Here is a 143,185-nt window from a genome sequence, read left to right on the forward strand (position 1 = left end):
CGGTTAAATCTTTCTACTCAGGAATGTATCCGTGTGCAGTAAATCGATCGGTGGCAAAAGTGTGGCAGATGAAGGTTCCTCCTAGAATTTGTTTTTTCGGGTGGACGACGATTCTCGGCCGTATTCAAACGGTAGACTTTTTGAGGGACAGGAATATGATCATAGTTAATCATTGTGCCATGTGTATCGAAGACGGAGAATCCGCCGCGCATTTATTTATTCATTGCAAAGTCGCTCGTGAGGTATGGGGAAGGGTTCTGGCAAGATTCGGCATTGAGTGGGTTTTTCCTTCCCAACTGAAGGATCTTTTTGAGGGGTGGGGCCTTTTCTCCATGGAAGTCAAAAGGCAAGGTATTGTGGTCAATTTCTCTAATGGCTACGCTGTGGGTGTTATGGTCGGAAAGGAACAATAGGCTTTTTGAAGGGCGATCCAATTCTCCCTATTACTTATATATCAAGGTAGTTGTCTTATCGATTTCATGGGCAAGGGCGATGCCGATGTTCAAATTTATTTCGGCTTTCGACTTATGGGCGGGTTGGAAAGTGGTATATAACAGCCATGTCTCCGTTCCTAGAATCTCTCAGCAATGGGTCAAACCTCCTGTAGGTTTTTCTAAGCTGAATTTTGACGGATCAAGCCTAGGTAACCCCGGCCCAGCAGGGATCGGGGGCGTGTTAAGGAATTCAGAGGGGGAGGTTGTTAAGGCTTTTTCTGGGCCATTAGGTGTCGCTGATTCTACCGAAGCCGAAGTCAGAGCTGCGTATCAAGGATTCTTGTTGCTTGGTCGCGAGAGGTTAGCGCACTCGATGGTGGAAGGAGACTCTGTCAACGTTATAAGGTGGCTTAAGGGTTCGGTCTCTCCTCCTTGGAGATTTCTTCGTATTTTTGACGAAATAAAGGACTTATCGGTCGGATGCTCGGTTGACTTCTTGCATGTAAGGAGATCAGCCAATGACATCGCTGATAGGTTGGCTAAAGCGGGGGTGGTCAAGCAGTCTCTGGAACTTTTCGATTATCTTCCCCCCTAATTGTTTATTATTGTTTCGTTCTTTTCTTTTCCTTCAATTTGTAAGTTCGGCCCAGTGGGGTGCGGGAGGGTTTTTCAGTCCTCCCTTTTAATATAATCAGTTACCATTCAAAAAAAAAAAAGAACAGAAGGTGAATTGATAAATAGAAATAGAAATGCATACATGACTGTTCACAACAGGAGCACCAAGGGAAAGAGAAAAAATAATGGCACCTTCATCTGAATATGTATGGATTAAAATGTATCGCAACAGCAATATGATGATGTCCGAAGAACAATAACGAGCATTTAAATACAAGGAACCAAACTCACATTCCCATAAAAAAACAGCATATTTCCTGATAGGGAAAAGGCGCACCTGTTATCCGGGGGTGATAAAAAATTTGATAACTAGCTCACAGCCATAAAAGGGTTACCCCACAAAATTTGATAACTAGCACACAGCCAAAAAAGGTCTACCCTGACGAGCTCTGACCAATGTGAGCACGGATACCAAAACCAACAGTCAAGCGAGAACTACTGCCAATAAAAAGGATCAAAATCATCCCGCAAGCAGTAACCATGCTAGCAGGGTTTGAAATGATGGCAGTTGAAGCCTTCATGAAAGAAATATCTGTGGATGAATGGATATCAATTTAATCCACCATTGAATCTCTTGTCACTGTCCCTTCTTGAGCGAGGAGGAGTAGAAGGAGCCAGCCTGGAGGTCTGAACTGGCTGGTTGCTGGGAACATACGTTTGTTTAGCAAGGTAACTAAGGGCGGTGACAACATCTGCAATGAGGGGTCGCATGGTTGGCTGCTCCTGAACGCACATCGCAGCAACAGCAATTGCTTGATACAAGCCCCTTACTGGATACTGGCCCTGAAGCATTGGGTCGGCCATCTGTGGGAATTTCCTCCGGTCTTTGAACAAGGGTCGTGCCTACAATCACCGGGCATTCATAAGAAGTTATACAGTAGACTATTTGGGTGCATTTGAATTGCCCGAATTAATCATTCAAAACAAAAACAAAAATGCCGGCATCAGATCTTGAATGGGCACTGATTTGGATGTTTGGTTAAAAACAGGAACGGAATCAGAGAGCCGGGGGGGGGGGGGGGGGGGGGGGGAGATAACACCAGGGCAGAATCAAAGGGGATGCTGGAATTTAGTTCACAACCCAAGAGGTGGGATTGTGATTCTGCCGTGGTCGGAATGCGATTTATATTGGATTGTTCCTTATTCTGACAATCTAAACGCAGTCTTTGGGCAGTTGATTTTCTTTTCAGAATGATCATCAGAGCAGGATATATCCCTCCAGGGCAATGAAACTCAACAGCGTAAAAATAAAGTGCAATGTGATAAATTGGCCCTCAAAGATTAGAAAAGGTCCAATTAGGTCCACGAGATGGAGTCCCTCTATGCTGGCTCCCCACCTGAGCTTGCGAAGAGGTCCATAAAGGAGTTCCCATGGAATAGGTTGGTCACATCACATACAATGAGAAAAATCTCTTTAATTTCAACTAGGATCTTCAAGTCCAAAAGCCGACAACCCATACAACATAAAGTTGTGAAGATCAATCTGGTTGCACAAGGCCAAAGAAGCAACTCAAGCAATTGGACAACAACAACTGAAAGTAACTTAGAAAAGGAAAATGGAAAGACAAAATTGAAAATTCACATAAACATATCTTAGGCCCTGTTCATTTAAGATTATGAAAACCGATTGTGAGTGTCAAACCAGTTATTGGACTCAAATTTAAATGTAATTTTGATTCCAATAATCAGTATGGTACTCACAACAAGTTGTCGTAATCTTCAACAAACAGGGCCATAGTGAGTTAAAAAACATAAGCATGCGCTGCATAGGAAGAATTAAGTTCAGGAAAAGTAATTAGTCAGAGCTGATTTAAAATTGAGTCTGCAGAAAATCGTGTGCATCATAGACAATAACTTCAACAGATGAATGGATGACTTGTAAAACGTATAAATGCATAAGAAAAAATAAATCTGGAAAAAGTTTAGTTTCTTCCAGCAAAGTAAGCAATCTCACCCACGCAACAAGATTGTGCTCCCCAGCAGCTTTAGAATTGTCGATTGCCCTCCTTCCAGTGATAATTTCCAAAAGCATCACCCCAAAGCTATAAACATCTGATTTTAGTGTCAGCTGGCCTGTCATTGCATATTCTGGCGCACAATACCCATATGTACCCATCACCCTTGTAGAAACATGGGTATTATCTCCAACTGGACCAAGTTTTGCCAAGCCGAAGTCTGATAGTTTGGGATGAAATCCCTCACCAAGCAAGATGTTTGAACACTTTAAATCACGGTATATAACAGGTGGGTTGGCTTTATCATGTAAATACTCTAAACCCTTAGCTGCACCAGCTGCTATTTTCATTCTCGTATTCCAATCAAGCCGTTTCTTATCAGAAGGAAGATCTGTACATAAAAAAGATCGAAATGTTGTGTATAGCATGCTACAAAGGAAAGGTAAATACAACAAAATAAAATTTGGGCTTCATGAAGTTAAGATACCATGAAGGTGATCTTCTAAAGATCCTAGTGGCATATATTCATAAACTAAAAGCCTCTGATCTCCATCGGCACAGTACCCAATCAGATTAACAAGATTAGGATCGTGAAATAGATTTAGCATCAGTACTTCAACAAGGAATTCCCGGTTTCCTTGCAACCCATTACGATCAAGTTGCTTGATAGCCACAATCTACACCAAATACAATACAAGTTCACCAAGTCAGCAGCATAATACTTTTGCATGGAACAATACTAAACAGCTGATATACCCTATCTCTTGGAAATCATTATGGAACGAGGAAAGAAATGAATAATGACAAGTTCAAGTTTCAAATTTCACTTTTCAAAAAAAAAAAAAAAAAACTTCAAATTTCACCATCTCAGTTACTGGATACAAAAATCAATGAAAATCCATACTTCAAGGCTCAAGTTAGAAATTGAGAAGTAGCACTCATGTAAGGAACAAAAATCACAGGAAAAAATCTGAATATGCAGAAAAATACATAAATATGTGAACCTTGGGTAAATAACCCATTTGCAGTGATACAAAGAAAACTCAATATACAGAACATGATACAAATATCTGAAATGTTTTGAAAATAACCCAAGATATAATTTTACAAGAAAAAACTGAACATAAAGAACAAGACATAAATACGTGAAGCATTTTGTAAATTGCCCTGTGATAATATTTGAAGAAAACCTGAATTTATAGAAAATACAAATATATGCAAAAAAAAAATGTAAAAAACCCATCTATAATATTAAAAGCAGAAGCTGACGGAAATCTATGAAGCAACCTGAGGCACAGGACACAGTGTAAATAATTATAGCGTACAGTAAATAACTTACTCAACGATGATGAAATAAGAGAATCTGAATATACGGTCACAAATATGTGCAGTATTTTATAAATTACCTTGGATTTACATTTTGATCATAACAGTAAAAAATGAGGAACAACCTTACAAAATACTGATAAAAGATTAGAATGAGGACATAGCAAATATATAGCATCAAACCAACCTGATTTGTACTCTCCAGGCGGCCTTTATAAACACGACCAAATCCTCCCTCTCCCAAAAGACAATCACCTCTGAAATTATTAGTTGCAGTAGCCAATTCTTGAAATGTAAATGTCTGAGCAGCAATATTACCAGCCCCATCCTTGGATCCCTCCTTCACATCCAAAGATGGACTTATCTTCAATTTCTCTGAAGAAGAAAAAAAAGCCAAGAAAGTAGAACACCTCGGTCTACAGATTTTCAATAACAAACAAAAAACAATGCACATAAAATGAGGGAATGCGAAAACTTCAAGCTGTCTGAATGAAAATAGGGAGCACCACAATCACCGTCATTTCAAAAACAAGCAAAATCGTGCAAAACAAACAACCTTCAAAGAAGGATTTACCTTCAATTCCTTCAAAAAAAAAAAAAGGGGGGGGGGGGGGGAGCGTAAAATCATGAAAACAAACAACCACCCACTGTTTGAACAGGAACAATTTTTTGTACAGCACCATCTATCATTCAAAATTTCGAGGTCATGGAAACCACGCACTTAGAAAAACAGTCCTTTAATGAGAGAAAGAACACAGCTTTGAAGTAGTCTTCATCAAATCCTTCAAAACCCATCTTACTTAAGACAGAAAAAAAAATGTAATCTTCATCAAATCCTTGTAGGCCCATCTAACCTAAAAACAAAAAAGTAATCTTCATCAAATCTCAAATCCTACTAGACCCATCTAACCTAAGACAAAAATGTAATCTTCATCAAATCCTTCAAACTATCAAATTCAGAAACATCAAGAGTTAAATTTCTAATTTGTCCAACTAAAAAAGAAATAAAACCCAACTGAGAAGGCTATGCAATCATTTAAGCCCTAACTTTGTTCCTTTCCCTTCGAGAGATAAAACCCCTATTTCCAACAACAACAAAAAAAAAAAAACCTAAACTATAATCTGTGCAGATCGAAACAAAAACCAAAACCCAGAAAGGGTACATGGAATAAGATCTAAAATTCCTCCAATTTCAATCGATTAACAACAAACCCAGATGACATAATACAAAATAAGGCAAAATGAAAACATAAATATAAATTCTAATTACAAAAGAAAAACCACCCAAAATGAAATAGCTAAAACATCCTTAAAATAATTTCTCCCCTTTTTTCATCTTCTCATTTCAAATACCTGAAGAGGGTGCGAGTTGAGCATTCGATTTCTTCCTAGCCTTCTTGTTAGATTTTCCAGAGGAGGTGAAACAACCCATTTCTAAGTTCTATTCTTTTCTAAGAAAAAAACAAAATATATATGAGAGAGAGAGAGAGAGAGAGAGAGAGAGAGAGAGAGGAAAATGAGTATCAGTCCATCAGATTTGAATTGCTATTTCGGAGACATCCGTTTCCAAAACCTTTGATTAGCGGTCTTATCAAAGCGACGAGAATTTCTTCATTTTTTTTTCTCTTTTGTCAATCCTCTTAACTTGTTTTGGTAAATCCAATCTTAATTAGAATGTAAATAAACCAGCCGGTTCTTTCAATTGGGCCCACGTTTTGACTAGTGTGTTTACAAACTATCATTCTTGCTTGGTGCATGCTACACTTGGTTGTAACATAATGGGCCCCACCCCCCTTCAAAACATGAGGTGTAAAACCATGGGCCCGTCTGATGCATGGGTTTGGCCGTTTGAGTTGTGTTGGTGGGACCCACCATATTAAAACATGGTGTAAATGACTAAATGGTAGGCCCCACTTTAATACAAGGATTTGGGTGGAGATGGCAGGCCTACTCACGGTTGTCATGGGTTTGGGCAGAGATGGTGGGCCATGTCATGTCAAAACATGAGGTGTAAAATGGTGGGCCCTACCCTGCTTTGGATGTAAAATGAGCATCACCTTGTCAAAACATGGGATGTAAAAATGATGCGCCTCGTGTTTTTTAAAAATCCAATAAAAAATGGGAAATGCTTCTGGCTCTCCAATGTTTTGATGAACATCCGCTCTTTTAAAGGGCTCTAAGAGCTTTTTGAGGACCGTAATATTCCTCTAGCAACCCTTTAAATACTACACGACAAACATGGGAGTACATGTTTATCAAAACAGTGGTGCACTTAAATTGTATAAATTTTCCATAGCAAGAAAATGAAAGACAATGGAAATAAACATGCTTGGGTCCCATTTGGCAACCATGAACTTTTTACATGGACTATTAGTTTAGTAAGGGATGAGAGAGGGGTAGGGGTTGGTGAGAGATAAAGGGATTTGAGATCGCATGAATGAAGACAGTAAGAATTGCCTACAAAGCATGGCAAAAGTTAATGATATTAGTACCCCAAAAAAAGATATGGGATAATTACATTTACACCCCGTCAACTGTGGCCAAATTTCAATTTCCCACTCCGTGGTATTGATTTCACCAAAGACACCCCCTCATCTTTCAATAATGCTTGTTACGTTACGAGGTGGACGGTAACGAAGAAATTGTCAGGGAGTGTCTTTGATGAATTTTGAATTATAGGATGAAAAATCAGGAGGTCTAATTAAGAATGTCAGAAAGTTGAATGGGTGTCTTTGGTACCTTCGATACCACAGGGTCAAGGTGGCAAACGTGCCATGCCGGGCCGGCCCGACCCAACCAAATGAGGCCTGGATAGGCCTGCGGGCCGGGCACGGTACGACACGGAAGTGGTCATGGGCCGTGCCGTGACGGGCCGAAATCCTCGAGGCTAGGCACAGCACCGCCAGCGGCCAGCCGGGCAGGGCCGTGTTTTTTTTTTTTGAAAATATATGTTTTGGACGAAAATACCCCCCAAACTAGCCGTTTGAAACAACTTTTGAGGGGTATTTTCGGGTTTTTTAAAAAAAATACATTTTATGAAGGGGGAACCGGGCTCGTGGTGCCTGGGCAAACGGGCAGTGCCGTGCCGGCCCGCCCAACCAAGCCCGGAACGGCACGCGTCACTATAGCCATCCGTGCCGTGCCGGGCAGCGGGCCGGCACGGCCCGTTTGCCACCTTGACCACGGGGTTAGAAGTGGAATTTGGCCATAGTTGAGGGGCGTATATCTGTATTTTTTCCAAAAGATAATTATGTTTTGATTAGAGTTTTTCTTTTCCTTATTTTTTCAGCCTTTTCTCACCCTCTTCTCCCTCATGTTCTCTATTCTCCTCCCACCCTCTCACCGCTTGATAAACTAAAATTCCATGGAAAAAAATTCTATAGCAGCCAATCATGGCCTATGTATACTGTATGGATTTACTGGTGCTCGAATGAGTAATCGTAGACATTCAAAGACATATATGGCGGTCGATGATTCTTGTTATTTTTTTGGCCGTGATCAATCCACCATCCAAGCCAATCCAATGTAATAGGATCATTTTTTCGATCGTACACATGGAAGGATGGGAGAGAGAGAGAGAGAGAGAGAGAGGTAAACAAAAGATGGATTTTTCAAATAAGGACAGGTTCCTAGTTTCACGACACATGCAGAAAAAGGCAAGAAAGTGTGGACTGTTTTTATTAGAGTTGGGACCAAACTTTCCTCCGATATTGTAATGGCAGCAACTGTTACAGTATTAGAGGAGATGGCATTTCTTTGAAAATTTAGCTCTGTCAAAAGGCTACTGGGGTAAGTATGCAGTTGTTAGTGACAGATTTTATAATTTTAATCATTAGGGACATTGATATCCGCACAACCATGTTTTGATAATGGGGCGAACTCGGCTTGTTTTGTACTTTTTAATGGGCCGCTGAGAGCCTTTTGGGGGAATTGTAATAGCCTTTGACAGCTGGTTAAACAGTGTAAAACAAGGTGAGTTTGTCTCATCATCAAAACTTTATCATGCCGATATACAGCCTTTTATTATGGTTCAGAGGGTCGGTTGGTCACCCAAACTTAAGAATTTGATTTTTAATTAGCATCCAAAGAGAGGAGTAAATAAAAGAAATAGCATAGATTTTATAATTTTATTGAGGTTGAGAGGGTTGGTTGGTACACCAAAACATAGGAAATCGATTTTAAGTAAGGGTGAGAGGTATCAAGGTACATCTCAGCCTAGAAATTTAATTTTAAATGGCCTTGTAAAATGTACATGGTACTTCATTTTAGGGCACTGAACAAGTCCCCGCTCACCTCCTTTGACATTTTGAAGCACACAACTAGGACTCTCTCTCTCTGAACAATAACCACGGCCCAATAACTAAATAAGCCTTGGAGCCCAACAATTGAATGGGTTAGATCTTTGAACAAGCTAGGCATCTCTCTCTCTCATTCAACCTTTGAACACGAACCCTGGGTCCCAACCTTACATTTAAATGCTTTAGATCTTTGACTTTGAACAAGGTAGGTGTCATCATATATTTTTTATGCACCTAAACATGAGACACCATTTTTTAAAAAAAATCATGGCCCCATCTTGTTAGAAGATGCAAGCTATTCATTTGCTGGTCCCAACTTAAATAGGCCTTGCTGCTGATAAAATAATCTCCATAGTTTGATCCTATCCCCTCCGTTTTATAGATAGACCCTTAAAATTGATCGAAATGTTTATTCCATGCAGGATCGAAAGTTTGATCGCTAAAATTGATCCTCGCCGATTGAGTAGTTGGACTCCCCATAGATGATGATGATGATCGAACGGACCAGATCATTAAATCAAGGACTTACAGATGGACGGCTATGATTGAAGCAATTCTACACATTCAACCACTAAAATACATTTGACTGGATATAAATATATGAGTAAAGTGTAGCTACACACAAGGTTTAAAATTTCGGTTTTGGTACCGGTTTCAGACCTTGAAATTTCAAATTTTCGGTAGAAATTTGGTACAAAAAATATATATTTTATTTATTATTAAATTTTGGCTGAAATTACCGAAATTTCGGCCGAAATAAATGACCATTTCGGTTTTGTGTAGTTTCGGTGTCGATCTCTACCAAAGTCTGAAATTTCGATCGAAATTTAAAACCATAGCTACACATACGTGTAGCTAACTTAGCTACACTGATGGCTTAAATTACAGTGGGCCCTCATTTGATAGGCCCTCACAAATATAGGATGATCCCAATCCTTCAAACTGCGGAGGAAAAAATGAACAGATTTGTGAAGGTTTTTTCAAGTCAATTTTTGCCTTTACAAATCATAGGGTTGGGATCATCCTATGGGGCTGATTTTTTGGGCACACCCTATCTATGTGAGGGCCTATCAAATGAATGGTTTGCATCACCGAAACAATGTGGGGCCATTATATTTTAAGCCGCCGGTGTAGCTAAGCTAAGTTAGCTACTACACTTCTTTAAATATAATGATGACTTCTCAATTGCTTAAGCTTGGGCCCACTAGCTGTGGAATCGGTGGGACCGGTTTTTAATAAATGGACCTTGTGTATAGAACACAAAAACTCTCTGAATCTCAAACCCTCAGAACCCTAGACTCTCTCTCTCTCTCTCTCATTTGGTTCTTTTGATGTCTACGTCTGCAAAACCCTAGCGTTTGGAGGCTTTTGCCTGTGAGTTAGGGTTTACAAACTTACAACGAAAAAGAAATCCGATTTTCCTGTGAGTTCGGATTTACAAACTCCCAAGGCAAAAGAAATCAGCTCAAATCCAAGTATCCGAACTGTTTTTTTTTACCTTATTTTTCTTTTTCTCTTTCTTAACGTAAAACCCACGTAGAATTTACGTACTATCGTTAACCCCATGACAAATATTTTCAATTTGCTTTCATAACATTTTTCTTTTCTTAACCTAAAACCCATTTGTTTTCAGTTGGAGATGCATCTGAATGTTAAGGAGTTTTTTTTTTTTTTTTTACTTAAAACCCATGAGAATATTTTCAATTTGTGGTTATACCATTTTTCTTTCACGCCTAATGGTGCATTTTATGTATCTGAATTTGTTTTCAGTTGGGGAATGCATCTGAATGTTAAGGAAGATTGAAGTTGGAATTTGATATTGAAATGGATATGGATTCGGATCCTCATAATTCAGAGTCGAGATCAGTAGACGAAGGTGTATCGATGCAATTGGATTCCCACGAATCCTCGGGCAGTGGGGTAATCACTTCATTTAACTTTTTTTTTTCTTAATCTTGAAAATTCTTAGTATTTGATTTGGTTTTGCTAACTCGTTATGGTGCATTGGAAACATAATTTACCTATGTTCTGAGACTTTTACAGATGTTTCGAGACTTTTTTTTATCAAACAAGTGTGAAATTAGCAGAACCCTATTTGATTTTACGCATTTTTGCATGTGATGTTCCTTAACACCTTTGATTTTCTTATAAAAGTCAAAATGCATTGAGAAAGAGGAGCTTTCTAAGTCAATGGGGAAACTACATATAGAGGAATCGTCGTCTGGTAGTGAAATGAATTCATCGATTATCTTCAAGAGAAAACCAGTCATTATTATTGTTGTAGGAATGGCAGGCATGTAATCTACCCCTCTTTAACATTGCGTCTATTTTATATGTTTGGTGGGGATTCATCTCTCTAATTACCTATTTATGTTCTAAATCGAAAACCAAATGTGTGATCTTGTAGGAAGTGGAAAAACAACGTTTCTTCATCGTTTGGTTTGTCATACACAAGCTTCGAATATTCGGGGTTATGTGCTGAACCTTGACCCAGCAGTTATGTCCCTTCCATATGGTGCAAATATCGATATAAGAGACACTGTTCGATACAAAGAAGTGATGAAAGAGTTCAATCTTGGTCCAAATGGAGGGATACTCACATCACTTAATTTGTTTGCTACAAAGTTTGATGAGGTAACTTAAACATGAGTTTTTATTTAGTCCTTAGTTTTTATTCTTTATGTTGATTTTTGTATTCAGGTTTTTGAGTCATTTTGTGCCTAACTACTTTGGATATCGTCTAATTTTAGGTTGTATCAGTTATTGAGAAGCGAGCAGATCAGCTTGATTATGTTCTTGTGGACACCCCTGGTCAAATTGAAATTTTCACTTGGTCTGCCTCAGGAGCAATAATTACAGAGGCTTTTGCTTCAACTTTTCCCACTGTCATTGCCTATGTGGTTGATACACCTCGTTCGGCAAATCCAGTAACTTTCATGAGTAATATGCTCTATGCATGTAGTATACTCTACAAGACACGCCTGCCTCTGGTTTTGGCATTTAACAAGATAGATGTTGCCCAACATCAGTTTGCTTTAGAGGTATATATGAAGTCCCTACTAGATGATTCTCTCCATATTAATTGAATGCTTCAATCACTGACCAATTTTCTTTCAAGAAGCATCTATGGCAATGCCAAAATAGGATGCTCTTGAAATTATAGTCTCTCTGTCTCTGTCTTGTTATTATTTTTAATTTCCTTTGTACTCCTTGTCTATGTTTAAACAATGCGTGTGACTCTTCAAATCTATTATCCATATGCCGATATAAAACTTACTATTTTTTAGAGTTGTAGCCATAAATTGAATTGAGCAAAAGATATGCCTCTTTTCTCATGCAGTCATGCTAGATAGAGACATCATGTTGTGTAGATGTCTTGTATTTTGGCTTTGTATAGGTCCGTGACGGACTAATGTGCGCGAAGCACACACGGGCGCAGTCAGCTTGCTGGAGGTGCAAGGGGCAGCGCACCGGGTTTCCAGGCCACTGCCCCGAAGGAAATTTTAATTTACAGTTTTAGTGTGAAGGGTATTTCGGTAAATTTCTTTATTAGTGGCATTGATATATAAGCCACATGTTAGGGTTACGGGTGTAGAGATTTCATTTGTGTTTTCTTGGCGAAGAAGAAGAGTTTGTAACCCTAGAACCGAAATAGTGGAAACACTTGTCCCGTGGACTTAGGCACACTACCGAATCACGTAAATCTTGTGTTTCTTTTGTGATTATGTTCCTTGCATCTTTTCTTATCGTTTTGCAGCACATTGTAGTTGATCCTTGTCAAAAAGGTATCTCTCGGTTTTTCTACACATCAAATCATGGTGCCATGCATGAATGAATATATTCTTCATTCATCTTTTTTTTGTTTACTTATTATCTATCCTATCATATGAATCTGAAGAATTTGACGAGTTCCCAACCTGGTTATCACATTAAAAATGTCAAAAAGATGACAACGTTCAACTCTTTGTTGAGCCATTGATAATAATAATTGAGCGCTTACCACTTGACCCGTTAAGCCCATGAAGTCGATGCCTGCTACTATTGGAAACCTTAATAAAGTTTAACTTTCAAGTTCCATAAATATCAAGCACAAATTTTTTAACAAAGGTGAGGATCCTCAAATTGATAGTTGCAAATCCCGGCATAGAACACTATCATTCTCATGTCCTATGCTTGTGTAAGATAGGGCATGTGCGGTTTCAATATGATAGACTGTCAGGACCTATTAACAAGGTAATTGCATGGGCTTATCACATCTGAGGATCTGTATTGAGTAGCTGTGTGGGACTAGTGCTATGTGTTTGGGGTTGCTTGCAAGTTCTCTCTTCCATTCCCAGTATTATGTTCCTGTTACTGGATGTGAATATTTCCCTCCTGCATCTCAACACACATCATTTATAATTCCAAATTATTTCAAGATTTGTCGTAATATTTTATAAATATTTGGAATTTACTATTCCTCACATCGCTCATTTTGTTTTTCACAAATCAACTTATCTCTTTGAGTTGCATAAACTCCTTACATGTGTTGTCCAAAATCTTCTAAAGAGAGAAAATATCTTGCTCCTCGATAAGTCCATGAATCTGTAGTATGAGGACTAAATATCCCTTGTTTACCTTGAGATTACTGAGAGATGTCGTAATCCACACGGTCCTCATTAGCATGTCGGTAGATCATATATCAATTTATCGCTAAAAAATAGATCTTTTATAGATAATTGTGCATCTTTTTACAAGTCTGATATGATCAAAGATTTAGGGTTATAGAAGGCTCAACAAAATCCTGAATCCTTGTAATTACTCTTGCATTATTCATCTTTCATTGAACCATCATCTCCTTGTCTTAAGATTGTTGTTTTTTATACGAAAATGGAATTTCTACATGGAATAGTTGGGTACATCAAAATTGATTGTGACGGAATCAGATCTGTCAGCCTCCATGATAAATCACTAGAAACAATAATGGAAATAGGATTGGTAGATGATAACAATTTAAAAAAAAAAGGATTGGTAAATGATAAATGCTGAAATATATATATATATATATATATATATATATATATATATATATATATATATATATTTTAAAAACCAAGGCCATGGTCATTAGCACTTACCTTACCTTTCAAAGCCTCATGGATTGTGAATACGGTGCCTTAGGCAGCTACTAGACTAGTTCTATATAATGTGGCATCAGAGCTATGGTGGCTCCTAAAAATCCCTCTTGTCTCAATTCTAGTGAAGAGATTCAAGAAATTAAGAATCTTGATGATGTTTGGGAGACAATTCCACAATAAGCGGAGAAGCATGATCAAGAGATAAAAGAAATGAGGGAACAATTTATTTAGCCCACAAACCGGTATCCCCCTCGACAGCAATTTCAGCCCACAAGTTGTATTTGAGAAGAGAATAATCGATGGGAGCGAGGGCTTAAGATCAAAATTCCTGAATTTTTTGGCGGATTAGAGTCCGAAGAGTATCTTGATTGGGTATTTCCGATGGAGGAAGTTTTGACTACAAGGAGCTACCTGGAAATGAAAGGCATCATTAGTGGCTTTGAGGCTCATAGGCCATGCAGTGGCGTGGTAGGAACTGATAAAAATTGAAAGGGATTAATCGTTCCAATCGGAAATTACTACTTAGGGGAAGATGAAGTAATTAATGGTAGAGGAATTCACCTCCTTCAATTACCAGCAAACCCTATACGAATGACTCGAGGTACAAAAAAGGTTGCTCAATATATGGAGTTCTACAAATTACTTGCTAGTAGTTGGTTGGGGGACACCCAAGAGCAATTAATTGCGAGGTTTTTAAGCAGGTTGAGACCTTCCATTATGATACTTTATGCACCTGCACTTTAAGTACTGTTTTGAGGCCCAAGTAAAGCCATAAAGGCCCAAGCCATTGAGGAAATTCAATAGATATTGTCGTTTAGACCTTCTTCAGCTCCGGGCAACAATCGACTAACTTTCTCACCGGCTTCAAATGTACACTGATAAGGTTCAAATTAAGGAAATTTACAGCCCTCTGAACCATGCACAAGTACTTCCATGGCTCCACAACCTATTTCATCCAAAATAGTCCCTAATAGAGCCAATGTGAAAAGATGGGACATCTCATTCAAATGTTCTCAGATCGAAAATAACTCCTAGCTTAAGAAATAGAAGTGCCATTAAAAAAAAAGCTTAGGAAATGGAAGAAGACACAGCAGAGCAAGTCTATGGGGAAGAATTTGATGGAGGTATTGGGTGTGTTCCAGAAGAAAGGGGGGGGGGGGGGGGGGTTAATATTCTTTATGCTTGGTTAGTAGGATATTTTATTGTACTTCTAAAATCTCTTATGAAGCGGTGAAATTGATCAACTTGAAGATGGAAACAAGGTTTTAAATTTTGGTTTTGGTATGCGTTTCGGTTCTCACCGAAACCGAAAATTTCGGACGAAATCTCTCGAAATAAAATAGCTTATTATTTTTTCCTCTAAAAAATTTCGGTGAAATCCTTGAAATTTCAGGATAATATTAAATAATTAATAAAGCCCAGATTTTTTTGGTGATTTTCTTTAAATTTCAGGGAAAACGAAATTTCGATCGAAATTTTGTAACGTTTCGAATTTACCCATTTCGGTTTCAGTCTCAACCGAAACCCGAAATTTCGGATTTCGGTCGAAATTGAAAACCTTGGATGGAAACACGCCCTTAACCATTCAAGTTAGCATGGCTGAATAATTCTAATGAGGTGAATCTTTCAACGGTGCTTAATTTCATTTTCTATAGGAAACAAGTACAAGGATAGTGTGTGGTGATATAGTACCTATGGATTCGCGTTACATTTTGCTTGGGAGACCTTGGCAATGTGGATCCATACACGATGGTTGAAAGAATGTCTATACTCTATATGAACGGTGAGGAATTCACCTTGATGCCTTCCAAAGGAGAGTCAAATTTCAAAAAAAAGGAAGGATATAGTGTGTCTTTCTAGACATGAATTAGAAAATGAGTTAAAAGAAGATAATGTGTTTTTTTACACTCGTTTCCAAAGGGAAAATTATGCCTGTAAATTTATGAAAACATATGTAAATGATGGACATTTAAGATGAAACTTGAGAAAGCACTAGAATAAGCACAAATACACACTAAAAAACCATCACATAAGCAAAAACACACACACACACAATTGTTTAACAACATCAAACACCTAGTGAAATCGACGTCGCATGATGCAATACATACAACATTTCACATGCAATTCATATAAATATTTATACACTGTACATACGCTACATTTCAAATGCAATTCATATAAATATAATTATGTATGGTATATGACTAATACACTTATGCTTTTGGTTTCGTTATGCTTTTCGGTTTTGGTATGAATTCCGGGAAACATTTATGCTGTTTTCTGTTGATTTCGATGGAAATTTAAAACTCTAATTTCAACACATAGTAGGAAACCCAAGATCTATCTAACCCTATAGGCTCTGTAGCATTCAGAATAGCAGTACTTTCTTTCCCGTGGTAAGTTACTCTCCTTTATAGCAGTTGAATTTTTTATGCAGTTCCTTAATTGAATCCCAAGTTCATGTTGAACCATGTTGGTCTGGCCATACGTGAACTATGCAGAGAGAGGGAGGGAGGGAGATTCTATCACTTCTAGCTTGTAGCAAACATTGAATGAGATGGCCCTGCTCTCTTCTTTTTTTGTCAAGCTGCCATGCTATAATGCACATTGGCCAACACAAATTTCTCTTTGTACTTCTGTTGAGCATCCAAGTAATGAGACTAGAAGGTTTAATTGAATTAAAAACTTAGCAGGACTGTGCTAATATAATTACAGCGACCAGCGTAAAATTTTAAACAATAAAATTCTTCTTTCTACTATGTAATCACTAAATGAATTCTGTAGAAAACTTTCATGCAAGAAAGCATGTTTCTTTGAAAGGAATGACATAATTCAATTTGTAGTCTGAAGGTGTCAACTCATGGAATATTAGAATTAATGTTCTCTTTTCTCCCGTTTTTGTATCTTTTGACTTGAACTATCTTTGATATTGATTCTTAATGGAACCTATTGTGTAATGTTTTGGTAACAGTGGATGGAAGATTTTGAGGTATTTCAGGCAGCATTAGAGTCTGACAATTCATACACCTCAACGCTAACGAGAAGCCTTTCCCTTGTTCTTGATGAATTTTATAAGAATCTCCGTTCTGTCGGAGTGTCTGCAGTTTCTGGTGCTGGAATGGAAGCATTCTTTAATGCCATAGAAGCAAGTGCTAATGAATACATGGATAACTACAAGTATTAACCTCACATCAACATTCTTCTCCCCTAATCAAAACTTCAAATTTGGTGTGAAACGTCCTTTTTTTTTTTTTGGAGCTACTGATGGGTTGTATTCTTCCCCTTTTCTTATGACAGAGCTGATCTTGACAAGAGACGGGCTGAGAAGGAACGTTTAGAGGCGGAGAGGCAGCGAGTGAATATGGATAAGCTGAGGAAGGACATGGAGAAATCAGGTGGGGAAACCGTGGTGTTGAGCACAGGTTTGAAGAACAAAGAAGCCAGTAGAAGCATGATGGATGAGGAAGAAGATGAAGAAGAAGAAGAAGTAGAAGACGAAATTGAACAATTTTCAGAGGAGGATGACGAAGAAGAAGAGGGTGAAGATGAGGAGGTTGCTAGGTTCTCCTTCTAAGGTAAAAGGTAATTCTAAGTGACTTGGATATGGTTTCTTTAAACTATTCCTGTATAAAAAGATCTCTCCCTCTTTTAAAATTAGATTCCACCGATTTTGTTGGATGGAACTTGAATTGTGAGCCATCTCATTAGTAGGTTTTAATTGTTTGACTTTTTGTATATTAGCTGTAATGTTCTGGGTTGTGTTTACAGCTGTGAACTTTGTTCTCGAATTGTAGCTCTTGTAGTTCGGGGTGCTATTACATGTAGCTTGAGTAGGATTTGGAAACGCAAGCATATACATTTGCTTGTTAAGCACCTTGTACTTGGTTTCTTTTGGCTGATTCCAAAACCCCCCTTTTTTTAATGATGGCCACTTTATTTATAAAAAGGAAGACAGATGGACAGTACAGAAAAGGGTAAACCCTAAAATATAGCAAAGCAAAAATAGAGAACAGCAAGAGAAAAATATAAAAACTCAGAAACTCAAGGAGGCAGGGAATAGAACACTTCTAGTGATTCCTTAATTACCCCAACCCTGGCGAGACTATCTGCAACGACATTTGCCAATCTTCTAACATGTTGAAAAACAACAGATGAAGAGCCCGTCCTATCATGAATCTTGTCAAAGAAATGATCAAATCTTACCATTCAAAAAAAAAAAAAAAAAACAGATAAAACTCCATCGGTGATGATGAGAACCTCTAAGCCACCAATGAGAGAATCCCCTTCTACCAAGATATTATTCAGGCCATTATTACTGTTTAATACCTTGATGCACTACACGCACCTCCGCCTCACTTACATCCGCAATACCTATAGGACCTGCAAACGCCCAAAGAACCTCCCCATATCTCAAGACATCTCTCAATCTTTATTGGTCAAACATGTTACAAGATTACCCAATGAGACTGGAAATTCAAAACATCTATTTTCTGTAAGTTTTAACTTCTCAGACCTAATCACATGCATACTAATTAACTTAATGGGCCTGAACGGGGTTGGGCCTGTAGCTCAATGGTTGAGGCCTTGTTTCCCAACCTTGAGGTCTCAGGTTCGATCTCAGCTTACAGATAAAATAAAGAAAACTTAATGGGCCTGAACCCAGTTCAGCCTCATAACAAGGTAAAGTTTGGGTCCATTAAACCTATTGATACAACCCATTGACACACTTGTAGTGAAATTACCAAATGCTCTAGGGCCTTTATGGGATTCCACTGTTAACTTAGATAGCAAAAATGTCCCTTGAAGCCGAAATCTCTCTAATGATAATATTAATACTAAAGAAAGCAAAATATACCAAGAATTGGTGGAATTATTGAGATTCCACTCTTATAGAATGCTTAAATTACTACCAACGACCCAAAATGACACTAATTTGGCAATTCTAACTATCCAATTAAATGTATTTTTGGTTGAATGTGGACTATTATTGTCTATATTTAGTTTTTTCACCATCCACTGTTTTCCTTTTTAATGAGATAGTTAAGACCATCCAAGCAGCTTGGTTTTTTTTATCTATTGGAGGTCCAAGGTGGGGCCTGCTAGGTAGATAGTCTGGATCAACCAAAGGTGGGAAGACCCACTATATAATATTGGCATGGCTTCTTATATTACGATGGAAGTGATGACTTGGTTACTACAATACTCCTTGTTCAAATCTTAGAAGGGAAAGTGTAAATCCAGCTCCGGGCTGGAGTTGCACCTCGACCTGCTTTTTGGGGTCATTCTGATTTTAATGAGGAACCCAGTTTCTCTGCTATCCTAATTCTGCTATCTACAAACCAAACGGCTAAAGGTATACATAAAGGAAGGTTCAATATAAGATTAAGCTTCAAACTGATCTACAATATAATAGAAAAGGCTGTGCATTTTAAAGATGAGATAGCATATGTTTTGATTTTCATGCCACCTGCCTCTGAGATGGCATCCAATGGATCAGGGATTCGTCAACCTAACAAGAGTAGGCTCCAGCATGAAATCGTAAAGGTTTTAAATTATGATTTCGGTTTTGGTCGTCACGGAAATAGAAACGGTTCAATTTGAATTAAAAATTTAGGTGAAAATGCTGTAAAACATGAAAATGTATGAAAACATAATCAAATGATAGAATTTCAAAATGAAACGTCGAAATGCTACAATAAGCACTTATACACACTTAGAAATCATCAAATAAGCAAGACAGTAACCCATAATGATTTAACAAGAACGAACACCTAATTGTCGCGCATGCTTGGTAATTTAGTACGTACTACATATCACATGTGATTAATAAAATATTTATTTATAATAAATACACCACATTTCACATGCTTTTAATATAAATATAATTATATAAAATGCACTATATCACTAACAGTTTTGGTTTCAGTATGCGTGTCGGTTTCGGTGGAAATTTAAAAACATTGTAGTAGCATGTAGGAAACAGTATAATGAAACATCCAAGATATCGAGAAATTTTTTTTGCATATGATATACTTATAGATCCAATATGTGGGAGGAAGAAAGTGGGGAATATTACAATCAGGGGCGGAGCTACATGTAGCATAAGGGGGGCAGTTGCCCCCTTTGAGTTGGGCTAAATCCTTAATAGGCCCAACTCAATTGGGCCCAGCCCCCTTTGAAATTTGAAGGCCTGCCCCCTTATGTACAAGCCTGTATAAGCTTGCCCTCCTTATGCATAAATCCTGGCTCCGCCACTGATTACAGCATTGATTACAGTAAATTACAAAACGCAGTCTCAGACAAAATGGAAAACTGCCAAATGAAGGAAAAAAAAAACATTACATATACAACCTTTTTACCCATTCAACTAATCCCATCTTCAATAAGAAGACCTTCAGATATCAACTCAGAGGAAAATGGCACAATATTTAAGTAACCAAAACCATCCATGATCCTCAATACGCAGTTCGAAGCTAGTGTTGAGTGAGAGGATCTTAAAACTTATTCGTGCCTTGGTTCTCTTGCATGTACTGGTAAGATAAATCATCCAAATATCAGTTTCTTTCGTCCAAATCTATATATCATGGCTTGGATTTGTTAGCAGAGGCTAGTGAATCCTGGTCAGAAACAACTGGATTGAGGGTTTTAGAGGCCGGCACGCCATGGTTGTGTTTTCCCTCATATGTTGTGATGAAAGCTCTTGGATCATCTGATGCCCTCTCCACATGCTTCCGCATGTTGCACTTTAGACTGGTGCACCTATAGTAACTTCTGCAAGTCCAAAACCACCAAGCCGTCAACAGACATTAATACAATGATAATATAAACCAAAAGAAAAATGCATTAAATATTGCAGTCACAAATATTGCATATGAATAGCATTATTAAAAAAACAAATATTGCATATGAAGCATTTACAAGATTAAAAAGCTGAAGAAAGTTTTGTTAGGTCCTGATTTGCTTGGAATAAGTTGCAGACTAGCTGAGGCTTCTAGTTGTATCACTGGGTTTTTCCACCACTTACAGGAGCTCATTGTACATTTTGTTTATCATCAGTTAGAATTTCTGTCTAGTTATGATTTTAAGGCCCAGCCAAAAACAATAATCAAAATTGCAAATAATACTCAATTGGAATAGGGTGGTGATTTCTTAGAAAATGCTTTCCTTGGGATACAATTAAATCCCAAAACATGTATTAAAAATATAATCTACCACTTTCAACATGCCAGAAATTAAGTAGTGACCTGGGATATGGATTCCCCTTCACGACCTTCTGCCCATATTTTCTCCAGCGAAAGCCATCCGCCAAGACCTCAGATTCTGTTGAATTTTCCATCACAACACGAGGCTCACAAACACCTTGCACTATTGCTCCAACTTCATTAGCTCGATCTTCATTCTTCCTGAGAGGAAAGAACGTGAGAAACTCAATGGCAGGAATGATATGCATCCTCAAAATTGAGTTAATAATGAAGAGAATTCATTGTTGATATTGTCACTTATCAACAAAAACAAAATAAAATAAAATAAAAATTCATCAGTTTCTAAGTCAGCACAAAATTTTGAAAGTTGCCAAAATATACAAATCCTTTAGACTGCCAAGAGACTACCAGTTTCTCCAAACTAGCCAGAACACATTTCAATACCATTTTAGAGACAAAATGGCTGCTTATTTTTCCTGCATCAACACAAAATATAACAACAATCACAAATTAGTTAAACTCTTACCTTCTCTTACTGTTTGGTTCATCATCATCTCCATCCCCTCCTTTGCTTCCTTCCTCACAATCGCCAGTCACTCCACAAGAATTATCAGGAGTTCCAACACCACTGTCGAATGCCACTGCCATAGGATCCTGAGGAAAAAGCACTTTCCTCCTATCATTAGGATGTACTGACAGACCTGTCTCATGTTGGTTCTCTATTATACCATCAGGTCCTTCATTCCCGTCGATAAGGGGACCATTCCATAATGGGTTCCCACTATCTCGCTCAGTCCCATCAGAGACAAAACCTTGCCCTTGTACCGCTGAAGAGAGGCGTTTAGGGGGCAGAGGCTTGGGATGATTGTGCTCACCCTTGTAAACGATTTCTGCTATCTCCCCATCGAGCGATCTCTCAACCTTTTTCTTCACGGGACAATTTGGATGCGTACACTTATAATAACTTCGTGGGTACTCACTACCTTTCACTTGCTTTTGCCCATATTTTCTCCAATTATATCCATCATAAGAAGGCCGATCTCCACTAGTTGTAGGTAATAGAGCCCTCAGATTTTGTTCTACTTTTTGAGCCTTCAATTTTGAAGAGTCAAGTATCTGGTTACTTTCTGTATGTGATGAAAATTTCTGATGAAGATTGGAGGGCTCGGTTTGTAAGTGATGATTCACTTGATCTGGAACTTGGACTTGAGCCTGCATCTGTGCTAAAACTTGTTGATGACTGTAGTCAAAGTTTCCCTGGTTAAGACAAAATTGAGTCTATTAAGTTTTAACCACTGAAGAATCCAAGGTGGGTCTTTTTAAAAAAAAATAGAATCCAAGGTGGGTCTTTTCAGTCCCAAATGTTAAGCTTATGATCACTGTGTTGCTTAAGGGAACTACATCCAACAGATCAGATATAATCTCAATGGAACTTATTTTGACGACTTCAACATGCCATTTTTTGAAAAAGCATTGCAATTTTCTTCTCGGCAGTATCAAAGAGAGTGTCCTAACATGGTTAGTCCAAGGTGACTACATTTCCATGTCTAAAACACCAGGCAACCCTTCTAGGTCTAACTGAGACAATCAAACAAAGGAAGATGATAACAATGGAGAAACATGTGTTTTCGTAGACAGTTTATATAGATACTGGTATTCTGGTCCCATGCTATCAATGGCGTAAAAATGATGGGCCCCACACCATCAAAACATGAGGTGTAAAATGGTGGGGCCCACCCCAATGCATAGGTTTGGATAAAGATGGTGGACCTCACATAATTAATAACATTAAGGGTAAAATGGCAGGCTCCACCCTATGCATCGGTTTAGGTAGAGATGGTGAGCCCACCCAGCAAACTTGGTGTAAAATGGCAGACCTCATCTCATAAAAACATAAGGTGTACAATGTTGGCCCCATCCCATCAATAAGATGAGATGTAAAATGGTAGGCCCCACCCTTTGCGTGGGTTTGGGTGGAGATGTTGGGCCCACGGGCCCACCAAAACATGAGGTGTAGAGTGGCAGGCCCCACCATGCTAGGCATAAGGCATGGTTTATAAAATGTTGGCCCCCACCCATTGTAGCATGTGGTGTAAAATAGTGGACCCACCAGAGTAAGTATAAAATGGTGGACCCCACCCATGCTATGCTTGGGCCTAAGCCCCACCCTATCAAAACAAAACATGAGGTTTAAAGAAAAGGTTTTCTAATAAAAAATTTCTTAGGAAAGAAAGTGAATGACAATGGAAAGAAACATGCTTAGTATATATCATAGAGAGAGAGAGAGAGAGAGAGAGAGAGAGAGAGAGAGAGAGAGAGAGAGAGACTAACCAGATTTGCCAAGAGAGAAGCAGTGGTCCTTGAAACAAGCTTTGCCAAGGGTTTGTATACCACAGTATAATTGTGGTCTTCTTTCAAATTCTTATCAGACAAATATGAAACTGCTGTTCCAGATACCTCACCCTGAAAAATTTTGACCCATCAGTAAAACCAAAAATAAAAAACCATGAAAACAGACATCTTAAAAAAGACACCAATGCCTAAAATCTTGAAGTCCCAAATTAAAATGCACCTGGGAAGAAACAATGCCAGCTGGAGCAGTAGTCACCGGCGGCCTAATCCTCACTGTCTTGGGTCTTATTGTTTCAGAAGACATAGTTGGGGGAGAGGCATTAATGGCACCAGCAAGGAGCTCAGAGAAGGACTTGAACGTTGAACAAGGTTTTGATGGAATGGGTTTAGCTATAACCAACCTCTCTGCATCTTTAACATCCATTTTCAGTGAGCAAATGTATCAACCTTCAAAGTTAATCCTGTTTTTATGGCATGGACACTGACAGTTCAAAGTTTATACATTTGCGACAGCTCCTTCAAACCTGCTCAAAATTGCCCTGTGAATCATAAACAAAAGAAGAAAACTCACAAATGCATGCGACAGACAGACTTATGTTTATGAGAAGCTATAGGAGTAATGTTTCAGTGCTCCACAGGAAGACAATTTGGACCTCTGTGGCTCCTGTTTGATGGGACCCATGGCCCATGTCACAAATATCTCCGATATTTTCAAAATATCGTGTTTTTGTCACGATATTTTGATAAAACGAAAAAATCCCATGATTTTAAAAATATAGCGTTATTTTCATTTTTATCATAAAATATCGGAAATCATATCATGATATCATCCTGATATTTTTATTTTATTCTTTTTCTTAAATTTTATTTATTTTTTAAATAATTTTATTTTTATCGTTTTTCCTGATATAAACCCGAAAAAAATAAAATAATATATCCCAAGATTTTCCCTTGCTGAGAAATTCCTGAGAACGATATTTGTGACAAAGCCCATGACAAAACAACGGGGGTGCTCCATGTGATATCAGGTTGGCCTCATTGTTCCAGACTTCCCAGCAACCAAAAAGCAGGAGTATGTCCTGGAGGATCTAATTCTTTCCAAAATTATAATGATACCAAAATATTACATATATAATGTTATGTGGCTAATCGGCTGTAACACATATACAAAAAAAAGAAAAAGAAAAGAAAAAGAAAGAAAAAGATGAGAGGAAAGGTTGATACTACATACTAACTAACCCCGTATACACCACTAACATGCACATATCATAAAACTAATTTTTTGGAGATAAAAAAATATAGAAATTGTTGTCTTATAATGCTCTTTAATTTGTCAAAACATGAAAACACAAACAAGTTGAGAGCGAAAGATTAACAATTCTCATAACACTCGGTCAGCACAAAACCTCCTTGAAATACAAGAATGACAAGGAAAGACATGAAAGCTACTATGAACTCTCTAATATGGAAGAAGAGAGAGAGAGAGAGAGAGAGAGAGGGGGGGGGGGAACAAAACCACTACTATATCCAAGATGTATAACATAACTGTCAATCTATTCCCCACCCCGGCCTCCAACCCGAGACACACAAAAAAGAAAGTTCAACATATGTCAGTAATGGAGAGTTTTCCCAGGAGCTGGGAATTCATAGCCTAATTAAACCGGTTGATAAACACCCAATGCATAATTTAGCACGCTATCTGTTAAGATATTTTACAGAGAATTTCTTTTCTCTTTCCTTCCATACAGTCCACAAAGTTGCAGGAACGCTTAAACACTACAATGTCTAGCCTCCTATGATTTGGCCGACACTTTGAATTTATTGCTGACACATGTGTCGTGTCGTGTCCGACACGACACCCGTGTCCACACGTGTCGTGTCGTGTCCGACACGACACCCGTGTCCACACGTGTCCACACTCCTTTGGACACTTGTAAGTGTACTGCTAGAAGTGTCAGTAACTTTATATGCATGTATGTGTATGAGTGTGCCACATTTTCTAGATTTTTAGTGGTTTCCATGTCAGATACCTCGTGTCCGTGTCGAAACTCGGCACACGAATCTGTGTCCACAAATCATGACTATAAGTAATTTCTATTTTAGCCGTCCCCGTTTCTAAATTTCGGGAGTTTGCCGTGTCCGACACTCCGTGTCCCTCTCGACAAATCATAGCTAGCCTCTAATAGACAATGTGCAAACAACCCATGCTTCTATTTTATGTATACCTTCATTGAGATTGCGTTAGGAACACAAATGATTTCATTTCCTCAGATTTGATTTGATGTAACAATCAATCATATACATTGTGCCTATGTGAGGGTTTCTACAGATAATACGATGTAGGACAATTAATAGTAAGACAAATCAATCCAGCAACTAAAGCTTATATGAGGCATGTCTTTGATCAAATCTACTACCATGTCTTTAAACAACCGATGATTTTTTTCTGTTTGGAAGTCACATGGTTCGCTTCGTAACATATTAATGCTTTTAGGTGTTGATTGAGAGGATTTTTTTTTCGTTTGATCATCTTCCTCCCCGAGGAGTTTTTCTCAGTTCTTTCCTTGTTTCTCTATATTTCTAGTTTTCTTCCTTTTCGTAGGCTGCATGTTTGTTTCTTTATATATTGCTTTCTCGCTTGAGACTTCCTCGCTCTTGTTGTTCTTCGAGTTTTTTCTTGATGATATTTCATCATTCAAAAAAGAGCATGTGAAGAATGAATTTCCTCTTGCTCAATCTTATTCTGTTTTTTGAACTGTCCACTTATGTAGCCAATAAATACTTTAGGTTGCCAAGTCTTTGAGTTCAGAACTATTCACCAATAAGTTTAAGTGGCAATATCATGATTATGTCAATCCATTCCATGATCAAGTCATTTACAATACCAATGACTTTCTACTCCACTAACTTTTATTTCCTTTGAAAGTTAGGAAACAGAGTTCATGGACCTCATTTCAAACCATATAGGTTGTCCTCTCAGTCCTTTAACAAAATTATGCTTCCCTTCTCAGCTAGCTCTCCTTGTTGTGAGCTCTTACAGGCATCAACTTGGCACCAACATAATTTCTTGCATATTGCGACGGCATTTCCACACATATTTTTATCTTTAAGTAATACAGTGAGATAGGGTCCAGCTTCATGTCCAACACACATTTTCTGTTTGGGTTATTAAGCTGGGTTGAATTTGTAACCCACTTGTTATCTCAACTTTGAAGTCCTCTTCCTGATATACCTCGGACACTGAATGGTATGAAGCTAACATCTCAACACTTGATGGGTGTTTAGAAATATCCAGGATTTTGTATCCTCGGTAATCAAAATCACCACCATGATACCAACCTTATATTTAGCCACAACATATGCCCCAGATTCTTAGCCTTAAGCATTATGGTGGGATAGATACACTTTCAAGCCTTTGTCGCCCAACCTCATGTTGATTCCAAACCTACCTTTGGACCCACCCATGTCTAGAATGTGCTAGAAGGACATCTTTTACAGAATGAAAAGCTATCACCATTAGTATTTTCTGCCCCATCTTTTAGCACTTGCCAAAGCATCCATATGACCCTTTTTTCCCCTCTAAACAACTCTATGTAGACTAGAAATATAATATTGTGTAATTTTTGTTCATATTCATATGCTGATTCTTCATGAGCATCAAAGTTTCCCAATCAGAGACAATTGATATTGACCATTTCTGAATATTGAATAATAATTTTTTTCTTCAACAGCTTTCTACATTCGGACTTCTATAAAAGCAAAAGGTCCAAAAAGTAAAGGAAATAAAAACAAAGGATAGATGATAACAAGGGCGCCGAAACCATTTGTTTGAGTTCTAAACCACAGAAACTTCTCAAACAAAGACTGTATAAGCACTCCTGAAAGATTATAAATGGTTGTGGAAACTCATAACCTTCCCCTTCAACTGTGAACAGCAAATTAGCTCAGGCATACAAGAATGGATAAAAACAATCAGTCCAAAATGGGCCCTGCAAATAGTAAGAGAACATACCCATATCCATGTAGATCACAAATTTATATTAGAGTTATAAATGGGTTGGAATCTGTAGCCAATTATCAAACACAGAGGATTTAATCGCCATCCTGTTTGCATACTAATCAATTGATAGAAAGATGTACATACAATTACAAGCAACCCTACTGCCAATGACCAGGTAAAACGGAAACGAAAAACACTTGTGAGAATTAAGGGATTAGGCAATTAAAATAAAACATAAATAGAACCTACCAAAAGAAATTAAGCATCCAACCAGAAAATATCGAATTCTCGAATGAAAAAACTGCAAGAAAACAAAGAAGAAAATCTACATATCCACCATCCAAAAGTCAATACTTCCTAAACTACAATCAAAATTCAAAAGCATCACAAATTTTGACCATCTAGCAAAACAAAACCATCATAAGAAACCCAACTTTTATTCAAAAATGAAAAACTGTTAACAAAAAAAGAAAATTATAGAGTTCAACTTCAACCCACAAGATTGTTCCCAAGCCAGACGATCCACCTATGTCAATCTTTTATCAAACAACAACTCTTTGAGGCATTTTTCTCAAACACTTTCCCCAGAAAACTACATGGGTCTAGTAGCTAAAATTATACATACTAGGAATAGGATACATGATAAAGAGACCAAGCAATTGGATAAAAAGAAATGCTAATGTGTGCAAATGGGGTTAATAGCACTAACCTTCGCATACTCATCCAAGCAGTCTCTGGTGTGTGATCATAGATGAGCAACAACAGAGACAAAAGAACTTATACACCCAAAAAAGACATTCATATGGATATTTCTGCAACTTTCATAGGAACAAGTGAATAAAGAAAAAGTCTCTGCAGCTGATGAGGCAGTTGGAAAGGCAAGGAGTAAAATTCAAATGTTGGAATATTTAATTCTATAGAATATCTTTCTTCTACCAATATAAAACAAAACAAAATCACTCTTACAAAAGCCAAATTTATCTAAGTAATAAAAAAGGAGGGACAAAAAAAAACCAACTCTATGGACTGTACTGTCTTTGTCTAGAAATATAATCTGGGTCCTTAGATTTGGGTTTTTCTAACTTTCACATGCTTTAAGAGGACTATTTTACCCTTGGATTTTTAAGGGGGGGTAAGAAGAAGTGTTGTAAAATCTACCATTTGTTGCCAAGGTGAATGTTAATGAGAAAAAGCTTTTTGAGGTTTTTCAATTTTAGATTTGGGTATTTCCAACTTTCACATGCTTTAAGATGACTATTTTACCCTTGGATTTTAAGGGGTGGTAAGAAGATGTGAGGGTAAAATATATCATATTTTTTTGCCCAAGGTGAATATTAATAGAGATACTCTTTTCAGTTTTTTCCCTTATTTTCAAGATCAAGAGCCTTTTGAGTAAAATTTCAAGATATTGCCAATCCATGAAAAAATAATACTTCTCGAATTAGTTAGGGAGATGATATTTTCACCCCCCTTCATTACGTGCGCACCCCCTTATAACTTGATTTGACGTGAAAAGTGGGCAAACTTTATGTCAGATCACGTTATAAGGGGGGTGTGCAAGTACTGCAGGGGGTGAAAATATCATCACCCATTAGTTATTCTCCAATTTTATGTTAAAGATATTAATTTTTAAAGTTAGCTTCTAATTTCTTCTGTCAAAATTTAAAAAAGTAATGTATTATCTATGAATAAAAGCAAGTTTTTAGATTGCGTCTTCATATACGTGCAAAATGCCACACATTATTCAATGATCTTAACCATCCATTTGTTGGGCCCGACTTAAATAGGAGTCTCGAAAATTATCTCCATTGATGATCCTAACCCTTCGATCTATAGAAATACAGCACATTATACAAACCTCTTATCAAAACAAGATTTTAATTACCTAAATTTTTCAATTTATATTTCAAACATCCATTCAAGGGCTACAATAGGAAGTATAGGGTCTTCTTATCATTAAACACTAGAGAATCGCCATTGCGATTTTTAAAAATTACATTGTAATTATGATATTTTCATTTACTATTTATATTTTTATGATAAAAAGTAAAATGCATTAAAAGGAAGGGATAAAAACATAAAGAAAAATTAAATATTTTTTTTAAATTCCTCCTTTTGTGTGCTTTTGATTATTAGGTGAGCGGAGAAAGTTTGGTAGAGGCGAAACTAACTGATGGCAACTAGAAACCGACTTTCAAAGCCTTGGACTGGTAGCTGGATAATACCACGATATACACCAGAGTTGGGTGTATGTTCGCTTTCTCTCTCTCTAAATAAACAGACAATATTTAGATGGGGTTGTGCTCCTTTCAATTATTTTCTCTTTTTTTTGTCTTCTCTATTTTCCTTCCTTTTATCATCCCTCTAAAATGAAAATAAATAGGGTGGGGTGGGGTGGGGCTCCTTTGAATTATTTTTCTTTTTTATTTTCTCTCTACTTTCCTACATTTTCTCATCCCTCAAAAATAAAAATAAATAGACAATATTTAGATTGGGTGGGGCTAGTTTGAACTCTCCCTCTCTCTCTCTTTCTACTTTTCTCATCCCACAAAATAAATACACAATATTTAGGGGGGGGCGCTAGGGCTGGCAACGGGGCGGGTCGGGGCCTGATGTTGGGGTCCCCTACCCCTTCCCCTTTGCGGGGAATTTCCCCCCTCCCCTTCCCCTCCCCTCTACGGGGATGGTGGGGAATCCCCTTCCCCTCCCCGCGAGGAATATCTAATCCCCTCCCCACATCCTTCGGGGACAAAATCCCCGCCCCGCCCCGCCCCACTCCAACATCACCCCCTCTTTAGTCATTGATACACTGATGATGGGTGTCCCTAATCAACTTGATGCAATTTCAATATATAAAAATGTTATAAACTAACAAACTTGTAGACGAAGGAGATATATTTCTTACTCTTCAGAAGATAGCAAAATCCCTTGAAGTACTGACTTGACTCTTGAGTGCCCTCACAGCAGTCGCACCAACAGGCGTTATAAACCCAAATAGATGCCTGAGCAATGTTCAAAGGCTTGGGAATCACAAAAATGCAAAAAGTGAACTGTGTCCCTAACCTGAGCAATGTTTCTTTCGTGGGAAGGAATTAAGGAAACCCTAAATCCCTAACCAAAATAAAAATGCAATTTATTATTTTATTATTATATTTTCGCCACCGATGTTGGCACTACGATTTTTTGATAATGGCATACACTCAGCTTGTCTTTATTATTTCAACATCTGTCAAAATGTTATTATAGTTTCTAAAATGCTCTCAGAAGCTAATTAAAAGGAAAAGACAAGCTAACTTTATATTTGGAGAAATCTTGTAGCCGATCCATAGAGTTTCTAGTAGTTTTCCTAAAAAAAAAACACGTAAAAATATACAAAAAAATGGCATTGATTAACGGGGCGGGGAGGAGACAACTACATCCCCTTCCCCTTCCCCTCCCCGCACCAGGGAATTTTTAAATCCCCCTTCCCCTATCAAATCGGGGAATCCCCGCCCCAAACGGGGTGAGGCGGGGCGTATCCCCTCTTTTTCGGGTGAAATTGCCAGCCCTAGGGGGGGCTCGATTATATTCTTTTTCTCTTTTTCTTTTTCCCCTCTTTTCCTCCCTTTTTTTAAATTTTCACATTCCTCGAAATAGACAATATTTAGGATGGGTACGGGTACGGGGATTGAAAAATTCCCCGAAGTGGGGATGAGGCGGGGATGGGGATTGCTTTGGCTCCGCCCCGCAATCCCTGCACAAAATTGAATTTTTCGTATTTAAATTTAATTTATCTTTTTTAATTTGGGTAGCCGTACTTATCATAGCACAAATTTCGTTTAGTATTCCTAAATTTTACCTAATATCATTCTCAAATACATTTTTTGTGGAATTTTCTAATAAAAAAAGCCATTAAACACATTTCCCCGCAGTGTGCGATGCGGGGACGGGGATTAGATTTTCCCCGCGGGGTAGGGACGAGGAATGCAACATACGGCCCCACCCCGCCCCGTTGCCTCGTGCAAGTGGGTAATAACAAGTACTGCGATGTCATGGAAGTCGGGACACTCCGTACTTAGCTATCAGGCATAATTTACTTTCAGTTGCTGGCCTTGATGAGCATAGATTTAATATTCATTTTCTATCTGGCAGAGTTTCCATTGGAAAACGTGGTCGTGTTATGTTTATCGGACATCAAGTAGATGGGCTGTATCGGCTTGGGGCAAACAATTCTGCTCATAGAGCTAGTGCTTCTTCTGTGTCGTTTCGTGTGGTTGATCCTTATATTTGGCATGTGAGATTATGTCATATAAATAAAGATAAAATGGAAAGAATACCGGTAAATGAAAAGAATTTCTGTTGGCATTCTTGAAGGATCCTCAAAAACATCTAGGTACCCCGAGTGTTTGCAAGTACCTAGGCATTCTTGAAGGATCCTCAAAAACAACCACCGACGAATGTACAAGGTTCTAAATTTCAACCGAAATCCGAAATTTCGGGTTTCGGTCGATAGCGAAATAGGAATCGGGTAACCTCGAAATGTTACTTTATTTCAACTGAAATTTCAAAATTTTGGCGTTTTCCTGAAATTTCGGTTTGAAATTTTAGGAAGATCCCGTTAACATGTATATTTATTCATTATTTGATATTTCCCTTAAATTTTGGTAATTCAACCAAAATTTCAGCCAGGATAAAATATTGCTTTTTAATTTCGTCGAATTTCGAACGAAATTTCAAAATTTTGGAATGCATTCCGAAATCGAAATTTAAAACCTTGCAAATGAATGGTTTAGGTCATAGGTGATCCCGTTTACCTTTACTACTAAAACACACTTGTTTCTCAAAAGGGAAATGATAAATGCGCCCCTTTCCATCACTTGGGACACCCAGCTGCATTGTACACGGCAATCAGGTCACTTCATTGAGTTCACTCCTTCAAATGTGAAGTACATCAGCCCCTTTGCGTTTATCATTTCCTAAAGCCATTATTAAAATAGAGATTTCATATGTTGTGTGCAAGTGAAGTACAATATTTTTTCAAAAGGTATCTTGGGTCCATTTCATAGGATGATGGAAACAGTTCATTTGTTGGGCCACAACGTAAATAGCCTCTAGGCATTATTCATCTCTATAGGATCATCCTAGCCCTCCAATTTATAAAGGTTTATATGATGTGTAGTCCCTCTACATATCGGAGTGTTAGGATCATCTTATGGAGATAATTTACAAGATACATTTCCAGATCAGAGGGTTAGGATCATCTTATGGAGATGATTTACTTGATACCATGTATTTACACTGTGGTCTAAACAAATGAACCTCTATAAGTTGAAGGATTAGGATTGTCCTATTGAGATGATTTATGAGTAAAGCCTATTTACATTGTGTCCCAACAAATAAACCTCTATAAATTAGAGGGTTAGGATCATCCTATCAAGATGATTTACAGCTTATTTACATTGTGGCCCCACAAATGAACAGTTTGGATCATCCAATTAAGTGACCACACTTGAAAAATACTAGACTTCACGTGCATACAACATAGGATGATTCAAACCATTCATTTCTTGGGACCCAGCTCCATAGATAGTTGGATTAGGACCATCCTATGAAGTGGGCCCCGCACTACTATTTTGAAAAATACGGGACTTCACGCGCACACATAATATAAAATCTCATCAAAATAAGGCAGGGGGGGATCTCATTCCCCTGCTATTTTTTGAACCCTAGAAAAGCCCTCAAAATTCTCAAACCCTCAAAACCCTAGAATGAGCGTGTCGAGAAACCTTCTAGACGAGGCCTTAGGGTTAGAAAATGGAGTCTGGTCTCGTGGTCATGTGGTTCTGGTGGAGGATTGTGTTGAGACAAACGGAGCTTTCGTGCTCCATCATCTTCTAAAACGCGCCCTCGTTCCCGAACGCACCTCCGTCGTCATATTCGTCTCTCTCGCTTACCCTTTCTTCCATTACGATCGCATCTTGAGAAAACTCGTAAGCTTCATAAATTTTCATTTCTCTGTTTCTCTAGTTTTTTGTTTAACAAACCCTAGAAAAACCCTCAAGTAAAGTTCATGAACATGCCCATTAGGGGTGGACATGGTTCGGTTCGGTTGGGTTCTGGGGCATACCCAGAACCGAACCATATATAATCGGTTCCCTAAAATTGGAACCAGAACCGAACCATATAAGTTTGGAACCGAACCAGAACCATATATAATCGGTTCGGTTCTGGGTTTACTCAACCGAACTACAAACAGCCAAACACGTATATATGGACTACAAACAGGCCCTATCAAATTATATGTGAACAGGTATATATGGACTACAAACAAGTATATATACCTGCATATCAAAGTTTTGGGCAATTCCTAATATACATTATCCAATGCATATCAAAGTTGGGATAACATTTATATATGGACTACAAACAGGCCCTATCAAATTATATATGAAGTTATGAACTACAAATTTGGGCAATTCCTAATATCCATTATCAAATTTGGGATAACATTTATATATGGACTACAAACAGGCCCTAATATCCATTATCCAATGCAAAAATCAAATTAAACCAATTCCTCAAGTAAGTAGGGTCGGTTCTCAGTTCGGTTCTCGGTTCCGGGATCCCAAACCCAGAAATGAACCGAATATCCACCGGTTCCAAATTTTCCGAATCGGAACTGAACCATATATAGCTGGAACCAAACTGAACCGAACCAAATGTGCCGGTTCGGTTCGGTTCCCCGGTTCAAACCGGAACCATGTCCACCCCTAATGCCCATATAATTAGGAAAGAATATTTGGAAGAAGAGCATGTTTAGTGAAGACCCAAAAGTATAGAAATGATAGATTGGTTGTTATGACTTATGAGCGAGGTTTTAAATTTCGGTTTCGGTACCGATTTCGGACCCCACCGAAATCCGAAATTTTGGTGAAATCTGAAATTTCAGGCCGAAATCTCATAATAATTAAAAAAGATTATTTAATTAATTTCGAAATTTTGGACTGAAATTTTGTAACATTTCTTGTTTTAAAAAAAATGTATTTTCTCGAAATTTCAGCCGAAATTTGGGATTCCGCGAAATTCCGGATTTCGGCAAATTTCGGTTTCGGTCTCCACCGAAATCCGATTTCGGCCGAAACTTGAAACCATGGTTATGAGTCTTATGACTAACGATGATACTTGGTGATTTTTATTTAGTTTTTGGTTTGGGCAAGTTGTGTTGGGCCATAACAAAGAGAATATGGACAATGCTTAGTGATCTTTACTTGATTTTTGGTTTAGGGTTGATTTGGTAACATGGGATTAGAATTTAGGATACTTTAAGAAGCTAATTTAGAGAGATGTTGATGGTTCTTGAAAATCTCCAATTAGAGAAAAGGTAGTGGGTTATGTCTTTGGGCAGGATCATTTAATTTACCTGTTATATTGTTTTGGGTTTGCTTTAAAATAGAACTAGGATTTGTTGATATTGATCTTAGGGTTGAAATTGATCATAAACCATTGTTTAGGATTAAGTAGTGTTTAAAAACCTTGATTTGGACGAGAACTAGGCCAATGTGAAAAGGATCCTACTCAGGTGTGTCAATGGTTGACATGTCCAACTTCTCGATTAATTTGCACGGGTCGAAGGAGTTTTCTTAATGGTTATTCAAAGGAATTTTTGATTGACTTGGTTGGGCAAAACTTTTACTTGGATGAGAACTCGACCAAGGGAAAACCAAGTCGGAATCGAACAAGTTGATGATTGACAGGGAGTTTTTAAATAATGGGATTAAGCTATAAGAGGTTTTGGGCTCACGTATATGCTCTCTTTTATAGAACTCATGATGATTTAATAAAGAGTTAAAGAGTTTTGCTTTTGATCTTAAGGTTCAAATTTATCCAAAACCATTGTCTCTCTCTCTCTCTCTCTCTCTCTCTCTCTCTCTCTCTCTCTCTCCAGCTTTGTTTGTGAACTGAAGACTGATCAGTTGCTTGCTTGATTGTTCAATTCTCTAGCGAGTTTCTACGTTTTATGGATTCCGAGTAGATTATTTACATCATGTTCTTTTTAATTGATAATAATTAAGTTGCTTATTACTCTTGACTAAATTTTTTCTCAAAGAAGTATGGTACAATAAAGTTAGGGAAATGACACCCGCACTCCCCTGTTTGATAATGGCACTCTACACTTAATTAACCACTTTTTTGATGGGCTGTCGATTGCAGCGAGGAAATTGCAACAACCTTTAAGAGCTAATTAGAAATGTGTAAAGAATGCAGTTCCATTATCAAAACAAGGGAGTGGGGATATTACTTCCCTCAATTTATCATGAAGGCGCAATTAATGATATGGCTGCTCAGCTTGGGATGTTTGAGGAATACATGGTATTTTCTTTTGTCTGGTTCGATATTTTCCATGAAAGTTATTATTTTTGTGACAATTTGTTGTCTGTTTTAAGATATTTAATTCTGTGTAATGGCTCTTGCTGTGTGGGTTTCCCTACTTTTGTGGGTGCTATCCAAAAATTTGTAGTTCTCAATCAATGATTTTGTGTTGAAATTTTGTAAAACAGGGTTGCAATTTAATGGCACAGAAGGACAGCAATAGATTTGTTTTTCTTGACATGCTTAAGCTGGAATGTCCAGGTGAGATGGCCAGGTAAAGAGGTTCTTGTACCATCTACCTCAGTTTTTTGTATTGCAAGTGAAATTTAGTGGTGGTTTACTTTTCTTTTAGAAGTGAAAAATGAATGGTTTGGACAAATATGTTCATTGTGATTTAGAGAAAATTTTATTAGAGCTTTCTGAGTGAAAAGAAAGAAATGCTGCTTCATGGTTGGTGCTTTTGCCATATGCAAGCTGAAAACACATAACGTCCAGGCGGGCTCTGCTTTTTTTTTTAATTGCTGAAATTTCATTCAGAGAAAAGGACCGAGATGGTCAAATACAAACACGAAAGAAAAAAGCAAGAAAAATACAGGAAAAGATTAAAATACAGGGAACTAAAGAACCAAAGAAAACTCAAGGCAGTAAAAAATAGAACTGCTCAAGGGACACCAGACGGACCCCCTCTCTAGCTAGCCTATCTACCACCAAGGTTTTAAATTTCGGTTTTGGTGTCGGTTTAGGTTTCGGGCCGAAATCATGTAAAATTATGATGATGATTTCGTTTTTTTTTTTTTTTATTTCGACCGAAATGTCTAAAATTTTGGTGTAAAATTTGGCTATTTCAGTGAATATTTCATAAATTTCGGTGGGAATTATAACATTTCGGTGGACTTTTTAAAAAATTCGGAGGAAATTTTGTAAAAAAGGCTAAAAACGACATTTCAACCGAAATTTCGGCGAAATTTTAGAATTTTGGTGAAATTTCGCCGAAATCTTGTAAAGTAACGACTTCATGTCAATTTCGTTTCGGTCGCGGCTGAAACCGAAATAAGTCGGCTTTTGTTTCGGCCGAAATTCAAAACCATGTCTGCCACCCCATTAGCAGATCTTCTTATATGGCGAAAGGAGATACTCAAGCTCCCCATTGTGGTTTTTTTTTTTCTTATTTTGTACTCAGATATGACTTTGATAAGTATCTGTTCTCATTATATTAATCACATGACAATAGATCATTTTTGACATGTTCCAATATCAGGGGAGGATGGAAATAACATCACTGAAGGTGGACTGATTGGATTGTATGGGAAAATTCAAAGAGCTGTAGAAGTTAATTCTTTGCCTGAATGCAATCGGGGCTTCATAACCATTATGATAGACGATGTGTCTCTTTTGGATGTGGCTGCTCATGGTTCTGTAGATTATGTCTTAGACTTCCTGCATTACTGTCGCACTTTAACTTCTGAACTGGTGAGAAAACATATATTTAGAACTAAGCTTCTTTGCCTTGTTGCCTGTTCTGAATTTCAATTGCCACGTTTTTTTTGGCCATCAGATTTTTGCAATTATTGTTATTCCTTTTTATGTTAGGATTGCTCGCTATTTATGCTGAATCATGAAGATATATATTCAAGCATGGCGGGCCCTAGACTCATTTCACAACTGGAATACCTCGCGGACATCGTCATAAAAGCAGAACCTTTGGCAACAGGTTTGGCTACTGATGTGCATGGACAGGTAAGCTTGCAATGATGGGCTATATTCAATTTGTCGGTATATGAGTATTGAATATGTGAAACTGTCTTCCCATCCCAGACTTTAAACAAAATTACGAAGGATTGTGAATTTTGATACATAAGTTACATAAATATCTTCTATGTTGGGATTAATAAAGAACACTTCCATTTTTAATTTTCTTTGATTAATATAATGCCACTAACAAATGCAAACAATTTTCTGTAGTTGTTTTAACGAAGAAAAAGGAGAAAAAAACAGTTTCTTTGCAAACTTGTGGTGGCCCACACCATGCTCCAAATTCGAGGTTATACTGAAAAATGTGGTATCTTGGAAAATTTGGGGTGATTTCAATGCTGCATAATTGTAATCCCTACTGTTGAAATTTAAACTAAATGAGCGTGGAAGCCACTGGTGAAAAAGTTTGGGTGGAGGACAGGACTAAGGTTATCTGTGGTTGTGTTGGAGCATAGGACAATCCTCGTGAGGATGGATTCCTCAAAATTGATTTTATGACATATCATGATGCAAAATTTTTTGATGAGTGAATTCAAGACGTGGGAACTTATAGATGGAGTATGGTCCTCATTTGTGAGGGAAAAGCATTTTTGCAAAACACGGTGCTATTTTTGCTCTTTCTCGAGTGGGAGGTGAAAATTCTTACAAAAGGCAGTGATTTCTTACATATAAAGGTTATTGAGGAGTTATGATCGCATTAAAGGAGCTTTCCTTGATGTTAGAAGAAGTGGAGAGCCTTCCATCATTGGAAGCAAGTATAGAATTTGGGGTCACAGAGGGGCTCTACAAGAACTTGTTATGGTGTTGCTGGAGCAGCTTAGCCACCTGCTGAAGAGAAGATCAAGGAAATTCCAACACCTGTAGTGGAGGGGCAGGCATTAGTGGTGCAACCAGTAAGACTACATTCTATTCCTATTTGCTTGTCTTCCGTTCCCGAGCAATTTCTGAATATGGATAGAAGCAAAGCATTAAGCTTTTAAAATTAAGTATGATGTTTAGCACTTTAGGATCCTGTAATGGTGCATGGGACAAAATCAAGCTGGTTGTTCTTGTTCCTAAATCCTGTTTCACACCTTTGTCCTAAAATGGTGGAATTAGATGGGTCCTTGTATGGATTGGTGATGGAACCCTCTATCTCCTATAGAGAGAGACTCAATTTTGCTAGAGGAAGTATTAATTATGATTATGAGGGAGGGGGCATCATATTCATCAGTGGGATTGTTTGTCAAGGGATAAGCTCTAGAGGTGGGTTAGGGGCAAGGTTTTAAATTCCGGTTTCGGGGGGTGATTTCGGTCCTCATCGAAACCGAAATTTCGAAATTTCGGGCGAAATCCACGAAATCAAATAAAACAATATTTAATTCCATAGAAAATTTCGACCGAAATTTCGGAAAAGTATTATTTAACGGAAACAAATCTACTTTTTTTGGGTGAAAATCCCTAAAATTTCGGCCGAAATTTACGGGGAAACGAAATTTCGATCTGATTTGTATGATCCTCCAAAAGAAAAAGAAGTGCATGCACGTATTTTGGAACCACCTAGGAGTGAGTTTCTTCTAGTCCTATTAGTGTCAAAGATTCTATTGAAGCGAAATGATGGTGGCTCTAATGAAGTTGTTAGAGTCTAAAAGATTAAATAACGCCTTCTCCAACAGCTTAAGCTTTTGGAGTAACTGGTAGTTTCACAGAAGTGATGGTGCTTCTTTTGCAGAAGTAACTCCATAGGACCTCCGAGAATTAGGGTCGAAGACGACCCCCCTCCTCTCCTTCCTGGTCAGGGGACCCCAAACCGGAGCTTGACGGTGGGGGAGAGGTTAACACTAAATTGAATCCATATAGAAATAGTATCATGGACCGTGACACCGGGGCTTGACGGTGGGGGAGAGCTTAACACTAAATTGAATTCATATAGAAATAGTATCATGGAGCGTGACACCGACAGACCATTTAGCTTTAGAAGCCCACTTAGAAACTTCATCATATTTCAGTTTATAAATTTTCTGATTGGGTTAGTTTTATTATTAAATATCCAATCATTTATATCTTCCACATTTTCTATATTATTGAAGGAAACAAGGACTTGAATGATGATAACACAGACATCTGGAAGCACATTTAAAAGACTAAAAATGAAACTCCATGTCTGAATCCCTCTAGGGCAGTGACTAAACAAATTGGTGGGGCACTCCATTGGGAAGCCACAATGCACACAATCTTGGGCAAGCTTTTAGGTTTAAGTTTCAATGTGTTTTGATTGTGATGCAAGAAGTGCTGTGGGAAGCAAAGGGTCTAGAAAAGAGAAAATGCTGGAAATGGAAAATAGTAACGAAGCAATGGGTTGGTTTATCATGATTGTCTCTTTGCTGCCGTTCCTTTGGGATTAGGTGCAAAGGGGTTGGTTTTTGTGGAGGAATGTATTGCAATCATATTTTACCATTCAAAGAAAATGTAAGGAAGCAATGGGAATAGTAAAGAGGGAATGCGTGGGAAGCATCATGAAAAGTGAACATGAAGCATATGATGTAACCATCCTCGTTGGGAGGGGAAGTGTGATCAGAAGTGAACATGAAGCATGTAACCATCTTTGTTGGGAGGAAACGAGAAGCATATGGAAAGAGATAGGGCTAGTGTAGGTTAGGGGGAAGGGTTATTGTACGTTAAGATTATTATGAGTTAAAGAATTAACTGATTATAGCTACAAGTTGTTGATATTTATATTTTACAATCTTGATGTTTTTCAAGCAATGAGAATAGTTTTCCATAAAAAAATTGTTTTAAGTTCTATTTGAAACCTACAATGAGTTATTTATGCTCTAATCACACTCCTTTGGCATTGCCAAAAGGAGAAAGTACTCTTTTAGGAAAAAAAACAATCACCTAAATTGGGAGCATACTCTTAGGAGAAGAAGGCGACTGTCCCTTTCGCTTCTCTTTAGAATCATGACGGCAGCTCTATTCGAAATCCAGGGAGGGCTGGATTGGAGGTCTTATTCAGAACGAAGACGGGCGAACAGTGATGTCTCTTATTCAGAGCTGATTGGAATATATGATGCGAGGGAGTCAGAAGTGAGGGCGCTATTATTCGGCATCAAGTGGTATTCATCATATTCCTCTAAACCTCTAATTGTAGAGGGGGATTCGGCTAATGTGATCGCCTGGGCTACGGAAAAATCAAAGAGACTTGGCGGCTTAGGAACTACATTGCGGAAGTAAAGGATTTAATCCATTCAATCTGGCCAATTATCAAACACAGGAGACACTCGGCTAACGAATCGGCGGACGAATTGGCTAAACAGGGTGTCTCCCTGGACTCAATGAGCATTATACTTCCGGGGAATGTAGTGGGGGCTGGGGATGGGTAGTTGTTTATTGTTGATGTTCTATCTCTGTTGTAATGGTCACGGGATGATTGGCCCGGGCTCTGGCTGGGACATCTTGCCCCCTGATCGGTTTTTTCTTCATTAATAAAAGTCATCTTTCGAAGAAAAAAAAAAAGGAATCTTGGATTTGAAGTAAGAAATCCAGGTTTTAGAAATCTCTCCCCCATCCTGAGATTTCTAAAACCTGGAAACATGGGATGATCTCCTACTCTCTTGCTGATGGAAAGAAGGGCGAGAAATCAGAAAATGATGGCTGATCTCCTTCTCTGTCTCCCACCTACGATTTTGAGGAAATCCAAGATTCTAAAATCCATGTATCCTAACGGCCCCTTAGTTTAGAGGAAGTGTTCTCGGAGATTCACAGATGCTATCTAGGATATTCTTGTTGTGATCAAGGGCCACACCATGGGGATTTAGCTTGTTTGTTAACATTCCAATAGTGATGGTGATCAACTTACTCATTTGGGTGTTGACAGTGATGCGATTTTAATGTTCGATCATTTCTCTCCCCAAGGATTTTCATCTTGTGTATTTCATCTTGTTCATGCTAGTTTTCCTTCTTCTCTAGACCTCTCCATTCTTGTTATCTTTTGACTTTGATTAATCTTATTACCATTAAAAAACTAGAGGAAGTGTGCGAAAAGCGATCTTCCAACCCCATGCAAGCTGCTTGTAACTATGGTCTAAACTAATGTGTTAATCCTATATGAGGCTGTCCCATTTTTTGTACCGGTTCTGTGGCATCATTTCATGATATGAGTCTTTCGAAGCAGATTCTTTCTCCATTTCTTCTTGTTTCCATTGATTTTTATCTTTTTTCTTTTTTCATATTCGCTGCAGTTGACGGTTGTGAACAGGGGAATTCTCAATGAAGATGGACATTCTAGCAACAAGATACGTAATTTCCACTTCAAAATCAAGGAGAATACTGTTGAATACTTTTACCCTGGGACCAGGACTTAGAAGAGGCCTGAAACCAGACTCGAGAAAGCATGTATAAATTCATTCACATGTCAACTTATGGTTTATTTCTGACATATTTTAATCTCTACTTACAAAAAATTTCTCTAGCCTTGCCAACATGTATGCACAAGGCTAGTCAATAATGAAAAAGAGCATCCATCAAGTGGGAATTTGATTTCTCGCATCTGCATCATCCAAGCAAGATGATATGTGAGCCTATAAATTCTTCATGAAGCGTTGCTTGTAAAATTGGGAAAGATCTGAACTCAACTAAGCCTCTGTCCCAAACTAGTTGGGGTCGGCAGTTGAATCCCTTAGAAAAATTTCATGAAGAAGGTGAAAGGATTTACCGAACTCAAATTGAGTAAGTCTAATTCGGACGCTAGTTGGGTTCATCTGCATGGATCATTTTCTTCCATTCTCTCCTAAAATTGGGATATTGAAAAAAGTGTCGTTTTATTATGTCATGATTCTTGAATAATTAAAAAATGCTCACAATTTTCTACTTACATGCCCAATTGCACACATTTCATAAACAATTCCTCAATTTCTTATAAAGTCTTGTGAGATAATCAAAATTGCATTGACATTGAGATCACATCTGGATCTACCAAACACCTGGACTTAATCGTCTTCCTGACTTTTATTTAGTAAAATTATACTTACATCATAAATATACATGTAAATAGAAAGATATGTATCATTCCCAATTTTCGAAATCTTCTGAAAATATTTCTTGCCGTATTATTTTATTTTCTGATCCGGACGGTGTTACTTTGTACTGTATCATGTAAGTAGCTGAAGTTTTCCCTTTTGAACCCGAAGCATCTATGGTTCATTCAAAGTGACTATTTCCAGCCATAACAAGTTCCGCGCTTTGGTAGGACAGGAGGACCAGAGGAAATCAGCTGGTTCTTTGGAATCTTAACGTATCAGATCCAATCAGATCTAGCTTGAAAAGCAAGAAAGCGAGTGACTAAGCAACATATTTTGACAATGAGATGCAAACCAATAGCTGTTATGGTCCTAAGTGATGGTATGGGACAGGTTTAAAGTGCCTAGCCTAATGCATTTCATCAGCCCATGAAGCTTTTGATATATTAGTTACGTGCCCAAACATCGTTTGATACCGGAGCAGCCACCATTTCTTGTGTTCGAGTCACAAAAGGGGACCTATGAAGACCTATGAAGAGCACTACCTGTAAAGGGCTACTTGGTAAAAAGCCAGAGTGAAGTTGCCACGGAGTGAGCCACCACGGAAGGGGTGACCTGTGGAAAAGGCTGTGGAAAGTGCTACTTGGAAAAAGGGCTAGAGTGAAAGCGTCACATAGTGAGCCGCTGCCTGCCCTCAGCGGATGTGGAAGCATGGTGGAATGTTATGCTCGAGTGGGGCCTGCCTTTGTATGGGACAAGGTGGGACCTAGCCTGATAGCAGACAGGTTTAAAGGGTTAACCTATGTGTTCCACAGCTCTGGAGCTTTTGGCATATTGGTTAGGTACCTAATAGCAGCAGCAGCAATTCCAACTTTATTATAACTGAGGAAGGTTACCCGTTTCAAGGGTGACCACCGTCCCTGTAGAAGTCATCGAGTCCCAACAGAAACAGAGTTACAGAGTTGAAAAGAGTCCTTAGGTTCTCCCAACATGGATTGTTCTTTCTATTCTACACAGTAATTCCCTCTCACCCATAAATTATAAATACCTACGGCAAACCTCATGTACATAAACAACACACCTGCACACCACCACAGAGGTTAGCTATCTGTGTCCCGACTCGAGTGCTCGTGCTGCATCTGTCACACAAATTGCCCACGCACCCGCGGCCGCTGCTCCGCAAGCCTCTTCCTGCTTTGGTAACGCACCTGCAATCAAAAGCACAGAAAAAGCCTAATTCCATTGAATTCTTCTATAAACTGAAGAACATGGAAAGAACTAAAATAGCAATAAAAAAAGGCCCACGACGAAAACCACATAATATTCATAAGAGGAACACTAATTTTATTCGCTTATGGGTGTTGGAAATGGTCCTGCGAACAGAAGGGAGGCAAGGGATGTGGGACAAACTGGTTTCTGATACAATTGTGGTAAATGTAATTCAGTGCAGGGAGGGTTCGTCGTTCTTTGCTTTTGAAAATTGGGGGTTTATAGTAGTTGTTCCAAAGTTTAAATTCCCTGATATCTATTTTTTTAAAATGAAACAGAATTGATTCAGGTATCTATTCTGGGCAATTGTATCTTGAACCTTTTGGTGGGCAATTCTTGTTTAGTTTTGCTAAGTTCTCTAAACTATGGAGTGCTCCTATGAAAAAAGGAAATACATAACCGAAAGCTCTTTACCTTCTTTTCAAAGCATCTCTCCTTCCTCTTCTGCCGGAATTTGGTCAAGGCAGCCTCTCTCTGTACAAATCGGTTTTGATCCACGCCACTCCCACTCCCACTACCGCTCCCACTTCCACCACCAGGTCCACTTTTCCCAGCTGCCCCGTTATCGGTCTTCTCCATGTTCATCCCTCCAGCGTTCATGTTTTGTCCATTGCTCCCATGGTTACTGCCTGAGACACTCCCATTCAGGCTATAGTTCCCAGCATTAACTTCCATCTGCACACCAAACACAGTGGATGATCCACATGTTGGGGCAACTTCTGCCATATTCTTCAGTGATGAGTCATCTAGGTAGGGTGGTGGCACCTCCTGCTTTTGCATGCTGTGGACATGGTAGCGATGGTGGCAGTAATGGTAATGGTGGTGCTCGACTTGGACCTGATGTTGGGCCCCTGTTGGCCACCCCCCTTCAGTGTTCATGGGCACATCATCAGCCTTTTCTGGTAGTCCTTGCTGAGGTGGAAAAGCACGACCATTCTGCACGGGCTGGAAAGCAGAGGAAGGGTGCAAATAATTGGCTGTCGACGTAGATGCTGGCTTGTCCTTGAGAGCTGCTGGGTTGGTGAAGGCATTTTTAGTAGTGGACCCCATGTCATTGTTGTTGCTAGCACTGTTGGAACCTTGGTTGAGTGGAACAACATTTGAATCGGATGGAAAATTGTACACAGAATCAATTTTCAATGCTGTGGAGCTATTATCAGGTGGAACAGAACAGCTTCCGGCAAATCGTGTGGGAGCCTGTGTGGCCGCAGAAACAGTATTGTACCTGCATGGTAATGAAATTATAAGAATGAATTATTTTCCTACTTTTCAACAACATGGTGAAGGATACAGTGACAAAAGTATGGTTTCTTCTTCACACTTTGAGAAGGCTGATAGATCTGAACGCTTCAAAATGTTCCAGTCATCATGTACGGCAATTCCACCATCTCCAACAGATCTCGGCCTCTTTAAGCAGAGATCAAGGGATGGTAATTCTTTAGAACCGTCAAAGGGCTGATCTTTGATTTCTGAGATCTTGGAGAGGTAAATTGGAGCTTCAGTGACTCCAGTTTCCATGTGAGCAATGGCACTGCCATTGGAAATTGCACCAATCAGATCAGCAGCTTGGATCCCCACTTTGTCGAATGGATTGTTGCTGTTGAGTTCCAGAACCTCATTTGACTCCTCATTATCTCTCTTGGGGTCTTGTCCATGCATTTTATCCTGCTTTGTGCCTGTTAGTTTGAAAGAAAACTTCTCTCTTGGATAAGGTTCAAGCTTCAAATCTGGATTTATAGGCATTCCAATCTCCAAGTCTTTACCCATTTCAACATTGTCTGCAAAAAAGATTTACAAACGTCAGATAGATGCTACAACGAAGAGATACCGAATTGTTATATGTATACCAATAAGCTCCTTCTGTTCTTGGCACTCCCATGTTGTAGTCTTGGGCCTCCATTCATTGCTGAATGTTTCGGGCTTTGGATGGGTAACCAAGGCACAAGTTCTATCATCAGGATTGGCTATTTGATCTGAAGGCGAAATTGTATGGGGACTGTCAACTTCAACAGCCCATTTTGTCCAGGAACTCTGCAAATGAAAACAGAAAGGCTATCAGTACCTGCAAGTAATGAGAAATGATTTTGTTCAAGGCTTTTACTTGTCAGCCCTTACACGTGCAATACAAGTTGATAGGCTTTAGATTTATAAATGTTAAAGATTTAAGAATGATAATGACTGTAAACTATTTGCATGTGCTTTGCAAGTTTAAATCTTGTGTAATTCTCCAATTTATATCTATGATATGCTGATATGGCATGGTTATGGCACGGTTATAGCCCATGGATTTTATAGAGAAGTAGAAATCTTTTAGGTGAAATATGCCAAAATGATATCATATAAAAATTTTGAAACCAAAATTATTTATTTTCACAACTGCACATGATCATTGCATGGGAATATGCACCTGACACAGATGAAACCATAAGTAACACCTTTTCATATGTGTCTGAGTGCTTAGGTGAAAGAGAATATGAGTGTGTGAAGTACAACCCGTTTGTGCCTACTAGTGCACATGCACAAGTCAATGGATGTAGAAATATGAGTATATATGTAATTATGTAAAGCCATGTGGCATGTGTAAATGCATGTGCATGCATGTAGTTAAAATGGAGATGCAAAAATAGGAAAAAGGCAGTTTTACGGAAAAGAGCATGAGAGTTATTTCGTTCTCATCTCCTTAATCTCTTGATAACCCTCTCATGGAACATCATATATTCACAAGATGTATAGCTGAAACCACTCTTTTCTGGGAACATAGTTTTTACTTAAATAATCTCATGTTTACATGTGGCACGACTCCGTATTCAGCTTCAACAGCTTCATTTTAAAATGGATGATTACATTTATTTTTCCTATTAATGACTCCAACAGGAGCGCAGTAACCATATGTGGACCTTCTGTTAATTAGTGGGGATTCACCTGGTCGACATTATAATATGCTTCAACATTCATGTGTGCATCCATAGCATATAAGCTGCCATGCCCAGGAGCAGAAATAAGGTACCTTAAATTTCTTCTATGTTTGTAGCTCGGGGTGCCCGCATAAACCAACTTATAGGACTTAATGCATGGGAAATGTTTAGACAAGCAGTTATAAGTTATAACATATATTACCTTGCCCAAAGCCACAGTTCTAGAAATCAGATATCCAACTAACACACAGTTCATTGCCTTAAGATCCAATCTATTTCTATTCAATCATCCATTCATCCATAACGTCATTCCATCATTTCAATGTCACAAAGGCTTACAAATTACAATATATATAAGAAAAAGAAAAAAATAGAATGTTTTAAAATCCTAAACATAGAAACCTAACCCTTTAGACTAAAATACCCTCTAATAACTTAAAGACTTGCTCCACACTTAAAATTTTCATAATACATGTATGGGGCCTATTTAAAACACCCTTAGACGTAAGTGACTTAAGTTATTTGGGGTACAAAAGACCCTACTACCCCTTATGACTTAAAGACTCATAAAGACTTTTTTTAAAATGTTTGAATAAAAATTAATAGGGGAGTTGCGAGAATTGAACTCACGGCCTCTTGTAACTCATAAAAGACTTATTTAAAATCCTATAACTAAAAGAAAAACCCTAAAGAACTTCTAATTGACTCCACATTATATTTAGCCCTCCTTTTCTGTCTTCATGAAGGATCCTTTCTATATTTTCCACTTGAAAATTTATGGTGTTTTACGGTCATACCTTCCCTTTAATGCATTTACTTTTACTAACCCGCTAGCTACCATCTTCAAATGTCAATACCTTCCCAAAGACATACACCCAAAATCCAAAGAGACGTCTAAAGTGCCAGCTAACTACAACTAAATACTAATGACCTTAAAGAAGAAACATTACTAAGGGTGTGTTCCAGAGAGGATAAAAAGGGGATAAAACATTCGTTTACTCTTAGCGCAAAAGTGGTGGTTGTTCTAGTTCTCATAAGTTATAGAAATCAAATTACCCTCTAAAAGGTCATAATTAGCTTCCGCATCGCCCTTCGTTTACCCTAAAAGAGGGGAAGTTGCATACCCGGCTAGAGAGAGTAATTAGATAAAGACATAATTTGCGGTTTGCGGGGTAGAGGCATCAAAAAAATATGAAAAGTTGACAACGAGACTCACACCTTTGTCATTTCTCTCCCGACCCTTCTCTCCAGAAATCATAGATCGCGAGAAAACATAATTTCCGAGTTCCATGGTGGAAGGTTTGAATGACATTCTGGCCATGACAAGATGCTGGCACTGATCAAGAAATACTATTGGCCATCCATGCATAGAGATGTTGCACATTACAAGGACCAATTTGCATTTTCCAGGTGTCTAAAGGCCACTCCAAGAATATCAGTGTGTACATTATACTATCAGTCCACCTCCCTCTATTCGGACGAAACTGACGCCAAAAGGAAGCCACCTCCCACAGGTTGGGTCAAACTGAACTTCGACGGGAGCTCCATAGGTAACCCAAGTAAGGCTAGAATTGGGGGTCTAATAAGGGATGAAAAGGAATCAACCATCATGTCCTACTCAGGACCGGTAGGAGAATGCGATGCAAATGAGGCAAAAGTAAGAGCCCTTCTTTTCGGTTTACGATGGGCTTTTGAACATGATTTGAGGCAAATGATTGTGGAAGGGGACTCAGCTAATGCAATTAGTTGGGCTTCGAATGCTTCAAGAGATCCTTGGCGGATTCAAGGGCTCATTGCTGAGATCTTGGACCTTATACGAATTTTGGAACCCATAATTGAACATAGAAGAAGATCGGCTAATGAGGCTGCGGACATCTTAGCAAAGGAAGGAGTATTTAGGGAGACCATGTTGGTCACTGTTCCTTAAATTCAACTAATGTGGCAGACTCTGTAATTGCTTTAATTTCTACATTTGTACTTGGCGTGGGACATCTTGTCCCTACCCTGATTATTAATGAAACTTGTCAATTTTCCAAAAAAAAAAAAAAAAACATTATACTATCAGTCCAATGTAAGAGAAGACTAAGCATGGACTTTGTAACGGGTTTACTGTGAACCTAGCGAGGTGTGGATTCCAGATCCATGATTATAGATCGATTCTCCTAGACGGGACATTTCTTGCCGTACCGAAATAGCCAAGATGCTTTGCATGCCCCCTCATATCTTCTTCAAGGAAGTTGTGTGCATCTATACAATGTTCTGTAGATGATCATACCTAATCAAGTTACCAAGTCCATGAATCATTTCTGGTGTGCATTAAAGAAGCAACTTGATACAAAATCATAGCAAGGGGTATTGCAAGAGGTCATCTTTCTTTATGGGCTGTTGCTTAACCCCAACTTGAATTTGCATACAACAACATGATATATTATTGCAAGAGGCCTTCTCTTTTTTCTTTTTTTCTTTTTTTTTGAATGGTTGAACAGTAAGGTTGCTCCATTGTCACCTGGTGGTCACGGGTTCGAGTCATGGAAACAGCCTGATGTAGGATCGGGAAGAGAAATAGAAGAAAGAGGAGGAGGAAGAAGAAGAATAAAAGAAGAATTTAGGGCATGTTTGGATCGCTAGAATCGGGAAATAGAATCGGTATTTGATTCCAAGTCCGATGATTCCAGCATTTGGCTGGCCTTAATCGGTGTAATGGGTATGACTCGGCAGAATTTTGTGTGGAATATCGGCCGGATTATGTTACCGCCCGATGTAGGTGGTATGCTGATTACCACGGCTAAAATACTTTATTTGGCAGAGAAAATTTCGCGTTATTTGAGAGAGAGAATCTCTCTCTCTCTAAAATACCTAGTGGGAGACTCCTGCCATCATCATCTTCCCCAACCAAGCCCTCATAGAAACCCTAGATCGTGGCCGTCTCTTCAAAACCCTAGAACTTGGAAAGAATTCTAACCACCATCAAGCCCTCAATTCTTGCTTCTTGATATTACATCGGCAAAGAGATGAAATGGGAAAATGGTTCTGTAGGGTTTCTCTTTTGCTTCTTTTCACTTGGTTGGATTCAGAAATGGGTCATTGCATGTATGGGATTCTTAATATTTTTTTGGCAACGGTGATTTACTACTCTGAAGTTGATGAAAAAAAACCCTAGGTGAGCTCGGCAGCCATGGCGGGTGCTGATGTCGATTTGGGGCTTTCGTCTCAGCCCATTTTCTATAAAGAAATATGACGGAAAGGCGGGGGATTCGAACTAGAGGAAGTAACAGCAGTAAGAATTAGCTGCAGGGCTGCCTTTCGCCGGAGTGTTGACGAATCTAACTTCTCATTCCATACCCACAACTGTTGATGAACCCAAACATGAGCCTTAGAATTGGGATTCCGTTAACAGATTGAATCGGTATTGGAATGGTTATGATGCCAATTTCGATTCTTGATTCCAGCAATCCGGGAGCAGTAGAAGAAGAATAGGAGAAGAGGAAAAGGGAAGGAGAAGAATAGACGAAGAATAGGGGAAGAAGAGAAGAGGAATTAGGGAGAAGAGAAGAGGGAAGAAGAAAACTAGAAAGAAGAGAATATTAGAGGGGAGAAATATCAATCAATTTAATAATCATCAAAGTTAAAATTCCTAATACAATGAGGCTAATATATAGGCAATGCGATGGAAATAAAATTTCATGGAAAATAAAATCCTAGAAACTAATAACATGGAAATAAAAATCCTAGAAACTAAATAATATGAAAATAAATCCTAATATCTGCATCATTCTCCCCCGCTTGAAAAGAACTCGACCTCGAGTTCTAGTCCACCTGGATCAAATATATAGAAAAGCAACTCGAGCAATAGCAGTACGAACACATCAAACTCTGTCATGTATAATGCGCGTGATAACTGTGAGAAGCGTCTGAAATGCCGATGGAATGAGAGTGAAGAAATCGCCCATGTAGAATCATAAATACGCGAACCTCTCCTGACAAGTAATGAAGCTGGGAAAATGGCAACGTACTCCTGGATCGGTGGGATCGGCATAACAGCTATGGACAGTACCAATCCATGACCAGCCTCAATAAAGATATCACCTGCTGGTATCAAATCTGGCTCAAAGGAATCAGCAACAAGATCATCTGCTAGAATCGTATCTAACATAGTGATATCAAGCGGGCAATCCTCCTGATCAATATGCGCGACAAGCACCTCTGTCTCAGCACAAATCTCAACGATCTGCTCAACCGGCTCAACGATAGGACAATCCTCATCAATATGCTCTCGATCATCCGTCTCAGGTAATGGCTCAATAGTCAGGTCACTCGCCTCTGACTCATGACGGTGCTCGGTCGACTCTGTCAAAAAATCAGCCTCACATGGCTCTACCACAATATCAACCTCGGAAGTGTGAAGTTGTCTCTCGGGATGCTCGACAATTGGTGTTAGGAGAATCTATGAATCGTCATGTTCGTCGACGTCGGCCTCAGCAATCACTGGATTCTCGGGCTCTATATCGAAAATCTCTGACTCAGTATATGCCATCATGGACTCAATATCTGACATAATCATGGGCTCAACCTCTATAATAATCTCATCCACAATATCATATGTCAGACAAATAGCATCATCTGTGTCTGGCTTGTCAATAGTGTTAGCAAATTCCTTCGCTGCTTCAATTTCGACCTCTCGTGCACGACGGGCTGCGGCTTCACGTTCGCGTACCAATTTCCTCTCATCCAAGTCACGCACTATCCTTTCCAAGATTGCCTGAAATTCAGCTTCTTGTGCAAGTAGAGCAGCTTCTTCTCGTTGAGCGGCTTCTTCACGCATCAATCTTTGTTTATACACTGCTCGCTCACGTTTCAATCTCTGTAGATAATGATATCCATAAATGTTCATAAATTCATAACGAACTTCTTCCCATAGACGGAATCGTGGCTTGCCTAAGTCACTGCGCTATAGCACAAATAATTGTCATTTTGACTTGGCATCTCTGCAAACTGAATCCTTGACACAACGAATGGTTATTTCATGATTATAACCATAGTACTTATGATATGCATCAAGTGCCTCGATCCATTCTAGAAACGCGTCATCGACATCTCTATAGGGATAGTGGTGTTCATCATAACCATAGAAATATGGAACAAATGGCGGAGCCATAAGGATCGGTGTCAAAACTGAAATCAACTGTCCGATTTGTCCGTCATGTCGAAAGGAGCACAATAGTTTTTGCGGATCTGAAATCGGACTCCTAGATTGTTCGGATCAATGGTCGGATCAAAACAAACGAACGACCAAGTTGATCGAAGTAGTGATTCTGCTACCTGGTGACTGGTGAGAGTGGGTTCGATATACTCTAAAAGTTGTCACGAACTACTTTCGTGTTAATGGCGAAACCCAAATTTGAGCGGAAATGGCTCGATTGAGGAGAGAGAAAATGAAATGGAAAGATGAGAGAAAAAGTGGGACTAGAGAGGGAAGAAATTTTTTTCTTTTTCTCTGTTTTTTCTTCTTTTTTTTCTTTTTTTCTGATATTTTTGTGGGGTGTCTAAAAATAAAAGAGGGGTTGGTAAATAGGTATTTGCTAATGGAAGGGGGTGTGCAAGGGAGAATGGGGGGTGTTAATATAATCTTCTTTATATTTGAGAAAAAAAGGAATTGTAGTCTCTAAGTTATCCAACCTCCTTTACCAAAAGTAATAATTACTTTTGACTGTGGCCTACCATTATAAGTTACCAAAAGTAGTCAGGCAAGTACCTTTTCACTAAAGTAAATTCCCCTTTTTTTTGTCTTTTTGTGGAAACTTATGGTGCAAGCAAAAACTTACACAAAAGGAACCTTACGTTGTGACGGTAGGCTTTCCTTTACCATATGTTCCTTTTGAATGACGTATACAGACAATTATGCATTACCTTCTATTTCTCCACTTGTGCTTATATGTCACTTACCCCTTTTTTTTACTTACCTTCCTCTTCTCACACGCAACATGCACATAATAGAAACCTTTCGGAACAGGGAGTCGTCTGCTACCTTACGATTTCCGTGTTGCAAATTTGGGCTAAAACTTAGGGATTGCACAACCTCTTCTTTCTTTCTTTTTCCAGAAATTTACGTGAATCAGAGAATGATATTGTGCGACAAGAATTAGGAGAGGAAAGGGGCGACAAAATCTGGGCGATGATGAGATGGCCCAATGATGGTTTAGGGTTTATGATAGGGATAAAATAATGGGATCAGGGGGCTGGTTTGGGTGACTGAGAATAGAGGAAAGGGATAGCTAAAATAGTAGGGTACATGGAGTTTTTGGTGGACTACAAGTTTATAGAGAAGAGGCCTCAAAAACTGGGGAAAGAACTTGAGGTTGCAGAGGCTGAGTTATTGATGCTACCTTCCGGAAATTGAAGGAACCGACTGTGGGTTGTTGTTATAGCTGGGCTGATGGTAGGAGAGGAAAGGGGCGACAAAATCTGGGCGATGATGAGATGGCCCAATGATGGTTTAGGGTTTATGATAGGGATAAAATAATGGGAACAGGGGGCTGGTTTGGGTGATTGAGAATAGAGGAAAGGGATAGCTAAAATAGTAGGGTACAAGGAGTTTTTGGTGGACTACAAGTTTATTGAGAAGAGGCCTCAAAAACTGGGGAAAGAACTTGAGGTTGCAGAGGCTGAGTTATTGATGCTACCTTCCGGAAATTGAAGGAACCGACTGTGGGTTGTTGTTATAGCTGGGCTGATGGTAGGAGAGGGTTAAAGGACTGTTTTAATTTAAGTATAGAAGAATTTTGGGTGCTAAAAGTTATGGGTACAGGTTTAGGTAGAATCAGTTGAAGAAGGACTGTTCTAATTTAACTTTGATGATTATTGAATTGATTGATATTTCTCCCCTCTAATATTCTCTTCTTTCTAGTTCTCTTCTTCCCTCTCCTCTTCTCCCTAATTCCTCATCTTCTTCCCTATTCTTCGTCTATTCTTCTACTTCCCTTTTCCTCCTCTCCTATTCTTCTTCAACTTCTCCCTAAATTCTTCTGTTCTACTTCTAATCTTCTCTTATTCTTCTTCTTCTTCCTCCTTTTTCTTCTATTTCTCTTCCCGATCCTACATCAAATTGGTATCAGAGCTAAAAGATCCAAGACTCAAAGATTGCAGCCAAACAAGAATTTTGTGCAATTTCCGATTCCCCCCAGCCAAACCCCAAACCAGTTATCATCCGTACCCGAGGCTTTTAGCACAGCCACTCTACCGACCCCTGAGCTTTCCAGCCCACTTTCAAAACCCCAAGTTGCAGCCCCTTGAATCCCAGCCGCATCTTCAGTTCAAACCCAAAACCCTTTTCAGATTTGATCCACCCAACAGACCCTTCTCGATCCCATCTCCCACTCACCTCATACACCACACCCCAAACATCCTTGCTGCCCTCCTCTTGAAACCCAAATATAAACTCTATTTTCCCTCAAACCCTTGAGAAACCCTTCATAAATCCCATTAAAAGCCAAAAAAAAAAAAAAAACCTACAAACTAATAACATGGAAATAAAAATCCTAGAAACTAAATAATAAGGAAATAAATCCTAATATCTGCATCACAGCCTCTCTGCAAAGCAGGGTAAGGCTGCGTGCATCTAGCCCTCCCCAGACCCCGCAATGGCGAGAGCCTCGTGCACTGGGCCGCCCTTTTGAATGGTTGCAAAATTCATTCAAATAGAAGGAAGACTGAGATGGTTCGCCAAAAGGCACAACAGAGAAATAAACAGAACAAAATAAAAGAACATAAACAATGTTAGGGCTGAATGAAATCAAACCACTCTAATCTCAATTTTCTGAATTTCCCCACCCCATCCCTAGCAAACCTATCCGCTTCACTATTAGCAGATCTTCTAATATGACTGAAGAAGATGGACGAATCACATATAAGATAATGAATCTCATCAAAGAAAGGGGCAAATCTCCATGGAGGAACCGGCAATCCACGAAGCCACCTCACCACATTTTTTGATTCACCCTCCACAATCACCTTATCAAGAAGATCTTTGTCCAACCGTTTGATACCCAGATACGCTGCCCTAACCTCCGCCTCTCTAGCATCACAACTCCCAGTAGGACCAGAATAGGCCCAAATAACGAAACCAGAGGAGTCTCGACATAGGCCGCCAACACCAGTGGGGTCCAGATTCCCCGAGCTAGAGCCATCAAAATTAATCTTTAACATACCACTAGGGGTCTCTCGAACCAAGGTTTTAAATTTCGATTTCGGCCACCACTGAAACCGAAATGTTTCGGTGTTGGGCCGAAATTTCGGCCGAAATTATGTAAAAATATGATCATGATTTTGTTTATTTTTTAATTTTGACTGAAATGTCTAAAATTTCGGTGTCAATTTCGGCGATTTCGGTTGAAATTTTGGCTATTTCAGTGGAAATATTATAAATTTTGGTGTGCATTTTTAAAATTTGGGTGGAAATTTTGTAAAAAAGTCCCAAATTGAAATTTCGGCCACATTTTGGTAAAAATTCCTCGAAATCTTGTAAAGAAACGACTTCATGTGAATTTCGTTTCGGTTTGTGCTAAAACCGAAATATTTCAGCCGAAACAAAACGTTTCGGACGAAATTTAAAACCATGTCCCGAACTTGGACGATCTGTAGTCGCCTTTCCACACTAACGCAAACCTCCTGCCAGCCCTCCCAAAGATCGTAGCCCGACACAAAGCGAAATAAAGGAAGGCTTTTCGACCAGGTTATAGTTAGTGCAATCACTTTAAGATAAAAACAAATTTGCCTACAGCTCAAATTTGCCATCTTTCTTTCATAGGATCTTGCTTAACCCCAACTCAAATTTGCCTTCAACAACATGGTATATTGGACTACAAGAAAGCTTCCATTTAAAGTTGTTTTAGAGAAAGCTTCTAATGATAGAAATATTTCCAAAAAAAAAAAAAAAACACTTCTAATGATGGATAATCAATCATTGCCTATAGTTAGAAGTCAATAAATGAGTTTGGGACAAGATTTAGAGGCAATGGAAGCTTCAAACCTTGATAGCATGTGCTGAAAAAAGGAAATAATAACAACTGGTAGAAGAACTCAAATCTACACATGATCATATGACAATATAGACGCATTAAGTTACAAGGTACCAAGTAATGACCAAAACACCCCTAAGTAATATTTTGTAATTAAGGAAAAGCCAACACAAAATGTAAGTAAAAGACGTACAAAATAGTAGAATTACACTATATGACCATGTACACGACATAATTTGGAACATAAGATTTACAATAGAAAAATTGGAGAAATAACTAAGTTAACTTTTTTATCAAGGACAAAAGCTTTATTTATAAGGAGAAAGTTCAAGATATGATATTTGGACAAATAAGAACAAGATACTTCAGAACACACGAAAATTGCCTTTCTAGAATGTTTATCAATTGTTTTAGTTTAATCATGAACTATATCTACACACTAGCAGATTAAAAATTACTTCACAAAGTCACAGTGAACGAGTTAATGAATTAAAAAACTCTACTAAATTTGGATCAAACTCATCCCTCAAACCAATGGAAGAAGTTTCCATAGGCATATACTAAACATGATTAAATAACAAAGTACAAGTGGGAATCTTAAATGACGCACCTGAGTGCCACTTCCATTATCACTTCCATCCCCGATGTTCAACCCTGTAGTCTTATTATCATCCTCACCATTGCTTCCAATATTATTGTCAGACTCATCAACATTCCTTGAGTTTATAGACTTCTGAGATTGTACGCCACTTTCACTCCCGCTACCACTAGACTGAATGAGGATGAGAAATTATGCCAAAGTAGAAGAACGAAGAAATAATGAAATGAACGAGAGAAAGTATGAGAGAAGGTATGAAAGAAGTTAAATCCGTTAGGCATGTTTCATGAAATGAACTTTGATACGTGGAAATCTATAGTGATTACAAATGCAAACCAATGTTAAGTATGTTGAAAAAGAGGCTAATTCAGAGATGCATTCCATTCAAATCAATATGTATGCAACAATAATGATTCAAGCCTAGCTAGTGGAAAACGCATATCAAACTCACACTGTGGCATCTCCTCCAAACATGCTGCCAAAGGTTTTTAAGCTCATTCTTTCGAATAGGCTTCACTAAAAAGTCAACTGCACCCTTTGACAAACATTTAAATACTATATCCATAGAATCATGAGATGACATCACTGCAACCAAAGCTTCATTAGGCGAGTAAAAAAGTAACAGTTGATAGAATGACATCATGCTAAAGAACCTGGTCATTTACATAATTATCAGAAAGTAGAGGGATATAAGAAAAATACTCACTGATCACTGGAATATTCTTGCAGGTTTTGTGGCTCATAATCTTGTATAGAAGGCCAATGCCATTTAGATAAGGCATGGCGACCTCCGTCAAAACGAGATCAACATGATTGGTCAGATCTTCTAAGATTTTCCATGCCTGTAGTCCATTCGCAGCAGCAGTAACTGCCAATGAACAATTAAAAATTAGAATTGCATAAACCATATGTGTGGTGCATGCATGTTTCCCTTAAAAAGTACATTCCATAAACAAAGATTGTTTGCCAATATAAGCATAGATAAGGACTAAGAACACAAACATGATCCAGATTTTTCTCCTTAAAAAAACAACTTTGGGTAGACCGTCTAACATATCATGCATAAAAGACCATATAACTTGCATAATCTTACCATTAAAAAAAACTTGCATAATCTTATCCATCATAATTCATCTATTGTTATAAATTGTTTAATGTTATTACCATGATGAACTCTTATGTTTATTTGAACTATGATGCAATTTATGCCTAAGAAGTTATTGAACTATGCTGCCACTGATTTATTTATCATGTCTTGCTCCTTGTCTTTAAATTACTTATCTTTCTTTGAAGAATAGAATTATGGTGATTTAAATTTCCTGATTTATTATCTTGCACTGGTGGGGATTGCTGTATGACCCTACTAGTTCCACGTTATGAAACTCATGCCTATAAACATTCCAGGTTATGCAGAGTTTGATGATGCGGGAGCTAATGGGGAAGCATAGGGTCCGAGTGCGGAGTGCTAGGAGTGGCCATGTGGCCTTGACGAATGTCCCGTCTTGATTTATTTTTATTTATTAATTGTGTCAGTTACTTGGTAGAACTCTTTGGATTTTTAATGATGGTTAACTAATGATAATCCTCGATGGGAGGAATAACTTCATTAATGTGGATGTTAATTTAGTTTTGCTATTAATGGACTTTGGTTTTCGGGTTGCCTTATCTAAAAAAAAAATTATCATCTCTTGTTAACGGTCTGGGTTTAGGGCTTTCCGAAGATCCAGGTCGTTACATATTACCAAACAATTTTAGCACGTAATACCTAATTTTGTTGGCTAGCCTGCGGTGAATGGAAATATGATCGATCGATTCCCCTGATTGGAGGCAAAAAGCATAATGATCCACTATTAGAGTCTTACGGATCCACAAATGATCAACCGTCAAGATCTTGTTGAGAATAGTTGTCCAGCTGAAAGCGCACACTGAGAGGGAAGGGATCTTCCAAATTGTCGTTATCAGCACTGAGGGAAAAAACTGACCAAAGATGAAGGTAGAAAGAACGAACCAAGAATTCTCCGTCCCTCACCTGCATCCAGATCCTTTTATCCTTTCTATACCGGCTGATGTATATTGAACTAGAGTTTCCAAGAGAGACGTCACCCTCAATCTCTCTATCAAAAAATGTTTCTTCGGAACTCAGTCTTCCGGTCCACCCTTCCATAAGACCTCATGAAAGAATAGTTGACACTAATACCACTTTTGGAGGCAACTGCAAATAAATCACAGAACAATCCTTTTAAAGGAGCTTGTTGCACCAAGGATCATGACAAAACTGCACCCAATCTCCTTTGGAAACCCTAAAACAGATTGCCTACTAAACTATTTCTTTTAATTTTATTATATCTCTCCAAACTGTAACCCCTTTGTACTTGTAATGATCCAAGGAACATCAACCACAGAAGCTCACCGATAATGCAAACGTATACCCCCCAGAATTCTTAGGCTTGCAAACATCTTCCCACTTTCTCAAATGAAATCTCCTCCTCTCCTCCAAGTTGGCAAAGTTAAGTTGCATATGTTCAATATGGTCACAATAATAGAAATAAATTCAATAATAGAAGAGCCATCAACCCAAATAAATAAATAAATAGATAAAAAAAAATTGAAAGTTTTTCTTTTTTTCAAATTCAAATTTATCAGTCTCTGCAAGAGAAACCAATCATTTGAACTATGCAACTGTTCATCAGATGACTAAATAAATAGATAAATAAAACTAAAAGTATCCATGTTGATGCCACAAGCAAAAAAAAACCCGCGGCGGGGGGGGGGGGGGTGGGGTGTGTTGGTTAGACTAGGATAATTACTCTCAAAAGAAAATCAATCAAATAACTTGATCAGACTTTTATTCATCGAATGAAGTCTTCAGTTTTTTTTTTTTTTTTCAAATTGAATGCTAAAAAATGAAGAACCACATTCTCCAATACCAATACCACAAAAAGACTAAGAGGAAAATGGAAATTTTGAGGTTCAAGCTGCATTCTTAAATAGTTTTTTATCACAACCCTTATTTGACATGCATCTCTGAACAGAGTACACCTCAATACGTATAGATTGATATGATGGAAGAAAACCCAGCTCAAGTGATAAAATAGGTGTTTCTTTCAAAACTACCAATAAAAATAATTTTTTTCGTCTTAGGCTATGGAGCACGGATAAGGGTACGGGGTGCAGGTATGACACGATACGGGTACGTGGATACGTGATTTTTTTTTTTTTAAAAGGATACGGGTACGTTGGGGGTACACTAAATATAATATATTTTTATATTTATTATATACTTATAAAAACTAAAATATTAAATAGTGAAATTTAATTGTCGTCTCCCAACTACCCAAGATTTTAAAATCCGCGTATCCAAACAGCCCCTAAATGATCTTATCTCCATGTTGAAGATGATTAACAGCGAGGATTTATAAAAATAGGATATGGGACTTTGGGCCTCCAGAGAGTGCGGGTGAGCCCAGGTGCGCCCTCATCCTCCTCCCGATGATGTTTGGGTGCGTACCCAGGCACACCCGCTCCCAATACGCACCCGACATGGGTGCGTGGGCCTCCGGAGAGTACCCATGCTTCATAGGTCTTAGGTTAATCCTCACCTGAAATCAACAATTTTATATCTATTGAACCTGCACTTCAACAGCACCATGCTCTCAAGTGAGGATATGGAACCTCCTAGTTTAAATGTATCCACTTCAACACCAAGAAAATTGTGTTCATGTAGATACCAAACAACCATTAATAATTATAAAAATAATTAGAAACAAGAAAGGAGAAGAAATGAAAACATGTACGCCTCATCATTAGGAGAACCTGTTGAAAAAGAAGCGACTTCTTCCCTATCATGTGAAATGTCTATTAAGATGGACCAAAACATTACATATTCATCTTAAAGGAAAGATGGAAACGAAAACGGCAAAAAGAAAATGAAATAAGATCCAACCAACCACTCAGCGAGTTTAATGGAATGGATGAAATTCAAACAACTGCTCAAAGATTAAGGAGTGGCAAATTAGGCTGGTACACATGTGATGTTACCAAAGTTAAGGTGTGGCAAATGAGTCTGTCTACATTGGATAAGGGACATAAGAACATGAAAAGGAGCATGCAACATTTAACAAAAGAAATCCACTTCTCATCTAAGGATATTATAAGAGTTTATGTGGCGAATAGATGGAAATATACACCAAAAAAGGCAGGAACCCTAAGCAGCCACCCACTAGTTGATCATGAAGCCACCCACTAGATGATCATGAAGTAACAAAATTGCAAATAAAATGCATCTACCTCCTTATCATTTAGAACCAATTACTCACCTTCATAACTGCAATTACGAAGCAGGGCGCGGACAACGTGGCGAGTTGAATCATCGTTTTCCACAAGCAAAACTTTGAGAGATCTGAAGGGAAGAAACCTCTCCCATCGAACAAGCTGCCCTTGAGGCTGTTGCTGCAAATCCGGCTGGGTGGCCACGACGAACCCTTCACTTCCACCATTCACATCTCCGCCAATACCATTAACCCTCGACTCATCTTCCTCTGAAAGTTCACTACCTTCCCCAACAATGCTACCCCTGACTTCCTTGGGCTCATTCCGCACGTGCTGATTCAATTCTGCTGATCCTTTCTTCAGCACAATTTTAGTGCTCATTCGAACACTCCCCATTAAGCAGATTCAAAAAGACCGACGATGAGAAAGGCACTGGATCGAACGGGTAAGAACTCGCACATTCCGTTGCCTACCCAAATCCCTAAACCAACTCCTACCAATTTTCAAATCCCAAAGTCACAGAATTCACGAGATAAAAATGTGGGTCATAGCCATACCAATACCAGATCCTCATCCGGAAAAAGAAAAAAGTAATGATCTTGGCTCACACATAGGCAATCTCAACCCATAGACAAAGAACTCAAACCCCTGGTACTCGGTCCACAGATAGACATCAGAAAACCTTCCAAACCCTACAAATAAACGATAAAAAAACAGCTTTGCAAATCCAACAACCAACAACACGGGAAGATAAATCTACAAAATCGGACAAACTGAAACATCTAGAAAGAAACAATTAAAAATATTCAGGATTTTCAATATTGAAACCCTGGAATTCAGACATAGAACGATCCAAGCATGAACATAAATTAATCATCAATAACCTTTCCAAAAACTATAAAAAAATGCAGATCATGATAGATAAATCCTTAAAAAAAATTCACAAAGAAAGAGATGAGAGTTGAAGAAATTACCTCTCCAGAAATCGCGAAAAAAAAAAAAAAAACACGGTGATTTCTACTATTGAGAAAAAGAAAGAACAGGGGAAAGAACAGGACAGATCAGAGGACGAAAAAACGAAAGCTGTGGCCTTTTCAGATCGAGAAATTAGGGTTAGGTTTTCTCTTCTTCTTCGACTGGTCGGAAGACTGAGAAAGTGAGGTGAGATAAAAGATTTTGCACAGTTGGGATGACGTGGAGGAAAGGGCGGTGAAGGAAGCACGGAGATGCCACGTAGGTAAGAAAATCGTCCGACGTGGACGAGATTTTAGAAGCATAAAGATCTGACGTGGATGAGATGTACAGTTTAGGAGCGAAGAGAGCGTTCCGAATGATACACCCAGATCGGGCCTCCGCCACGTGGAACTTGTTTAATGATACCCTCAACTTGTGTTTTCTCACGTGGGCCCACCTACTCTTTTAAATAAAGAAAGCTTGACACGGCGAAAGACATAAATATCCCTCCTAACGGCGATTTTAACGGAGTATGACTTTTTAAAATGACGGAAATGCCATTGGGACAGAAATAACTTTGGAAAAATGATAGGACGACGATAAAATAGGATGTAACAGTGGAACAGCCAATGTTTTTCAGCCACGTGTTCTGTTGTTCGTGCTGACTAAGTGATATAACACTTGGCAAGCAAACATTGATAGAAAATAATGTATACGAAATGGACGGTGAAATATAAAAAGAGAAAAATACTATTAGCTTCGAGAAATTACGGATTTCACGTACTTTTTAAAACAATCATCAAACGCAGGTGATTCTTCAAAATCGGGTGAGAAAAAATCCCTAATACCCTTCTGACATTATCAGAACCAAGATGGAGTCCCCGTATGTTGGTCTTTCATGATTCACCTTTTCATTAATTTAGTATTTTCTTTGTAGAGAAAATCCCCCTGTATTTAATGCATCTCACCTCATTTATGTTGGCGCACTGTACGAGGCTTTGGGTTCGTTTGGATCTTGGCCGTCGGAAATAACTAGAGATAGAAGGATGCTAGACGCGTGTTAAAAAACCTTTATTGGATAGTTGGCACCTTTTTTCACAGCTAGTTTGGTTTGGATTTGAAATTTTCCTTTGAACCTAGATTCCCTTGGGTTCATTTAAATCTTGCCCGTCGCCAATAAGCATAGACGGTCGGATCCACGACACGTGGACATCAATATGGAACGGTGGCATCTTCTAACAATATCGTCATTTCTCTGTATGGGATTCCGCCGGCGTACCCATTATTTCCGTTGGCGTACCCTTGAATTCTGCCAATGTAGACCATATTTCCGCAGGCATACCCCTTGATATTTCGGCAGACAACGTACTTGATATATTTGAATGATCGGTGTTTTTTGAATCAGCGGCGTTCTCAGCCAAAAGAAAAGTGAGAAATAATAAAATATTCAATAATGTCGCCGTTCTAAGCCAAAAGATATGTGAGAAAATAATAAAATATTCAATAACGCCGCCGTTCTAAGCCAAAAGAGATGTGAGAAATAATAAAATATTCAATAACGTCATCGTTCTAAGCCAAAAGAGACGTGAGAAATAATAAAATATTCAATAACGTCGTCGTTCTCAACCAAAAAAGATGTGTGAATAATAAAATATTCAATAACTTAGCCGTTCTCAGCCAAAAAAGAAGTGATAAATAATAAAATATTACTTTAAAAATAATGATTGAGGTTGGGTTGTGAATTTGTTAAGAAGGGCAACACACGAGGACTCTGATAATGTCGGAAGGGTATTGGGGTATTTTTTTCCACCCAATTTTGAAGAATCACCCGTGTTTGATGTTATTTTAAAAAGTAACCAAATTCTGTAATTTCTCGAAACTATTATCCCCATTCTGTACTTTTCTCATATAAAAACCTCGCACAGATTGAAGGGTCAGGATCATCCGGTAAAAAAGATCTTTTGGAGTATTTGATCTGGACGATTTTAACCCTCCAATATGCATAGCTCATCCAGTATTTTTCACAGCCTATTTTTGGTGGGGGCCAACAAATGAAAGATCTGAGTAATCCAATAATATGGGCCCCACTGATTTTTTTTTTTTTTTTTTTGTTTTTTATGCCTCGCATGTACATCCAAACACAATAAAAGCTCTTGTGGAAATTTTTTAAGCTGGTGCGCGTGAAGTCCAGTATTTTTCAAAAAGTACAGTGAGACCCACTTCATAAGATGATCTAAATTGTTCATTTGTTGGGCTGCAATGTAAGTAGGCCGTACCCCTGTAAATCATCTCCATAAGGAACCTCTAAATATCGTGGGGTCAGGATCAGCTATGGAGATGATTTACGGGGTACGGCCTAGTTGCATTGCGGTCCAAAAAAATACTGGACTTCGCATGTAAATCCCATACGTGTAGAAGAAGATAAGAGAGTATTGTCATATATGTGCTCAAGAAGACAAGAAAGAGCATTGCATCCTTCGGGGCAAAAATTGATGTTTTGACAAAATAGACCTTCATTGCAGTACATTTTCAACACAATATCATTGATCTCGTGTGACCAAATGCATGATTTTGACTGAAGACTCGCTGCCAAACGAATATAAAAGAAAAGATGTTCACGCATAGATGGACTTTTTTTTTATATTTATGACGTAGGATGTCCCCACCCCCTTCGGGAGTAGGACTAGTCCCTACGGATACACGCAACGACCCACTCACCACGGGTATCAGGTAAGTCGGGAGCTGGATTCGAACACTCATCAATAGGGAGCAAACCCATGACTTTATGCCGAAGAGCCAACACCTCGGTGGGTTATAGATAGGCTATTGAAATCCGAGAGATAATGTTTTGATAATGGCACTAACTCACCTTGCTTTATAATTTTTATTCTGTTGCTGAGAAGGAAGTATAAGGTCACATTGGACTTCAGACAACTCTGGGTGACTTGAGAAGAAACATCTTCATCAAACCAGACTTATGGCTTCCACTTCGAAAATCTGAGTTAGTCGGGAGGTCCGGGATTTAGCCTAGAGACCCCCCCCTCAAATCAACCTTATCTCAAGGAAAATTATTAAAATACTCATATGTCATAAAATAATCAAAATGCCTTTATCTCATGAAAATGACCAAACCAACCTTATCTCAAGGAAAATTAGAAAAAAAATATATAAAAATCCTAAAATGCCCTTATATAATGAAAAATAACCAAATGCCCTTTTCGGATTAAAATAATAAAAATATACTTATCCCATGAAAATGGGAAAATTTCTTCCGTTTGGTTGCCGAAAGTTTTTTGGTTCTTGGGATTTTTGTGGAACAAAAAACTTCCTGGGAGATTGGTGGGGAAAAAAACTCCCTGGAAGTATCCTGGTAAAATAAAAATCCCATGTTTGGTTGACCGGACTATGGTGGGAAAAAATCCCATGTTTGGTTGCTTGAATTGTTGGGAAGAAAAAAAAAAATTCTTCTACAAGCTTATTTTTGGTTCCTAAGAGTTTTTTTTTTTTTTTCCTTCCTGGGGTTTCGTGCGGGGCTATTTTGGTTCCTGGGATTATTTTGGGCCCACCAACCAAACGTGGTTTCCTGCGGAAATTCCACAAAAGTCCCATGAATAAAAAGAATTCCGGCAACCAAACGTAACCGGATGTCCTAATCTCATAGAAAATGGCCGAAATGCTCTTATATTATAAAAATTATCACCTATCTTATGAAAAATGGCCAAAATAGTCAGGCATAATGGGCCCACCTATATGCATGATCTAAACCATTCGTCTCTTGGTCCCCTCCATAGGTAGGTCCGCGATATTTGCTTATTTGGACCACAATTGAGGCGCACAAACTTCTTAGGGTAACGGTCAAAATTTAGAAGGTAAAGCATTTTAGCACTTTAAAGTCTTCCATTTCTTCATGACTGACGCAACACTTTAATGACCCAGTGACCAGGACCAGATCACCGTACAATGGCTATGGGTTCAAGCCTCTTATAGATCACAAAAAACAAAAATCATAAAAAAATTATGAGGAATGATAGATACAAGGAAGCCTCGCATAAGGAGCAAGAGAAGGGCCCTTGATTGGATCCACATCATTAAGTGCAATGGAATATACTTTTTCAACCGATTTTACAAAGGTAACTAAAGATGACGTGGATCCAATCAAGGGCCCTTCTCCGGCTCTTTATACAAGGGCACCCTTGCATCTATCATTCCTCAAAATTTAAATAAATAAAGAGATTAATGTATTTCGTTTCCAACAATACGTGCCAAAATGTGGGAAAAGTCATGTATGTGATGTGGCCCGTTAAAACAGCCTCATTTGCTCTTTTTCACTTTCGTTCCCGAGAAAGCAAATTCCTGAAAAACAACATCTTTTTTCCTTGGCAAGACAGCTTTCCTGAGAAAGTAAGAGCCCAGATGGAAAATGTCAAACAATAACATGGAAATTACCAAAAATGATGTGAAAATGTCTCTTTTCTTACAAGTGTGGGAAACCAAATCCCACTATTTTGATCAGATTTGCTTTCCCGGGAAAACTAGTAGAAAAAGGTGGGCAACCAGTTTCTCGGGAAACATTTTCCTGCGCACGTGAACAGGCGCGGAAAACCTTTTCCTACACAGTTTTCCTGGATTTCTTTTCCTAATGCCACGTCAAATTCCCAGAAAACCTTTTATTTTCCTTTCCCGTGAAAACAAGTGAACAGAGCTAGGGAAAAAAGCGACTTCTCCCAACACGCCAACAAAAATGTTAGGGTGGGTCACTTCCAAGTAATAAAATTTGTGTGTTAAGTAGCAAGAAATGGCTCTTACGTGGCCCAGAAGGCTCGGCACAATCTCAATGAGTACCAAATAGGCATAGTGGGTCCTATCTCAAGTTGATCTGAAACTCCATTTGAAAGGACTTGTTTTGGATAACTTATGGCCTAAAAATAATGTCAATCATGCAATGCTAATTAGGAAAGTAGCATCTTTTCCACCCCATTTAGTGTATGTATGACTAATCCCCCTTTTTTTCAATGGTATGTATGTATGAGTGATAAAGGGCGAGCCTTGGCGCAACGGTAAGGTTGCTCCATTGTGACCCGGTGGTCACATGTTTGAGTCGTGGTAACAGCCTGCAATGCAGGGGTAAGGCTGCGTACATCTAGCCCTCCCCATATTCCACAATAGCGGGAGCCTCATGCACTGGCCACCCTTTTATGTATGTATGATTGATCTTTTTACAAAAGCTACAATTACAGGCAACATGGCAAATAATCTTAAAACAATCTTATAAGAATCTTATTTTCAAATAAAAGGGAAATAAAACAAATTTTACACCCAATTATAAGTGAAAATGGTAAAAGACGCAAAATAAATTTTACACCGACTGAAAATGGTAAAAGGAGAGTCTCTCTCTCTCTCACACACACATTTGCAAATAAGATTAGCTTACAAAAAAGGGCATGAAACAGATGTTACGCCCATATATTATATGGAAAATGGTAAACAGAGCTTTTTTTTTGGTATGTGCAGAGAAACAGCAAATAAAATTAACTTAAAAACAATCTTATTTACAAATAAGGGATTTGCTTGGATCCATCGCAAAAGGCTCATGGTATGTCAGACCAGCCACCTCGTGAAAGACCACAACCTCGTGAACAGGCTAATGAAGACATGTTGTGTTCATTCACGAGGTGGCTGGTCTGACATGCCAGCTGCGAAATGCCTTTTGGGATGGACGCGCTAGCAATTCCCTTTTAGATCTGTTTCTTTTAACGTAAAATATGGCATAAAACAATTTTTACACCCGTTTTTAAGTGGAAATGGTAAAAAAATAGAGGAGATTTTACTTGTTGTGTGAGCATGAAAGTTCAGTATTTTTCACAAAGTCTTGTAAGGCTCAATCCATATGATCATCCAAAGCGTTCATTTGTTGGAGCACAACTCCCTAGGATGATCTTAACCCTCCAATCTATAGAGAGACTGCACAGTAAAAAAACATCTATACATACGGAGGTTTAGGATCATCCTATGGATATGATTTACAGGATCCAGCCTACCTACATTGTGGCTTAACAAATGAACAGTTTGGATCATCCAACGAAGTGGGCCCTGCATGAGTTTTTTAAAAGGAGAATCTAGGGACCATCGCAGAAGGCGTTTCACGGACGAGCTGTTGCATGACAGAGCAGCCACATAGGCACAGATTTTGTCCTATTTATTTAATTCATCTGAGGTGGCTGCTTTCTCATGCAACAGCCAGTCCAAGAAATGCCTTCTGAGATGGTCCCTAGCAAATCCCTTTAAAACATAATGTACTTCAAAAGCGCACATAAAGGCATATAAAATCTCAAAAGAGAGTAGCATAGCTCTCTAACGTAAACTAGGCGTTCCCTCTTCACACAAATTTTATATACTTTCTCCACACTAACAAAACGTCTCTCAACTTCTACAATATCCCTGTCCTTATTAAACTATTCTTTTTCTTATTCCTTTAGATAATAGGCCCACAAATGAACAGCAATTAACAGTGATCAATGGCCAAAACCATATGTCCTTGTTCACACAAACATTTCCACAGTAGAAAGGAGGAGGTCAAGATTTCACCATTACTAAATGAACATTTAGTATTATGTTTGAGGTAATGCTTGTAGTGATAATTGAAACTAAGATGCAAAGCTTGTAAACTAAGGAAAAAAACCAGAAAATTTTATCAAATCACAGAACACAATCATACATACTTGGTTTTCTCATCTTGACGATCATGAGCCGTTAAAATGGACAGAAAAAGAACAGTAAAATACAAGTACAGGTGTACAAATGTCACTAGCGACGCTCCGCCTTGCCTTCTTCCTCTGCTATTCCGTCGCCAGCATGCCTGCACTCAAAAATACCAGCACGAATTCGGTAAAATAAGATAACTATACTATATATACATCATACATATGGTGAGAGATACAGGGAGGGAGAGATACAAAATTAGTAAGGTATACAAAAAATGGAAATTCAAAGGAATTTTGATGACATATAATGAAGATTGATATCTATCTGCAATGTTTTAATGATGGTACTCCTCTCTTTTATCTGTACTTGTATAATTAGGGGTTAGAGGTCATAATTCCTAAAAAGCTATAAACAGCAAATAAAAAAATAAGCGTTTAATAAAGTGAGGAGTGCCAGTATAGAAACAAAGAGTTCAGATATTATTTCCCTACATATAACAAAGAAGAGATTCTCTTAGTGCAACTAGCACTGAGAAAACTCAAGCCTGAACACACTCCATGGCAATCTTCTAATGGACTACCTAAGCTTTGCCAGACATCACATGAGAAAAGGTTTAAAATGGAAACTGGAGTTTTTAGTTGCTCCAAAATGTGTTAAGGGTCATAGTTGTAGTCATGTGTGGTCAAATTGCTGAAAAGAAGAACAAGAAGCTGAGCATGATCAATGCCTGAAAAAATGGAAGAAATTTCATTCATTTCTCAACATATTTCTGCTTGCCCAAAATCGGCAAATTTCCAGTCAGAAGTATTTTGATTGCTTAGCATCAATCAATGAAGCCAAGAGGCTTCTTATTCTAAAGAATCCAAACCCTTAAAAAAAGCATTTCGCCAAGTTCTAAGGAATATAGTAAGATCATGGCTCAGAGTTTCTGGTTGGAAGAACATAAAATACCATGCAGAAACCAGAGAGAGAGAGAGAGAGAGGGTGCCGGGGCAGCAACCCAGAGTAGAAACCATTGAAGGGGTGCGAATGAGAGGGAACATAACACTTTCGGAATAGGTTATTGAGATAGAAAATTCTCATAATGGTGACAAAACCTCCCGCAGAAAATACTCTGGCTCCGTTTTTTTTAACAAATAAATCGCATTTACTAGTTCGAAAAAAAGGACAAGAAGGATGTGAACAGCTAGAGGATGCCCAAGATTCTGGGCTCAAATTTAGTGCTGGCAGAGTATTTCATCTCTCTTCTTGGTGCAGCATGATATGTTTCATTTTTAGAAATACACTAGTCATTGATTGAAAAAGATAACACCCAAACATACCGCCAAGATGTGGTTAGATTTCGTGCTTTTCTATCCAACTGGATGTTTTCCAAGGCAGTTGAAGCTCGAACTACATCCTCTGAAAGATCATCACCATCATATCTCCAACTAGTGTCATCCTTCCTATAACCAGGCATGGACGAGCCGACTCTCCTCTCTGAAATTGTGGAAGCTTTTCAGAGAAGAAAAATAACATGAAAGCAGATAAATAATGGGAGATGATAAATTCGCACCCCCTGGAGGATAATTCGCACCCCTTTACCCTGAATTGACATCAAAAGGCATTAAAAAAAAAAGCGTAAGTGGCAGACTTTAACGCTGTTTGACGCCATTTGACTTTAAAGGGGTGCGAATTATCCTACAGGGGGTGCGAATTTATCATTGCCCAATAAATAAATGCACTAAGATCCAATTTGTCACTTACCAGATGCCTGGGAAACAGGAACAGACCTAGATATCCACAGAAAAAACATTTATATTAAGAACAAAAGAGAGGCAAAAGAACAACAGCAATAACATCAAGTCTGCGAATGATATTCATTATGCTATGAATGCTCCTCAGCTACCTTCCTAATGGAGGTAAGCCTCCGGCAACAGATGATGATGAAGGCCTACGGATGTTTCTGGACTCCGCAATGGATAAAGATTCTGCATCAGGGGTGATTATTCTCCTTCCAAGCCCCCTTGTTTGAGACAAGCTCTGTGAAAGAGGTTTCACGGTTAAGCACAACATATAAATCATGTGTAGTTACCATTCAAAAAATAATAATAATAATAAATCATGGGAAGTGATATATCCGCCCCTTTTGATCACCAGGAACACCCCCTGTCAGTGTTTGTGGCAATCAAGGGGCATTGAATTCTTCCAACATAAGTACAACAGCCCCTCTTTAGTCGTTGATACACTGACAGGGGGTGTTCTTGGTGATCAAAAGGGGCGGATATATCATTTCCCTAAATCATGTGTAGTAGTAGTAATTTAAATGCTCCAATAATTCAAACTAAATTCTGCAATTTGAGTCCAGAACATTGGTGCTACACAAGTAAGGAGATGAAACTCATGTTTTGTATCTTTTGTGTTATTTATTATTTTCCTTTCCTACACTTTACAAGTAATCAATGATGTAAACAATACATAAGCACACACACAAACACGCACACACGGCGTAGATATTGATATAGATATATGTGTGTGTAAAGCAGCCTCTCATATCATTGTTTTACCAGCAGTGCTTATGGTAAGAAGGTCGAGGGCGTAAGGCATGCGGCGCAGTACTATTTGGACCTACCTTTTAGTCGCGTGTCGCCTTTTGCATTAAGACTATAGTGTTATTAGTTAGTATCCTCAGATAGACGAACCAAGATGAGATGCATGCTATGGGATTTATCAGTGAGCTGATGGATTCAACTAAGGAAAAGATTATACTTAACTATCGGAGCGACAAAAGAAACATATGAGGTGAATTCAAGGGAGAAGCCCGTTATGAGATTTATCCATGAGCTGATGGATTCAGCTAAGCAAAAGATTGTGTTTCACTATGGGGAAAACGAAGGAAATTATTTCCTTATTTGGATGAATATAGATGAGAGATGGAACACATAGTTACATCATCCTCTACATGAAACGGACTATTACTCAAATCCGCAGCCCGAATACGAAGATAACTTCTCCAATTTCAATGAGGCAAAAGGTCTCTGCCTGTGATACATGGATTCTTTGCCCCTTATGCTGAATCCGTGTTGACACATTTCGACATGCGAATCTGACTCGCGTGGGACACAGCAGGATTCTTGTTGTAGTTGTGTCCCATACGAAACCTGTTTTTTTGGGCAAATCTGATATATCTTTTAAAATGTGAATCTTGTATATTTTCCCTTCAAACACTTTTCCTTCTTAACTTATTTTTTATAAATGCAGAACACATCCTCTCTTAATAAAAACCTAACGCCTCGACTTTCCACTCTTATATATATATATATATATATATATATATATATATATATATATATAGAGAGAGAGAGAGAGAGAGAGAATAGTGTTCCCGCATAGCTGCTCAGATAGCTTATCTGAGCAGCTGCTTCAAAAACTCATGTGGCCCACATTTTTGGGGTGATCCAAAGCATTCATTTGAAAGGCCCTTCCATGGATAGGGTGTGTACCAAAAATCAGCCCTATAGGATCATCCTAACCCAATCAAAGGTGTAGGGGGAAATGGACAGACACTGTTTCTGACCATTTTTTCCCTCCACAAATGGCAGGGTTAGGATGATCCTAAAGGGCTCATTTTTTGTACACACCCTATCCATGCAAGGGCCTTCCAAATGAATGCTTTGGATCACCCCCAAAATGTGGGCCCACATGAGTTTTTGAAGCAGCTGCTCAGATAAGCTATCTGAGCAGGAAAACTTTTCTCATATATATATATATATATATGAGGAATGTGTTGGTGCGCTTGAGCGCTGGAATCAAATGGTGCGCTTGAGTGCACCAATCACATGGGTCCCGCAATTTCTGTGAGGATCCAAACCATTCATTTGCAAGGCCCTATCATAGATAGGGTGTGTACCAAAAATCAGCTCCATTGAATCATCCTAACCCCTCCAAAAGTGGAGGGCAAAAATGGGCAGATTTGTGGTCTGTCCATTTTGACCTCCACAAATGGATGGGTTAGGATGATCCTATGGAGCTGATATTTGGTACACACCCTATCTATGTAAGGGCCTTTCAAATGAATACTTTGGATCATCTAACAATGTGGGCCACATGGGTTTGAGAGCTCAAGCGCACCATAAGGTTTGAGAGCTCAAGCTCACAATCCTTTTCCTCTCTCTCTCTCTCTCTCTCTCTCTCTCTCTCTCTCTAAATATATATATATATATATATATATATATATAGTTTTTTATATTTATTTAATTTAATAAAAATTATCGAATCTACAAAGCCTACTTTTTGGGGTTTGTCAAATCTGATACCTCAAATAAGTGTCAGATCCCGACACGCGAATCCAAATCCATGAAACACAAGTATCTACCAACGTATGGATGTGCTATTATACAAGGACATTGAAGAGCATATTAAAGCAGATTAATATGACAAGGCCAAGGGAGAGATTGGCACCTGCGTGGCTATTGAAACAAGGAAGGAGTGCTCTCCAGGTATTCTTTTAGTTTTTACTACTTTAGTAGTCAATTAATTCAATGTCTTGTCTTGATTGCTTTCCCCATTATTTATTATTAAATAAAATGCCAACCAATTACCGTAACTGACTGATGGATCCGCGTTGGATCAAAGATATAGAGTCGGCAACCTTTGCTGTGCAGGTCCTAAGCCTCACATGCAATGCTTCAGGCAGTGAGAGGAGTACATTGATACGGTAATTTATTATGTTTATGTTTCTAGCTGTCAACTTGTTATTCTTGTGAACTTTTGATTTGTGAACAAAAGTTATTATTTTAAAATGGTTTTGACTATAGGTTCAAGCAAAAAAAAAGGGATACACTAGCACAAGAGAAGGAACATGTTCTGGTTTATGTTATCTACAATACAAAGCTGTGTGACAGAAGCATGAGCAAGCGGCCATTAATCTGATTTGGTAGATCAAACAGATTCTGATGACGAATGGATTGTTGAGAAAGAAGACCTAGTTCTTCCTGCTAATCCTAGTTGGTTGGATGACAGTGACATAATGCTTGATGTCACTGCTATTCAAATTATTTCACACCGGTTCAGCTGATGTGCGACTTCTACCACCATCACAATCGGTTGGAAGTAGTCTTGGATCGGTATCTCAGACTCGGGTGTCTAAGAGAAGAATGAGTGCTCCTCAAAATGAGTATAGTTTTTAGGTATCGAGAGACCAAACTTCGACGGAAGCAACAGCATATGATGACATTGATCACCCTCCGTTAACCCCCTCTCTCTTCCATTGTAGGGAGTGAATCCCAGTATAGAGATAATAATCCTCCGCTTTGGCAGTGCAGTCATGTGGATTTGTCCAGACACCTAGGTTCATGGAGCAAGCTCTACCATGTATGGTTTAGAAACATGCCATTGTGGACCCTTGGCAATCAGTGTTTAGGAAATCACCACAACTCAGGCTAAAAATTAGTGCTGTCAACTGACACAATTCGAAATGGATAAATCAATGTTTGTGGCTAACTATTGTTGGTCCTGCTTAGTTGGATCTGTGGATACTGCGTTGCATTCTGTATCAGGGACCCATTAATAATCAGAGCATCTGTCGGAGTGTCTTAGGTACTACTATTGTTTTATAAAAATATTTTTCAATGTGTTTTCAACGACAATTCAGTGAACACAATCACATGACGACAAAGGAAGACGAAGGAGCACATCTACCAGCGGCTGGGTTTAACTGGTCAACAAAAGTTAAAGGAGATATAAACTTTATTCATTCAATTCAATTCGAGTCATTCGATGACATTTTTTTAGTTTTGTTATGCAAGATGCTATATACCAAAAATATCATTCATGTTTAGCATGTAAGTAGAAAAGCATGAACGGTACATGAAGGGTATTTTGCACTCTAGAAAAACATATTCAGATATGGAACAGTCCCGAGGAATCTTTTGATAGTGTCTAGGTCTCATGGGAATCAATAAGGGTTGTGTCTACGTCTCACATCGGACCAACATCATCTACATCCCACACTGAGGCTGCTTTCGTAATAATGCCGGATGACAGAGGGGGCAAGATGGTCTTGGAGTATGTCCGATGGTGGCATCAACTGGCGCTTTCTTACTTCTTGCAAGGAATCAACAAGCTGTTGACATTCAAAGAGCAGCAACTCCCTGATCAAGAAAGAGTTGGGAGTCGAAGTCCTCCTCCTGAACCCACATATGGACCCATTCCCAAGCAGGGGCACCCAGATCATTGCAACATCGAAGAGGTCACCAGCCCGGGCAGAAGCAACTCCCTGATCAAGAAAGAGTTGGGAGTCGAAGTCCTCCTCCTCCTGAACCCACATATGGACCCATTCCCAAGCAGGGGCACCCAGATCATCGCTACATCGGAAAGGTCACCAGCCCGGGTAGAAGCAAACCCGGAGCCTAATCCATTCGTTGGGAAGTTGAATCATCGAAGAAGAACTAAGATACATCCTTGACTACTTCATTACAGGCTTAAAGTGAGATGCCAAACTCCTCCCATACTGTCGAATCATTCAGAGTCAGCTCCGAAGGATCTGTCGGACCGTTTAGTTCTGTTGACAGCCCTAGTAAAAATAATTAGGGCATTCATTCACATCCAATGTAAACCATTAAACACACTTTCTTTGCAAAGTTGTAAGTGCCGATCAAATTGAAATCTGGTCAATTCTGTTTCAAAATTTGAATTTTTACGGAAGTCAAAGTCAACTTTCCCTTTGAACATTTTGCTTTCCACTAGAGCTATCATGGTAGGTTGCTTTGAACTTGTTTGGACCGAAGACACGGGATTTGGACAAAAGAGACAATAACAACTAAAGATATAAGAAGCATCCAAATAGCATCTCATCACTAAGCAGAGAATAAATATTGATGCAGAAAAAACTAAAAAAAAAGGAGAAGAAAATGAAGAGAGTAGAAATTACAAAGGAAAAAATGGCAAAAAAAGAATGACAGAGGAATTTGGAACAAATTATTGAGATGCTTATAAAATTGCACAGGAGAAGGACAACGACAAGAGCAATAACAACAGCAAAGATGAACAAGTAGTGGGTGGCACTCATTGCTCTAAACGTCATAAATTGTTCCATTCAAGGAAGAAATACAAAGGCGCAAAATAATAGTCCAAAGGCATCATTCAAGAGAGAGAGAGAGAGGGGGGGCAAACGGTATACTGGTGGCCTGATTACAAAGGGAAAGAGGAAGTTGCAACAATGCCTACAAATTTTAGCAAAAAAAAGATTAAAAAAGTTCAGTTTTTCTCTCGTGTTTATGTAATATTTCATACGGGTTGTATATACAAAATAAAACCAGGAAAATTTTTACACTACTCCAAATGTGCGAGGGGTTATAAAGTCCAGGCTTGTAGGGGAGGGACACTGTAGTGTAAGCGCTTCTTGTTTACTGGGTGGTGGCAAGTGATTCCTGTGTGTGTGTGTGCGCGCACGCGCGCGCACGTGTTGTGGTTGTGGTGGGGTGGGGGGTGGGGGGTGGGGGAGTGATTCATCTCAACCTACTGGCTTTAGAGGTATGACGCTTATATTGTACTTGGACAAAGCTGTATGCCATACGGAATTTACTTCTTTATGGAAGAAGGAACATTCAATAATCCTCAATAAAACAAAAATATCTCTAAATAAGGATAAACATCTCAAGGGAGATGGGGGGTCCCTATTAAGCCATCTAATCGTGTTGGGGGAATCACCCTCAAGCCACAGATTCTCAGGGGAGACGGAGTTAAAATGCACAGTAACACATTTTGAATTTTGCATTCAATCATCACCAATAGCCTAACAATAGAAATACAACAGCCTATGAAGCACGGGTGCGGGTGCGGGGTGCGGGTGCGTTCGGGTACGTTGAATATAATAATATTTTTTATTAAAAAAAAAATTTTAAAATAGGAAAGCAATTAAATAACCATAACATCACCATTCACCAAAATGGAAAAAGGGCTTTTATAATTTTAAACCCCCCCCCCCAAAAAAAAAAATGTTATTGGCAGCCCTCCTCTTTTTTTCTTTTTTTTCTTTTTGTTTTAAAACACTTAAAAACGTGTCGGGTGCGTCGGGGTGCGCACCCCAAGCGCACCCGACCGTCAAAAATTTTTAAAAAAGGGTTTTTGAATCGGGTGCGCACCCGACACGCACTCGAGCGCACCCGTGTCGGATACGCACCCGATACGGGTACGCGGGCCATTTCAAAGCACCCGTGCTTCATAGACAACAGCTCATTCAAACTGTCCATTTGACTCCAAATGGAATACAGCTTTGTCCAAGTCCAGTAAAAGTATCAATATCATACTTCTAAAGCCAATAGGTTGAGTTGAATCACTCACCTCTTTCATCACAACACACTCATCCCCTATGAATCACCTGCCACCACAAAGGAAACAAGAAGCGCTTACACTAAAGCGCCCCTCCTCTACAAGCCCGGACGTTATAAGTTATAACCCCACACTCCTGGACTTCAAGATGGTGACATTTTCCATCCAGAAAGACACAGATTTCCTACGATGTTGGGGTTAAGCCTCTAGCTCAATTGGTAAAGACAAGGTTCTTCAACCATAGGGTAAGAGGTTCAATTCCAGCTTACCTACCAAAAAAATAAAAAGGATGTGATACGACATGCAGTAGAAGGAAGCATAAAGGAATTGGTGTGGAACACTCCAGTGATAAAAGGGGAGCCTCCTTATGGCTTATGTGATCCAATGAAAATAATGGATAAGAATGCATGAACGTACCCATTGAATTTTTTTTCTTCTAATAGGTATGCAGTTTTTTTTTCTTTTTTGGAATGGCGATAGGCATGCAAAAATACAAGTCCCAACCTCACATTATACATGAGAAAGTTGTCGATATCCATAATCCCTAGGGAAAACACGAAATATCAATAAGATACCATATGGACCCTACTGAAAATCTAAACAAGGTAAAGTGTCGTGTTATTATATAAGAAGTTAGCTTACTTATTTTTAATCAAAATCATATGCTAATTTGTGCCACCTATACGCCAGCATACCAGCATCAGAAGATGCAGAATCAAACAATAACAGAGAATATGCCCCAATTTGAGATGCATTCAGAAATCACCAACATAGTTGTAAGTTTCCTAAGTTTTGCAAGTGCATGAGATAAACTACACATACCATCTCTACAAAATTCTTCTTCATGGTGTTGAAACCCAATAATGACAGAGGACATATCTAATGATAGGGAGTTAGTAACAAACCTCAAATTTTAAATATCCTTCAAGAACATCCAGAAGCAAAGGACCACTTTCCCCATTCCTGTTCAAATCATACCCATTTTTGCTACTAAAATCTCTCAGTTCAGCTTTCCAGAAGTCCTTTTGCTGCACATGGAAACCAAAATCTCAAATAAAGAAAACGAAGTGCAAAATCTCAGAATAGTTTAAATCACAAAGTTAGGTTCTCCTGAATCCAATAACAATACGTGAAATTAGTAGAAAAATTATGTGATTACCAAATTACACTCGGGCAAATAAACTTTTTGGGTGTGACCTAGCTGGGCCCAGTCCAAGTATTCACATATTAATGCTGTTAATAACCTTCCTGCATGCAACACATGGGAATATAACCAAAGAAATATATGTTAGGAAAAGCAATCAAATACTGTCTCAGTCACATAGCTTGTATTTATTTTCAGCAACAAAATGCACAAAAGAAGTTTCCAAACATTGAAAGACTATATTTATTTTCAACAACAAAATGCACGCATGTATGCATACATTGAAAAGGAGTTTCCAAACATTGAAAGTCTATTTAACAAACATATGTAGAAAGCATTCACCTAGAAAAAACTAATTACTGTACACATTGTTAGTATCAGTCAAAGCTTGTGTTGAAGTATTTTCCTCATCTCCTATAACAAACTAATTACCGGAGACATTCTTAGAAGTGGAATTGCTAGCGTCCATCGCAAAAGGCACTTCGCAGCTGGTCTGTCGCACGTCAGACCAGCCACCTCGTGGATGGAGACAAAAGCTGTTGTCTCATTCATGAGGGGGCTGTTCTGACATGCAACAGACCAGCAGTGAAATGCCCTTTGCGATGAGAAAACGGTTTCTACACACAAGTGTAGATAAGTTATCTACACAGTAGTTTAAAATACAGTGGAGGCCCACATTGTTTGGGTGATCCAAACCATTCATTTGATTGGCCCTCACATAGATAGGGTGTCCACAAAAAATCAGCTCCATAGGATCATCCTAACCCTTCAAACCGTGGAGACAAAAAATGGACAGATTTGTGAAGGTTTATACACGTCCATTTTACCTCCACAAATCGTAGGGTTGGGATGATCCTGTGGAGCTGATTTTTTGTGGACACCCTATCTATTTGAGGGCCAATATGCCCTCCACTGTATTTTAAGCTAGTAAGTAGATAACTTATCTACACTTGTGTGTAGAAACCGTTCTCTCTCTCTCTCTCTCTCTCTCTCTCTCTCTCTCTCTCTCTCTCTCTCTATATATATATATATATATATATATATATATATATATATATATATATATATATATGAGGATTGCCAGCATCAAGCGGCAAGTTTGCCCCTTGAAGCAACATGGATTCTCATTGGCCGCAAATGTCTACTGTAACAAACTTTCCGGTCTTGTCAACAAACCAGAAACCGCCTCCATACACAGTAAACAGAAGCTTCTAGGTGGTTATTGAATTCATCGTTTTATGTGGAGTAGGACGTGAAAAGGAGTTTTATGGGGGCCCGCGATACTTTTTGGCGCTTCAAGAGCAGGAGCCGTGTAAAAGCTTGCTATTATTCACCGATCTCTGCTGTCTATTGCGCACCATGTTGATTGTAATTTGGAATTGGTCAATCCTGTGGGCATCATAAAATCATGTGATCCTAACCGTCCAATTAGAGGAAGCCAGAAATTACAAGCTTCTCTGGCATTAAATGTAATTGTCTCTTTCCCTCCCTCCCTCCCTCTCTCTCTCTATCCATAGCAGCACGAAACTTCTCAGAGTAGGAAATCTCTGCAAAACGGTAGGTTTCTTCTATGAGAAAACGAACTTTCTAGGTTTCTTTCCAGCTCCATTCATAGGAAGGAGGAGACACACCAGCCATGTACCAGAAGTTTAGAGCGAGGATAAGCCAACAGATCAACTGACGGGTCTAAAAGGAATGCAAGTGAAATATTTAGAACAGTGGTTTACCTGTCTTGTGGTTATTATGGTAGCAAATGTGAGAGCCCCAAAATTTCAGATTTGTATCATGCAACAGTTATTTGGATAGGACACAGAGGTTCGTATTGATCATGCCAAAGGATTTTTAACAATACATGCTGTAAATGTTGGTTCTGTATGTCTTACCTTGTTTCATGAGAAATGTGAGGAGAAGTTTTTCCTCAAAATCCTTCTCCTTTTTACTCAAAGTCGTGTGTGCTTAATCTATTACTTGACTGAACCCATGGTGAAATAATGGAAAAAGCAATTAGACACAATGCCTCTTCCCCACCATACACAGTGATTTGTGATTGTTGAATGCTCTATCGTGGGATATTAATCTGTTGGTTTTTATAAGCTGTGCATTGAAGTTTATGACTAAAATTTTATGTAAATAAGAGTTATGACTATTCTTTTTACACTCCAAGAACTCTGAACTGAAGGGAATGGCTCCATGAGAGGACTTCCTATGAGAAGCACATGACAAGGGTTTGAGAAGATCTAAAACTATTGATGTATCTACCTAGCCATGCTCAATTAGTGTTCCTCCCAACCTATTACGTCTAAAGAGTAAAAAAGAACAATGCAAGCTCTTTTCTATACCTAAATTGCCTATTAATAATTCAATAATCAGACTACAATTGTTTTGATGATCAAGAAGTTTTTTCCATCTTACCATTCAAGAAAAAAAAGAAGTTTTTTCGATCTATAAACTTAGCCATCATATCGACCATATAGATGATCCATCAATTTATAACATGATAAGCACCGGCATATTCAGTTTTAAAGACTAATATTTGCTGTCAGTTATATGAAAGTTTTTTGTTAATGGTAAATGAAAATTTAAGTCATATGAAAGGTAGCAGATCTCAACAGTGTTCTTGTCTATGGGCAGAAGCAGATCTCAAAAAGTGATCAGCAATCATAATTCTAAGTGATACAAAAGAAAATCTAGCAAAGGCCTAAACAGGGATTTGGATAGATGGCCTGTCCAGGAAGAGATGCATTCATATAAGAAAGTTAGGCTAAATAAATTCTGGCAACTGAATAACAGAGAGACCACATTGCAGACAGACAAAGAACAACGTAACAACCCAACGGGATGGAATTTCCTGCTCCACCCAAACCTCAGACATCTTAGAATATGGTATCTCTTCAATATCATACAGTGTGGATTAAAATAGCATTATGGTAGTGATCCCTCCCATAAATGATGCTTTGCAAGACGATGCCTAATATTTGGACATATTCAGTTACAGCCAAGTACAGATATTCATTTAATCAAGATGTGTGAAAAGAAGTTAGGCATGCCCTGCCAGACTAAATATCAGAAAAGTTTTGGTGGGGATTTGCTAGAGACCATCGCAGAAGGCACTTCGCAGATGAGCTGTTGCATTTTAGAGCAGCCACCTCAGATGAATTAAATGAATAAGACAAAATCTGCTGAAAAGTTAGCCTCTGTGGCCGCTCTCACATGCAACAGCCCATTCGCAAAATGCCTTCTGCGATGGTCCCTAGCAAATCCCAAAAAGTAATGCCTTAAGAGCAAAGAACATTAGGAGAAACCTGATGGAGAGGCATGCAGTTGCCTAGCACGATCGTTGCAGCTACCAAGTAAAGCAGGAGGCACACCATCCTCATTTTCAATTGCTCGATCCTCATCCTCTATAGCCTCAAACACACTTGCTCTAAGCTCGGCCTAAAAAGAAAGCATGGAACAGCATAAAAGTGTGTGCGAACATAATTCATCAACAAAGTTGCACATATATAAATAAAAAGAAAAGGAAACATACGAAACCAGGTTACCGATTCAAGAAAATTTTATTAGGAAAGTGTCAATCAGATGAAAAGGCAACACCAAGACAGTGAAGGAAGCAAGTATAAAACTTGGACATGATGAACACCTCAGTGCATGAAATAGAGATGCTTACAGCAAAAGATTTTTATTAGAATAATCCACAATAGTCAATAAATACAAAAACAAATTGATATACAGTGATACTTTGCAACCAGCATCAACTAGCTTAATCTCTTAATGAAATACCTCAGTACAGACAGCCAAATTCAAGGACTTCTGCACACACCATGCAGGGGGAACAGAAGGACGGATAGTTTATAGTAAAAAATCAACTCCAATAGTGAGTACTGGAATACAGTATGCAGAGATTATTGTTGAGGATTGGTGGTTAATCTCCTCCAAAAACCCTGATAGAACCTATAATAGCAAATGCTTAGAACAAGAACAAAATAAGACGTCACGCACTAAAGATATTGCAGAATGTCTGCAATCAAAACCAATGAAACTTAAAGTTTCAAAATAAAATTCGCTCCATGTCATCCATGTGTTTGGTGCAGAGGATAAAAATGCTGAATCCATTTTCAGAAAAGCACTAATTCTAACAACCATGATAATGGACCACACAAGAACGAACAAGAAAAATAATAATAAGAATATGTTTATTCCCTTTATAAAAGCTTGAAAGTTGATGGCCAAAACTACATAAAACCACATAATATGCATAAATATGCCTGTGAAGCTTCCGGCATAGAGAACAAGATTCTTTAGAGAGATGCAACAAAAAGTAGATTCAAGCTAGGCATTTGAGGACAAGTTCAGAAAGAGCTACAACGGACTCCATAAGTAACTATTATAGAGTATCACATCTTGACAGATCTTATTACTATTGAGTTGTCACTACTTACAACCTCTGAACTAGTACATCCAAGGCTGCACCCATATTCTTCTCCTTCAACAGCCTCTTCCTATAATACTCTAACTCCAAGCAGCAGATATATACATCTTCATGAGGAACATGATATAAATACTAAAGTAACCTGGTAAACCCAACGTAAAATCCCTCAACTGTACTATAGAAAGATTGCGAAGAAAATGTAGTCAGAATGATATGGTACTAGATAGCATAAATCCCAAAAAGGTTTCCCCATTTCGGAAACGACAAACAAAAAATGAAAAATAGCTACCAGCTGAAACCTTTTCAAGGTAGTGTTGTGCAAATGTCTTTCATCCCAGGATTTCGGTAATTTTCTCTATGTAGTGGAATTGATATATATATATATATATATATATATAAGGTGCGTATAAGGGTTACGAGTGGCAAGGTCGCTTAGTGAAGAAGAAAAGTTTGTAACAATAAAACCAAAATAGTGAAAACTCTTCTTCTGTGGACATAAGAACACAACCGAACAACATAAATCTCGTGTTTTCTTGTGTGATTGTGTTTCTTTATATTTTTTCTTGACATTTTGCTGCACATCATGTTTGATCCTTGTTAAGAAGGTATTTCTCAGTTTTCTACGGGTAACGTGAGCGTGGTCAATAGATCTTTCTATAAGCAACCCACGACCCCAAGATTGAACTGCTTCAACTTGTTTGAAACATTGGGAATGATGCAGCTATATCCTTAAAGGCTTAAACCACATACATCGATGGCAAATGACTGAATTAGACATCACATGATTTAGCTTTTGATGTTCTTAAGGCATCATTTGTGTGCCAAGCATTCCTCACCACTAGTGTTTATTTCATTTTTTCCCCCTTTTCTTATTTAGGGCACTCTCTACCCTAATGCTTTTGTTGTCTTGTTTTTCTAAAAAAAAATATTTTTCAGTAAATTATTGATAGATCTGGAAGCTCTCAAAGAAGGAATCCAAAATCGCGCCAATATACACAAAAAAAAAATCAGAATTCCCATAAACCACCCAAACACTTAAAGAGAAATAAGCAAACAAATAATTAAACAAAACCTTATTTTCATCAGATCAACAGGTATTACTCTTAAAGATTGGTTAAAAGTAGAAAAGACCAAATCAGTTTCTAGAAAAGAAATGAAAATAGGGTTTCAAAAGAAAAAACAAATCTCAGCATACCCTGATCTTGGCTAAGACGCCTTTTTCTCGAGGGTTCGAGTGACGAGAGTCTTGAGGTCCATCATCTCCCTCGTGTAATCGTCCATCTCTTTCTGATCTTCTCCACGCCAACCTAACCCTCCTTTCTCTCTAGTACTGGACGACTTACACTGAAAGAGGGTTTGTTCTTTTGTCTTTCCTTTCTCTCTAACTTTTGCCAGCCAAAAAGGGTCTTAAAAATCGATTCCTTGTCGTGGATTTAATTTTAAGAGAGTGAAGTGACAAGTGCTAATATCACTCTCTCATGTGCCCCACTCTACAATTTGGCAATGTCTAAAATAGTACTGGACGACTTACACTATAGGATGACCTGAACCATACATTTGAGGGCCAAACCTTAAATAGGTTGTGCCCAAAAATATCATTTTGGATGATCATAGCCCAAATGGACAGTTTGGGTCATCGTATCGTATGGCTGGTGTACTTGTGAAACAAAAAAATGAAAAATAGCTACCAGCTGAAACCTTTTAAACGTAGTGTTGCACAAATGTCTTTCATCCCGGCATTGTACAGGACCTTGACTAACTAATGTGTGCGACACACACGCAGGTCGAGCTGCGCGGTCAGCTCACTGAGGGTGCAGGGGCAGCGTGCCCCACCGGAGTTTCTGGGGCAGCTCCCCGAAAGGAAAATTTAATTTTGGGTTTTACGCCAAAGGGTATTTCGGTAATTTTCTCTATGTAGTGGCATTGATATATAAGCTACGTATTAGGGTTACGAGTGGCAAGGTCGCTCGGTGAAGAAGAAGAGTTTGTAACCCTAAACATAAATAGTGAAAACTCTTCTTCTGTGGACATGAGGACACAACCGAACAACGTAAATCTTGTGTTGTGATTGTGTTTCTTTGGGCCCCGCGCATTTATTAGCGGCCCAAGCAATGACATTTGAGGAATCCCCTTCCACAATCAAATGACCGATACTGTGAGATCGGAACCATTTCAGTCCAAATAGTATGGCTCTAGCCACAACCCCAAGATTGAACTGCTTCAACTTGTTTGAAACATTGGTAATGATGCAGCTATATCCTTAAAGGCTTAAACCACATACATCGATGGCAAATGACTGAATTAGACATCACATGGTTTAGCTTTTGATGTTCTTAAGGCAACATTTGTGTGCCAAGCATTCCTCACCGCTAGTGTTTATTTCACTATTTCCCCCTTTTCTTATTTAGGGCACTCTCTACCCTTATGTTTTTGTTGTCCTTTTTTTCTAAATAAGGATATTTTTCTTAACAGAGGAATTGCAACTCCCTCATTTTGCAGTAAATTACTGATAGATCTTAAAGCTCTGAAGAAAAAAAGCAAAAGGAATCCAAAATCACGCCCATTTACAAACAAAAAAAATCTCAAAATTCCCATAGACCACCCAAACGCAGACACTCGCAGAGAAATAAGCAAACAAACAATTAAACAAAACCTAATTTTCATCAGATCAACAGGTATTACTCTTAAAGATTAGTTAAGGTAGAAATGACCAAATGGGTTTTCAAAAAAGAAATGAAAATAGGGTTTCAAAAGAAAAAACAAATCTCAGCATACCCTGATCTTGGCTAAGACGCCCTTTTTCTCGAGGGTTCGAGTGACGAGAGTCTTGAGGTCCATCATCTCCCTCGTGTAATCGTCCATCTCTTTCCGATCTTCTCCACTCCAAAAACCCTAACCTAACCCTCCTCCTCTCTAATCTCTACCACTGAAAGAGGGTTTGTTCTTTTGTCTTTCCTTTTCTCTCTAACTTTTGCCAGCCAAAAAGGGTCTTAAAAATCGATTCCTTGTCGTTGATCTAATTTTAAGAGAGTGAAGTGACAAGTGCTAATATCACTGTCTCATGTGCCCCACTCTACATTTGGCAATGTCAAACCTTAAAACTAGGGCTGCAACTCGAGCCGGGTAAAACCCGACCCGCATCGACCCGACCCGAAAATAGCCTGGGTCGGGTTCAGGTTTCATGGGTTTCAGGTCGAGCCGGGTTCAGCATTCAAAAGCCCGCATGAATCTCGGGTCGAGCCGGGTTTAAAGGGGCCCGACCCGACCCGACCCGAGTTACATAAGTTATAGTATGTACATTTTTTTCTATTGTTAGTTAAAAGTTAAAGGGATAATTACATTTACACCCCCTCTAGTTTCTGACACATCCACTTCCACCCCTATAGTTTAAAACATGACAAATACACCCTTGCAGTTTCAATTTGTTTAAGGTAGGCCCCCTCAGCTGAAGGTTCCTCCATAGATTGAAGAGTTAGGATGATCCGATAGAGCTGATTTTTTGGGCACACCCTAACTATGTCAGGACCCACCAAATGAACGCTTTGGATCATCCAAACAATGTGGGCCCACATTATTTGGATGATTTTTTGGTAGTGTTTGGATTCGGGTAGGGGCCCACATTATTTGGATGATCCAAAGCGTTCATTTGATGGGTACTGACATAGATATGGTGTGCCCAAAAAATCAGCTCCATCGGATCATCCTAACCCTTCAATCTATGGACGAACCTTCAGCTGAGGGGGCAAACCTTAAACAAATTGAAACTGCAGGGGTGTATTTGTCACGTTTTAAATTATAGGGGTGGAAGTGGATGTGTCAGAAACTAGAGGGGGTGTAAATGTAATTATCCCAAAGTTAAAAGTGAAAACCCAAGCACCCACTGTTACTGTATGTGAGTGTAATTTCTGCTTCTATGAGTTGAGTTGATTCAAGTGTTTGATTCAGCATTGTTTGATTGTAATTACAACATTGTTTGATTACAGCATTGTTTGATTCAAGTGTGATGAGTGTAATTACATCATTGTTTGATTCAAGTGTAATGTGAGTGTAATTTCTGCTTACATGAGTTGAGTTGCTTTGCCAAACAAGAATTTTCCTTAAAAATTTGCGTCAACGTGAAAAAACCCGACCCGACCCGAACCGACCCGAGATTTATCACGGGTAGGGCCGGGTTTGGGAATCGTGGGTTTTCCGAAAAAAAACCCGACCCGACCCGACCCGAGTTGCAGCCCTAGTTAAAACAATGGATTGCACAGGCTACACCATATAAAAACTCTCATGTGGGACCAGGATCATGTCGATTCAATCTAGGCCATTTTTAATTCGACGTCCAATATCATATGCCTGAGATATGGGACCCGGGCCCAGCCACCTTATCACTTCGACTCATAATATGAGCGGTCGAGATAGCAACAACATTTTTTGTAACGTTAAGGCCATGTATGACAGTGAGAAACCTTTTTTCATGATAAATTAGTGTCTCCAAGTGATGAGAGGGGGGTGACTCTAGGTGGAAGAGGAAATAGAGACTTGCGAGGGCACAAAATGAGCTGAGGTTCTGTTCACTTGCGTTCCCTGGAAAGCAAATCCCTGGAAAACAGCCTTTTTTTTTCTTGACAAGACAGAATTATGGTGTTCACTTGCTTTCGAGTGAAAATATAATTACACATGTGGAATTTCTGCAATAAGTCAAAAATGACATGGAAAAGCCCATTTTCCCCCCATTTAAGGATTTCATTTCCGACCAAAAACACACGGATTTCGTTTCCTTGGAAAACTAGTGCAAAAAGAAGGGCAAGCAGTTTCCCTGGAAACCTTTTCCTGCGCAAGTGAACAGTCCAGAAACAGTCCAGGGAAACTTTTTCCTGCACAAATTCCATGGATTTCTTTTCCTAATGCCACGTCAGATTCCCGGGAAACATTTTCTTTCCCTTTCCCGGGAAAACAAGCCGAGGGTGAGAAGTGGCTAAAGAATCAGGAAAAAACTAATTAAGTCATGAGAGGAGTTTTTTCTTTCCTAGGTTTTTCAGGCTTTTCTTAGCCCTCTCCTCACTCAATCCCTCTCCTATCTATCCCTCACCATTGGATAAGCTAATTTTCCTGGAAAAAAAAAATCATGGTAGCCAAACGGAAGGAGAAGAAATATGGATTTGCGCCAGCGATAGTAGCATTTCTCAAGGTTCAAAAAGTAGTGTTATAACATTCATGCTCGAAAAATGACTGGTTTACCCTTTGTCTTTTAGTTTGGTAAGAGCATCTTGTGCCGGCTTGGAGGTGGGCCGGTGGAATTTCCTTAACGACTCATCAACCTGGATCTCTAATCTACATCCGCGCGTACTTGCGTGTATTACAAAAATATATATATAGTGGGGTCTACCTTGATCAAAGATCCAAACCATTCATTTGGATCACCCCTATATTGGGCCCCAAAAATCATATCCCAATTATAATCCTAGCCCTCTAATCTGTAGAAGGGAGACACATTGTAGAAACACTACAGATCTAAGAATTAAGAATATGCTTTGGAGATGATTTATGGGTCCAACCTATTTATGTTCGGGCCATCGAAATGAGATGTTTGGATCTTATAACCAGAATCTTGGTCAATCGGAATAGAATGCCGATTCCAGCTCCTAATTCCAGCAATCCAAATGCACCCACGTTTGGATTGAAGGATTTTTCTAAAAATACCACCTGTGTTCCCTTAGTAGCTTTGTGTCGCAATATACCGTGTAAAATGCATCTTCCTATACTCATTTTTTTAAACTTATATTGATGATAGTTATTTAGAAGTCCATTATCAAACTCTCAGCAGAAAGCAAGGTATAAAGTTGACTACACTAATAGTGTCACATCAGACAAAGAGCCCAGCAGGTCCCTCCCAACACTACATCAACCTAATCCCACTGAGTTTGTGAAACAACCAATTACTCCAAAAGCTTATGCTCATGGGACTAATAGCATCACATCGGACAAAGGACCGAGCAGGTACATCAGAACACTACATCAACCTAATCCCACCGAGATTCTGATACAACCAATTACTCTAAAAGCTTAAGCCATTGGAGATGGCATTATTTAATATTTTATACTTTAACGCTCCTCCTCAAGTGTGTCCCCTCTTTTTAGGGTTAGCCTACACGTGGCACATGAGGGCCTTCTTTTGCGTTGGCCTTTTAATATCAATGAGTTTTGATCCAAGGACCTTTGCTATGATACCGTGTGAAACAACCAATTACTCCAAAAGCTTAAGCCACTGGAGATGACTCTATTTTATCTTTTATACTTTTAATGGAGATTGAAGTACCTCCCAAAGCCAAGAAAGCCGGCCTCATCCACTAAGTCGTAGCACTTGAACACGACACCAAACCAGAATAGCCGAGTTCAGGCCAGGCATAACGGCACAACTGGGGTGATAATAGCAGAGTTCTGAAACATGATTTTATTTGATTGACCAACTCATGTTTGGGTCTATTAGAACCTAGAATTTGACAACTCTAAAACCCAGAACATCATTTTATTTGATTGACCAACTCATTTTTTGGGTCTTTTAGAACCTAGAATTTGACAACTCTAAAACCCAGTCAGAGCATCAAGACGCCAGCCACTCTTTGGCAAAAAAACCTTGAAAACTGATGAAACAATGTGCCAATGAGTTCCTTGGGATAGCCATTACCTTTTGGTTAAATCGCTTTACATGGATCAGCCAACTGCACTGAAAGAAAGAAAAGAGGCAGCGAACTAAGGAATTACAGAGGTATGTTCATATGGGAAAGGAGGAAATGGGATTCTGATAACATATTTTATTTTTTAACTTATATTATCTTTTTACAAGATGGCTTATTTGGGATGTTGGTTTGTTTGAGTGAGTTAGGTGTCGTAGGAGATAAGCATTAGCAGGTTAGTCAAGGAGTCTAGGGATGTTGAGTGAGTTAGGTGTCGTAGGAGATAGGTATTAGCAGGTTAGTCAAGGAATCTAGGGATATTGAGTGAGTTAGGTGTCGTAGGAGATAAGTATTAGCAGGTTAGTCAAGAGTTTAGGGATAAGTGTTAGTTGGTTATATGTGTTTGAGTTAGAGTCCATGTTGGAAGTGAGTCTTATCTGTTAGGAGTCCGTGTTAGATGGGTTTATTAAGAGTCTGATCATATGTTATTTTCTTCTTCTTTTAAAAGCTTGTAACTAGACATTTTAGAGAATAATGAGAAAAAGTTATTTGCAGTTGTCTTTCTTAGAAGACTAGGAGGCCGGTTCCTCCTCGAAGTGGACCATTGATCTATCTTTTGATTGTTAATGCTTGTTTTGAGTTTAGAACGTAACAGATTCGAACCCAAGCATTAAGCCACTCAGCCATACCAATGCCTTAAGCCACTCAGCCATGCCTCCAAGTTGTTGATTGGAATTGACTGAACGTCATGCACGTCCTTTCTGAGAGCGTGGCCAACATCATATCTTGAAAAACAAACCATCTAAAATTTGTGGTTGAATTTTGATAGGACTAGCCATAATATCAAGTTAACCTTTGGGCGCTGATATTCCACGCCCCCCCCGGCGGACGGCTGGCTAACGTTAAACGCAGGAAATGTCACTTTCCCACCATTTGACCTCTCTCTCTCTCTCTCTCTCTCTCCACACACAATAGGAACAGTTGGTGGGCCCAACAGAAACCGTTGGTGGATGGTGGGCCCATCTTTAAACAACGTAGGCCACGCCCATACCACCGTAGGATAATCCAAACCGTCCATTTAATGGGCCATAAACGTAAATAGGTTGCGTCCCAAAATATCATTTCCATAGGCTGATCCTAGCCCTCCGATCTAAATAGAAACTACATCTTATGCAACCTCTATAGATTGTAGGGTTGTGATCATCCTATGGAAATGATTTTTGGGGCACAACCTATTTACATTGTGGCCCATCAAATGAATGGTTTGGATTATCCTATGGTGTGGTATGGGCGGGGCCTACGTTGTTCAAAGATGGGCCCACCATTCCACCAATGGTTTCTGTTCCTGTTGTGTGTGTGTGTGGAGAGAGAGAGAGAGAGAGAGAGAGAGAGAGAGAGAGAGAGAGACGGGTCAAATGGTGGGAATACATCAGCGCCCTAACCTTTTTGTTGGGACAACAACCTTGGCAACAGTTTGACCTTTTTTCAGAGAACAAGAAAATGGATTTTGATATATTTGATATATTAGTTTAAAACTAAAATAAAACTTTATTTAAAATTATTCTTTGCTATGCTCCACACACAGTATCATACCATTCAACAAACTCCCACTAATAATGATATTGAATTCTATGAGAAAGAATTGAAAATTTTCTATGATGAGAAAGGAGTTATTCATCAATACACTTGCCTAGGCAACTCACAAGTCACAACAAAATGAGACAGCCAAAAGCAAGCATTGTCACTTGCTTGAGGTGGCCCATGCTTTTCCATTTTCATGCCAATTACCTTCCTTTGACTATTTGGGCTGAGTATATTCTCACTGCAACATAAACCTAAATACAAACATTTGCAGGTTTTTGGCTGCCTCGATCAGTAGATTATTTAGAACTTCGGAAGATGGTCAAGGTAGCTTGCTTCCAAGCCACTGCACTAGATGCGCATGTAGTCGTAGGCTATTATGCATACAACACAGAATACAACGGTCATAAGTTTGCTCCTCAGGCACGCTCTGATATTTTCATTGGTGCTGCTTTGGGGTGCAACTCGGGTCGGGTTGGGTCGGGTTAAGGCCAACTCAAACCAGATCTGAGGAACTATTTACTCAACCTGAACCTGACTACGCGACCCGTGTTCCAACCCAATGAGTTTCAATCCGACCCAACCCCGAGGAACTTTTTTTCCCAGTACCCGAGTTTTTAAGCTTTCAATATACAAATTAAAAACAAAAACAAAGAGAGATAAACAAATGTCGGTTATCACTCGGGTCGGGTTGCCCGAGCCCTCAACCCGACCCAACCAGGGTTACAAAAGCTCAACCCGAACCCGACCCCAAAGATACCCAACCCGACTTTTTTTCAGGTTGAACCCGACCCAAGTTACACCCCTAGTGCTGCTATGATAATTTCATTTGATATCCCTTTGGTCAACATGTTTATTACAAGCCTAAGAACAAGTACATGAGAAGCCTAATATGGACCCACCCACATAGCATTAGTGCGATCTAGACCCTTGTTTTAGTAGGCTCTGTGGAGAAGCCTGACTAAAGAGTCACATTTATCACAGAATGAAGGATTTAGATCCCATGTCAAAGTTTCTCACAGATCCCTTGAGTTATTGCCATTTTCAAAAGGCCACCCATGTGTATCTAATTAAAGCAATGTTTGTTTTGGATTTTGATAACCGGTTGAGTCCAAAACTGATTATTGTACTCGAAATTAAATCTGTTTGTTTGGACTTTGAGAACCGATTGTTGGTCCAAAACTGATTACTTGAATTACGTTTCATTTTTAACCGAATAATCATTTTTGGACTCACAAGTCACAACTCAAAATCCCAAACAAACAGGGCCTAAGGGCCCGTTTGGATGCAGAGAAGATTTTGATTTTGATTTCTCACATTTGCAGCCCTTTTTGCATTGTAATTTGGATCCGATCAAATTGTTGAATTTCCAATTCAGCATCTGACAGTGAAAAAAATCAGATTTCCAAATAAGCTGTACAAATAAGAAATTGGAAATCCACAGATCTGACAGTTTCCTTCACCCTCTTTGCTCCTCAACCTCTCCCCTCCAATAGGAAGTACCCCTTCCCTCCCTCTCTCTCTCCCTTAACATGAGCTGCCGTATTCAAAACTCAATTCCAAATCCAAATCCAAATACAATATATGAGGTATCCAAACGGGCCCTAAATGTTTATTTTAGAGGAAGGAGATTCAATACCCCTACGGGTTGTCAATATCAAAACAGAAAAAAGGAATTATCATCTCCCCTGTGGAGTGTATGTTTTAGAATTTAATAAACCAGGCTTCCTGATTAAAGAGTCAATACCCTTGAAAAATTAACAACTAAGAAAAGAATAATAAAAATAGAGTATTAATATGAAGAGGCTGTCAGCAAAACAGGAATGCATTCTTTTCTTTTTTTTTAAGAATTTCTGATATTAATATGAAGAGGCTTAGAGCAAAACACAAGAAAGAACAATCAGTCCATCCGGGTCAAATATGGCGTCTGGTGAAATGTTCGAAATACCCATATTCTCGAAAAAAAATTAACCTTAGATGAAGGGTACTTTTGTAATTTAGTAGAATATTAGTGGATCACATCCATGAATGGGCATTGTATGAATTGTAAAGAATTGTCGTATTACAGGCAAGACTATTAGAGTTTGGTAAATGGAGAGGAAACTATCAAGTGCAGAAAATTTCAAGGTTAAAGGTTGAGGCAGTGAAGAAGAGAAGATGATGGCTAATGCAATTACAGGGAATGTATTGGGGGCAGCCATGAGCTTTTTGCTTCAAAAATTAGCCAAGGAAGCATCAGGTGTTCATGGGGAAATGGATGAAGTCAAATGCGAGCTAGAGAGCATGCAATCCTTCATCAAGGATGCTGAAAGAAAGAAACAGTTGAAAAAAGGAGCTAAAAATTGGACAATGGAAGTGAGAGATGCGACATATAAAGTGGAGGATATCATCGATGAGTTCATGTATTGCATGGAGAAGAAACAGAGATGTCACCAATTTAGAGTGGGTTTTCTCCTCAAAGCAATTCACCTCCCCAAGACCATTTTTGTAAGGCATCAATTTGTCACCCAACTACAAGCAGTCAAAAAAGAGATTATTGAAATTTCGGAGAGGAGAAAGCGATATGGTCTCGAAAAGATCAATGAAGGATCAATCTCAAATGATGATCGCGAAAGTTATCGCTTTTTGACAAGGAAGATGATATTTCTGCAATGGAGAAAAATAAAGATTTGCTAGTCCTATGGTTGATAGCAGAAGAACCATCACTCATGTTATTTGCAATGGTAGGAATGCGTGGTTCGGGAAAGACTACCCATGTCACTCAGGCATACAAGAGCCAAGCCGTGAAGAAACATTTTCATTGTCATGCATGGATCTCTGTTTCTCAATCTTATCAAATCGAAGATCTTCTCAAAGCTTGATCAAAGAATTGTTCAAGGAGAACATGGAGGCTACTCCGAACGAAATTCAAAAGATGGATTACAGGCTTCTAGTTGACACAAACATCAGCTATTTGCGGAGAAAACGGTATGTGGTTATACTAGATGATGTTTGGACTATGGATGCTAGGTCTCAAATAAATGTTGCATTTCCAGATGATAAATGTGGAAGTAAGATCATGCTTACAACTAGACAAGAAGATGTAGCTTTTTCTTCTTCATCCTCTTTAAGAGGAATTGGAAGCCATGTTTTCCACCTCGAGCCTCTGCGTGATGATGAGACTTTGACTTTGTTTTATAAGAAAGCCTTCTGGAACATCCAGGAAAGAAGATGTCCGAGAGAGTTGGAGCCATTAGCTCGACGCAAAGTGTTGTAGGTAGCCTCATGGCACTAAGAGAGAAGACCATGCTGGAATGGAAGAGAGTTGAAAATAGCCTCGTTCGGAACTAAGTAACAATCCAGTGTTTGAAATGGTGAAAAGCATCTTGTTGCTTAGCTTCAACGATTTGCCATACTACCTTAAACATTGTTTCCTGTATTGTACCATTTTTCCAGAGGGTCATCTAATTATTAGGAAAAGGTTAATCAGATTATGGGTTGCAAAAGGGTTTGTAGAAGAAAGGAGAGGCTTAAGATGGAAGAGATAGCAGAAGACTACCTTAAGCAACTCATTTTTTGAAGCATGTTACAAGTTGCACAGACAAATGAATATGGCCTTAGAGTTGGCCCACAAGTGCCAATGGGTTGGCGATCAAGCTTAGCTAAATCGTACGCATCTAGAGACTTTGTTTTCTGGGGAAAATCTGCCCATTAATGTGATGTAATTTTTTCCTACTAATCTGCTCATGAATTTCATAAAAAAAAGAGTATAATAGATTTATAAATGATAATTTGATATAGTTATTGATCTCCAAAGGCCTTAATGTCCCATTTGCAAAGTTGAAGTGATATTATCTGCAAATAAGAATAAATTTCAGTGGCATTCAAAGAGGCCCTAAGCCTGTTATCGTGGAGAAATGATACTGCTTGAGTAATATTCTGATGCATGAGATAAGGGATATATAACAGTCTGTACTGATAATAAGTTTGAGACATTGTGGGAAAAATGAAGGGAAATGATATAAGCACTCCCTTATTATAATCCCCGCTATATAACACTTCTCCAGTTACCTATTAGGGGCTATTATAATCCACAAAAAGCTATCAACAGCCAATCATAAAAGTCTTTAATAAAGTGAGGAGTGCCATTATCAAAACGAGGGTGCATATCATTTCTCGAAAACCAAACCAATTTGTTAATGAAACCCGGCAGAGATAAATGAAACTCCAAAGACAAAACCATCCTGAATATTGTACTAAGAAAGAAAAATAATTCTTGAATGCCAAAGATATATCGATCCTCATAATACATCACACACACACAATATATATATATATATATATATATATATATATATATAATTTTTGTCAGTTCACAAGCATGGAACAACTTTTATGTATCGTTCAGGCGAAAATGGTTATACTTCACAAATATCACAAAGAAGCAGATTTGAAGTAACCGTGGGACTTCCGATGCTGAAAGGGAAAAAATGCATCAGGCCCGCTAAAGAAGTAAAACTGTACTGAATGTAAAGCTATATAAGAGATGAAATTATATAAAAAATCTGGCAAGGATAGATTGGTATCTACAGAAGTTACCTCAGATATTGGCATCTTAGTCCGAACTGAATCGATCATTGAGAGATCAATATCTGCTACAGCAATGCCTGTTGAAAGTCGATCTGAAAGGGCAGAAGAGTCAATATATAAGGGTATTATTGTTTGTAGAATCCTAATAACTCAGGCCCTGTTTGTTTTGGATTTTGAGAACCGAATGCAAGACCAAAACTGATTATTGGAATCAAAATTAAGTTTAGGCCCTGTTCGTTTTAGATTTCGACAATCAATCGTGAGTCAAAAACCGATTTTGACAACACGATTTTGAGTCAAATAATAGGTTTTGGATTCACCCACATGGGCTCACTTTTCAGCAGATTTTTTCTTATTCAACAGCCAGCTGCGAAATGCCTCTGCGAAAGTCCCTAGCAATTCCCATATATAGATATATGCATTAAATTTTTAAATTTTATTTAATAAAACCCCCAAATAAAAAAATTATTTGGGGGTTTGCCGAATCTGACACTGCCGAACAGATTTTCATATGCAAAAATGAATATGGATTTTATGCCCCTCTTCTATACATGTATTCTCCTCTCAAGGCCACATTGCCTTCTTATAGGACTTCATCCTCTGTTTATCTTCATCGGAGAGAAACATGCATAACAAGTTTTCAAAACTGAAACTGGAATGTTCTCTTCTTTTCAAAAATTAACAAGAAAAGATGCAACACCAGCAGCTGCAAAAGTAAGTAAATGTACATGTTTGCAAGGAATCACCATAAAAGAGAAATGCCTGCTGATAATGAAATAAGCGTGAAGTGAAGAGATCTAATCATCATAAAGGTAGTCTTCCCTACTTTTAATGTTGGACATGGTATAGAAGAGATAGTTTCCAGTAAATGCATCAAAACAAACATTCCATTATCTTGCAAAGGAGTTCTAGTGCATGGAAAGTCACTTATTTTATTCCAAGGTTATTCCTTGTGTGTGTGTGTGTGTGTGTGTGTGTCTTGGCGGTGGTGGTGTGGGTGCTGGAGAGGATGCCGGGGGAGTGGGGGTGGAATTGGACTATCACCTGGAAGCCGAGCTACAACTGTGCCCCATGGGTCAATGACTAATGAATCGCCATAGCTTTCTCTTTTCTCATTGTGTCTTCCAGTTTGGGCAGCAGCAATGACCTAATAACATAAAAATGAAATAAGTGTCAAAGCATCAGAGACATTCATCAAAACAACTTCTAGAATACCTTAAAATACAAGATAATACTAAAATCTACACACACATATGCTATATATATAGAGAGAGAGGGAGAGAGTACACATACATTTTTTTGAAAAGTGACATATTTCATTAATATTCAGATAGCATTCGGGACCAGCAGTCCCAGCCTGTAATACAAAATATTAAGGTGAATTGGCACGGGCATACCCGAGACCAATTCAAAATGTAACCAAAAATTACAGTAGAAACCAAGCATTCCTTTCCTCTATTCTGCAAAATGCATTCTTTACATCTTCGATAGCCATATTTTAAAACTATCCCCAGTGTCTTTTCAAGACTGCGAATAGTTAAAGTACTCCTAAACAAAACCTCTTGAAACTCCAAGCTGATCGGATCAACTGAAAACTACCAAAACTCCAGGATCTCTAGAAATCCAGATGGAAAGAGAAACTTCCAGGAAGATATAGCAAAGATAAAATATCCAGATAGGAAAGCCTAAGCGAGAGATACACATGCATACCATTTTCTTTTTCTTTTTTAATTGAAAAGATAGCAAAAACTTCATTAAACGAAAAACAAATCTACATTAGTGGCAGAGATTGCCCCCACATAAAGTGAGACTATGAAAACAATCTTTGGCTAAAACCTTCTAAATGACTAGCATCTCTGAGGACATGCAAAAAGGAAAAATCCTGGCCCCTACAAAAGTCTTATTATTTTAATTCGATGCATCATCCAAGCAATGACATTTGATGAGTGCCTCTCGACCAATAAGCACCCATCAAGATCCACATGAAAAAATTGTAAACGTGAGAAGAGTGTGAACCTCCACTGTAAGTCCTTAATGCCAATTGGGCATGAGATCGCCTTGAAAATCACCCAAGCAAGCACTCATCAAGATCCACAACAAAAAATTGCAAATCAGTGAGAAGAGCAAGATCCTCCACTTTGTTGAAGTCCTTAATGCCAATTGGGGCTGAGATTGCCCCGAGTCCTTAACAATCCACCCTCTATCATTCTAGAAAATGCCACAAGCCTTCACTACCCCTAGGGTCCCCAATGAAGATACATCAAAGTTCATGACATGAGGTGGCGGAGGTTTCCACTTAAAGACTTCCCACCCTACTGCACTTCTACCGTTATAATATTTTTCCAATTTCTAGACATGACACTGAACATTCTTCCCATTTGACCAATTAGAGATGATATTCTCAAACTATTTTTGCAAAAAAAGATGCTTTGTCCCAAAAAAAAAAAAAACATTTGGCTCCTTCAATCCAAATAATCCATGAAATTGCAAATGGAGTCATGCATTAAAGATATCAGCATATCTCACTCAGGCGCCGTCCCTCCAAGGAATATTCCTAGAAATATCGCATTTCATGCATGGGAGAGGGGAAAAGCTCCCTAAAGGGCATTTCTTCAATCTATTCAGCATCAGACAGACGGCGTCAATAGGGACAACTGATTTCTCAGAGGCATCCTTGTCCACCTCGAATTGCGGTTCTGAGATAGAATTCAGTGGCAAAAATTTTGGGTCATTGACTGCTTCCATGGAGAATTCGATGGGAGAGGGTTGGACTCAAAGAGCTCTCCCAATGGGGGTTTTAGATTCCCAAGATATTGTACTACCATTTTTTTGGATTTTGCAGGCAAGGTGAAAACCCCATCGAGGGGTTTTTCGAACTCCCAAGATAACATCCCCTTTGATGACATCTTCATGAAACCCTTCACAGTGAGTGCTCTCTCTCTCTCTCACAAACACACACACACACACACAGATATTGAGGATTACAAATATTCTCGCATAGGCTTCTCTGCTCAAGCTATTCTGGAGGACATTCACCATAGATCCAAGTTATTGTCCCGATCTGACTAATCGATAGAGGAGACGTGCTGAATTATAGCCTCTTCAAGACCTTTTTTGCTTTTAAGTTTTCTCCCTTGACCATTAAACTTCAGATAAGTTTCATCCTACCTCAGCCAACCATGTAGCCCTTGATCTTTCGCACCAAAATATCTCCTCTTGGTCATTAAATTGTTTCTATTTGTTTTTAGGTTAATTAGGTTGGCCCTCTCATAAACTGAAGGGTAATTCCTCCATTTTTCTGTCCAACACAGCAATTTCCTTTTTTATTAAGTATATTTTTATTGAAAGGATTCCAAAATGTTCTTTGTTCCATTATTTTTAACTGATCTTTAAAGATTTGACCTTATGGAACAAACTAGTCCCAAGGATTCCTTTGAACTCGTTGGCTTTCCATTAGTTACATATAAAAGGTTTCAAGGAGCCCATAACATGTCAATATTTTTCTATGCAGGAAAAAACAGACTTTCTCCTCTATGCAGGCAGAGGCCTCCATAGTTGGCATTCCAATGGAAGAAAACCCTAACTAGGAAAGTTGACACAAATGAGACATTACGCAATATCATCAGAATTTTATGCATCAAGTGATCAGTGCCTGTGAAAGAATACACAAGTAGCTAGATCAATCGAAAGAGAACGGAAAATAAAAGTACAGCAAGAAAATGAAACTGCAAAAAAAAATAAAAAATAATAGTTTGGTTTACGTTGTTATACATAGCATTGAGTCTCGATTGCACGAGCACGTAGAAGAATCTCCCAGTGTGCCTCCCCAGTTACCTTTGTAAACGCTGCAGGTACTAACAATACCTGCTCATGGTTTTCAAAAAGCAAATGTGAAGCTGCAGAATTATAGAAACCAAGGCCATGTCTGGCACCCAGGAATTTTTTATTTTCACAATAAATCAGTGTCTCCAAGTGGTGTGAGAGGGGTAGGGTAGGTGGGAGAAGGAGAGATTTGAGTGGGAAGGAATGAGTTGAGGGCGAGTAAGTGGCTAAAAAATCAGGAAAAAGTTTATCACATTTGGAGTGGAGTTTTTTTGTTTCCTGATTTTTCAGGCTTTTATTGCCCTTTCCTCACTGAGTCTCTCTCGTATTCCGGAAAACAAATCCCTCTCCCAGCCTCCCTCAGCACATGAGAAAGCTAATTTATCAAGAAAATAAATTTATGGTAGCCAAATGTGCCCTAAACAAGAGGGAAAAAAATGTGTAAGTACCTAACAAGCATATTGAAAGGCTAAACAATTCCATCTTACCTGGGCTTGGTGTTGAAACCGCAGCTGCTGATAAAGCTCCGGAAATCTCAAATCATAGCAAACTGTTACGCCGAGACGTCCAACAGGGCTATCCATGACAGCAAGTTCATTCCCTGAAAACTGTACCAGCTTCAAAAGTTTGGAATTGAAAAGATAAAGTATCACACCCACTTAAGCCATAGAGCAATTTTACCCGGTCCAAGTAGAATTGAGGAACTTCAGTTTCTAAATATAATATTATCATGTAAAGAAATAAATTTGAATAAGAAAAAAGTGGATAGCCCTTGGGGAAAGAGGATCCAATAAATCCCTGATTACAATTTTCTATAAATACTAATGACTTTAAGCTAAAAAACAGAAGGACAACGTCTACTAAATTGAACAGAATACATACTAAGAACAAGAATCCCTAATTTGATGCCACAGTTTTAACGTGTACATCAGCAGGCTTAAAAAATAGATGCCCCGAGTAAGCAAACAAGGTTACAATGACAAACATGTTCTAAACTTAAGCGTTACTAGCATTTCATGTATATTATGCGATGGAAGGCATGTGTATCTAACAATTTGCAAGGCAGCCCAAATCAATTAAAATAGAGTTCTAATTATCTGGAAGATATTACAACTAAATGTCTGATTTGGACCTATGGAAACAGCTTGAAAAAATATTTAGAAAACTAGAAGATCCGTACACAAGTTATAATCTGCACGTGGTCAACTTTGCCAACAATGTAAATTCACAATAAAATGTAAATAAATGATTCCTCGTTGATGAAAAGAAAAGCCCAAGGACTCACATAATGGTCAAATGATCCAGAGACAAAAGAAATAAGTATCTAACTACAACTGCAAATCATAAAATACAACCCTCCCCACAATATCTTTATCACACCTAAAATAAATTGGGAATTTTAACAGCGCAAACATGGATAAGAAACAGTGACAGAAACTATGTAACAAAACGACATCGAACTACAATATCATAATAAATAAAAAATTGGGGAGTGATAAATCGACTCCCCATATTGATAAATCAACTCCCCATGTGTCTTTCTCTTTCCTCTTGGTTAGAGAGAGAAAGAGGAGATAGACACATGGGGAGTCGATTTATCCAATTGGGGAGTCGATTTATCACTGCCCTAAAAAATATCATAATAATATCATAATCATAATAAATAAAAGCCACTTTCAGAGTTGAACAGAAAGGGAAGTGACTGCTCTACAATACCACACAGCATATATGTTTAAATAGATCAAATGTTATTGCAAAAGTAAATCATCAGATAATTATGAAAAAGACTACATACCTGCTGTTGTAAAATTACTCTCCTTGTATACCATGCCACCAGGAACATCCACATCAAACCTTCAAATGGTAGAAAGGGAAATGCTATTCAGAATTTATTCTACGTGAATCTGAATTAATGAATGGACAACAATACAGCATTTAGTAATATAAGTGTAACAGCACTGTAGCCTAAGGGTAATTTCATAATTGCATAAAATTACACATATCTAGGACAGGAAAATTATTGGCACCAAACTCGTAAGATATACATAATCTCAAATTTCTAAATGGATCAAATAAATTTGAGCGTCAGCTCGCAAAATTTCATGGTAACGGAAGATACAAATGTTTAAGACTTGATGTAAAATCCGTCTTTTGTACCTGCCACTGATGAACCTGCCTAGGTTTCACAAACTAGAAGGCACCAAAGCTACTATTACATGTCGTTTAAGGGGAGTGTAAAACAACCATTTACTCCAAAAGCTTAAGCTGTTGGAGGAGGCATTATTTGATCTTTTATACTTTAACAGAAAGAAACAAACAAAAAAGATCTTGCAGATTGTTCAACTCTACAAAGAGTAGAGATTGTTGAATCTCTGCTTTTTATCGTTACAAACAAGTCAATGCTAGATCTTTTTTTTGTTTTGAATGATGACATTTTCCATAAATATTGAAATAGCATTCGGGACCAATAGTCCCAGCCTGTTTTTAAATATTAATTGGATACAAGGCATACCCGGGTTATTATAAGAAGAAAGAGGAACATTTGTCCTTCCAAAAAACAGATAGTAAACTACCCTTCCCTGAGGATCAAGACTAATTACAAATATGATACTACTTCAAAATCCTCCCTGTTCGCTCCCGCCTTAGCTAGAGTGTCAGCCACCTCATTCGCCGATCGCCTTCGGTATTCAAGTCTCGGGTTATCTACCCGCATCAAATCCAGTATTTCCGCAACAAGGTCTTGCAATCTCCAATGACCCTTTGATGTTTCAGAAGCCCAGACTACGACGTTTGAGGAATCACCTTCCACTATGAGGGGACGCTGATCGTGTTCAAAGGCCCACGGCAATCCAAAAGGTAAAGCTTTGACTTCCGTCTCATTAGAGTCACATATACCTCATGGTCCTAAATACATCATAATAAACAGAGGAATTTCTAATGACTCCTCCAACCCCGGCCTTTCCAGGATTACCCAGGGAACAACCATCAAAGTTTAGTTTCAACCACCCCGTTGGGGGAGTCATCCATTTAGGTTTGGGCTTGGACCTGATGGTTCTGTCCCATATCACAGACCACCAGTTCCTTATCAGGTCCCCCGTCCCATAAGGGGTTTGTTTCTTTGATTTTATCCAGGAGACTAGTTCTACTTTGATATCAGAGGCGACACAGGCAGCAGTTCTACTCTTTTCCTGAAAGATCCGTCTAGTGCGCTCCTTCCAGATGTTCCATACTATGGCGTAGGGGGTTGTTGCCCAGAGCTATCTACCCATTTCGCCGAAAGGCCCTGACCGCCAACCAAGAAGAACAGAGCTAATAGATTCAGGGCAAGCCCAAGTAATCCCAAAGCTCCAAATGCTCTTATCCATAAAAAGTATGCAAATGGGCAATGCAGCATGAGATGATCCAAAGTCTCCTCATCTCGATGGCAGAGGACGCACATGCTCGCTAGGCTGAAGTGTCTTTTCTTTAAGCGGTCGCAAGTATTGATTTTCCGGTGTATCAAAGTTCATCCAAAGGCCACCACCCTCGGTGGGGCGAGGGATTTCCAAACACGCCTCACAGAAGATTGTTGACCTGCGTTTAACAGCTTAAAGAAAGATTTGGCGGTGAAATCCCCAATAGATGTCGGGGTCCAAATTCGTTCATCCTCCTTATTTTGCGAGCAATTTGTCGATTCTATGACCAATAGGAGTCGCTGTAAATCTTGAATTTCCCCATCCTTAAGGTTCCGATGCAAACGAATGTCCCAAAATCCTCTGCCACCCTGACCCTCTCTAACTAGATAATCTGCAATTGTGGCTTCAGGGGACAAGGCAATTCTGAACAATATTGGGAACTCCACGCATAGTAGTGATTGACCACACCATAGGTCCAGCCAACATCTTACATTAGTTCATTTTCCAACTTTGAAGCGAATTGCTTGTTCGAAGTCTTCTTTAACAGAGCAGATGGATTTCCAAGCGCCTAATCCCTTTCCTCCCAATGGCTTTTTGATGTTCCAATCCCCCCATTCGGATCCATATTTCAATCCTGTAACCCGATGCCATAGAGCCGATTTCTCAATACCATACCTCCAAAGCCATTTTCCAATTAATGATTTGTTCCGCAGTCTGATCTTACCAATACCCAGACCCCCATTCACCTTAGACTGTGTGACTTTATCCCAATTGATTAGGTGCCTCACCTTCTTTGAATTGCCATCTCCGTCCCATAAGAAGTTCCTTTGCAAGCTTTCAATTGTTAAAGCAACCTTGACCGGGATTTTGAACAAAGACATGAAATATACCGGCATATTAGATAATGCCGCTTTTATTAATGTTATTCTCCCCCCCAAAAGAGATGTATTTCTTCTTCCAAGTCGCTAGTTTCCTTTCAATTCTTTCTACTACCGGGTCCCATTGGGCTGCAGATGGAACACCGAAGCCTAAGGGTAAACCCAGATAGGAAACAGGGAAAATCCCAGCGGAACACCCAATTGACGTTGCCAAGCTTTGTACCTCTGTCTGATCCAAATTGATTCCCAGAAGCATGCTTTTACTGAAGTTAATTTTGAGGCCCGAAGTAACCTCAAACCACTTGAAGATTTTCGTAACATTAGGAATGGCTTGAGGTGTGTTTTGGAGGAAGACTAGTGTATCGTCTGCAAATTGAAGATGGGTTATCTCTTCAGCTGAAGGTCCAGTTTGCAACTCCCAATCAAACCCAGTTCGTTTGCTTCTGTCAACATCAGACTAAAGGCCCCAACCACCATGATGAACAGGTACGGGGCCAATGGGTCCCCCTGACGGATACCCCTTGAAGCTTTAAAGAATCCTTCCGCTAAGCCATTGATAATAATTGTGAAAGAGTTCGATGTTATAAGCGCTCTTACCCACTTCCTCCATTTTGGACCGAATCCCATCTTTTCTTGTATAAAGTCTAGCACGTCCAAGTCTACATAATCATAGACTTTTTCTATGTCAATCTTCAATACAAGACCCCGAGCGTCCACATCTTTTCACCGAGTCGATGAGTTTGTTAGCTATTAGGACACCATCCAGGATTTGTCTTGATTCAACAAATGCCCCCTGGAACTGTGATATGATCTCCCAAATATAATTTTTCACTCTTCTTGCAAGTAGCTTAGCTACAATTTTGGGGATACTATGCATAAGGCTGATTGGGCAGAAGTCCTTAATCCCAATGACCCCTTCTTTTTTTGGGATTAGAGCGATGAAAGTTGCCTTTGCCGCTTCACTAATGATACCCCTCTGCTGAAACTCCTGGAAAAATAATGTCCCCTTTCAGAGTGAGGTCCAGAAATGCTGGAAAAAAGCCATTGGGAAGCCATCCGGCCCCGGAGCCTTGTCCCCAGCCATTGAAAATATGGCATGTTCAACTTCTTCTGTGTAGTTACGATCCAAATTGGCACGTTGGCCGAGTGAAATTCGTTTGAATTGAATGCCCTCCACTTTCAGACGCCACTCCACAGATCTGGAGTAGAGCTCCGAGTAAAACTCCACAATTATGGTTTTAATAAGGTTTGGGTCTTCGATTATTGCATCCCCATAATTCAAGCAGTTGATTGAGTTAACCCTCCTTCGAGAGTTGGCTGTACGGTGGAAGAAATTTGAGTTCATGTCCCCTGCCTTAAGCCACAGAGCACGTGATTTTTGTCTCCATCGAATTTCGTCTCTTCGCAGGATCGTGTCGTTTTCATCCAATAGTTTCAGGCAATCCAGTTGATCCTCCTCTGATAGAGGGCCTTCCGCCTCCCTGCTTTCGAGAGAGGCCAAACTGTTTGAAATCACCTCTCTTCTCCATGAGGTTTCTTCGTCAATAACCTTTTGCCATTCTTTGATTTTGGATTTTAGCCCCTTCAATTTTTGACACAGAGTATATCCTCTCCAGCCTCTGATCTCGATTTCTTCCCACCATAACTTGACCTTTTCCTCAAACCCTGGTACCTTCAGTAGGCCTAAGTCAAATCTGAAAGGTCGTGCCCCCTCCCCTGAGAAATTTGAGATTTCCAATATGATAGGGTTATGGTCAGATTCGTTGGAAGCGCCTTCTAAGAAATAAGAGGGAAGTGTTCCTCCCATTCTCGGGAAAGAAGAACACAATCAATTCTCGACATTACAAGACGATCCTGGTTATTAGACCAGGTATACCGCGCGCCGTTTAGTTAGATATCTAGCAATTCATGGTCCTGAATGAAGCTCGAGAAATTTCTATGCTGGTTGTAATCCTTGTAAATGTATTATTTTTTATGGAAATCGGATCATATTGAAATCGCCACCAAGTATCTACGCGCCCTGCCATGAGTCTCGAATGTTGTTCAAGTCCTGCCAGAGTTATCTTCTCTCAGGGGCTCTAACTGGTCCATACACAATTGTAAGCAACCACTTGTCGTTCCAGTTACAGGAGGAGAAAATTATTGAAATCGAAAATCTCCCCACCCTGACCTCCTCCCTGCGAAATCTACCTTCTCTCCAAATTACTATAATCCCCCATGTTGTACCTATCACATCCTTTGCAACCCATTCTCGCTGGTTCCTGCCCCATGTCTTATTAATGGTAACATCAGTTACCCCCATTAATTTGGACTCAATGACCGCCACCAAATCTAACCGACTCTGGGCTATGAAGTTCTTCATCGCACGGTATTTTCTATCTTCCCTTAATCCCCTAATGTTCCAGAAGCCTAACTTCATTGGGAGTGGGTATGAGTACTCCCAAGGCTTCAAAATTTCTTCAGGCAAGGAACCCTCGCCGGCCTTGGATCCGTGATGGACCCGCCTTTCCAAAGCGAGGAGGATTCCGCAAAGGTTCATGTGCGATATGAGGATTGTTTTCAGAGAAAGGATGTTGGGGCTGATTATTGTGGCTTTCAGAGACACCGTGAGGACATTCCTCACCGAGGACGTGAGGGAGATTTTTCGTCGTCTTGTGCGAGCCCCACCTATTTTTTTCCCTTTAAAACCCTTCCTAAATGATCAGATTGCTTCAATCCTTGCGTTAGGATTCCCAGGGCTCGGCTTACTTCTTTTTTTAATCTTTGTGGAACAGAAGGCAAAGAGGTCTTTTTTCATTGAGTAGCTGTATCTCTGGAACCAGTACACATTTCCGCAATGATGTCCGGTCTTGTCACTTTCCCAACTGGGTCTGGCAAAAGCCTTTTAAATTTGAATTTTGATACCTCATTCTGAATCTCTGAGTGATGATTGAGGTCAAGATCACCTGAATCCGGACACGTGGCTGCCAAGTTGGAGCCGATACAACGGTCATCTTTCTAGCATTTGCTGGACCACCAGAATAATCAAATCAGGCATCGGCGCTTTCCCCTGCTGCAATCCGGCAAAGGCTTGCACCGGAGAGGATTCCTCCCCACTCCGTTCCAAAGTTTAATCCGTCTCCAAAGAATGAACAGGGTTGATGGTCTCTTGCCCTAGGGTCCGAACGTCCGCACTATCCTCTTTAAAGGGTTCGACCCCTATTTTAAAACAACTATCCCTGACCCAAAGATCCACAAGCATTTTTGGGATTTTTCATACTGGAGCAACGATTTTTGCCGATGCAAAACTCATACAATCCTCATGGTAGCCCTTCATATATGTTTCGAACTGTACCAAATAACATCCCCAAAGCTTTCACAGTTGAGGTGGCCCACACATGGAGTGGGATTCCCATAAATCTAACCCAAATGACTTTAGCTCCTTTCTGGTAGCCTGGAGTCCAATCTCTAAGAGAAGTTAGGTAATGGCCGTAAGCTTTTTCCCCCCTTTCTTTAGATTAGCCACCATATACTCCTCTTCGAACATAAATAGGACTTCGTGAGGGGATAGAATGGATGGTTTTGGTAAATTGGGAAGATCCCAGAAACATTTAGCCCATTTCCATATGTCTTCCAACCCACCCCCAGATTGTTTCAGTCTTCTGATCAGGCATGATTTTAAGATCTATTGTCTCTTATCGATCTCTTTCTCAGAAATCAGGACTGCCGGGATTCCATTAATCACAGTCATAGAAGTCTCCAGAATCTGGCCAGATCTTCTCCTCCCTTGACCTTTGGTGTCGAGAAACTTTAATCTGAGATTGAGGTGGTATACCTATTCGACCACTTTTTCCACCGTTACACCTTCTACAGACTATACGCCATTTAAAGTTCTGATAGTTACATACCATGCAACCCCAATCCCTTCTGTGGAGTTGATCTAAATATCGTCCAGTGCCACCTTGATGAGATATTCCCTTACTTCCAGCGGGAACCACCATTTCCTTCCTCCCATAAGCCATTCTATAGAGTATCTTTTTGTCAGTGCTAGATCTTTGATTTCCCTCATTCCCCCATTTTAATTTTATTTTCCACAAGCCCTATGTGTCAAAGCACAGATCAACGGCACACCCCTAAACCAACAACTTAGATTTACCCTAATCCGTGGATTGCACTAAATAATCTAAAATCATCGGCTTCTAAACCAACAACTTAGATTTACCTTAATCCATGGATTGCACTAAATAATCTAAAAGCATCGGCTTCTAAACCAACAACTTAGATTTACCCTAGCCCAAGGATCGTGCTATATAATATTAACTTATTAATCAAGTTTGAATATTCAACATGCAAGATTTTCCAACATCTGCAAATGTCGGGTATTCTAGCAGTGATTCAGTACCTTGACAAACTAAACTGAAATAAGGAGAGTTTGTAACCCTAAACCAAAATAATGAAAATCTTCTCCCATGGATGTAGGCACATTGTCGAACCACGTAAATCTTGTGTTCTTGAATTGTGCGATTGTGTTCCTTAAATATTTTCTGCATATTGTGTTTTGATCCTCATTTGAAAAGGTATTTCTCGATTTTCTACAAAATATATTTTTTGAACCAATAAAGAAAACTTTATTAAAACAGAAAGACAAACTTTCCAACAAAAGCGTAATGGGTCTAGATGTCGAGTGGGTTGGGAGGAAGTTGGCTCATTGGAAGGAATCCTACTTATCCAAATATCCTTTGAAAGAAGAACTGCATTGATCAAGGCAACACTATCCAATCTTCCAACGTATTTAATGTTCCTTTCTAGGATCCCGAATGTGGTTACTAATAAGATTGAGAAGCTTTAAAGGGAATTTTTGAGGGAAGAGAAAGATGAAGGGAAGAAGGTTAAACACCAAGCAAAGTAGGAGAATGTTTGTAAGCCAAAGGTGGAAGCAGGGCTTGAGATTGGCAATATTAGATGGAGGAATGTGGCACTTCCATGTAAATGACTTCGGCGGCTGGGAGAAGAGAGGAATGCTATTTGGAGAGCCAACATCATGGGCAAATATCGAGAGGGATGGGGGTTGGAAGGGTAGAGGCTCAGATGCATTGTGGTTGGTTTATGGCATCGATGATGTATTTGGATCCTTCATTAGGTATAGGGAGGGAAAAGGGAATGGGATCAGATTTTGGGAAGACTTGTGGGTGGGGCGTAATCTGGTGTGCCATGCGTCCCCTAGAATCTATAGGTTAGTAAGTGAGAGAGGTGTCCGTACTATTGATTGCTGTAAGAGGTTGGAGGCGTAGGTAGTTTGGAGTTTGGTCTTTAGGAGGAACTTTAAAGGGGAAGAGATCACTGACATCATGGGTTCCTCAATGACATATTTGTATCTCGTCGTAATATGGATAGGAGGATTTGGGCCCTAGATACCAAGAGTATGTTTTTTATTAAATCTTTCTTTTATTTTTTGGTAAAAGGGGATCCCCTTCTTTTATATGGAAGCTGATTTGGAGAACGTGTCTGCTGCCCAAAGTACAAGTTTTTTGTTGACGGTTCGCACCAAAAGAACAAAACTCTTGACATTCTCAAGAGGAAAAGTGATGAAGCACCGTGAACAAAAATTGAGGAAAGGGGAGAGAAATAGACGAAAGGGGATAGAATTAGAAGAATATGGGAAGGAGAGACGAAAATAACCTGATTTGGAGAACGTGTCTGCTGCACAAAGTACAAGTTTTTTGTTGGACGGTTCGCACCAAAAGATCAAAACTCTTGACATTCTCAAGAGGAAAAATGATGCAGCACCGTGAACAAAAATTGAGGAAAGGGGAGAGAAATAGACGAAAGGGGATAGAATTAGAAGAATAGGGGAAGAAGAGACGAAAATAACCTGAAGAAGAGACGAAAATAACCAGAAGAATAGACGAAGTTAGGGAGAGAAGAAAAGAAATCAAAAGAAAGAAGAAGAAAACTAGAATTAGAGGGAGAAGAATCTTTATTCAATATCAATAATCATCAAAAGCTCACAATAAAGCTGTAAAGAACAACCTAAAAGATAGAAACCTACTAAAATAAGAATTCCTAAAAAACTAAACTTCATAATTCTAAATAACATGGAAAATAAAAGCCTAAAAACTAAATAACATGGAAAATAAATTCCTAGAGATCCTAATAGGCAAATATGCCACTTAGTTGGCCTATTATCTGCATAAAAAAGCTTCAGTTTAGCAGCTAGGTATGGTCTTTGTAGGGGAAACTGAGGAGTCATTTATATCACCTCATCCTACATTGCAAGCTTGCCTGGAGAGTGTGGTGTTATCTCCTCTATAACTTCGGCATCCAATGGGTATTTCTGGCAACATTCAAGGAGCTTGAGGAGTGGTGGTTGCGTCATATTGGAGAGAAGCATGCTCTCCTCATTTGTTGTGGCTTGGGTTTTATGGAAGGAAAGGAATGGAAGAACATTTGACTATAAACAATCCACTCGGGCAAGACTGATCGGGGAAGTGAAAGGGGTCCTCTTTTCATGTGTGAAACATGAAAAGAGTTCTCAAACTATTCTATTCAAGACTTCTACTAGAAATAGGATGAGGTAGTCAGAATGAGGTAAGGGAAGGAGAAGAGGAAGAGAAATAGCCCCAGCCCCCTCCAACCAGCACTAAACAATTCAGCTTTGATGGTGCATCTGTTGGTAACCTGGGCCCGGCGAGGGTTGTAACAGCTTTTAGAAATCATGTAGGGGACATCTTATTTGCTTTCTCTGGACGTATTGGTAGAATGGATTCGAACGAAATAAAGGCAAGGGCCCTACATTTTGGCTTACGATTGTTTGGTGATACATTGGAGGGGGAGCTGCTAGTGTAGGGGAACTCGTGGAATGTCCCTTGGGCAAAGAACCATTCTCCAGAAACTTGGAGACTTTCTGTAATTATAATCAAATAAAGGACAGCTGCAATTCTTTAACTCTCCAGATAACGGTAATTCATTAACTCTCCTTTGCTCACATCACCCGAAGTGCAAATGAGATAGCTAATCACGTTCACAAAGTGGAATGAGAAGGGACTCCATGCATGTTATACTTGTTTCATAAAACCCTCTAGAAAAGGTACTTTGATTCAGCAATAATGTAGTTGGATTTTCTAAAGCTCTTCTGTAGTAGAGACTAAATAAAAGAAACCGGGTATTTCACCTATTACAATAAGTATGATGTTGTACAAGAATGCGTAGTCGATTTAGTCTCTCCAACTCACTCATTTTCATGAGTTTTCACTTGTGTGTGCTTCCTTTCCTCTCTTCATCCAGAACCTTTGCAAGGTTTGTCACAACATCAGAGCAAGGAAGATCAAGACATTAAAAATTTTGAAAGATATAAAATCATATCCAAGCAAGACCTCCCTATTTCTCTCTTTTCAACCTCCTTTCTTTTTTCTACTTGCTTTCAGCCATACTCGTGTGGCTGTCTGCCATACACAATGCTTTCATCTACCTCGTGTGGCTGTCTGCAATAATGGAGTTGGATCTTCTTGGATCGATTATTCACTTCTTTTTTTCTTCGATACTTTCCATTAGAAAACAAGTGATCAACAGAAGAATTAGTGAGTTATTCCATTTCTCTAAAGAGTTTTGAGAACAACACAGCATTGTAAGAAACTTTCTTTAACCAATTGATTAGTAGGGAGAAATTTCCTCTTATCCATGCATTGCACGTAGTGAGTTTCCCAAGAGTCATTCCATTTCAAGTCTCTTTGACTCTTTATCAATGGCTTGAATCACCAATAGGACCCGCAAAAATGACTACACAGAATCAGAGAATTAGAAGTTACTCCAGCAAAACCAACTCTTGGCCATCACAAATAACTTCTCTGTTACCATCAAAATTCAACTTTGACAATCCAATGGGGGGTTTGAACCACTCATCATACTTCCTACGAACCATCAAAACCTGAAAGAACCAATCCAGTCAGAAATAACGCTATAGAATGCAACTAATTAAACAATCCATCTATAAGGTGCTTCCTGATAGTTATAAATCAAGGTAATCCCTTTTAGGCACTTAAGAGGATCCATTAAAAAATCTAGAATTCCTTTATTCTGTAACAAGTATAAAGAAAAGAAGGATAAGAGGTGGCAAAGAATTCGTTAGGGTTCAATATAAACCCCACAACCTTTTTAGTAAGGGTAACACTTACCGAGCGAGAACATTAAAAAAACACTTATCAAGCAAAGAGCCTCCACACCATTTGTCTAGCCAAACATAGGTTTCAGATATATCATCTATATCTCAAGCTTTTATTTCTTTTCTTTTTTTCGAACCACTATCTGATATCTCAATCCTTCAGTAAATTTGTTGAACTCAAGCTTTCAAGGGTTCCATAAAGATGAATCCAGAGAATTCAAGCCACCATAGCGAAGCTCCTAATCCCTTTTTTTTGGTTATTTAGAGTTAAATTGTTTGAGCATAAAGAATCTCGGGTCTGAAGCATAATCTTGACCACATTTTTTTTTAAAAGAAATAAATTCTGATACCTAATATTTCTCATCCAAAACCTCCCTCCGTTCGTAGGTCTACAATTTGAGGCAAATTGTCTACGCCTCAAGTAGTAACGATGACATTGGCCATCCCAAAGCTGACACATGGAATAATAAGATACAAAAAGGAAAAATCACAGAAAAACTAGGGGACCGTCAATTGAATCTTTTTAAAATCACAAAAAAAAGGGGGACCGTCAACTGAATCTTCCCTTGAAAATCCTTTCCCAAATCCTTACAATTATAGCCTAAAAACGATAAGTCTAGCTTCGAATTATGAGGGAGCTTTGACACTGTGTTCTTGGGATGTAGAGGAGAAAAGATTATGTCACCACATCATCACACCTCACGAATGATTTGCTCTTTTATTAGTCAACAATTACAAAGGATCACATAGATGGACCTTTATAATAATATATAAAAGGCTAAAGGCCCTACAACAATATTCTACAAAAGCACTCAATAAATTGCATTTTTCTTTAGTTTTTAACAAAAACATCTTCAAACAAAAAAAAAATCAAAAACATGTTTCTAAGTTTTACGCAAAGAGGTTCGACTCATATTTCTCCAATATGAAAATTAGTTATAAGATGAATTGTTATATCATGCTGACTTTATTTTAATCACCTTATCCCTTTACATTTATTACCTAGCGGGGATGAACATTGTTGCCTAGGGAGACAGAGCCCCACAGCCCAAAATGAAGGTTTTGTGTCTGATTCCCAACTTCATGCATGAAAAATAGTGAAAATGGAAACTTGATGTAAAAGACTTGGACTCACCGCAAATATAAGTAAAATTGAAAAAAATAAAATAAAGGACATCTGTGCGTCAATGGTCAAGGAAGAAAATGTTTCCTCATATAGGATTCATTAGAGATTGTAGCCATATATTTTCCAAATTTTTGTCCAGGATGTATGCTTCATTACGACACTAGAGTTTGCCATGGTTATTTTGAGAAAGTCCTAAAGTTTAGTAGATACAGGAAAACCAAGCACATTGTGCAGTCTAAGATCATAATATGAACCTACCAAAAACGGAACAAATATGATATCGTATTAACAGGATAGGATGACAATGAAATGAAAAAATCATCCAAGTGTTAACATGGACATGCATGGTAAGATGTCTAATTAAAAGATCAATGATGAATTTCTTACAAGTGTATCTTCCTGTATATGCTTTTGATGTTTCCAGAATCATCAACTATAACATGTGTGTTATGTAAGTGCGCATCATCTGGTCCTTTCTCTTGGAAGCCTCCAAGTGACAGCCAAATATTGGATTCTCTGTTGAATAATACTGCTACAAATCAGTAAACAGACTAATAGAAAGCCATTTCGAAACATTGAAACCTCACGTACTAAGAAAACTAGAACAGTGTTAAATGAGGTGCTACGTTAATAAAATATCAAAAAGGAGAAGGGAATGTTGCAAGCCAATAAACAATAAATTATGGGAAATTATGTCCACACTCCCATATTTTCATAATGGCACTTCTCACTTTGTTAAACAGTTTAATGTCCCCAGGAGCCAACGACTCCCAATAGGATCACTCTGAAGATGGAGAAACATACCTTGAAACTTGAAAGCATGCTGCCCGACGCAATAATTGCTCTAGCAATAATATTGGAAGTTTTAGAAGTAACTTCCATACGCCACTTACATCTCTCCTTCCAAATTTCTCAGCTAATAAAGGATATAATAGCCTTCAATAACAAGTCAAACATCGAGTATTTCCTCCTTTTTAAAGCCCTTCCTCCTTTTTATAGCCCAAACCATTTAAGGAGCCTTGCAGTGATTGGTTGATTTTGAATAAGAGGAACATTTAACATATTAGCAAAATGACTCGATATATCTCTTGCTAAATCACTCTCAACAAACAAATGAACAAAGCCTCTTTCGTTTGCCTCCTCACAGCAGCTACATTTTTTTTTTTTTGAATGGTAACAGGTTTCATTAAAAAGGGGGACACTAAGAAGGTCCACCCAGCAAATACAAAGAGAACAGAAACAAAATAATAGCATAAGTACGAACAACCAAAAGCCCCATATAAAGGGGGAAAGAAATCAAACAATTCAAGATCATGCTTTTGTACACCCTCTCTGGCCAGCTTGTTGGTAACCCCATTTGCAGATCTTCTAACATGGAAGAAAGTAAGGGATGAGCCTTGAGATCTATCTTTAATCTCATCAAAAAAACAAGCAAATCGCCAAGGGGCAACCAAAGATCCCTTGAGCCACCTTATAACGTTGAGAGAGTCTCCTTCCACTATCGTTCGCTCTAACCTATATCTTTCCAAATAGATTGTTCCTTGGTGGACCGCCCTAGCCTCAGCTTCGCTAGAATCTGCCACCCCTATAGGCCCTAAGAAGGCTCAGATTAACTCCCCCGTGGAATCCCTTAAAACACCCCTGATACCTGCTGGCCCAGGATTACCAAAACTAGAACCATCAAAGTTTAACTTTAGCATCCCGATGTGGGGAGGCAGCAATTGTTTCACAACCGTAGGGCGGCAACCGCACTATTACACATCACTCTCCATCCCTCCCATAACTCAAAAGCCGATACAAAAATTTGTACGTAATAGGAATAAACATATCCTTAATCCTAGTACCCCACTACAAGATTCTCCAGAGTAAGCAACTTACCTTCGTTGGCAAGTCCTTCCATATAAACTTTGGCCAAATTTTTAGCAAAATCTTACTATGAACAACATTTCAATTAAATCTATTTGAGAAATGGCCTGACGTATTAGGAATCCAAACCAGATTTTCACTCTAGGAAGATATCTTCAATATTGTGGTTTTCATACTATCAATAAGCTCTCAAGGGAGATTATCACCCTGAATTTCAGATCTAAGCCAAAGACGTTAGAGAAAAGGTATATAAGAGGGAAACCGCCGAACCACTTATTAGTGCATAAGTAGATGTTTCCTTTCCCAAAATCAGTCTGTTGTCATCCAACCATCCCTCTTTCAACTAGAGCATGTCTCTCCATTGTTTGTAGTCACTCATTTTTGGAACCGTCAAATTAAAGTTCTCACCTTTCAAGTATCTCACCTTTAAGAATACACCACCTAATGATGTCTCTTGCCAAACTTTGTAGTTTGGCAAGAAGCTTTTGGGGGAAGTGTTGAATGTGTGCATTTGTTTTTTGCTGGTTTTTTTTATCGTGGGAGATTGAAAAAGACATTGTCAGAGTGTTTTCTTCTAATTTTTTCTGCGAGTTTAATGAAGATTTCCACAAGTGTAATCAGCTTGGTTGTATCTTTGGTGATTTTCAGCAAACTAATTGTATTCCTCGACAATGTTATATCCGAAATTCATGACAATTTTACTGAATCCAGAAACAGGTTACGAATCTTTTGAATTTTTGAGATTGAAGTAGTCCAAACAAGAACACGAATTTTTCCAACAAACAAATCCTTGGAAGGAAGACCATTGGCCTTCATGCCATCATAAACAAATTTAATGAACTCTAAGAAAATTGATATTTTTCTTTCCATTAGGTTAGGTGGACAAGGTCACACCTTGCTGATCTAAAGAGATATTTAATCGCTCTCTTATGATATGGGATGCCCGGCCCTCTTAACATTCTAGGATAAAATCTTCATGATGATTTAGATGATGAAAAAGATCCAAACTGATTACATTTGGGAGAATACTTAACCCTAGGGTTCTTGTCGTAGTTGCCATAGACAATAATTAGCTAATTTCTCGGAGGGTCGCAAGTTTCTAGATTTCTTAATAGAAACATCAACAACATTAGGATATGCTGAAAGACTGCTTTGACAGCAGAGAAAATAAGGTGGTGTGGTTGCATATCTTCCGCACAAACTTTTTTGATAGAGAGCTCAATTCGATGGCGAGGTTGCTAGAGACGTTGGAGGGGTGCTACATTAAGCAGTATGGAGTCGATAAAAGGTTCTGGATCTAAAATTCTTCTGATGTGTTCTCTGTCAAATCTTTTTACCATCATCTTGTGTCTTGCCTTGTGCCCCCTAGAGTAGCTAGAATTTGGACTTTCCAAGCTCCGCCCAGCGTATGTGCCTTTCGTTGGGCCGCTTTCCAAGATAGAATTCAGATGGTGGATTTTCTTCGAAAGCGGGATATGCTGATCATTGACCAATATGTGCTTTGCATAGAGGCCACGGAATCAGTTGATGGTATGTTTGTGCACTGCAAAATGACCCAAGAGGTGTGTAGTGGTATTTTGGGTAGATTTGGATTGTCCTGGGTGTTTCCAACCACCCTTATAGATCTGCTAGATTGCTGGGCGTCAATTCCATGAAGAAAGAAAGGAAGGATTCTTTGGAATGTATCTCTTCTAACAACAATTTGGATTCTTTGGAAATAGAGAGAAATGCTCGAGTTTTCAAAGGACATGTCAACAGCGCATCTTTCCTCTACTTCAAGGTGATAGCCCCAATGATTTCTTGGGTAAAAATCCTTCCAAGCTTCAAGTTTGTGTCGGCTTATGACCTATGGAAAGGATGGAAGGAGGTGTCTTTCAGTTCAGAGCAAGGTCTTGTGGTAGTGCAGGAATGGGAACCTCCTGCACCTAGCCTCTTGAAGCTCAACTTCGACGGATCTAGCATGGGGAACCAAGGACCAACAGGAATTGGGGGAGTCCTGAGGGATGAGATGGGGTCAGTGAGATAGGCGTTCACAGGCCCCATTGGAATCACTAATTCCAGTGAGGCAGAAGTGTATGCAGTGCATCATGGTATTAAATTATTGGAGAAGGAAGCCATAGATAAAGTGGTGGGGGAAGTCTGGAAGGGGATTCTCTCAATGTAATTCGATGGCTTAGAGGATCACATATATGAGTTTTTATATAGTGCCCGACTTTAAGAGGCTGTTGTTGGATCAAATATCAAGGGCGGTAGTTTTGACGTACCGCCCACACGGGACTTGATGGTTGGGTACCATATAATTTCTCCACATATATACCCTTGGAGATTCGCTAGTTTCTTTGATGAGATTCAAGATTGGGTGGGAGCACTCAGGAGGTCCGCTAACGGTACAGACGATAAATTAGCCAGGGTTGGGGTTTCGAAGGAGGGTTTGGAATTATTTGAACTCCTCCCTCCTTGACTCTTTTCCCTTTTCTTCTATTCAGTTAGTAGTGGAAAGTTGGTTTATAATTAATTTATTTTACTGGTATTTATGATTTGTCCTTTCTATCGACCATCTCACTCTTTCTTCTCTATTTTAATGAAATCTATCTACCATATAAAAAAAAATCATCAACAGCATTAGGACTAGACTTTAGCTATTGACACCTTTTAGAGAATTAAAGTTAATCAAGAGATGATATCTCCTTAATATTAAGAAACGTGATAGTGTATTGCGCCTTTGAAAAGCAAGATCTCAGCACAGTAATATCCTCCCCAAGAAGATCTTCAGATTCCAAATTAAAAATTGTTTTTTGAAGTGTCTCTCAAGAAAAAATATTTGTCATTGTAGCAATGAAGCATAAGAGATAAATCAAAGAATAAACAATGTTACCTCGCAAGAGAGCAATATCCTTGCATAATAGGTCCATCTAAAGCTTCTGCTATTGTAAGAGTCTCCCCATCCCTAGCCCCCAAAAAGGAGAAGTTCTCGGGCAAACATAGCAATTTCACTCCGGCAGCAGCAGCCTCCTTCACAAATCCAATTTGCATATTTCAAACAATGATATAAGAGAATTGTGAAGGAAAAAAACTAATATGAGATTTGAATCACATAGGTCTCAAGAAGTTCATCAATGACAAGTAAAGGAATTAATGCTACATTTCAGTCTTAAAAAAAAAAAAAAAAAAACTCACAAAAGTTGCAAAAAGTGAAATTTAAAAGAAACAACTAAATTTACAAAAGCATAAATCAACAAGTTCTTCACGTAAAAAGTAATATTAAATAGAAAACCCTTACAAAATTATCATTGCAAGACTATCTAAACTGTGAGAAAACATGTGTAGAATGCAAGGAAAAATTATCACGAAAAAATACGCCCACGAGAAAAATAAAATCATTCTAGCATAATGCATGCCATTGAAATGAGTTGCAAATTTAGATCATGACAACTTCACATGGATGGTAGTATTTGTAAATTCAAGGGTAATGGTTGCATAAAAAGATGAGTTGAAAAATATTAACAAATTTCTTAAGCTTTGAAATGATAATCAACCATTTCAAAGCAACTTGCTTATTAACTTCAAAAATGCATGCGCTTTTTTATGTGAGATAGAAAAGATCACCAAGCTTGGTATCTGATTAAAAAGTGTAGCATAATAATTTTGTTCCAAAGAATTCAGGATTTGAGCAATCCCAAGCAATATTTAAAAACATGAAACTCAGAATAAATTGCCCAAAGAAATTTTGAGTCAACTCTATCGAGTCAATTGTTGATTTGTCATATGAAATTAGTGGACAAAAAACCCCAAGTGACGACCATATGAAGTGTGTTTTTTTTTTTAAAAAAAAAACCTACCACCATATGAAGTTAAAAACTGAAGACGTATTTATTATAGTTAAAAGCATAGCTACCGGAACGAAAACTTACTAGTTTGATGGAAAGCTCGCTTCCCCATAAACTCACTTCAAAAGCTAAATTCCTCTTGCTTCCCAAATTTAGGGGGATCGCGCTTCCCATACGCTTCCTACGAGCTTCCTTTTAATTAAGGGTATGCTTCCTATTTAGGTGATTATGTCTTCCTAAAAGAATATTTTCTCCCTTTGATAATGTTGAAGGACCGTATTTTTTAAAAAAAAGAGTGTGTTCAACATGAACGGTCAAAAATTGTATCTCTGCAAACATTCAAATTCAATAACAAAAAATACACATAGTTGGAAATTAGGATTGAATAATTAGCATGATTTTTTGGGGCTACAAGAGTTCCTAAGAAAGGCCTCTTAAATGGACGGCTCAGATAATTCAAAGGTAGGACCCACTATGTTGAAGTGGGTGTACCTCATTACAATAAGGTTGTGCCCTATCAAAGCAATCCTCTTAATAAAGGAATGAGAGATAGTATCACAAAAAGGGAGTGCAGATATAATTTCCAACAAGAAAAAATAAAAAATGCAAGCGAAATTCAGACATGAGGTAATCTTGGGCGCATCACAATCGACAAAGATGAGTTCAACACCCGTAACTATAATACAGGAGGTTGTATAGTCTAATGATCATTCAGGCCCATCTATCGAGGTCCCAGTTGTAGAGGGGCAACAGTACAAAAATACAACCTACCTGAAAGCCTGAATCATTAAGGCCACTTTTTTTTTTTTTTGAATCATTAAGGCCACGTTTGGATACCCACAAGATTTAGATTTGGATTTCTCACATTTGTAGTTGAGATTTGGAACTGGAACAGATCTTTAGATTTCCAAATCAGCTACAACAGTGAAAAAAAATCCGATTTTCAAATCTGTTCTGCAAGATGTTATTTGGAAATCCATATTTGTGGCAATTACCTTCACCCTCGCTGCTCCTCGACCTTGTGGCAGCAGAAGCAGCGAGCCCTCCCTCGCTCCCTCTCTCTTACAACATGAGCATGAGGATGATTGATGTATTTTGTATCCAAAACTCAAATCCAAATCCAAATACAAAAACATGAGGTACCCAAACGTGGCCTAATAGACTTCAAAAATGACGGCCGAAAATTTGTTAAACCGTCCACATTCAACAGGAGAAAGTCCATAGACTAGATATTTAGGATCACCAAATGGGTGTGCTTTTGTCCAATGGCCCAACTACAGAAGGCCAATGTTAGAGTCCTGAGTGGGGGCCTGCCTAGGTATGGGATTAGGTGGGACCCAGTCTAGTATCAGACAGGTTAAAAGGACTTAATCTAACGTGATCCATCAACTATAGGGCTCTTGGCATATTGGCTAGTTACCTAACATTTGGTATCAGAGCAGCAACCAAGTCAAGTGTTAAAGTCGCGGAAGGGGCGACATGTGGAGAGGACAACTGGAAATAGCTACTTGGTAAAGAGTGAAAGTTATCACAGAGTGGGCTGCCGCGGAAGGGAAGACCTGCGGAAAGGTCTACCAAGAATAAAGGCAAAAGTGAAAACGGCTACGAAGTGGGCTGCCGATGACGGCAGATGCAGAAGTGTAGTGTAATGCAGAATGCTATGGTCCTAAGGTAGGCCTCCTATGTATGGGACTAGGTGGGACCCAACCTAGTATGTGACGGGTTTAAGGGTTTAATCTAATGTGATCCATAAGCTCTGGGGATTTTCGCCTATTGGATAGGCACCTAACAGCCTACCATTTGGATAACCCATATCATAGAACAGTACCAACCACAATCACAATGGTGAAGGGCAACGAACCCAACTCAGTTAATCTCCATGTACCAGTACCAAGCTCTTCAGACACTTCTTTTATACTTTCACACTCCCTTTCATGTACTAGCAATTAGCATATCATCTCCCATTCACCGTATTTCATCTCTTCTGTTTCTATTACCATACTCCCCAAAAGCCAAAAGCCTTTTACGTTATCCAAAACCACAAGTTTTTCACTGCCATCTTTGGATATACACCAAAATTGTAACGCGGGTGCGATTCGGGCCTTTTTATTACAATCCAAGAAGACCCAGATTACAATTTGGGTGTAGCACCAAACACACCCTGAATCCTACCAAAAGTTTCAAAATCCGCGAACAGTGATCAAAGACTATAAACTTGAGATTGCCATTCAATAAAAAAAGAACTAAGAACTTGAGAAATTACAGAGGAACATGGAATGTTTGGTGTGAAATTGGAAATGGGGGAGGTGAGGAAAATAACTCGCCTTGATAAGACGAGAGCAGGTGTTGAAATTCGCGGTAAGATCGTTGGTAGAAGTCATCTGAGCCGCTGCTACTCTCAGCTTTTCTCCTGCCATTGAGCAATTACAGGCGAAGGAGATGACTCTAGACCGGAGGGAATGCAAACGCGAAATGGAAGGAAGCGTTGGGGAGAGACTAAATGCCATATACGTCTCCTTCTAAGAAAATAAAAGGATTTTAAATAGAGATTCTAAACACTCAAGACAAAAGGAAATGATAGCAGCACAACCATTTTTTTAATAACTGCACGAACCAAGCTTGTCTTTTTTTATTTTTTAATTGACTTGTGATTTGTGAAAGCTTTTGAGGACTAAAATACCTTTGACAGCTCTTTCAGTAATAAAAGAGATGAGTTAGTGCATTTATCTAAGAGAATTGCTAGCTTCAATCGCAGAAGGCATTTCGCGGCTGGTCTGTCGCACGTCATACCACCCACCTCATCAGTGGAGACAGAAGCTGTAGTCTTCATTCACTAGGTGACCGGTCTGACATGCAACAGACCAGCTGCGAAATGCCTTTTGCGATGGACCCTAGCAATATGGTTGTGTTGATATCAACAAAGTTGTTCAGTTGATTTGATCCACAAAAAATCAAATATTAAAAAAATTTCATTAATTTAATCTAACTAGGATGATCTAACTGTAGTGGCTGATTCCTACAGCTAGAAGTATAGTGGGTTCATATAACTGGATGATCTAAGCCATTCATTTGTGGGTCTCCAGTGTGGATGGGCCATGCCCAAAATTCTTCTCGACAAGATGATCCAAACCCTCTGATTTGTGGAGGTCCATACTAACGGACGACTAGGATCCAATCAGTGAAATTTCCCAAGTGAGGGACGCACTGAATTTGGGAATCCGAGGAGGGACACCGCCATTTTAACTGTAGTTAACGAAAAAATGGTACCAGCGCATGGCCATTGGATTACTCTCGTAAGTTTTACCACGGAAGCACTAGTTGAGGAGGGACACTTCCCACTATCGTAAGTTTTGCCAAAGAAGCCTCCCTAAGGCCTCTTTGGAAAGCCATTAACTGTGTCATTCATAAAACTAGTCCTTTAAACAACAAAAACTTATAAATCAAGAAAATGGTCTAGAAATAGCAAACTTAATTTAATTCTTACATAGCAAATGGTCTAGAAATAATATAAGAATTGAAGAAGGGAAATCATAGAAACTTTAACATATTAAAATTGGGAAGGTATAAATGTAGAAAAAATAGCACTAGAATCTCACAAATAATTACAAATAATTATAGACATAAAGTAATAAAAAATATAAAAATAGAATGAAAAAAATACCATACACCCCGTTGCTCCCACCATTTGAATGATCCAGTGAAGTGTTCGAACTGAAATGACATGGGTGGTTCGTCGCGTGTGATGTTACGAGAAGTCCATGTCGTATTGCATATCACTGGCGCGGTTCGTCGCGTGTGATGTTACGAGAAGCCCATGTCGTATTGCATATCAAGTGCGACGAACCGCCCATGTGACATCATAGGTATACCTTACCTATGATGTTTTTTTTTTAGATTTTGTTTTTTATATTGCAATGACATGTGTGGTTCGTTGCCAGTCACTACTTCAATCCTTTTTAGGGTTTAATATTTTTTCATTCTTTTGTAAAACCCTAAAAAGGATTGAAGTACAAAACAACATTATAGGTAATGGATCTACCATTGAATAAAAATTTGTTTGTATCATTCATTTATGTTCCATTCTTCGAACAAAATTGCTACTATCCAATTGTTGAGATTTTAGTAGGGGCAACTCTAGTTGGGTTGGATCGGATTGAGGCCAACCCTAACCCATCATGAGATAGCATTCTGCCAATCCCAACCCGAGCCTTGGATTTATGACGGTCAACCCTAACTAAACCCGACTCCGAATCGCGTTGGGTTGGGTTGGGTCAGGTTAGGTTCAGATTCATCTAGGGCCAAAGACGGGTTTGATTGGGGTTCATCTGAAGCTAAACAGAAAAGGCAAGAAAAAAATATAACCTTGAGAAAATCATGATAAAAGTAGAGGACAGACGTCGGGTTCGGGTTGCCAAGGCCTTAATCCTAACCCAACTTGAAATTAAATTGTGTTGCCTTTTCCCAACTCCACCCGATAAAATACCAACCCAGCCCAAGCCAAAATCGGGTTGAACCTGCCCGGTTCGGGTTGAGCCCTTAGGGCTACCATTAGAAAATAGGAAGTAGTCCTTAGGGGACTACTATTGATTAGGATGGAAAAGAAAGGCTTGCATACGCACTCTCTGAGCCACCCACATCAAGTATTTTCAAACCAATATTTTGCATGAATGATATCAAATTTTTTCCATTGACATTGTTTGATGCAGATGCATTTGACGAGAATGACATGCCAAAATTTCATATGAAATTGCATAGTAGAATAATTAAGGATGAAAGTCCAACAACTTACGAAACGTGTAACGTATTTTGAAATCCTGATAGGCTATGAAAATAGTCTTGTATCGAAAGATTTCACCATTTTGATCATCATGCTTCGTGGGGTGAGTCGGGTGAAAGGGAAGTTCAAGTTCGGAAAGGGTCCTAATCAACCCAGTGAGGAATTTGATGAGTTGGTCGAATCTAAGGTTTTAGACGAACAACCACATCTAGATCGGTTGAAGAGTTTGACGAGTTGGTCGAATCAACGGTCCTAAATAAACAACCGTGTTTTGACGATTACAATGATGACGATGGTGTCATGATCACTTGGAATGAACGTGACGAGGCGTTGAATACTCGGCATACTACTAATATTCTTATCATCGATAGTGGGAGTTGTGAGGATGTGGTGACATAAGAGATGTCTATTGTGTGTTATAAAACCACAAATGAAGAAGCAAATGAAATTGGAACTGTCAGCATGAAGATCGAAGTGGGGGTGAATGGCGAAATATTAATTTGATTTCTTCATCAATTTTTGTCGATCCATTTTTATTATATCATACATTGAAGTCTGCAATCGGTGTTTATGAATTCAAGCCTGTTCATGATCTGGAAAGTTTATCTTTTCCTCTTCAAGATCACGCGGAAGAGTTTGATGCTCTAGAGTTTCAAATGTTTAGAAATTTTCAACACTTCAAAACTCGAGGGCGGGTTTTTCTGAATCAAGGGACGGAAATTAGTCAGAACTTGCGCTCGAAGATTCAAATCCGAGGACGGATTTTCTCCAACCCGAGGAGTCTGATGCATATGCATTTGACGAGAATGATATGCCAAAATTTCAGCCTATGGTGAAATTTCATACGAAATTACAGAGTAGAATACTGACTTACCTATAGGAAGTTGTTTCCTTATTTTTATCCTTATATTTAGATAATCTGGGTGAGAAGTCTAGAATTATAGGATTTCGTAAGTATTGTTTTTAATAGGTGGGTTAGTATTTGCTTTTTATAGGAGTCTTTATTAAAGGATGTCTAGTCATTGTATATATTATCTAATTGAGAGGAATGAAGGGACTTTTTTTTGTTTTACGGAAAATACACTATGTTATGTCAACAGAAGCTTGACTTCTTCTTTAACCAGTCTCTTTGTAACGGGTTTTGGCAAAAATCTTAATTTTGCGATTGGGTTTCCTTCTTCGTGGGTTCCATTACTGTTGAATGATTTCGCTTGATTGACCGTAGCTAGCAAAATGTGATTATGCAAAAAAAGGGGGACGGTAAAAATCGAGTTCAATACAATATTGGTTTAAAAAGAAAACGTAGACAAAAAATGGAAACACAAAAAAATATGGGAAATGATATCCCCCCCCCCCCACCCCCCACCCCCCTTAAATGGATCAAATCCCCCACTTTGACCGTTTAGGTGAGAATGGTTCACTGCTTGAGGATAAATTCACCCCCTCTAACGTTTTTCTTTCCTTTAAAACTTAACGAAAAACATTAGGGGGGGGTATTTTATCCGTCAGAGGGGGGATATCATTCCCCAAAAATATGTTAATTTTGTCATTTACAAAATAAAGTGGGGGAAAAGTTGGAAAGATGGCCAAAAAAACATTAAATACATCTAAAACTTGCTTTTAAACGTGTTTAAAACGTTTTCCACGAAAAAAAGGACTTTTTTCACTGGAAAAGTTTTAAGGGAAAACTGCAAGAACCCCTAGATCAAAACATATCTACAAGAACCCCCAAATTATGTCATAATTACCAACGGTACAAGTTTGTGCCTTAAATAGCTTTTAATTTTCTCCTTTCCCCATTTTACCCTTCATTACATTACCTTTATAAATCCCTAAAAGCTCTCCTTCACCAAAGGCAACATTAAATCCTTTGAAAATCTCCTTCTCCCTAAAAAAGGCCACATCTATCTCTAATTGACGGGGTATGAAAAACAGCAGCTAATTAGCTGTTGACACGTGGCCCCAGGATGGCGCACCGCAAATCCAGCGTCGGCCCAGGGGTAATCCGGTAATTACCGAAGAGTAGGTAAACCTAAACCCACACGGGAGCCTACACCTGTCCTGGGGTAGGTAATCCAACCACCCCAGGCCTCTCTCTATAAAAGGCCTCTTAAGGCTCGGAGTAATGGTAATAACTTCTCAACTAACACTCTTAAAAACTCGCTATGCACTCCTGCTCGTACTGACTTGAGTGTCGAAGGGCCTGTCCGGAGTAACGACTCCGGGTTGGTCTTCTGACCTCGTTTGCTCTTGTGCAGGGCTCAGCTCCTTCACTTCGGCTCCTCGGGTCCTCCAGCTCAGCTCTTACGTCACTGTCGTATCTGTTACCGATTTTAGGCCTAACAGATTGGTGCCATCCGTGGGACCACGAACTAAAAGCTGTATGAATCCCCTATACAAAATGGCAGGGCGGAAGAGCGCTCGGATACCAACTACACGAACTACCCGAGCCGTACTACCTCGCAGGACCCAGAGCGAGCAAATCGCCTCGCAGGTGGTGGCTCTCTTTGCTACAGCAGGGCAGAGCCCAGCACATTCGGAACATCTCAATCACACGCCCACTCCGGATCAAGTTCAAGCTCTCTTTCTATAGATGACGGCTCTTGTCGGTTAATACCAACAATTGATCCAAGCGCCTCCCCAACATCCTCCGGAAGCTCCACGACCTGTACAGGAAAGGTCGAATGCCCACAGGGGAGAGCCAGCGCACCCCAACAGAGACCGGACCCACCAGTCCACGAGGCAAGTCCATCACTCCAGAACCAGGCATGCCCATACAGAGCCTCACCACCGCCGGAGGTCATGGTCCCGCTCCGCGCGAAAGCACCGAGCTCAGGAAGACCACGCACCGCAAGAGAAATCCCGGCCTCATCGAAGGAGTCCGGCTCCGCGGCGAGCCCATCGATGGAGAAAAACAAGTCGTCGGGCCGAGCAGACCGAAGAGCTGATCCGATGCTACGGAGAATAGAAGAAATAGACCACCGTATAGAAGAGCTAGCAAAGGATCAGGGCCGGCCTGCTGCGAGGGCGTTCTGACGCAGAACGCCGTTCACCGACGATGTTATGAACGCGCCGGCGCCCAGGGGGTTTAAAATGCCGACCGTCCCGCAATATAACGGGACCACTGACCCTGTGGACCATTTGGAAACGTTCAGAACAATGATGCTCCTCCACGACGCGTCAGATGGCTTCCTCTGTAGAGCCTTCCCGACCACACTAACCGGTGCGGCCCGGGACTGGTACACAAGGATCAAGCTAAACTCCATCAGCAACTTTGAATCCGCCATTTCATGAGCAGCCGGAGCCCAAGGAAAACAACAGCATCCTTGATGGCCTTGCGGCAGGAGGATAACGAACCTCTGAAAACATTCGTCAGTCGCTTCAACAGAGAGACTCTCCAAGTGCCGAATTTGGATCCATTAGCAGCCATGAATGCGCTCCTCGCAGGCGCCAAATCTAACGATTTTCGCCGATCAGTTGCTCGCCAGAACCCGCACTCACTGGCAGATCTTATGGCAGGGGCCGAGGAATATATATCCGTGGAGGAGACTCTAGCGGCCTTAGACTCAAACCGGAGGAGAACCTCCGAAGAAAAGAACCCTACCAAGCAGCATAGGGATGATAAGGCCCCCAGAAGAGAGAGGTCCCCCTAGAGGAGGGAAGAAAACTTTACCCCTCTCAACACCTCCTGGAGACACATACTGGCCACAATCAGAGGAGAAGAATTCGTAAGGTGGCGACCAGAATGATCTCCAAGGGAAATAAGAGAGACAAGTCGACGTATTGTCGGTTCCACAGGGACCACGGGCACGACACAGACGAGTGCTGGCAACTCAAGAAAGAAATCGAGCTGCTGATTGGTCGGGGATACTTGAAAAAGTATGTCAAAGATGACGGCCAAAGAAGAGAGCGCAGGAAGAAGAGTCTCTAGGGCCAGAGCCCTCGACAGTCACAGCCGCCCCCTGCGCGGGATCAATCTCCCCCGCCATCCAGTCCACGACCAGAGGCACGCCGATCCCAGCCAAAGGGGGTCATCAACACGATTATCGGCGGACCGGCCGCTGGGGGCACATTATCCGCCGCTCGAAAAGCCTACACACGCCGAGTCAATGCCGTGCACACGTGCGGCAAAAAGATGAAGACGGAGAACGAAATCGCCTTTTCAGATGCAGATCTCGACAACTTGATACTACCTCACGACGACGCACTGGTCATAACCATGCTCGTCGCAAACTGGGAGCTGAAGAAAATCCTTGTCGACATCGGAAGTTCAGCCGATATCCTATACTATCATGCTTTTAAGCAAATGATGATAGGAGACGACCAGTCGAGGCCAGCAAACTCTGACCTGTTCGGTTTCTCGGGAGAGGTCGTGAAAGTGGAAGGACAGATTGAACTCCCAGTCCTCGTCGGAGAGCCGCCCTGTCAAGCTTTCACAATGGTCAACTTCCTGGTAGTGAGGGCAACTTCTGTCTATAAAGCTATCTTGGGACGACCCGACCAGAACCTCATCCGCGCCGTAGCCTCAGCATATCACCAGAAGATGAAGTTTATAACACCAAACGGCGTGGGTGAGGTCAGAGGAGATCAACCATAGTCCAGGGAGTGCTATGCCATGGCACTCAAAAGGCAAAGATGCATCGGAATCGTTGCCGATTGAGCTACTTGATCTGAGAGACGAAGCTCAGGTGACTAAACCTGCCAAAGACCTCAGAAAATACTATCAATAGCGTGCCGCCCGACACAAAAGCGGATGCCATTGTAGTTACGCTTGTGTGGATAATGAAAAAAGACTACCGCTTCTTTGCAAAGTTCCGAGTTCCTCAGATCATGCCGCTGCTTGGTTCGCCCCGGCTCGTCTCCACAAAGACCGGAAGCGCACTCCTGGTCGGGAACGGGCCCGCGCAAAAAAACCAAACCATCTCATAAACCCAGTTCGCTAAAACTTGGGTACTCGCTGCTTGGTTCGCCCCGGCTCGTCTCCACAAAGACCGGGAGCGCACTCCTGGTCGGGAACGGGCCCGCGCAGAAAAACCAAACCGTCTTAGAAACCCAGTTCACTAAAACTTGGGTACTCGCTGCTTGGTTCGCCCCGGCTTGTCTCCACAAAGACCGGGAGCGCACTCCTGGTCGGGAATGGGCCCGCGCAGAAAAACCAAACCATCTTAGAAACCCAGTTCACTAAAACTTGGGTACTCGCTGCTTGGTTCGCCCCGGCTCGTTTCCACAAAGACCGGAAGCGCACTCCTGGTCCGGAACAGGCCCACGCAGAAAAACAAAACCGTCTCATAAACCCAGTTCACTAAAACTTGGGTACTCGCTGCTTGGTTCGCCCCGGCTCGTCTCCACAAAGACCAGGAGCGCACTCCTGGTCGGGAACGGGCCCGCGCAGAAAAACCAAACCGTCTCAGAAACCCAGTTCACTAAAACTTGAGTACTCGCTGCTTGGTTCGTCCCAGCCCGTCTCCACGAAGGCCGGGAGCGCACTCCTGGTCAGGAACGGGCCCGGACAGAAAAACCAAATCTACTTAGAAACCCAGTTCACTAAAACTTGGGTACCCGTTGCTTGGTTCGTCCCAGCCCGCCTCCACGAAGGCCGGGAGCGCACTCCCGGTTAGGATCGGGCCCGGACAGGAAGACCAAACCTACCCGGAAATCCAGCTCCCTAACACTTGGGTAATAGCTGTCTAATTCACCTCAGTTCACAAAGACCCGGGTCAATTAAAGCTCAAATGTCTGCCCGGAGTATTTTTGGCCCATAGTGTTAAAACCACGCAGTATTAGACAGAGGCAGACATAAGCGGACAATGGACAGCAAGATGTAATTTCTATTCATGAAGAAGTAGGGCCATTACAAACTCAAAGGGCTATTACAAAAAGTAGGGCCTCCAGGGGCCATTATAAAAGGAATCAGGAAGCCATGCCGAAGAGAGGAAAGAGGGGGAGCTCAAGACACCCTGTGACTGCCACCTCGTGATGAAGGTGCCCCCGGGACCTCTGCGGCAGCGGTAGTGCCCTGCTCGTCGTCGCCAGCGGATCGGGGAGGACAAGGCCCGTCAAGATAACAGCCGGGTTGGATTCCTTGACCTGCTCAAGACAATCAAAGAATCCAATCTTGTAGGATTCGCTAGACAAACTAATAAGTTCGTCCTCTTTCTTCTGCACGGCCTTCTCGACGGCCGCTATCTGCCTCTCCCGGGCTCTTTCCCTCTGTGCGTTGAGGGATTCGGTGGCCTTCTGCTTCTGGGTGGCCATATCATCTTTGAGCCACTGCATCTCCGCGTCCCTCTCCCCGATGGACCTTTGGAGTTCGGCCGCCTCTTGCATCAGTTGGCCGCTCTTCTCCTCGGACTTCGTGATTGCCTTAGAGAACTTCTGGCTCTTCTCACGAAAGTCATTATAATACAGTCCGATCTGATAGAGTGAAGAAAAGATGGCCTCGTCGGCCGCAGCTGGAGGTTCGTTTAGAACCTGGAGCTTGTCCCTATTCAGGAGACCCTTGGTGACAATCTCCATGGCTACCCGGCTCTCACCCAGGCCGGTGTCGTTCCTCTGAACGGCCCAGTTGGGCCGAAAAACATTATCCCCAGACTTTGCCGGGGGTGACGGGCTCCGGTGGATGCTCCCCCCGACTTAGAAGACCCCGCTCCTCGACCGTAAGCGCCGACCAGCTTCACTAAGGGCTTGCCCTTGGGGGGGGCGTGTCCTGGGTTGGAGCAGGACTCGAGATCTCTGTGGCCTTCCTTTTCTGGCCTTGCTGGGCCCTTCCAAAGGCTCCTTGCCTCACCTTCTCCAACTTGGACTGTTTCTGCATCTTTGAAAGTCAACATGGATGAACCAAACCAGTCAGTACAAAAAAAGAGGAAAGAAAAAATAAAGCAAGACTAGCCACATACGTGCCGTGGTCGCAGTACTAATGCCCAGCCCGACCAGAACCACTTCCCCAGAGAATTCCGCACAATGAATCAGGCCCTCCCGGTGCAACTCCTCATAGACTAGGGCGAACGTTCCCATATCCTCGCCCTCAATGAGCAGCTTGCGTCTCAGTGCAAGCGTGTCTGGGGTGTCCCATTTTAGAGGAACCGACCACGGCTCAATAGGCTCCCTGTCCTCGACATAGAAGAACCTGTTCTTCCATAGATGTATGGAGGATGGAATGCCAGTGATCATTTTCACCTCTGGGCGCTGGCTAATGTAAATCCAACCCCCGTCTTTATGCCTCTTCAGGTGCGCACACATACGGAACAAAGGCACAGACAAACTTCTTTGAAGCCGGCCTTGGACAAGGTATACAAACCCGATCAGCGTCCTCCATGAGTTCAGCGCGACCTGAGCCGGAGCCAGCCCGTAATATTGAAGGACCGCAGCGAAGAATGGGTGCAGAGGGAACCTGAGCCCGGCCCTTAACGACTCGTCGTATATACAGACGTCAGAACTGTCGCTGCAAGCCCTATCTCCTCTATCGCGGCCCTCAGCCCAAACCTTTGGGGAATACAGTACCTATCCCTAACGTCCCCCAGCCTGGACTCATTAAGGATATTCTCCTCGTAAAGAGCCTGGACGTTGTACTGGGGATTGGCGTCCATTCGGGCCCTAGCTACGACCTCAACGGCCCGGCCCGGGAGGAATGTTGTGGACGCCTCGGCGCGTCGCTACCAACGCTCGCCTCTGCTCGAAAGTAACTATCCGTTGGGGGCGGAGTATTATTCAGGTCCAAAATCACCTCGTCCCCACTATCTATGACCTCTACGCTAACATCAGGACTCGCCATATAGGGGCCGGGAACCCTGGTCGAAATAGGTAGAGTCCTCTCCGACGAGCTAGATGCTGAACTACTGGAGGACCCAGACTCCCCCGAATCAGACCTAGAACCGGACTCGGGACTTGAGGCACTACTGGACATAAAGAACGCGGAAAGAAACGAATAAAAGACGCGCTCAAGAAGATTACCGGTCCGAACAGAGAGCTCCTAATGCGCGGACGGTCACGACCACGAGCTACCCGAGCCGAACAGGCAGAGCAAAAAGCAGAAAGGCGAGAGTAAAAAGTAAAAAGTAAGAAATGAAGGGTAAAAACCTCTTCTTATAGCCTCTAGGCTTGAGGCGGTTCGCATTCGCGAACCAGATAATGCCACGTGTCTTTCATTAATGACGGACACACACTTCGAGGCAAGGGCGTGAGTAAATACGCGCGTATCTCCAAGGGGCTAAGGGACATCCGTAAGGTGCTCATGTACGTGATGACTTTTAAAACGATTGTGCCCGTCAAGAAAATCTGCCCGAATATGGCGCATTCGCTAAACAACAAAAATTTGCCCGGCCCAAGTCGGACAGAATATGCCGCATTCACTAAACGACAAAAATCTGCCTGGCCCAAGCCGGATAGAATATGGCGCATTCACTACGCGACAAAAATCTGCCCGGCCCAAGCCGGACAGAATATGGCACATCCGCTAAACGACAAAAATCTGCCCGGCCCAAGTCGGACAGAATATGGCGCATTCGCTACGCGACAAAAATCTGCCCGGCTTGGCGCATTCGCTAAACGACAAAAATCTGCCTGGCCCAAGCCAGACAGAATATGACGCGTCCGCTAGATAACAAAAATCAGTCCGGAAATGCCGGACAGGATTTGGCCGGACCGATTTTTCGGACAGATTCCGCAGGCCGAACATAAGGCTTAGCCGGACAGATTTTCCGGATAGATTTCGCAGGCCGAACATATTTTCCTGACAGACTCCCAGGCCGGACAGATTTTCCGGACAGACTCCCAGGCCGGACAGATGGCATAGCCGGACAGACTCATAGGCCGGACAGACGGCTTAGCCGGACAGAATTTTCCGGACAGATTTCTCAGGCCGGACAGACTTTCCATCAAGCCATCCCGAACACCGGCTCATCCTACCGTTGAAGAATACAACTCCTCACACTTCCCCAAATCACCACAATGACTTGGAGAACTTGGGGGGAGGGCAACTGATGGTGTATGAAAAACAGCAGCTAATTAGCCGTCGACACGTGGCCCCAAGATGGCCCACCGCAAATCCAGCGTCGGCCCAGGGGTAATCCGGTAATTACCGAAGAGTAGGTAAACCTAAACCCACACGGGGGCCGACACCTGTCCTGGGGTAAGTAATCCAACCACCCCAGACCTCTCTCTATAAAAGGCCTCTTAAGGCTCGGAGTAATGGTAATAACTTCTCAACTAACACTCTTAAAAACTCGTTATGCACTCTTGCTTGTACTGACTTAAGTGTCGAAGGGCCTGTTCGGAGTAACGACTCCGGGTTGGTCTTCTGACCTCGTTCGCTCTTGTGCAGGGCTCAGCTCCTTCACTTCGGCTCCTCGGGTCCTCCAACTCAGCTCTTACGTCACCGCCGTATCTGTTACCGATTTTAGGCCTAACACTAATAATATTTTGTATGGTGTGAGTCGGTATGGCTATTTTTCTGAAAGTATTGTACATGCATTTGATGGTCACACCGTAGGATGATCCATATCACCCATTTGATGGGCACACCCTTGGATGATCCAAGCTGTCGATTTGATCTGCCACAGCTTAAATTGACTGTGGCTCAAAAATCATTTTCATAGGTTGATCCCAACCCTCTAATCTATATAGGTTTCCATAACACGCAGTTCCTCCATAGATCAGAGAGTTGGGGATGATCCCATGGAAATGATTTTTGGGCCACAACCTATTTATGTTACGTCCCATCAAATCCACGGTTTGGATCATCCAACGGTGTGCTCATCAAATGGGCTGTTTGGATCATCCTTGTGCCCATCAAATGGTTACTTTTTGAAAAATAACCAACCCGGATTGCACCATATAAAATCTAGATGTTGCCGTTATAAGAGAGATATATTTAGAAGATTTAACGTTGCCTGTGTTGTTGAAGTGAGAGATTTTAGGGATTTCTAACTTATCTTCAACTGAGGGTAAAAATTATGAAAATTTTGGGGGATTCCAGTAGATACGTATTTATGTAGGGGGATTTCTAGTAAGGCTCTCATATGCCAATTAAAACGTAAAAGACCATTGGAGTTCATGCAATTATGAAAAAGGGATAATTACATTTACACCCCCTCTAGTTTCTGACATATCCACTTCCACCCTATAGTTTAAAACGTGACAAATACACCCCTGCAGTTTCAATTTGTTTAAGGTTTGCCCCCTAAGCTGAAGGTTCATCCATAGATAGAAGGGTTAGGATGATCTAATGGAGCTGATTTTTTGGGCACACCATATCTATGTCAGGACCCATCAAATGAACGCTTTGGATCGTCCAAATAATGTGGGCCCATACCCGAATCCAAACACTACCAAAAAATCATCCAAATAATGTGGGCCCACATTGTTTGGATGATCCAAAGCGTTCATTTGATGGGTCCTGACATAGATAAGGTGTGCCCAAAAAATCAGCTCTATGGACGAACCTTCAGCTGAGGAGGCCTACCTTAAACAAATTGAAACTACATGGGTGTATTTGTCACGTTTTAAACTATAGGGGTGGAAGTGGATGTGTCAGAAACTAGAGGGGGTGTAAATGTAATTTTCCCTATGAAAAAATAGTAGTGCCTGTATTTTAGGGTCTCATCTAATGTTTCCCACTAGGAAAACCCAGGTAGAAAAACTAGGGTTGCAACTTGGGTCATGTTACCAGCCCGCATCAGCCCGGCCGGAAAAAAGCATGGGTCGGGTTCAAAGTGGCCGGGTAAGTTGTTGGGCCGGGTTCAAAGTGGCCGGATAAGTTGTTGGGCCGGGTTTACTTTTCCAAAGCCCGAGTGATTCTCGGGTTGGGCCAGTTGTAAAGGTGGAAAACCCGGCCCGCCTGAAAACCCGCATTTATTCATTTTTAATATTATAAGTTATAAATAATAACATTGATATGGGTAATTTAGTAATTCTCATTTCTCATCTTACCAGGATAGTAAGAGTGTAAGACACGAACGAAAGAAGGTCTATTTATCGCATTTATGCCTCAATTGCCTATTGCTCTGATGGCCATTGAAGTCATAAAAAGGTTTATTTCTTGTATAAAATAATCTCTGTAGTTCTTTAATTTGTTTACAGTGGCATCTTTACTCATATTTGATTGTCCATTTTATTCATGCTTTCCATTCATGTACATCAGTACATGTTTAAAGGATACGTATCAGTATATCACCACCACCAAAATAATTTTATGTCATTCTCTATAGGCAAACAGGGGCCATGACTGCATTCTTTTTTTATCGAACCTTAGAACCTGTGTTCTGCATAAATATTTAGTGAGTAGTGTTTAAAAGCTTACAGATCAGTCTGGCCACTAACGAGTTCATTGGGAATTAGAAAATGTTTAAATCATACTTTGTCTAATCATATAACTTATCAGCATGTTTCAATCAACATGTTAAAATTAGGTTTAAAGTGGGTTTATAGTAAATTAGGACAATTTGGAATAAAAAGAAGGGCATTGCATGAAGTTGAAGGCGGCAATGCGGAAAAACCTGACTCGACCCGAGAAATTATCTCAGGTAGGACCGGGTTTAAGAATCACGAGTTTTTCCAAAAAAATAAAAATAACCGGCCCGACCCGACCCGAGGTTGTTTCTCGGGTAGGGTAGGGTTCTAGAAAACCCAACCCGCCCGACCCGAGTTGCAACCCTAAGAAAAACTCCCGCCCTTCACAATTCCGTTTTAAAGAGGCAGAATTAGGGTCTCTCTCGCTTCGTACTCATCTCTCATTCATCGATTTCAGGGAAGCTCCAATCCTTAGCCGCAAATCTGAACAGGTATATCGTTTTTTGTAATCTTCTGTAAACCGTAAGTCTAATATGTGTATTTTTAGTGTTTTTTACGGAATTAGGGTTTCAATATCTGTAAACTCTGTTAGTTTAGGGTTTATTAAAGTAGATGTTCGAAAACTTCATCCAAACCCTAACCTAAACCATGGCATGATCCCTCTGTTGAATTGAGGACAAATCAAGTGACGTTCTTGAGATTTTCTATACTAAGAATTTTGTATTCCTCGTGACTAATTTACTCATAAATTCTTACAACTTTGTATGTGTGTCCTTTTGACTCCATCTTACTCTGTTCTCACTCTGATTACTGATTTTATTCGTTTTGGAGTTCATGCCATTTAACATCGTTTTTTTTTTGTTATCACTGCATAGTGCTATTTAGGCAGTCTATAGAACAAACATAACAGGTATCTGTAGAAAATAATGAACAGTTCATGTTTGGTAGCTACTGTGGAATTGGGACCTTTATGTTCTCATCTCTAAGATTACTTTATGTTGTGTAGACCGTCACACTTCTGTTGCTTGTTTAGATTTTACATCTCATAATAACGCCTACCTTAGCCTTACATCATCGACACTATCATCATGTCATTCTTTTCTCCTACAAGGTAACATATTTTTATGTCCTTTGGACAGTGTCATCTACAACCATATCCTTTATCTAATGTCTTTCTCCAAAGAAAAATAAAAATAAAAAATCTAACCTTTGCACATGTCACCAGTACTTGTTATATTAACCAGTACATGTTTAATGGCCTGTAAGCTCCATCTCAGAAACTCACTTGCCTATAGAAACTCATTTGGATTGGGTTCTCAATTTCACGATCTCCTGATTTTATCTCCAGCCAAGAGTTTTGATTATTCTAACCACTTCATCTAATCCCTCTTTGTTTTTATCCTTTAGGGTTTTTTCTGCAATCTATTTCAGAGATGGAAGCCACTGCCGATGGTGATAAAATTAGATTCACTAAGCAACCTTTCGTCGAGGACGTCGGACCTCAGAAAATGTGAGAAGTCGTGTTTCAAATTTTAAGTTAATCTGTTCCTAGATATCTGGAACTCGCTTCATTTGTATTCTTTTTCTGTACATACTTGAATTACGATTATTCTCTTTTGAGGTATACATTTTTTTGTTTTCTTGCAGAAAAAGCATTCAGTTTTCAATGTCGTCTGGAACGGAAATTCGCAATTCTGCAGAGCTACAAGTGTATCATAGCCGGTTATATGACCCGAATCGAAAACCAATTGAAAATGGTCTACTGGATCCTCGACTGGTACACTGTTTCCCTTTGTTTTGTATTGTATTGTCTAAGATGGTCTACTGTGTCTAGGTGTTTACGTTACGAAATACTTTGTGCTTGTCAGAGAAATCGAATCAGTATTGTTTACTAATTACTCTATTATCTCAATTTTTTTGTTGTGATGGACATATTGAGATTTTTATTGTTATTTAATCTCATTCTCTTTCATTTTTACTTTTGCGTACATCACATGTGCTCATAGAACTGTCTAAAACCCTCCCAGCCAATTTGGACACGTATTTTTATGGTAAGGTTTCATGAATGCATACTTACCATATTAGTTCAAAAAAATCCACAAAGTATACTGTGCAATGATGATATGACTTTGGTATTTGGCAATGGAATATTTAGTTCAAATCGTGGTACTTGGACAGTTGTACTAGAGTCTGTATGGACTTCTGAAAATTGTTCTTTATGTGATTGAGGAAACACATGGATTTTTGTCTGGGTACATACCAGTATACCACGCGTCTCATGCTAGGCCACACATTCATAGTATGTTCACATATGCATATAGTGTATACACATGCAAGGGATCTTAAAGCAATTCGAAGCTAGCTGGTTTGATCAGTCAGCCCTAATGAAGTTTTAATCAAAATACATTATGTACTTATGAGCACGCTGATATACATCTTAGTTTCATATACACAATATACTCAAAGTATAGGTGCTGTTATGAACTCTTTTTTTTTTGTTGCATTGATGAACTTTTTGTTGCCGTGGAACACGAGGCACTAAACGGGCATAATGGCAATGCACTTGGGGCTCATGACAGTATTGTTTATTAAGTTGTGGATATAATTGCATTTTTTCATTTGCTTTCATGTATAATGATATTAAATTTCATTGTGTTTAGGGTGACAAGTGAATTTGTTATAACTAATTATAATTATATTTGCAATTACTTTTGTAGTACTTGATGATTAAGCATACCAAAAGCTCTATTGGTGATTTTCCATGTGGGGTTGCCTTTTTGTATTGGCTTCAATTGATTTTTGCATTATATATAGGGATTTGCTAGCGACTTTTGCAGAAAGGTATTTCGCGGCTGGCTGTTGCATGTGAGAGCAGCCACACAGGCTCACTTTTCAGCAGATTTTGTCGTATTCATTTTAATTCATCCGAGGTGGCCATAGTTTTAAAACCCCTCTGCGTCCAAATCGACACCCCCGCCTTTCAAAACACACACACACACTCGACTACCTCGGCCGCGTTGCACTGCATCCGCATTTTGCCCTACAGAGGCAATAAAAGCTCCTTTGACTCTCCTGAGTTATGACCGCGTCATCCGAGTACTTGACCACGTCATGCCAAGTCGACTAGGTTTTTCTCTGGCCGCATGATGTGCCACATCTGCATTTTTAAACACTCAGGTGGCTGCTCTCACATGCAATAACCAACTGCGAAATGCCATTCTGCAAAAGTCATTGGCAAATCCCTTATTTATGATACGCTCATGTTTGAAAAGAAAGAAGCTACCGAAAGATCCATAGAGGATTTGAAGGCTTGCTGAAAAGTTAAATTCTTCTCTCTTTTCAAGGTTTAAGTGCTTCTTCTTAATTAAGAGTACGCTTCCAAATTAGCTGATAAATTTTTTTTTTTTCTAAATTAGTGCTTGTTTGATTTTGATAATGCTGAAGAAAGAAGCATAGTTACAAAAAGCTCAGTAGGTGATTTTGCATGTGGCATCGTGTCTCTGCAGTCTGCTCCCCTTTTTTTATTGGTTTTGGTTGGTTTTTGCATTATTTATAATACTGACATGTTAAAAAAAAGGAAGCTATCTAAAGCTCCCTAGAAGGGTTGAAAGTTAAATTCTTCTCTCTGCCAAGGTTTAGATGCTTCCAAATTATCTCATTATTTTTTTTCTCAATTATTGTTTGTTTTATTTTCAAAACTCCAAGGCAGTTCATTTTTTTTCTTAAAGTAATGCCAAAGTAGTTCATTTTTTTGAGTGGCATCAAAGTAGTTGTTTAAAACTAGAAATACTCCTATATACACTTTAAAGGAGTGCATTTAAAAATTTAATAATATCCTCGAAAGGTGTGCATTTAAAACTTAAAGAATTCACTCTAAAGGAGTGTGTTTAAAACTTAAAGAACTCATTTTTAAGTTTGGAATAAATCATATATAATTTTCTTCAAAAAGTTATCTAATTCGTAAGGGTAATTTTGGAACAGAGTTTAACAGTAAAACCCAAATGCCTAAATAGTCATACTTGCAATACTAAAACAAAACCTAAATCCTAAAACTTTAAGCCCTTCAGTGCGGGGAGAGCAGTTTGGTAGCTTGCAAGGCTCATCACTTTGAGGTCACGGGGCAAATATGAAATCCATGGAAAATTGCAATCCCCACTACTTAATAGTGCACCTATACAACTTCATCGACGCTATTTTTCGACGTTAATAATTCCAATCCATTCTAGTCAGTATTTTCAAAATTTTTCGTTCCAAAATGAAAACAGAACAAAATCTTAAGTGAGATTTCGGGCTGAATTGCAAAAATTTCGGTCCATTAGGATTTGTTCTTCACTCTCGCGTCACTTCTTCTATCATATTCTACACTGAAGGGCAGCCTCTCTGCCTTCCATAAAAGTGGTGATTCGAAAGACTTACCGTATTAAGGTTTAGTTGTCTTATTTACGGCATCTATCTTATTTTGGGACTTTCTTTCATTTGAAAAGAATTTTCACCTGCCGTGGTGTCTTTTTCAAACGCCAATAAGGAACATCTATGGTCTGTAAGTTATTACTTGTAGGATTTAAAAGGATCTCATTGCTGAGATCAAGCTGAGATTTGGCCACCAGTATAGAGAAGGCAACTAAGTAGCGGATTCTCTTGCTAATTTCACGTGTGTTATGAAATGTGATCAAGGCTTTAAGGAAAGACCGACCTTCCATGCAAAGCGCACAACCTCCTCCTATGTACTTATTACTTGTTACTTAAACCAAGGACTATGGCCTAAAGGACTTGTTCTATAACCCAATCCTCTGTCTGCTCTTTTGGCTAAGTCTGTTGGTTTTCGAATTCTGAACCTTGAATCTTATTTAATACTCAACTCAACTCAACTAAGCCTTTGTCCCAAACTAGTTGGGGTCGGCTAATGAATCCTTTAGAAAATTTTCATGAAGAAGGTGAAAGGATCTACCCGGCTCAAATTGACTAAGTGTACTCCTGACACTAGTTGCGTTCGTCTACATGGATCATTTTCTTCCATTCTATCCTATCCAAGGTCATGTTCTCTGTTATGTTCCTAGCCCACAAGTCTTTCCTCATTGTTTCTACCCAAGTTGTTTTTGGTTTGCCCCTACCTATTTTTACTCCTACCTATTTTTACTCCATCAACTTGGCACGAGTCACTTGTTCTCACTGGAGCATCCAAAGGCCTACGTTGGATATGCCCAAACCATCTTAAGTGGTGCTCTCTCATCTTTTCCTCATTTGGTGCTACCCCCACCTTTTTACGGATGTCTTCATTTTTAATTCGATCTAACCTTGCGTGGCCGCACATCCATCCTAAGCATTTGCATCTCTGCCACACTCATCTTATGCACATGCTGCTTCTTGGTGGCTCAACATTCCGAGCCATACAACATGGTTGGCCTCACATCTGTCTTATAAAACTTTCCCTTCAACTTGGTAGGTATTTTACGATTGCACAAAATTCCTGAAGCATGCTTCCACTTAAACCAAACTGCTCTTATTCTGTGGTTAAATCCTCTTCAATCTCTTATTTAATGAAAGTTAAAATCTTAATAAAATATATACAGCAAAAGGCGGCTCAGTTTTAGATCATTCTGTGATGCCACTTTCCTTTCTCTTTGCGGTCTGCATATATGTTTGAGGGGACTTAAGTCCTTACATTTTCTGTAGTGTTATTTGTTTGTAGTTTAAGTGCATATCCAGTCTCCTATGAGATGTGATATATGGTATCATAAAATTAACTCTAAAAATTTGCTTGTAGTCATTTAAAAAAAAAATAAAAAAAATTGCTCGTAGTTTTAGTGAATATCCTTCGGCCATTCTATGATATGTGATGTATGGTAAGAAGATTTCTATTCGAGAAATGGTTTAAATTTTTTGAGGTTCAATCCCAGCTTTACCTACCAAGAAAAAATTGCTTTTAAAAGCTACATTGCTTTTGATATATACTCATGATTATGTCAGATTTTCTGGTGTATCTTTGAATCTGTGGTTGTGTTTTACTTTTATCAATCTCTATAATTTTGTTAAGACAATGCCCACGTTTTGCTTTCAGGGACCAGCGAGCAAGCATGGTTTTTGTGCTACATGCCATGGGAGTTTCAATGACTGTCCCGGGCACTTTGGATATCTGAAGCTTGCATTGCCAGTATTTAATGTTGGGTACTTTAGTACCATTTTAAACATTTTGAAGTGCATTTGCAAGGTATTGGAATTATGTTCTTTCCTTTTTTGAATGACATGAATCATGTACTTGAATATTCTCTTTTGGCGGCTTTTCATGCAGTTTCTGCAAGTTCAAGTTAATTTGGGGATAAATCTGTTTTAGCATTGTTGGATAGTTTTTGAGTGGTTATGGAAATTGTTGCACTGAGCTAAATTTATAACTTGTGACTGGTTCCTCTATATTGTCTATTTTAGTAATGACCCTATTTGATTAATGTCTTATAGTCTTGTGCTCGGGTACTTCTTTTGGAGGAAGAACGGGTGGAATTTTTAAAGAAGATGAGAAATCCCAAAGCAGAGATGTTGCAGAAGAATGCTTTAGTGAAGAAAATAATAGCAAGGTGTAAAGCAGACAAGTGCTCCCGGTGTGGATGCATAAATGGTTTGAGTTCCAAAAACCTACCGCTTTTAAGTTTCAATGGATATATTGAATGTATAGTCCCTTTTTTTGAATGGTATTGAATGTCTAGTCCTTAATTAATTATATCATGAAATTGTATACTTTGTTGCTTTATATACACATATATCTTTGTGTGTGTATAGAATTTGTGTGCTTTGTATGTGGAGTGAAATCTGCATGAAGAAAATCAATAACGACATGATGCATTTTGTCATTTTTTGAAAACTCACCGAATGTGGTGGTAAATAGTAGCCATAACTTTTTTTCTATCTTTTAAGATATTAAAAAAAAGAAGAACGAAACAATGTTGGTTCCGGTCGGCCCACGACAACAATGCAACCACAGCCAGCGTACCCCTAAGTTCTCCCTTTCCTGTTAAAATGCATATCTCCCTTGACGTCAAACACCCTTCTCTCTTTAGTACCCAACACATCATCAAAATCATGCACATGGCTGATATTGACCTATCCCACCAATACCTACACACGAAGCCCATCAAGAAATTGCCCACCAAAGGCCAGTACCTCTGTACCAACAAGGGCCAGCAATTGGAACTATCGAGGGCTTTCCCACTCAACGTAATCTTATGTTCTCCTCTAGCTTCTTACACAGCTTCCCATTCCCTTTTCGACCCAAGGCACAAATGTAAGTGATCCAAGGTGCTATTACAAGGTCATAACTTCAAGTCTAAATGGGCAATCTTTGAACCACTCCCTATTGTGATCATCATCGACATTGTCAGCATCCGTAATACCACATTTTTTTTTGACTGGAACCCGACTATCCGTATTACCACATTGAACCCTAGATTTTTTTCCTTCAATAAACGTCAACCAACTTTACGAAATCAGAAGGGACATTATTGGTTTTTTCTTTCATGCTCTTTGTCACTTGCGAGCCTTCTTCAATGAGTTTCTCGTTATAGAAAATAAGAGGGAGGGAATCAGCATGTAACTTGGTGAAACTCCCTTGGAATTAGATGTGGTTTGGGGCTTTTCCCCTAAAGTGGAAGTCCATGTTACATGGCATTGATCTTCCCACAAGTTTTCTTCTTGTGTAACATCATGAAGGTCGGAACATGAGCAGGTTTCAGCAGCCGGTGTCGGACTGTCGGCTCGAGCTGGGCTCTCAGTTCAGATTAGCCAAGTATTCGTTTGTCATCTAAAATGTTTTGATACTACCAATGACTGGAGGCTGTCGAAGGCTTTTATACATGAAGAAAGTATGGTTCAGAGTAACAATCTGTAATACTTGGCCCCCACCAAGAGTCGTGAAAGTTAATAATTTTGATTAAATCTTGGCCATGAATCCTTCGATCAAAGATCAACGGTCTAGATATGTGATTTGGAGCCTTTCAGATCATTGGATCGATTACCGGATCCCTCAGACCGTTGATTAAGCTCGGATGGATGACATATTGTGCCACTTGAGCATCTAAATCCTATGATCTTCACGAGATCAAGAGATTTGGGGAAATCGATGGCTCTTAGTGTATTTTCGTCACTTTTTTTATAACCCCGCCTTTTTTGTTAAGTGCAGTGCATGTTGGCTATTTTATCTCTTTCCATCATTATTTAATTGGTTTATGATATCTTTTGATATCCCTAAATTAATTACTATTTATTATAAGAGTTAGCAAATCTTATCTGAATTACCTACTTAATGCAAGTGGACCCACAAGAATTAAAATATAATAAAAGACTAACATTGACTTAGCCTAATAGGACAAATCCCGTCATAAGGCCCTATCTTAATGGAAAAAGACCCATAATTTCGCCCAATTGAGTGATCTTGGGCCTGTTGGGTAGATAATAGAAAAACCCATCTAACGAAGCCTACATCATGTCGAACGAACAAGATTTGATGTCCTAAAAGTGAGTTATAAATAAAGTGACGAAAATACACTAAGAGCCATCATTTCCCCAAATCTCTTGATCTCTTGAAGATCAATAGGACAAATCCCGTCATAAGGCCCCATCTTAATGGAAAAAGACCCATAACTTCGCCAAATCGCGTGATCTTGGGTCCGTTGGGTAGATAATCGAAAAACCCATCTAACGAAGCCTAAATCACGTCGAACGAACAAGATTTGCTGTCCCAAAAGTGAGTTATAAATAAAGTGACGAAAATACACTAAGAGCCGTCAATTTTCACAAATCTCTTGAAGATCGAAGGATTTAGATACTCAAGTGGCATGATATGTCATCCATCCGAGCTTGATCGACAGTCTGAGGGATCCGGTAATCGACGCAACGATTCGATAGGCTTCAAATCACAGATCTAGACCATTGATCTTTGATTGAAGGATCTATGGCCAAGATTTAATCAAATTTAATACTGCCCCGTCATATGTTAACTTACGGGAATTTGGAGAGTCGAATTTCGGGGACGAAATTCCTTTCAACGCTATTGTTGTTACTTTTATTTTGCGAGCAGCTAGAGGATCTTGCTCGCACCCTGTTTCCCCTACAGATTTTGTAGGAGAGAAAGAATGAGCGTTCACAAATGAAGAGATTTAGAATAAAAAAGGGTGTGCAAGAGCGAGGTAGAGTAGTTGGTGTGGC

General features: G+C 39.5%; 9 protein-coding genes across 19 annotated transcripts in view; 4 read left to right on the forward strand and 5 right to left on the reverse strand.

Annotated features, from left to right (window-relative positions):
- Positions 1-1,242: 1,242 nt before the first annotated feature.
- LOC143848138 (putative serine/threonine-protein kinase PBL7) lies at positions 1,243-5,898 on the reverse strand. Of its 2 annotated transcripts, none has more exons than XM_077356976.1 (5): positions 5,744-5,898; positions 4,578-4,765; positions 3,552-3,741; positions 3,064-3,455; positions 1,243-1,952 (listed from the first exon to the last, which is right to left on the reverse strand). In XM_077356976.1, exons 1-5 carry the CDS (start codon positions 5,820-5,822, stop codon positions 1,659-1,661), a joined length of 1,143 nt encoding a protein of 380 aa, XP_077213091.1. In that variant the 5' UTR covers positions 5,823-5,898; the 3' UTR covers positions 1,243-1,658. The 2 variants fall into 2 exon arrangements, with proteins under 2 accessions (XP_077213091.1, XP_077213092.1); XM_077356977.1 differs by having other exon boundaries at positions 4,578-4,730; positions 5,744-5,874.
- A 4,050-nt stretch (positions 5,899-9,948) lies between these two features.
- Positions 9,949-17,697, forward strand: LOC143848136 (GPN-loop GTPase QQT2-like). 3 transcript variants are annotated; one of them, XM_077356973.1, is made up of 7 exons: positions 9,949-10,163; positions 10,459-10,608; positions 10,843-10,985; positions 11,100-11,322; positions 11,439-11,729; positions 16,780-16,985; positions 17,106-17,697. In XM_077356973.1, exons 2-7 carry the CDS (start codon positions 10,513-10,515, stop codon positions 17,380-17,382), a joined length of 1,236 nt encoding a protein of 411 aa, XP_077213088.1. In that variant the 5' UTR covers positions 9,949-10,163; positions 10,459-10,512; the 3' UTR covers positions 17,383-17,697. The 3 variants fall into 3 exon arrangements, with proteins under 3 accessions (XP_077213088.1, XP_077213089.1, XP_077213090.1); XM_077356974.1 differs by having other exon boundaries at positions 9,954-10,111; XM_077356975.1 differs by having other exon boundaries at positions 9,960-10,062.
- A 2,115-nt stretch (positions 17,698-19,812) lies between these two features.
- LOC143848135 (WRKY transcription factor 44-like) lies at positions 19,813-28,240 on the reverse strand. Of its 4 annotated transcripts, none has more exons than XM_077356970.1 (6): positions 28,072-28,240; positions 23,583-23,886; positions 23,342-23,473; positions 21,537-22,267; positions 21,053-21,211; positions 19,813-20,579 (listed from the first exon to the last, which is right to left on the reverse strand). In XM_077356970.1, exons 2-6 carry the CDS (start codon positions 23,784-23,786, stop codon positions 20,390-20,392), a joined length of 1,416 nt encoding a protein of 471 aa, XP_077213085.1. In that variant the 5' UTR covers positions 23,787-23,886; positions 28,072-28,240; the 3' UTR covers positions 19,813-20,389. The 4 variants fall into 4 exon arrangements, with proteins under 4 accessions (XP_077213085.1, XP_077213084.1, XP_077213086.1 ...); XM_077356969.1 differs by having other exon boundaries at positions 23,583-23,901; XM_077356971.1 differs by lacking the exon at positions 28,072-28,240 and adding an exon at positions 27,861-27,986 and having other exon boundaries at positions 23,583-23,901.
- A 4,805-nt stretch (positions 28,241-33,045) lies between these two features.
- Positions 33,046-41,986, forward strand: LOC143848381 (elongator complex protein 6-like). Of its 4 annotated transcripts, none has more exons than XM_077357315.1 (6): positions 33,046-33,331; positions 35,607-35,711; positions 35,900-35,972; positions 36,970-37,181; positions 37,302-37,448; positions 41,684-41,986. In XM_077357315.1, the coding sequence occupies exons 1-6, from the start codon at positions 33,110-33,112 to the stop codon at positions 41,804-41,806; spliced, it is 882 nt and encodes a 293-aa protein (XP_077213430.1). In that variant the 5' UTR covers positions 33,046-33,109; the 3' UTR covers positions 41,807-41,986. The 4 variants fall into 4 exon arrangements, with proteins under 4 accessions (XP_077213430.1, XP_077213433.1, XP_077213431.1 ...); XM_077357318.1 differs by having other exon boundaries at positions 41,673-41,913; XM_077357319.1 differs by having other exon boundaries at positions 33,191-33,331; positions 35,553-35,711.
- Positions 41,987-43,310: 1,324 nt separating this feature from the next.
- LOC143848380 (two-component response regulator-like PRR37) lies at positions 43,311-61,449 on the reverse strand. 2 transcript variants are annotated; one of them, XM_077357314.1, is made up of 9 exons: positions 60,573-61,449; positions 56,963-57,124; positions 56,708-56,841; positions 56,269-56,430; positions 45,577-45,760; positions 45,051-45,507; positions 44,495-44,954; positions 44,144-44,404; positions 43,311-43,668 (listed from the first exon to the last, which is right to left on the reverse strand). In XM_077357314.1, the coding sequence occupies exons 1-9, from the start codon at positions 60,919-60,921 to the stop codon at positions 43,603-43,605; spliced, it is 2,235 nt and encodes a 744-aa protein (XP_077213429.1). In that variant the 5' UTR covers positions 60,922-61,449; the 3' UTR covers positions 43,311-43,602. The 2 variants fall into 2 exon arrangements, with proteins under 2 accessions (XP_077213429.1, XP_077213428.1); XM_077357313.1 differs by having other exon boundaries at positions 44,144-44,954; positions 60,573-61,447.
- Positions 61,450-68,145: 6,696 nt separating this feature from the next.
- Positions 68,146-85,059, reverse strand: LOC143848308 (protein TONNEAU 1a-like). Its single transcript, XM_077357217.1, has 8 exons — positions 84,840-85,059; positions 80,938-81,070; positions 77,651-77,739; positions 77,397-77,519; positions 70,070-70,203; positions 69,928-69,953; positions 69,504-69,660; positions 68,146-68,335 (listed from the first exon to the last, which is right to left on the reverse strand). The coding sequence occupies exons 1-8, from the start codon at positions 84,924-84,926 to the stop codon at positions 68,284-68,286; spliced, it is 801 nt and encodes a 266-aa protein (XP_077213332.1). The 5' UTR covers positions 84,927-85,059; the 3' UTR covers positions 68,146-68,283.
- Positions 85,060-93,119: 8,060 nt separating this feature from the next.
- Positions 93,120-93,566, forward strand: LOC143847993 (disease resistance protein RPM1-like). The gene has a single exon (XM_077356761.1). The coding sequence runs from the start codon at positions 93,120-93,122 to the stop codon at positions 93,564-93,566; it is 447 nt and encodes a 148-aa protein (XP_077212876.1).
- A 1,050-nt stretch (positions 93,567-94,616) lies between these two features.
- On the reverse strand, positions 94,617-120,439 carry LOC143848370 (deaminated glutathione amidase, chloroplastic/cytosolic-like). The gene is made up of 9 exons (XM_077357297.1): positions 120,255-120,439; positions 116,979-117,115; positions 112,625-112,753; positions 100,497-100,555; positions 99,190-99,302; positions 98,651-98,743; positions 95,924-96,026; positions 94,889-94,971; positions 94,617-94,765 (listed from the first exon to the last, which is right to left on the reverse strand). The coding sequence occupies exons 1-9, from the start codon at positions 120,435-120,437 to the stop codon at positions 94,724-94,726; spliced, it is 942 nt and encodes a 313-aa protein (XP_077213412.1). The 5' UTR covers positions 120,438-120,439; the 3' UTR covers positions 94,617-94,723.
- A 13,899-nt stretch (positions 120,440-134,338) lies between these two features.
- Positions 134,339-143,185, forward strand: part of LOC143848786 (DNA-directed RNA polymerase III subunit 1-like) — a 114,666-nt gene continuing 105,819 nt past the window's right edge. Inside the window, exons 1-5 of the mRNA XM_077357847.1 lie at positions 134,339-134,484; positions 135,401-135,503; positions 135,641-135,770; positions 140,052-140,201; positions 140,447-140,603. Of these exons, the coding sequence (XP_077213962.1) occupies positions 135,427-135,503; positions 135,641-135,770; positions 140,052-140,201; positions 140,447-140,603 (514 nt within the window). The 5' untranslated portion in view covers positions 134,339-134,484; positions 135,401-135,426. The remainder of the gene's footprint in view (positions 134,485-135,400; positions 135,504-135,640; positions 135,771-140,051; positions 140,202-140,446; positions 140,604-143,185) is intronic.

Source organism: Tasmannia lanceolata, unplaced genomic scaffold (assembly GCF_043159265.1).
Source record: "Tasmannia lanceolata isolate RefF3 unplaced genomic scaffold, GAP_Taslan_0.1 ptg000016l, whole genome shotgun sequence".
Lineage (NCBI taxonomy): Eukaryota > Viridiplantae > Streptophyta > Magnoliopsida > Canellales > Winteraceae > Tasmannia > Tasmannia lanceolata.

Excerpts from the sequence above, each read along its gene's own strand:
- LOC143848138 (XM_077356976.1), bottom strand. The coding sequence starts at position 5,822 with ATGGGTTGTTTCACCTCCTCTGGAAAATCTAACAAGAAGGCTAGGAAG. Across the intron at positions 4,766-5,743 it reads TCAACTCGCACCCTCTTCAG|AGAAATTGAAGATAAGTCCA; the intron begins GTATTTGAAATG and ends TTTCTTCTTCAG. Across the intron at positions 3,456-3,551 it reads TTTAGAAGATCACCTTCATG|ATCTTCCTTCTGATAAGAAA; the intron begins GTATCTTAACTT and ends TTTTATGTACAG.
- LOC143847993 (XM_077356761.1), top strand. The coding sequence starts at position 93,120 with ATGGATCTCTGTTTCTCAATCTTATCAAATCGAAGATCTTCTCAAAGC.
- LOC143848381 (XM_077357315.1), top strand. The coding sequence starts at position 33,110 with ATGAGCGTGTCGAGAAACCTTCTAGACGAGGCCTTAGGGTTAGAAAAT. Across the intron at positions 33,332-35,606 it reads ATCGCATCTTGAGAAAACTC|TTCCATTATCAAAACAAGGG; the intron begins GTAAGCTTCATA and ends TAAAGAATGCAG. Across the intron at positions 37,449-41,683 it reads CTACTGATGTGCATGGACAG|TTGACGGTTGTGAACAGGGG; the intron begins GTAAGCTTGCAA and ends TATTCGCTGCAG.
- LOC143848380 (XM_077357313.1), bottom strand. The coding sequence starts at position 60,921 with ATGGGGAGTGTTCGAATGAGCACTAAAATTGTGCTGAAGAAAGGATCA. Across the intron at positions 56,842-56,962 it reads CAAGAATATTCCAGTGATCA|TGATGTCATCTCATGATTCT; the intron begins GTGAGTATTTTT and ends CTTTGGTTGCAG. Across the intron at positions 44,955-45,050 it reads GATCTATCAGCCTTCTCAAA|GTACAATACTGTTTCTGCGG; the intron begins GTGTGAAGAAGA and ends ATTACCATGCAG.
- LOC143848135 (XM_077356970.1), bottom strand. The coding sequence starts at position 23,786 with ATGGATGTTAAAGATGCAGAGAGGTTGGTTATAGCTAAACCCATTCCA. Across the intron at positions 23,474-23,582 it reads CTGGCATTGTTTCTTCCCAG|GGTGAGGTATCTGGAACAGC; the intron begins GTGCATTTTAAT and ends AAAATTTTTCAG. Across the intron at positions 22,268-23,341 it reads CTTCTCTCTTGGCAAATCTG|GGAAACTTTGACTACAGTCA; the intron begins GTTAGTCTCTCT and ends TGTCTTAACCAG.
- LOC143848370 (XM_077357297.1), bottom strand. The coding sequence starts at position 120,437 with ATGGCATTTAGTCTCTCCCCAACGCTTCCTTCCATTTCGCGTTTGCAT. Across the intron at positions 99,303-100,496 it reads GAGTAATTTTACAACAGCAG|GGAATGAACTTGCTGTCATG; the intron begins GTATGTAGTCTT and ends TACAGTTTTCAG. Across the intron at positions 98,744-99,189 it reads GGTTTCAACACCAAGCCCAG|GTATTGTTAGTACCTGCAGC; the intron begins GTAAGATGGAAT and ends AACCATGAGCAG.
- LOC143848136 (XM_077356973.1), top strand. The coding sequence starts at position 10,513 with ATGGATATGGATTCGGATCCTCATAATTCAGAGTCGAGATCAGTAGAC. Across the intron at positions 10,986-11,099 it reads GTTGTAGGAATGGCAGGCAT|TGGAAAAACAACGTTTCTTC; the intron begins GTAATCTACCCC and ends TCTTGTAGGAAG. Across the intron at positions 11,730-16,779 it reads AACATCAGTTTGCTTTAGAG|TGGATGGAAGATTTTGAGGT; the intron begins GTATATATGAAG and ends TTTTGGTAACAG.
- LOC143848308 (XM_077357217.1), bottom strand. The coding sequence starts at position 84,926 with ATGGACGATTACACGAGGGAGATGATGGACCTCAAGACTCTCGTCACT. Across the intron at positions 77,520-77,650 it reads ATTTGCCCGAGTGTAATTTG|CAAAAGGACTTCTGGAAAGC; the intron begins GTAATCACATAA and ends TTCCATGTGCAG. Across the intron at positions 69,954-70,069 it reads GGCTTACCTCCATTAGGAAG|GTCTGTTCCTGTTTCCCAGG; the intron begins GTAGCTGAGGAG and ends GTGGATATCTAG.